The sequence below is a fragment of the Eulemur rufifrons genome, chromosome 16 (genome assembly GCF_041146395.1).
Source record: "Eulemur rufifrons isolate Redbay chromosome 16, OSU_ERuf_1, whole genome shotgun sequence".
NCBI lineage: Eukaryota > Metazoa > Chordata > Mammalia > Primates > Lemuridae > Eulemur > Eulemur rufifrons.
The window spans coordinates 29,198,981-29,343,159 of NC_090998.1; the positions used below are offsets into that span (position 1 = coordinate 29,198,981).

Genomic DNA, 144,179 nt, shown 5'->3' on the forward strand with positions numbered 1-144,179 from the left:
TTTCTGGGTTTCTTTGGGGTGGGATGGCTCCATCCCAGATATGTGAATTTTTAATTTAGCAGATACTCTTAAATTATTTTCTTAATATCACTGTCCTATCAGAAATGTATAAGAAATTCTATTGGTTCACCACCTCCTTAGAATTGGTGTTTTGAGACTTTGTCAATTAATGCTGTATATTGTTCTCATTATAATCTTGCTTTGCATTTCCTTGATCATTAGTGAGGTGAAGCATCTCTGTATATGTTTGTTGCTCGTATACATTTCCTTCTCCATAAAAGACCTTTTATGTTTTTGCCCATTTTACATTGGGTTAAGTTCTTCTTATTGGTTTTTAAGATTCATTTGTATAACTTGCTACTAACCCTTTTTTAGTTATATATACTGTAAATATTCTGAATTTGCAGCTTGTCTTTTTCACTTCCTAAAGGTGTGATTTCGTAATAAGTTGTTCATTTAATCTCATACAATTTGTCTTTTTTTTAATGTAGAGTACATTTTGTGTCATCAGAAACCATTCTCTCTCTCTAAATTATTTATACTTTACAAAAAAATTTGAAGGTTTTCATTCGACATTGAAGGCCATTTGAAGTTAAATTTAGTATGTAGGCTGAAAAGAGGAGCCAGATTTATATTTTCCCTTTGAATAATCATTTTTTACAGCTACAGTTATTAAATAGTTCCATGTTCCCCCACAGCTTAGTATGTCCTGTCTTTTACATATCTAACTGGCATATTTTTACTCTATTTTGTCAACTTGTCTATCTTCAAACTAGTACCACACTGTTTTGATTACTATAGCTTCAGAATAAGACATGATACTTTTAGGTTAAGTCTCAACTCCTTCCTTTTTCAGCAGAAGACCTATTCATAGACTTTTACTTTTCTATACACATTTAAGAATCAGCTTGTCAAGTTCCATTAAAACAAAGCTGAAAATGCTTATTGGAGTTTTGATGGGAGTTGCTTTGAAACTCTGAGTGGCTTTGAGATCAATTTGGAGGAAATTTAAATCTTTACATTTGTAAGTGTTTCTATAATTGTCTTGGGTCATTTCTAAGTAACTAGAAAGTCTTGGCCAGGTATGCTTACTTTAAGGTCACAAAGATATCCTGGTTGGTCTTTCAGAAGATTTATACGTTTAAAATTTCTATTTAAGTCTGATGTATATGAAATTAATTTTTATATATGATATGAGGTAGGGGTCAAATCTTATTTTATTTTCTTAAGGATTTCCAGCTGTTCCAGTGCCACCTTTTTTTTCTTTAAGATTAATTTAGGGTTTTTGAGTAAGGGTATGAGATGTTCAGGGATGCATTTTCTGGAGATAGATCTGTGTAGTAGAGAGTGAGTGGCTTCTATGAGAATCTGGAGATTTTTAAACCAATTAGCAAGATTTATAAAATGCAGAAAAGAGGCTCTGCAATCTGAACTACTATGAAGAAAATCTTTAAAAAGCAGCAATTTAACTGCTTTTTTGTAGAAGTATGTAGATTTCATTCAGGCTCCTCACTCTGTTTGGATGCTACTCTCTACGCATTCTAGGCAGAGGCATGGATTAATTTACTTGCTTCTTCTTAAGAAATGTATTTTTCTTTTAATAAACAATGACTCTAGGTAAAGAATATCTGATTTGCCAACAATTATGATCTTTGAGTCAGTGCTCTGATGACTACCTAAACCTGGTTGCTACACCTATATTCCTTATGAAAATATTTTTTAAAATCTGAGGCAAAGCACCAACAAACAAACAAGCAAAACATCTGGTATACTCCAAATGCTGAATCACTAAGGTATTTCCAGGGATTTGGAACTTTTTTGCAGGTAAAACAAATTTAGCTAATTTATGTAAATGGCATTTATCTCTTTTAACCCTTGACTCCTGGTTGTCTCATTGCTGCTTAATGGAAATAATCCAGGAACTTAAATTAATAATTTTGTGATAAAAATGGTATATATTAGAGGAGGCTTTTAAAATATATTCAGTGTCTGAGTTATTGAGTTATTGATAAATAAATTATTCTGCACTGCTAACGAGTACCAAAAATAATGTCTATCAAAGAAAAACTTAACAACATAAAGGTCACAAAATTAAAACTGGAAAAGGTATTTTCTTCAAACACAGACAAAAATAATTTATAATCACTTTATTTCTTTTTCAAAATACATATGAAACAGAGTAAAATTATATTTCAAGTGCTTTTCCATTTTCTTTTACAAAAGTAATCATAAACTGTACACTTCATAACAGCTTTGAGGTTTCATTGTTACATAATTCATCTGAACCTGACAAGTACGTTCACACATTCTAAAGAAGACATTGTAAAAATACTGCAATGTGTAACATCTTTAAAGGTGGTTGCAAAAAACATTTGTTCTAAGTAATACAATTATATGCTGTCAAGTTTCACAAATGGCTGGTTACCACGTACAAAAGCCAGAAACACGAATTTCAAAAGATTTTAAAATGTCTGTTCTATAATACGGAAGTCAAAGATACTGATTTGAACAATGGCTAAGTATTAAATCACAAACTTCAGTTAAAAAGTCACCTTATGAACAATGACTGAAGGGTACAAAAAAAGATCAGATATGATAGATCCAAATAATCTGATGTCATGTGTGAAATGAAGATATTAGTGGTTCCTGCCAATTTAGAATAATTGGCAAGTACCTCGGACTATTCATTAGTGGAATCATCACATTTACAATGTGAGGCAGTTCTCTTTTGACTTCTTGTTTCTTCAGGCTGAAATTAAAGTTTCACTTCATGTGTTCCTTAATTTCTCCATATTTTGCAAACAAACCCAATCACTTCTCAGCTGAAAGGGTCAATAGCATGTTAATGTGAATGACATCAACTTGGGCTGGGCTTTTTGATTATAAAACAAAGTATAAATGCAAATATTTTGTATATTAGAGTTGGTCTACCTACTTTTTATCTATACACTGATAAAATTTATGAAGCTATTCACACTGAAGATTACTGGTGTTCTTTAAATGGAAAGCTTAAGGGGTTCTTTTAAAGAAAAAAATTATGATGAAATCCACAAAAGGATCTATCTAGATATAAATAGAACAAATCATGCAATTGTTATAGAGAATGATTCTATGGCCAGTTTTTACATAGCTTTAGAGATTATAGTTTTTTAGGGGTCCACAAACTTTATTATACAGTGAAATCATAGCCAAATATAATTCCCTGTATTGATGTTCAGATTAGAAAGAAAAAAAATTGAAAGGGATAACAAAATAAACATCCAATGCACTAACCTTCCAATGTTGAGGCTTATTTCTCTTAACATTTTTGACTTATACCTATAATATGCATTGATAGCCAACAAATTATTTTTGAGGGAACAAAAACATGACATTGAATAACTGAAACCCACCACCCTGTATAGTATATATGGGCCTTCTGTGCCTAGCAGATGCAACTCACAACAAAATTTCAGGAGAAAATGGCTTATTTTTACCCTCTGGTGACAAGATCAGGCATAGTTTTGCTCTTTGGAGAGGGTTCTCATAGTCCAGGTGAGTTTAGAAGAAATTATTGTCAGTTTTAGATTAAAATATTTCCATATACATGTATTTGTTATTAGCAAGTAATTTCTAGTGCCTCAGGATAGAATAATTCTAGTCGATTTATCCCTGGTAGGAGTATATTTAAATCATTTCAGGGACGGAGAAGTCTATCTTTTCTCTTAAATATCTTCTACTTATTTTTTCAATCAAGGTTTCTAGTATTCAAAATGTTTGCATTCAATAAATCATTAAATCGCACTTCAGCCCTTAATTTAGTGCTTTCATTTTTCAAATCTCTGTAGCATGATGTTGTCATGCTACAGAATCAAACCCTGGTTTCCTATCTTCATGATGAACAGGATGAAAATGAAAATAATTTTTTACTTTGAGAAGAAAACACTTGAACCAAATATTAATTAACTGCCACTGTTCAAATACACATCTTTTTGGTTAACTGTTAATGGCAGATGAAAAGTAATTACCAATATATCTTTTATTAAATTACCATTCACTTTAATTAACAGAATACTGAGTAAATATAGAAGTCTTTTAATTAGATAGAAAATTCTACCTAAAAGGATATCACTGAATAACATATTGGAAATAGCGTTTAGTTTAATTAGCTCTGTTTCCCATGTAAAATATAAATTCATTATTTTCTTTTAAATAATGGGTCCTTACAGTAGGTTCAGATGAATCATATTCTCAGCCATGTCACTGAGTTAACTATTAAATGCTGTGTCATGAGTTTTTTTTTTTGAACAATGTCAGAGAAATTACTTTCCTCTAAAAGTTAAAATATTATACAAAGAAATTTTTTTATTTTGCATCTTAATATCTTTATTTCCATATGCTTTAACATTTTTGCTTAACTATCATTTACTTACGTGAATTCTTACTTTATTTTACCATCAGTTCTTTTGAATCATTTCTCATTGACAGTAATACATTTTTAGCCTAAAGATTAAAAAGCTTAGATCAATTCAAGTACCTCAGAACAACTGGAGTTGCTTTAAGAACAAGTTGTGAAGAAAACAAATCTCTGCATTTTCTTTAGATTTAGTAGAGGTTGAATGATTTTCTTAAATTATTATCAACTCCAGATTTAAAAAAAAAAATTACCAGGTCATGAAATTACCTGGTTATAATCACAACTAAGTGGCAAAAAAAAAAAGTCAGACTAACTCCATTCCATAAAAATATATGTTCTTAAATAATATCGAGTACTCTTTTTAAAGAGGTAAAGACATAACCATGTGTTCAATGTTAAAATTTTATGTGCCTTTATTTGTAATAGTCTTTGGCTCTTTTGGTAACTCATCCTGAAGTAAGTTATATTTTGTTTTATGAATAGCAAAAGTTGACACAGGGATGGAATTTTGACTTTTTCAATTTTGAAGTAATTAATCATTAAATGAAAGTTTTAAGAGATTCATAACTCTTTCTTGAGTCTGCAAAATTTTAAAATAAATTTTATAGGAGAATAAACACAGTTGGAAATGTCAATTAAATATCACAACCAAAGAGGTTCAAATATATTTGCTTTTATCGAAAACCTGAGTCAGTATTGATCAGTTGTGATCTCCCTGCAGTAACTAGAACGTTCACACACTTCCCAAATCTGCATAAGAAAGTGGGTGCCTGGCTCTGCTTTCCTGCTTCTATCCCCTGGCACTAGTCCTGATGATATTTGTTACTGAACTGTGAATATATTAATATGGCAAATTTTACATGTAAAATGAAGTACCAGAAACAGGGCTGGCCTACCAAAAAATTAAGATTGTCAAGAAAAATATTAGGAAACCAGTGTGAAAAAGCATGAAATGTTCAGTTTTGTGAAAAGATTGTGTACTCTACAAACATTAATGTTCTTTTCCTATTCAGTTTTCTCATTCCCTTGATTGCTTGTTGATGAATCAGGTACAAACAGTAACAACAACAAACCCTAAAAAACTAAAAAGAACATCAGTGTTGTTATGCTAATGAGTTAACACTTGCTCCTTTTTCCTAGACTTATGTTTCCTAAGTCCCTGAAGAAGTCCCTGAAGTGAGATATTCATTGTATACCTGAACTACAACTTCATAAAGTGTCAGTACTGTCATTAAAATGTGGTGTCCCACACAAATTAGAGGAAGATATTTCTAACATCAAATCATTTTAAATACTGAAACTAAAAATACTTCGTTTTCAATCACAAGCAGAAAGAGATAGGTTATGTGTATACAAACAGATGTGTGGGCTGTGTAGAGAGCGGGTATTAAAAGAGGAAGGATTACATGTTTATAATGTGAACTATCATTTTTAATAACCACACTTTATCAGTCTGAGGGTAAACTTCCCTCATGTATTATGTGAAAGATGAGTTGTGGTGAATTTCCTCCCCTTAATCTTTTTCCTCTGGCATGATGAGTTTATTCTAACTTCTAGGAAACATTTTTTAAAAAATTATCTAAAAAACTTATTTTAATCTATAGTCCCCATATTAAAGTCTCCTAATTGGCTGATGGTTCATATTTTTTCATTGCAAGCATTGAAGTGTCTATGGATCAATAAGAAGTCCTTAAAATATATTTTTGGATGAAAATAATTATATACTCATTTAGGAAATGTAGCTGCTAGTTTATTTAATACTTTAAGCTGCAGCAATATCTACTAATAAAGCAATTGTCTCCAAAAATGTCATTCTATTAAGAGTATAACTTTTGTCTTCCCATTTGAAAATTTTTATATCCCAGTAAAACAAAGAGTTCCAAAATGGAAGTGCAGAAGGTCATCTTCATTTTGCCTATAATAGCAAATGATTGTTTTAGTCTTGATAAGGTAACCAAGTATTTTCAAACAGGTTCCCTCTATTATTTTCAGTGAGAAAATGTTAGCTAGGAATACTTGTCATTAGGATGGTATAAACATTTTTGAAAAATTTTTAGCAAAACTATGTTTGCCTTTAAAAGGTTAATGTAAAATATTAACCTCTTAGTGGTAATGCAATCATCATGAGAGATGCCCACAAACAAAATTTCAAGGCTTTTAAAATTTTATTTCTTAATATTAAGAAATATGGAGTTTTATGAAAATAAAAATTTCATAATTGCTGATAAAATTTTCTCATCCTGATAAATCTTTTTATTTTCTTGCCCTTTTTTAAAACAAAAAAAACCCATTCTCTCTTAGAATAAGCTGAAATATGCACTATGTATAGTACACATCTCAAAAGTAAGGTTGGGGTAATCCAATATAGATGCCTTTCAATAGGGCCTGAAAATGAGACAGAAAAATTGACCTGATTTAAAAGAAAGTTCTGTCTTGTAAAAACATTTGCATAGTCTTTACATCTAGTGGCCTGATCCTTGGTCCTTATGAAGGCAAATGCATTTCATGAAAGGACTGGAGGTCTTGGCCTTTACAATTCATTTGTTTATTTTTATTAAATGTTGAAGTTGTATTATTTACGGTATGTTTCTATAGTTTGCGGAAAAATAAATCATCCTTTCTTTAAGAAAATACTCAGTTTCAATGATTAACTTCTAATTGGGCTTAAAAGTCACCATTACTGTGTACAAGTTAAACAACAATGAGCACAGACAGTTTAGTTGTACCTTTGGTGTCTGCTAATATGATCTACCAGAAACACAGGGCCTACACGATAACTTCATGTCACAAAAATAACATGTCACAAAAAATACATGTCACAGTATTTGAGAACCTTACAGACACTTTAAAAGTGAACTTCTGATTCTATTCACTTAGGAATACTATGCTACATTTGAGATTATTAGAATTTAAAAAAATATCTGTTAAACGGTGCAACAGATGTTTGAACTAATATAACAAGAAGACAGTATAAAATAGTAGCCATAATGGCTCAAACTCCACTTTCCAGTCACAAAATGTCACTTCTGAAATTTATATTCAAAATGATTCTTTAAATTTACAGCTTTATCTCTATATTTTAAAGAACACGCTTGAGGGTTAGCAGAGCCAAACCTCACCAAGAAAAGAATTTGCTGAGATAAAACAAAGATATTATCAGTTAGGTAACATCAATTTTGCTGTGCAAAGATTTAATGCTTTGTAAGTTAAGTTCAAATTTCCTTTAAAGTTTATGTAGAACCATGTGCACAATTGGAAATGAACATAGTTGTAACAAAATCAAAACCATACATATGCGACATATGCTACTTTATACACTAGCAGCATAAACTGTATTTAATTTTACATAAGTATTAATCTTTAAGAAACTTATTTCTTTGCTTATGCAAAGAATTACAACATATTAAAACACGCTTTGAGCTAATAGGCATATGACAGGAAGGATAAAATGCCTTATGCATCTAAGGACTATTTGTATTGAAGTAAAATGTATTAAGATGTTCAAAGTTTAAAAAAAACCAGACAAAAAAGTAAATAAAAATTGCACATCAAGTTTGTACATTACCATGGATATATTTTAAATGAGGAAATCAAACCTTCCACATTTTTTTTTTTCCTGATCCAATGAGCACATGATCCTAGGTCCTTATCATAATGGTCTTATTTTGGAGGCATTATGGTGTGGAAGGTGGTTTGGGAGATGGACAGGACCCTTGACTATCAAAACTGGTTGCCCGGCCAGGTAACTGAAAGACAATAATTTCACAATATGTGATCTAGTATAGAAATATAATACAGTGGTTAACTGTTGCTCCCTTTTAATGGTGGATATTCAGCCACAATATACACGTCTCTGCAGATATACACAGCTCCCTCTGCCCTTCAGGACGTATTAATACCTTCCCAGGGTAGCAGGAGGGGACATAAATAGAGAATTTACACAGAGCAGGGTACACAGATGTGTGAGCAGCACTGCACAGACAGCTATTTATTACTGCAGAATAATGTCACATTTTATGGCAGGCTTTTTAGTTCTTTTTAAAATAATTAATGGGAAAATAATTAATGGTTTACTGGAGTGAGGGGCAATTACTAGGCAAGTGCAATAAAACGGAGGGAGGTTCCAGGACATGAGAGACTCCATTCCACTTGCTCTAAGGCAGGAGGTGGTTACAGAGACAGTTAATAAGATGAGAAGGACGGCATTGGGCAGATCTGAGTAACCAAGATAATTTCCCATGATCCTTACATACCTATGTGTATTTAAAAAGTTTAATTACCACCAAATAAATTTGATTATCTAGGTAGAAGTAACCCGATTTTCTAAATGATGCTTTAGTCTTTGTTCTACCACCTGTCCCAATTCTTGAATAATTGTTCTTCTCTCATATTTATCCCTTCTCTGACAAGAGCTCATATAATTTAAATTATACATTTATTTTTCTCATAGTGCAAAATCTAGCCAGTTCTTAGGTCTCCAGTCCATATATTCTGTTTGACCAATGAATGTAGGAGCAGGGGTTAGAGAAAAGGAGCTATTTGGCTGGAGCAAGTACATTTACACATTCTTGTTCTCAGATACTCAGTTATCAGATAAACATCTGGGATGTTTTTCTGATGCCCATATTGTGGCTTATCTTCCTGTACATCTTATTTATTATGACTGAAAAGTGTTCACATGTTCTCAGACGCAAACATATGCCTATTCCACAGCTCCCATCATCAGATGAGTGTATAACTGCTTATTAAACAGTTATAAATAACTAATATGCTTTGGGTCATACAGCACCTTTCCTCTCATTAGTCAAAAGTTCTTATTTACATTATCACAATTATTCCTGCATCATCTGTGTGATGCCTATAGGGGCATGGGCTTCCATTTTCATTAAATATGGAGAAATGCAGTTGTAGACAGAATGAGCAAACTGCCCGGGATCACACAACCAGAGGAACAAAGATTAGAACCCACTTCTCCATCCACTGTGGGTCCTTGCTTAACAAAGCTTTGCTCTCCTTTCTAGATTCTTAGGATTAACATTCATTTTTCAAACTTAAAGAAGAGAATAGGAAATGAATAGCAATTATACAATAAGCAGTAGAGTCTACTTTGGACAATGGCCACTGTTGAAACAAAGCATAACTTTCCAAGGCTTGAGCTATTCAGAGAATACCTCTGTCTGTACTTCAGAAACTCTAGGGGACAACACTCTGTGGATAGCTGTGTGTGTGTGTGTGTGTGTGTGTGTGTGTGTCTGTGTGTGTGTGTGTGTCTGTCTGTCTTTTATGACTTATTATACACTAAATTATGAAGTCAGGTAAAAACCTTGAGCATTCATATATAAACAGATATCTGTGCTGACAATTTGCCACCCTGAGCATGCAATGTTCTTACAATGTTCACAGAGTTTTCCCCACAATGTCCTGAGTAGCACAGCCAATGTCACATTTTTGTGACTAAACTGAGATTAGAACCTGGTCCCACAGATATTTAGTGAATTACACTGCACAGCCTCTCCCATTCAACCCCGTGCTTAGTGCCCGAACAAGAAGCAGAATATTACCTATAGCAGGATGGTAGGTGTAATTATTATTCACTCACTATGTGGTCAGTGTAACTATTCTATTTATTAAATTGCATAAAATCCATCATCTACTACACATCCCTTTGTGAACGTGCATAACCTCTCAATTAATCAGGTCATATAAACTACTTCCTTTGTGACTTTTCAAGAGGCTGTAGCAACTGTCTTTGGGCAAGTAAGCCATCCAACCTAGCAACATTTGGTGTATCAGGTAGACTGATGACGAACTTCATGGCTAAAAATCCTGACAGAAAACAGGTATTGACACTTCCTCTGGTCACTATAACTATTTTTTTTTTTTTTTTTTTTTTTTGAGACAGAGTCTCACTTTGTTGCCCAGGCTAGAGTGAGTACCGTGACGTCAGCCTAGCTCACAGCAACCTCAAACTCCTGAGCTCAAGGGATCCTCCTGTCTCAGCCTCCCGGGTAGTTGGGACTACAGGCATGCACCACCATGCCCGGCTAATTTTTTCTATATATATTTTTAGCTGTCCATATAATTTCTTTCTATTTTTAGTAGAGATGGGGTCTCGCTCTTGCTCAGGCTGGTCTCGAACTCCTGAGCTCAAACGATCCGCCCACCTCGGCCTCCCAGAGTGCTAGGATTACAGGCGTGAGCCACCGCGCCCGGCCTCACTATAACTATTAATAATAGCTAACATTGTGCCATGCTTTGTGCTAAGCACTTGATATTTGGCATTTATTTAGTTTTACTCTGAGTTTACTGCTATGATAGAGTCACAGTGGAAACTTGGAGACGTTAAAGTAACTTGCCCAAGGTTGCACAATATGTGGTCACACAGCAGAGTTAGGTCTTGAACTCAGGCAAACTCATGCCTCAATATTTTTAAAATCTGTGGGCAGTTTTACTTCCTGGCCAGAATTGAGGGAGACATACCTGCCCCCTTACATAGAAAAGACGTATTAGATGACAGTACCACTATTTAAGGATTGTGGGGAACTTTAGGTAAGGCAGCTGTTTTCACAAAGAGAAGCACAAAAACTCAGTTTCCAGTTAGTAATAAACTTACTAGATTGCCCCAGCACTCACTGTTTTAAGTTTTCAGGCCATGCAAAGAATGTAACAGACTTGCAGTTTTTACTGGGCTTATTGTCCAAAGGAATATAAAGCCAGAAAGTCTAGTGGTTTTTAAAATCCAACAAGGCACACGGAACTTTGAATACTAATGGTAAACACTGTGAGACAAAAGCAAGAGCAATCTTTATTGCTATTTTTTTTGAACAGTTAATACATACAATGTCAGATAAAGGTTAGCAGATAAATAATACGTAAGCAAAAGAGATAAGAGAGGGCAGATGTCGGGAACTCTCAAGCTTACCTCCAGCAAGGGGTGCCAGTGTGTTATGGGTTTTCGGTGGTAGGCCAGCATTTCATTCCAGTGGTCTCGCCCGAGACCTTCCGCGTCCAGTCCTGTTCTGCACACTCCTATGACCTCGTTGTGTCCTACCCTATGATTAGTAGAGTATTATGCTTTCATTTCCAACATTCACAGAGAGATGGGGTTTCACACATCTTAGTAGAATTTTAAACATATGATTAAAACACCAGACTTTGCAATTTTACTACTTCTGGTCAAATGAAAATTCTTAAGTAAAGCAAAATTAATAAACAGTATCAACATTCAAAAATGAATTTAGGTAAGATGTACACACAAACCATTTTAATGCTCTGTAATTTGAACTCATTTCACAATAATAAAAATAGTGTGAATGACAAATGCCAGTAGGTCCTTACTTATATGATGAGTTTCTTTCTTAGTAGTCCTATTAAATGTAGGTGATGTAAATCAAATCTTGTTCTTTCCACAAAGCTTAATGTTTTGTAATATGTTTAGACTTCTCACCAGGAGCCCAGTACCCATTTTCTTTTGTATAACAGTATATTTAGTTGACTCTAAATGATATGTCAGTGTGTGTTACTGCTTGTACTACAATTAAGCAGGGCACGGTTATGTTCAATCCTGTGGCATTTGATTTATTATTGCATAACAGAACACACTGGACAACATTTCTATTTTCTATTCATGTCCTGCTTTCCCAGCAATGAATCAAAATAATAATAGTTAATATTTTTGAGAGCTTATTATGTGCCGGTGGTCTATGTAATTTAAATGTACTGACCCACTTGATCCTCATACCATGACCACGAATATCATTATTATTATCATCTCATTTTACAGATAAATAAACTAAATGCCCAGAAGGTCAGGGATACTCGACTTTGCAAACTCAGTAAGAGACAGAGGCAGGAGCTGAATCAGGGCAGTTGGGTCAAGACTGCACGGTAAGTTGCTTCTCAAGAATGGAACGTAATTTAAAGGAGTTGCTACAGGGTTATTTTGACAGACATTTCTGAAGAGACTGTTAAATGATATCAGGACATTTCATTACTTTCTTCCTGTCACTGGTGTAGACATGTATATTTAGTGTTATTTTTCTCAATATGAAATTTCCCAAAGAAGCATATTTTTAGAAATAAAAATTTTATCTTCCGTTTTATTTATCTCGTTAAGGTACCTTTCCCTAAAATTGCCTGGGTGACAAATATTCCATTGTATTTACCTGCACTCATTGCTTTGAGAAATCAGTAGCAGAATAGGACTGTTGATGAAAATGTTTACAACATTTTTTAGGTACGAAATTTCAACTAATTCAAGACTTCTCTCTCTCTCTTTAAATAGTCACAGTGTTTTTTTACTTATATATAAATTAATTTCAAATAGATGGTACAAATCATTTTATTTTTCAGTGCTTTATTTTTCCTAGCTCTGAGCCAGAGGGTGACACATTAGTGTCCCTAGGTTACAGAGCTCTGGTTACTACCATTTTCATGATAGTATAAAATAGACACTCTGTGTTTGTGTATGTCTCTTCTGTACTCACTTGCCTTATTATTAGAACAAAGTAAATATAGTAAAGCACTGTTTATGTGTTGATAATTTTGTAGGTTAAAGATATAAGTATTCCTTTCCAAAATTTATAAATATAAAAATCAAAATAATAAAAAGAAGTATATACTAAGGGCCAAATAAGAGATATAAACCTTTAGTGGGGCAAGAGTTCAGAGGAAGAAGAGGTTGGTCAGCCAAGAAAGACTTACAGATGTGCTGACGTGAACAGGACTGTGGAGACTTAGGGGACAAGGTACACAAAGCAGGGGGACATTCCAGACAAGGGGAAGAGTGGGGAGGGTAAAGGTAGGAGCTGCAGCTTCAGGGCTGCACTGGCGAAACTACAATTTATTTTATGAAAGGAGAAGTGACTCCAAGTGTGTGAGCTGGAAGCACTATCCACAAAACAACATTTTAAGATTAACGTGAAAGCATCAAAGCTGCATTCCTATGGCCACTATCACCTTCCACGCTTAATCCTCACTGTTTGCAGGTCTCTATCATGCTTAAGTTTTACAAATGGGAAAAGTGAGTTCCAAAGAGATTATGTAACTTGCCCTCTCACATACCTAGTTAAAGAGAGCTCAAGCAAGCCCAGTTGGAAAAACAAATTAATTGTAATCTCTGTTATTACCATAAAAAGACTTTACAATAGCCCTTTCTTTAATGTATTCCATACTACTTCTGGACTCATTCTTTCAGCAGCTGCAGGTGATTTTTAATTTAATAATGACTTCTTTTTTTGGGGAAAAAAAACAACCCAACTATTACATAGCAAACAATGAGTTTTGAATGAATCATTTTCCCTCCCCCCATTTAAGTTAAAACTGCTGTCAAATTGGTATTAACTGATCAACACGTAAGTGCACATATAGTAATAACATTCATCGGGTGTCGGGCAGGTGGGAGGGAAGGAGGGGATGGGTATATTCACACCTAATGGGTGCAGTGCGCACCGTCTGGGGATGGACATGCTTGAAGCTCTGACTTGGGTGGGGCCAAGGCAATATATGTAACCTAAACATTTGTACCCCCATAATATGCTGAAATAAAAAAAAAATTTACAATTTAAAATAAAACCTTTAATATGTATTAAAAAAACAAAAACAAACAAAAAGCCAAAAAAAAAAAACAACAAAAAAACCCCCAAAACCCTGCTGTAGCCGTGAATAACCCAGAAAGCTGAATTTGGCCTGCATGTGACTAGACATGGTGGCTCTTCAGTGAGCAGAGAGCTGCACGTACCTATCATAATCCATGACCGCAATGGAGAGGCTGACTTGGTCCACGTTCTCTGGAGGGATGTCAAAAATAATAGCCTCATTGTACACAGGGTTTAGAGTGTTTTTCTTTGTAGTTGTTTTCCTCTTTTTTAACCTTCGACCCTCACACATCAGAGACACTTTGACATAAGGATCTAGGAGAGGGAAGGCAATTTCATTAAAGTGAAAGTAATAGTAAAAAGCATAGATAAAACTGTAGTTAATTTTTACTGAATAAGAAAAGCGGTATTTTAAATCATTTGGTGTTAGCGGTATTAAATTCAAATGAGTTATTTGGGGGCAATAGATTCTCTAAGATGTCTTACTTTAAATGTAAGCAATGTGTCTTGAATAAACTAAAAGAATTCACTTGATCTCACTATTTTTAATACAAGAGAGAAAACCCACTAGTTTATCAAGAGCCAATCCAGAACTGTAATGCACCTTTTAGTCACAGTTGAGGACACATTTTGTTAGAAGTGATTTATAGGGAATGTAAACCTAACACCTGAGAATAATTGCAGTAAGGTCAGTTTCCTTCAGAATGATATAGAAGAAAAAAGACTGAAACTTGTGAAAGACTTAGCAACACTGTATCTAGACACAGGTATGTATCATCGCCATGAGTAAAAATTAGAAAGCAAAAACTAAATTGCGCTTGGAACTTTCTTTGATTGCTGGAATACATACTAAAATGAAAAGCAGCATTTTAGACCTAGTGTTGATGCTTGATAAGGAGCTCGGATTGCAGAAACGATCCCTACAATTAATTTATTGCATGCACAAGAGTATATGATAAAAAGGGCAATATTTAAAGATGGCCACAACAAAAGACTCCTGATATAACATTGTCTATACGATGCCAATGAGAAGAGAAGAATTTAGTTGGGTTGTCTGTTTATGGGCCAAAGGGATCAGATAAGATGACTTGATCCCTATCCTTCCACCTCCCACCTTAAACAGAAAAACTGTTACAGTATTATAGAAAATTATATACTATTATACTAAATTTCTAATAAGCCTTACTTTTGTGCCTTTTTATTCAAAGCAGTCGTGGCTTTGGGAGGGGTGTGGATATTGGGCTCAAAGTGTGCTAGATGGTTAAATCAATCAGTGTCTACTCTATCTTCGCGGATTTTTTTCATTCTGGCTGTCCTCTAACTGTGGCATCACCGTCTCTTTTTGTCTTTATTTTCATAGTAATAAATTTTATTTCCTTAGAATAAGCCAAAATTATGGCAATATTAATTTATTTGAGCAGGTGAAGGCTTCTTAACACATTCACTGCCAGGTGAATTGTATTCAATTCATGCTAATTTTGAGCCCGGGGCCTCGTGAAGCAAAACCCTGCAGTTGGTTCTTGAAAATCTTCTTTGTTGATGTACTTATTGTTACAATTAATATTGACAATTTAATTCTAAAAACGTGGATTAAATGAATAGAAGTCAATAACAAATTTTTCATTAAATTAGAAAGGATCGTTTCATTTTCCGAAGTTTTTATTTTCTATTTTTGTAATAAAACACTGTGGCCTCGAGGAAACATTTTCTTTTTCTAGTGTGGCAGTCAATGTGTTAAACTCTAGAAAAATGTGTCTGTATATTTCAAAAACATTTCCATCAAGGAATAAAAGGTATTTTGTGGCTGGAAATAGGGCATGGAGAGGAAAACAAGGTAATGGGGCAATGTTACTGTCTGTTTCCCATTTATTTTTCAATTTTAATAATGGGAAGTATGTTCTGAGGAAGAAGCTCACTTCCGTGATGCTTTTGTGCTGCAGCCCCAGGCCTAGGCCTTCTCATTAACAACGGGAATGAGGCATGGATTATCCTCTGCAGCCGCCACCACATCTCTGCTACATTCCTCTGCTTGTGGCAAGGATAATTTCCTGGCCCCTCGTTGATTCGCAAGCCCGTTGTGAGGATTAATGAGGTGGTGCTTGCAAAGCAGGCGCTCCTCTGATGAAAAGCTCCGTGTAAATAAAAAGTAATCCTGCACTTAAATTACAACGTTGATGCTGTTTGCTTGTCTCAAAATTTGATCTCTTTTCATATGTGGTAAGAAAGAGTAGAATGCACAGTAATTTGCAGAGTACACTGTTTCTCTGAAGTTCTTCCACATTTATTGACTCAAGACTTTTATTTTTTTTTTTACCAAAATTAGTGTAGAATTTACTTGTAGTTGTGTATCTAGTTATACATACACACTATGTATTGTGAACTTTAAAAAATGGATCGTGACATAATTCAAAAACCAAGATGACAGAGAGACACAATAAGACGTCTCTCTCCCATTTGTCTCCAGCCCTCTTTGCCCCTTAGTGTTTGTGCATCACTCCAGTGTTTCTTTATGCAAATTAGCTGTATGCATGTATGTTCTGAAATTCCCCATTCTTACATGGAAGAGTGCATGACATTCTTGTTTATTTTTGACCTCCTTTTTTCCACTTTTATATTCAGGAGATATTTTTACAGCAGAACTTAGAGGTCCCCTGTTTTTGTGATGCGAAAGTGGGTTTCTATGTTGTTCTGAAGAACCACAGCTTTATAGATACTCCCACGTCATCCTTTACTACAGCTCCATCACTATTTCTAATTTCTGTTTAATTCAACAAATGCTTACTGATCTCCTCACTCTTTGCTTATTATCTTTCTTCCACTGTGCCAATGTTCATGTATTAAATTATAAATAATCCCCTGGAACTGCAGTGATTTAAATAAAAGGGTAAAGAAGGATGATGTGGCTTTATCTTTTTATCAAAGTTAGCACAAGAGAAATTTCCTTCAAGAATTTGTTTCAGAAATTTCAAGAAGCATTAATTTATTTAGTTATTTCTGTCAGACTCCATGGATACCCAAATTTTTAGTTAGAAAGGTCTCACGAATGCAAATGGTGATCTTGGAACATGGTTTTTTCTCTGCAGATCAGGTGAGGGAAATAAATTCAAACTATATATCTTCATGTGGCCCTTACATATAGCTTAAAGTCTGAGAATCTCATAAACAACTGACTAGCTGAAATTGTGAGAGTGGATGGTAAGTTATGTATTTTTGAGATAGAACTAAAATTGGTAGAGAAAGAAAGAAAAACAAGAACCCAAGTTCAAAGTCAATCTATTTGATAATATCCTTTAAAAATTTCATAATGATAATGTAAATAAAAGAGGCGATTTGGAACATTTTAATGTGCAATCTTTTTTTCGTCTTATAGCACCCCACTATGGACAAATAATTCAATAGCCATATGTAATTTTAGATGCATGGAATATTTTATCTGGGCACATGCCCTTGATTTTTCTGGCCAATTTTATACGTACCTGATGAACCAGTAATATCCATCGCCTTCAGATTTCTGCACTTGATAACCGTTAATGTCATACGTCCAGCCGTCGGCAAATAACAAAGGGAAAACATGATTTCACCCAGGTCTATACTTTCCTAGAAAGGCAATTTCAAACACCAAATAGTGAAAACAACATATAATGGAAGATATTGAGTGAAAAATCACTTTAATAGAATATTGGAATGTCATTTTAAATAGTTTTATTGAGGATACAGGTAACACTGTAAGAAAGCAGTTCTGAGCGCAGTAAGAAAATATATCCCAGCTGCTTATTTGATATCTCTACTAGTGTTTATGACAAGAATCTCAAACTTAACACATTCCAAACCAGACCACTGATACCACCTATTCGCCATCATATTCCAAAACTGAATCCTCTGTCAGTGTTTCCACAATCAGCAAATGGCATCCCAATTCACCAAAAGGCTGAAGCCAAAAACCTAGGAGTCACTTTTATCTTTTTCCCTCACCTCTATGTCCAACCCATGGGCAAGTCTTGACTGTGACTGTCTGTAAAACATATCCTGAATCAGTGACTTTGTTTCCGTTCTACTACTGCCATTTAGGCCACCATCCCCTCTTGCCAGGATTACTTCACTAGCCTCTGAAACCGATCTCTCATTCCAGAAGTTAAATCCTCACACACAGCAGTCAAAGTGATCATTATGAAATGCAAATAAAGTTATATCCATCTTCTGCTTAAAACTCAGGGTTCACAACCGTATTGGCATAAAATTCAAACTCCTTACCCTGGCATGTAAATGGAATAGCTCCAGGACTTACAGTTAAAGCACTTATAGTTCAAATTCCTGGTTTATATCTGTTGTCCTGGTGTAATTATTAAGAATATCTCCTTCCACATTTAAATATGTCTTTGTTTAAATGTGGACAATGCATTAGAAGGTCATACACATAAGGCTCAAGGTCATCTGGGCCCTACCTTTCTCTCTCACTTTTTCTTTAGCCTCTCCTCCCCAGCTCTGATGTAGGCACCCTCCATAAACACACTCCCCTTTTTTGTTATTCAAACACATGAAGTTTGTTCCTACTTTGAGTCCTGTGTGTGTTCTTTCCCCTGTGACTAGTGCCTTTTTTTCTTATATCTTCATATGGCTGATTTCTCACCATGCAGGACTCAGCTCGAACAGCATCTCAGCATCTCTTCAGTGAGGCCTCCCCTATCATGTCATTCATTTTAAGGTAGTCACCCCTTCCTATCCTACAGCCTCCCCACTCCCAGATCCTTCACTGTTTTTTCAGAGTACTTATCATTGTCTGATATCATCTTTTAAATTCATTTTTCCTTTGTTTCCCTGACTCCCATTCATAACGTCTAGGAGAGCAGGGTTCTTGGCTGTCTTATTTTTTGACATCCTACAGAAGTGCCTGGTGTACAGCTGGTTGTCAGTACATAGGTTTTGAAGAAATGAATAAATTATTTAACTAATCTGGATAAAAACTGACCTGTTTTGTTTCATTTATGAAGCAGAACTGTCCATAGTATCCTGACATAGATTTATATGCTCGTTTGACTGCAGAGATCATGGAAAAGTGAGAATGAATGTGGACAATGGACAATTTAGAATGCCTCTCAAAGAGTTGTTACTCTGAATTACTAGGCTCCACTATTCTTAGACCATGAATAAAGAAATGAGAATTACATAACTCAGAACCTGAGCTGTAAGAGTAAGCCCAACAGATGTTAATAGCTCATCATGAAGAATTTTTAAGAACCTCGTTCTGCAAACCTGGATGCACAGTCAGTAACTTATTTCCCCCAGAATTAAACATATCACAAATTCAAGTAAAAAGATCTTTACTCCATTCTCAAACATACTAATTTATTTGGCTAAACATTCACACAGTGGAAGGAAGAGATTCATCTCTTTTCACCACCTAACAATTATTGAGCATTATTTGCTAGGTACGGTGGTAGGTGCTGTGGACACCAAAATGAACATGACATGGTTCTGCCCTTGAAGGTCTCAGTTGAGAAGGAAGAGAGGGATAAAGGGATAAGAAAATAAGTCCAAATGCCATTTTTATCACAATTCTCTTTTTGTTTCTTTTTGCAAGTATTCTTTAGGCTCAGTCAATGGGCTGAAATTTTCTGTCTGACAGCCATCTTCCTTTCCCTCATTGGGCATTTCTCCTTTCAGTTACTATCAACAAGTGTTGCGTATTTTGTTGCCAGCTCATCAAATTAAGGGATCCCTCTATGAATGTAGAGCATGATGCCAAGTTCCACCAAGAAAAACAGTGGGTGTGGTGATGGAGAAGCCAGGAGAGAAATAGGAGACATGATTTCAGGGATGAAATGCTTAGAACCCCACAGGAAATGCACCACATGAAAACAGAAAAAAGTACACAGACAGTCTGGGATTAACAAAACATATTTTCACGTTTGACTGATATGGTTTTACTTTTGCACATTAAACACTCTGTGAAAAAATTACCATGAAAGTAATTTTTCTACTTCTCTAGATACATTATATGCTTACTGAGTGGAACAAAGAAAGTTTACCATATCTGGTTCCATCTTTCAAAGATCCTTTCTATGGATTCAGTCGCAACATACTTTTGACCATCTGTTATTAACAAGTATTTGAAAAACAGAGAGAAGCTAAACTGAGGAGTTGACCAAAACACTAAGCCAAATAAACAGAGAGCACAGAGCACCACTGAAGGCCACCTTCCAGGAGCTCCGTATTACATGCTGCTTGGCTTCATGCCTACTGCGGCAGTGAGAACTCTACTTAAACATTCAAACTGCGAGTAGTCAGAAGTTTTAAGGAAACTAGAATGAACTGGGTGGTAAAAATTAACAGAAGATATGCATGCATAACCGCACAAAAGTTTAAGTCTCCATTAGCCCCATTTTTTCTTTCAGGAAGTGCGAATGTGAAAGAACAACCTGCCTACATACTGCAAAGGGCAGAATACTCTCTATGGTAAATACCAATATTATTAAACTTTTTAAATCTTGAAGTGATCTAAGAGATAATCATGAGAAAATGAACTTAATGAAGATAAATGGCATGACCTTAAAGAAGGTCTTATAACATATGTAATGCAGAACTGTAGATTTTGGCAACAGTGCTCTGAGCTATCGTGTACGCTAATTCTCAGTACCCTACACTAAATCTGTCTTGGTATCCATAGTCCAGCTCCAGTGAGCAGTACAGTTTTAATTGCCACCTCTTCTCAGCCTGTCCCATACTATTGTGGTTTATAAGGCTATACGCAGCCCCAACAATCAGAACTCTGTGGTTCTCAGCCAAGACCCAGGAAACAAGTTGAAAGTTCTCTGAATGTACAGCATACATATATTTATACACTAAAGTTCTCTTATATAAAAAGACTACATTATTTCTTATTCAGCACCCATTTGCTATTGTCTTAGACAAAATTTTAGCACAATTTTTTACTGGTATATCAATCAATAGCAGGTCAAAACTCCCATATGAAATGTGGAGATGAGGAAATTAATAGCATAGGTCTAGTGAGGGCAGCCATGAAGGATAGCTACAAAGACACAAAATAGATTAAAAAAAGAAGCAAATACTCTAAAAAGGATAGCAATCTGAAATCAGTTTGTATTAAGGGGAGCTCACCCTAATAATGCCTCAGTAACTTAACACTTTATGACTGACTTGCACAGTAATTAATAATTACAATGATGACCTGGAGTCATCAAGATAAGGAAATATTTCTTATATGTTCTATTTAAGAAGGTAGATAAGTGTACACTATTTTTCAAGATTGTTTTTATCCAAAATGCTTAAAATGTTTAAAGTGGGGATTTCAGCTTAACATGAGGAAGGTTCTGAGTTTATAAAAATTTTACTTATGTGTAATCCCATTTTCTACAATTTTATATAAATATGAGTTTTCCATACTAACCTTTGAAAACTCTTGTATCTTTGGGCAAATAACCGTGTAAAAGCCTACTATAAAGTCTAGGATATAATGTTGCATAAAGTTCCTTTCAGGTGAGAAGATCTTTACTCCATTCTCATACACACTAATTTATCGAGCTGAACACTCACAATGGCAATCTTCTGAGCTTCTACTTGGAAAATGGGCTTATGAAAATGGGCTAACAGTAAGATTGGGGCAGGTGGTGTATATTTGATTTCCTCACCCCAGCTCCACCAAAACAGAGCTGGGTAGATAAAGATCATTTGCTGATGATTGGCCGTAGTCAACCTCACAAAGTCAGAGTTATAAATTTTTTTTCCATGAACTGTTTCTCCAAAATAAAAATAAAATTCACTGGAAGAATAAATTGATATGCAAATATTTGCATCACACATCCTATTTCAGGACAGATTGAACAGTAAAATCAAGCTGTAGCGATTGAGTGTAAGATGGAGAAGAGACAGATTAAAGGCTCTATAACTAGAACTCATAACTATGATAAATACTCAGAAATAAGAATAGGCAGTATGTATTGAGAAAAATGGAGCTTGGTGACATGTTAGAGAAGTTTTAGGCTCGATGTAGCCATTTGATGACTTCAGTGGGCAAAAGGGATCCAAAAGTGTTGGTGACATGAAAAAGTGGTAGTTTGCCAGAGTAGAAAGGGTATAAGTTCCTGGGTCAGAAAAACTAGAGTTAAGATCCTAAATCTTCCATGTACTAGTTCCCAAGCACATGGCAAAAATGCCTGACCTCCCTGAGCTTGAATTTAATAGCAAGTAAAATGGAGATGATAGTAACTACCTTGCAAGGTAGGTGTCAAGCATGCAAGGTACCTGGTATAAACAGACATTCAAAAGTTAATAATGATATTCTTGTCCCCGGAGTATATTCTTTCCCGCTTTGTCAAAAATTAGGTGACTATATGAGGATGGTTCTATATTTGGATTTTCTGTTGTGTTCCACTGGTCTGTGTCCCTGCACTTGTGCCAATACCAGGCTGTTTTAAGAACCACGGCCTTGTAATATAGTTTGAGGTCTGGCAAATTAATACCTCCCATTTTGTTTTTATTGCTTAAAATTGCTTTTGCTATACGGGGTCTTCTTTGATTCCATACAAATTGTATAATTATTTTCTCTATGTCTGTAAAGAATGATGTTGGTAATTTAATAGGGATTGCATTGAATTTGTAGATCACTTTGGGTAGTATAGACATTTTAACAATGTTGATTCTTCCGATCCACGAGCATGGTATATTTTTCCATCTATTTGCAAGTTCTGCTATTTCTTTTCTCAGTGTTTCATAGTTTTCCTTATAGAGGTCCTTTACCTCTTTAGTTAGATATATACCTAGATATTTTATTTTCTTTGTTGCTATTTTGAAGGGTATTGAGTCTTTAATTTGGTTTTCCGATTGACTGTTATTGGCATATATAAATGCCTCTGATTTGTGTATATTAATTTTGTAGCCTGAGACTTTGCTGTATTCGTTAATCAATTCCAGGAGTCTATTCAACAAATGGTGCTGGGAGAATTGGTTAGCCACTTGCAGAAGAATGAAACAGGACCCACAGCTTTCACCTCTCACAAAAATCAAATCACGGTGGATAACAGACTTAAACCTTAGGCGTGATACAATCAGAATTCTAGAAGAAAATGTAGGAAAGACTCTTACAGACATTGGCCTAGGCAGAGAATTTATGAAGAAGACCCCCAAGGCAATCACAGCAGCAACAAAAATAAATGAATGGGACATGATTAAACTAAAAAGCTTCTGCACAGCCAAAGAAACAGTCCAGAGAATAAACAGACCACCTACAGAATGGGAAAAAATTTTTGCATACTACACATCAGATAAAGGACTGATAACAAGAATCTATTTAGAACTCAGGAAAATCAGCAAGAAAAAATCAAGCAACCCTATCAAAAAGTGGGCAAAGGACATGAATAGAAATTTTTCAAAAGAAGATATAAAAATGGCTAACAAACATATGAAAAAGTGTTCAACATCTCTAATCATCAGGGAAATGCAAATCAAAACCACAATGAGATATCACTTAACCCCAGTGAGAATGGCCTTTATCAAAAAAACCCAAAACAACACATGTTGGCGTGGGTGTGGAGAGACAGGAACACTAATACACTGCTGGTGGGACTGCAAACTAGTGCAACCCCTGTGGAAAGCATTATGGAGGTATCTTAAACAGATTCAAGTAGACCTGCCATTTGACCCAGCAATCCCATTACTGGGCATATACCCAAAGGAAAAAAGATCATTCTATAACAAAGGTACGTGTACCCAAATGTTTATAGCAGCACAATTCGCAATAGCAAAGATGTGGAAACAACCCAAATGCCCATCAATACATGATTGGATTAGTAAGCTGTGGTATATGTATACCATGGAATATTACTCAGCTATAAGGAATGATGAAGATACGACATCTCTATGGTTCTCCTGGAGAGAGTTGGAACCCATTATATTAAGTGAAGCATCCCAAGAATGGAAAAACAAGCATCACATGTACTCACCAGAAAATTGGTTTCCCTGATCATCACCTAAATACAAATCTGGGAATGACACCAATTGGACATCAGACTGAGGTGGGGGGTGGGGGAGGGGATGGGGGTATGCCTACACAATGAGTGCATTGCACACCGTTTGGGGAGTGGTAACTCTTGAAGGTGCTGACTCGGGAAAGGGGGGGTGGGGAAAAAAATATGAAACTATTGTTTTTAACTTGCACTGTTCACTTAATAATTTATCATGAATATTTCCCATATTATTTCATATCATTGTACAAGAAATAATGTATACATTATGAGGACATACTGTATCTAACAAGATATACTGTTAGACTCTTTGATTCTGTAAAACTAAATTGAAAAAAAAATATATATAATAAAAAAATAATAAAAAAAAAAATAAAAAAAAAAAATAAAAATAAGACAAACAGTTTCTACAATTGTAACTGTAAATAGGTGTTCAATATTTTGAAGCTAATAAAGTTGTTGATAAAGTGCTTAAAAAAAAAAAAAGTTAATAATGATATTAATGAAAATAATATTTGAAAAACACTTCTTTATGTTGAGTAGACTAGATCAGGATAAAAAAGACAGAAGAAAGAGAGGCTATTGAAGTAAAATATCTGTGGGAAGGTGTTGGCTGAAGAAAGGTTTGAATTCAGTGATAAACTGGGATGTAAGAATCATTAAGACTTATTGAAAAAAAATTTAAACATACAATTGGTTGCTATGGTGATAGCAGCCCTCACATCCACTTAGCCCCCTAAATGTAGCCTGTCTTCCCCGTTTCCTCAGTGGTAAGAAAACAGATGGTTTCTTCACACTGTTAAAAGCAAGATGCATTACTAGATCAAATGGGCTCCTTCATCAAGTTGCTAGCCCTTCATCAGCCTGCCCACAACGTGAAGCTTCAGTGAAATGCAGACCCAGAGTGGGTCTACCAGATTCAAAGTACTGTAAAATTTTTATTTCTCCCTGACCCACACCTCTCATTCACCTGAGAAAAATCATGGAATTTAACCTCGAATGCTCTACTTAACCTCACTTGACCTCAGTTTCCTTGGTATGAGGATGTTCAAAAAAATGAGCTAATTTATTTTCCAGCTCTAAAATTTTGTAATTTTAAGCACTGGTTAAAAAAATGAGGGCTCAATAGTGCATACAGTTCAGGCATGTTCAGGAATGTCTGGACAGGCCCTTTCAGATCTTGTTTGCTATAGTGCCTAGTGAGCCTCATTGAGAAGACCACAGACGATCAGTTGGTGCTAATTGCTCAATTTCAAGGTCAAGAACAAGTGATCATATAAAACAGCTATCATGTAAATTTCCAGGAAGGATCCACAGCACTTCCTCCCTCAACAGAGAGTATCAGGGTTGATCTAACTGGGGATTCATGAGGAAAAACCATACAGGATAACAGATGAGCAATGTTATTTATATTATCCTCTGGCTCCGCTAAAGTTCTCAAGGGGATACGCTGGTATGTGTTGGGCACACAGGGCTTACAATATAAAGTCCAAACTCCTCAACATGACACACGTGGCCTCTGACAATCTAGTCATTGGGGGAATACTGATGACCAAGGCAAAATTTTTCTCCTCCTAGGGTTTATATGAGATTTTGGACAAGTTTATCTCGATGAACATCGCACAATTAATGAGAAGTCAAACTGGAATGATAACATAGGTCTGCATAATTTCAAAGTATATGCTTTTTTTGAGAATCTAGTATTGTAAGTGCTTTTTAGAGGGATTCTTAGGTTTTGATTATATGAATAGTGGTGAAAGATACCTGATTCTTCCCATGAGAATCTAGGAGGGCTTCAGAAGTGGGTGGCAATTAATGTGAACCTTGAAGAATGAGTAAAGGCAAAGGGAATTTAAAACAGAAGGTGCAGCATACAAAGAGGCTGTGAAGGAGGAGTGGGGTATCCAATGATGACCAGAAGATCAAACAGAAAGCATGGGTTTTAGTTTTGATTTAAATGGCAACACAGTGGCCTTATTGATGGCCCTCCTTAGGAATTCTTAATCAGATCACCTGTGATTTTCCCTGCAGGATGAGATCTATTTTCATGGAAAATAACTTGGAGGGGTTGCAGTTTGATTTAGAAGGGGTAACATACAAAGATAATATATACCATGGGCCAGTTTGCAGCCTGAAACATAGATGGTCAAAATATATACACTTTTTTTTCCTTGTTCATGACAATTTTCTGGGGTCAATGATTGGCATGAGGTTGATGCTCAATAAAAAGCTTATTGAATGAATAAGTAAATAAAGAAATCATAAAAGCATCAGTCCAGGTCATGACTTCAGTTGCAGCACAGACATCTGTTTGAAGGAGTGAAGACTACCCAGCAACCAGAGAACAAGTTTTTGTGTGTGTTGTTGTCTTGGTGAGTAACCCTCCCCCCTAGAATTGGGCAAGGGCTTGTCCACATATGATGGCCCAGAGAATGTGATAAACTAATAGTCATAACAGTTTTGAGCCATTTAAAGATACATGTAAGGTATTGGGAGCTAGAGTTAGAAAACTCATCTATTATTAATAGCTTTATTGAAACTTATTTCTCTATAGATCTCTCTAGTCTCACATGTGATCTGGGATTATGTTTATAGTACATTGAAATTTCAGAATAAAATATATCTCTAAGGCCTACAGATTGCTTTTTTTCTTTGCACATCTGACCATCTGTCCCAACTAGCCAGCACAAGCTGTCTAGAGATTCTAGATAGCAAACGGGAAAGAGGAAGAAGCTGTTTGACAGAGTACAATTAGGAAATGTAATTAACATTATAACCATCCTTCAGTGACTAACCCACTTCCTCTCTTTCTTTCTAAGAACCACAATATTCACGTAGCACTTCCTCCCTGCCTTTCCTCCTTCTCCCAGTGATTCTGATAAAATTGGAATTCATTGTGTTCCAGAGGAGTGAGGGCAGGAATAGGAAAAGGAGGCCTCTATCAGAAAACCTAGTGAGATCCTTGGATTTTTAAATCACATTTTCATTATTGAATCTTTTCCACTAGAAGACAAAGAAAATGCTCACCAGGTGCCCCTTAGCAGGACCTCCTGGTATTTCTGCACAATGGAAGGAATGCATTTTGTATTAAGCACATAATGTTAAGCATTGTGCTTGGCCATGGCACAAAGTCCAGGTGAAACTTGGCTGAAGTCAGGGCAGAGAACATGGCAGTGTTAGCGACTGGATAATTACAAACCCCACTGGGCACTAGGTGATTAACGGTAACAACCCAGAGCTGCTATGGCCAGGGGTGCTATTTAAGAGCATCCATGGTACTGCTTGATGGGAGATCCATTTTCAGCTCCTGTCCAAGAGAGAAATAACTGTCTGCCAAAATAGTTTAGCACTTATCCTATCCAACACAGCCATAGACTTTAACTGCCAAGAGCCATGAAGTGCTCAGGTTATAGAGACAGAGCTGAGGCCTTAAAATAATCTTTCCTTGATTTAACAAATCAAGCCTCATAACCTGTGTATCAGGGATACTGAAGCAAAGAGGGAATAGCACAACATAGATATGGGGACAAGAGCAACTTGGCACACAGACAGAGGATATAAATTTGATAACTCTTCATCATACTGGTTAAGAGATATCATAAGCTTCTTGGAGACTTATTTTCAAAACTCCATTATCATTTACAGATAAGTACATAGAAACTTGTGCAATAAGCTACATACAACTCTCTTTTGATTGTTTGATGCTTTTAAATAGCTTTACAAAACTCTTAATTAATTAAAAGAATCCCTCTAAGTACTGCTGTATGTAGACATTTAGACTGGATGAACTTCCCTTCACTATCTTAGAGTCTATCTTAAATTGATCTTATGGTTCCACTCCTGCCTCTCTAAATTTATTCTTCACATAGTAGCCAGAGATCTTATTGATCTAAGTGAGAGCATGGCTCACTTTTTTTTTTTTTTTTTTTTTGAGACAGAGTCTCACTCTGTTGCCCAGGCTATAGTGCCATGGCGTCAGCCTAGCTCACAGCAACCTCAAACTCCTGGGCTCAAGTAATCCCTCTGCCTCAGCCTCCTGAGTAGCTGGGACTACAGGCATGCGCCACCATGCCTGGCTAATTTTTTCTACATATTTTTAGTTGTCCAACTAATTTCTTTCTATTTTTAGTAGAGACAGGGTCTTGCTCTTGCTCAGGCTGCTCTCGAACTCCTGACCTTGAGCGATCCACCCACCTCGGCCTTCCAGAGTGCTAGGATTACAGGCGTGAGCCACTGTGCCCAGCCATGGCTCACTTTTGAACAAAAACCATCAATGGCCTCACTTATTACTCAGAATAAAACCCAAAGCTCTTTCTATGTCTTGAAGTTTCTAGATGACCAACCCCCCCAGCTACCTATCCCCCATCATTCTCATGGAAGAGTCCTTATCTGAGCACCCTACCAAGGGTGTCCCTGCCCCACTGCCATTTCCTGCCTCTTACCCTGCCTTATGTTTCATGTAGCACATACCTTCATGGTACATGCTGGGTATGTCCTTCACTATTCCCTGTTTCCGTTTTCTAGAAAGTAGGCCTGATAGAACAGGGACATTTTATGTCCTAGGATACCCAGTGGAGTTTCTGGTAAACAGGAGACCTAAATAAATTTTGCTGAGTTGATGGATATAAAATCTTTGATTCTTTCTGTAAAAATAGATTATCAATTAGAACATTAGCAGTCTAATTAGTATAATGGCCTGTTTGGGCATAATTTTCTGTATGCAGATATCTAAGCTCTTCTGTAGGCTAAGATTTGATAGATGCCCATCTCCCTTTACTTACTATAGGGTGTGAGGTTATGCTTAGAGTATTTTAAAATCTAAAAGCACCCCAAAAACATGAATAAAATGGGTGTCCAGTCAGAATGTCTCTGGTTTAGTGAATTAAATTTATAGGACTTAAGGCAATATAGGCCATGGTATAGCCTTTTATAATATTGTCATATTTTATTCTATTTCCAGATTTAGGAAAAGAGTTAAGACATAAGTATCTCTCATGCATTTAAAAAATATAAGGGTAGTGTATTTAAGAAATCTAAATATTAGAGCAAGAACGTTAGGACATGGAAGGAACTGGGATATTAGTAACTGAGCAGATAAGAAGAAGGTGTCTCCTTTGTATGCAAGATTATAGCATGTTGGAGATAACTGACAATTAGAAACTTTAAATTTCATAATAATTTCACATTTATTATGTCATTTTACTTTCAAAATATTCCTGTGGGGTTGATACTATAAACCTCTTTTTGTGCATGAGGAAACAAGTTCAGAAATGTTAAGCAACTTATTCAAAGTGATACAGCTAAAAGGTACCAATACCAGGATTCTAAGGAAAGTACATTCACTTTAATTCCTGTACTTTTTCTGCTTCACTTTGTGGCTTTCCCCAATAGAAATTGTGCCTAAAATTTTAATAGCCAGAAAAACAAACTTCAAATTGTTTACATGGTCTTAGATTTCAAAGGTAGCAGATGAAATATTGTATGTCTTTGAAAAAAATGTTTAGAAATTACAAAATCAGATACCTGATTTATAGCAAACAGTTTAGTGCAACCTGTTACAGACGAGGAGGAGAATTCTTTTGAACATCTACATTTAAAAAGCAACTGAATATTCTTTTCACTATATAAAAGCATGTTAATAAATAATAATTAAGCTGGTTACATGCAAAGGAGAAATAGAACAACTTTAACAGTATCTTTAGAACCACACTAAATTCCTAAAACTTGCAACAGATCCAGGTGTGTTGCTAGATCATCTCAAGGCTAAAGTGTTTCTCTTTATTTCCTACAACCTTCAAGCATTAAAATATACCAAGACACAAAATATACTCAGACACAATTAAATTATACCCCAATATGGATTTTTACTCATTGCATCTAAGAAAGAAAAATTGCCTAGAAATTTCCTGAAATAACATTGACTCTGATTGTTTTTTTTAAATAAGGCAAAGACAGGCATTGTTTAGTTCTCTATGTATTTCAATCACAGTTTTACAAGATAGATTTGACATGATTATAAGTTTTAAAGGCCATATAAATATATTTTTGTTTCCAGTGTTACTATTACAATTTTTTTAATTCAAACTATATTAGTATTTAGAGATTTCAGTTCTATAAGCCAAAAGTTGAACTTCCATATTTTAAAAGAAAAATTGTTTCTTTTCTCTTTAGTATTTAATATATTCTGAGTCTGGTAAAACTGAAACATAATTTAGGGCAAACAATTGAACTAAGAGTCAAAGATTTGAAATCTAGTTCTGGCTGTTCTACTAATCAGCTTTGTGAATTGAAGTGATTTTTTTTTTTAACAACCTTGGGTTTCAATTTTTGAAACTATAAAATGAAAGGATTAAACTTGAACCCTCTACCAATTCTAAATAATGATCATATGATCTAGACATAAGACTTCTTAAAATCCAGCCCAGAACATACGCATTAAGGTAATATGAAAGACTTCTGACAATCTACTACAAGTCTTACGTGCTTTACTGAGAAAAAGATTTCTGGTCATTATTTAAAATCCTGATTTTATTTATATACAATTCTACCAACTTTAGTATCTGATTATTCAACCTAAAAGCAACAAATTGGAACAGTAAGGAACCCAGGAAGTACATATATGTATAATAGAGATGAAATGGTGAAATATAAGAGATCAGTGAACAAAATACAACTCTGCTTTTTAAATTTATACAATTAATGATTGCAAAGATCACCACTATTAAGAAAAGGTTAATTTACATTCAGTATATTCTACTTAAAAAGCAGGGACATCTGTAGCATTTTCTAAGTATTTCTACTTTAAATTTTTAAAGTAAGAAACTGGGAACATAAAAATGTTTTGGAATCTATAAAATGAACATAAATAGAAAATTATTTTTCCAGACTATTCTAAATAAATGATGTATTGTCCCTGTCTGAAATCTTGATTTTAGGAGGCAGAAATTCTGACTTTTTCAACTGCAATGAAATGTGGAATTCCACATTTAAGGAGATCATTTGAAGTTCGCTGTGTAACAGAGTAGAGAGCTGTAGCAATGGCCAGGGCTCTTTCTCACTTTCTGTGGTCAAACGACTTGTCTTACCATCAAGCCTTTAAAGGACGAATTTTATTTCTCCTGAGGTAATGAACACACAGAGCCCCTCAGATACACAGCATGGTCCTGAATGTTAGAGGAAATTAACCTGTTTGTAATTAGGAATCGTTTTCTTTCTTTAGGGATGCAGCAGGAAACAGATGGCACACACAAATTAAAGTAATTCCAGAGGGCTTCATGAAGGGACTATTCACAGATGTGAGGGAGCCAGAAGTGGGAAACCACAGAGATCAGTGCTGTGCCCTGGAGCCGGTAACAGCGGAGGCTGTAATGACCACTAGGACTGAAAGAGCGACAGGGAACAGTCACCTGGATTCAGAAGGAAAGTGGTAAGAAGAAAAGGCTGCTAGGAGAGGAACTGTAGCCTCAGGGGAAGGACATAGCCAGCCTGAGGAGTTCTCACAGGGGAAGAGAGCAATGGACAGAAAAGACATGTCCCTGCTGCATTCTCCTGCCCTAACATGTCTTTCCAGAAGGCAGAGACTCTTGCCTCAGAAGGCAGAGAGCCCTAGAACCAAACAAGCTGGCTTCCTGAGGCACCAAACAGGGTGGAGAATAGAGGAGAGTGAACCTAAAGGAACAGATTGGAGACATCCAGCATCTTCGGCTCTTGAGGTTTCATACGATACAGGCTGGTGAGGGAACAAAGAGGAGGAAGTGCCCAGTGGAAAGGGAAGAAAGCCCCGCCAGGCTTCCCCCAGGAAGAGAGTCTGAGTGTGAGTGGAATCTAAAGAGACAACTGAGGCTTTGCCAGGGAGAAAGAGGGAGAATGCACATTTCAGGCGGTGGCATCCATGGATGAGAAGCTGGCAGGCATGCAAAAGCTATCGCTTTGAGTGAGGTGAAACCAGTGCTGAGGAATCACATAGAAGAGCGGTGAAAATGAGTAAGGAAGGTTAGAAATGGGCCAGATCACCCAGAATAGGTGTAGTGGGAAATCAGAAGGGAACAGGAAGGAGAGGCCTTGGAACAGGTGGGGCGCTCGGGAGGGTGATACCTGGATGGGACAGGAGAGAAACTGAGTAAAATGCAAAATCCTTAGTGAATGCAAAAAAATAATTGGGAGATCATCTCTAGGTAGGAGATGAGGGACAGGCTAGATGGCTTGGTAAGTGTACACATCATAAAAAGAAGCAATTGTGTCTACTCACTGAATCACAGCATACAGTGATTAAAAAGATTTAAATGATCTCTGAGTCAAAACTTTCCCACCTGAATAGAAAAATATAACACCTAAAATTATCCCTTACCATAATAATAGGATACAATCATTTTTAGTACCAAGGTCTTTATTTCTGTTTAATATACTTAACACATTTAATATGTTAGCTACATCAATAACATCCAAAAACCTACCACAAAATGTATCCTGATGATATCACTGCTAACACTTGCTGGCAGCTAGCATATATTGAGCTTTTACATTGGAGTCAATGTTATTTCAGGCAAGTTCTAGACAATTTTGTCCTCCTAGATGCAATTAGTGAAAAATTGAGGTATGATGTGATTATATCATTTTTGTCTGGGTATATTTTAATGCTTGAAGGTTGTAGAAAGTAAAGAGAAGCATTTTAGCCTTGTGATGTTCTAACAACATACTTGGGTCTGCTGCAAGTTTTAGGAGTTTGGATGGTTCTAAAGATGTTCAGTTAAAGTTTTTCTACTTCTCCCTAGCATTTAACCAGTTTAATTATTAGTTATTAACATGCTCTTCCATAGTGAAAAGAATATGCCTGATTCTGTGCTAATGACTTATCTTGAGTCCTCACAACAAATGATGGTTTCCCCTCTCATAATCCCCCTTTTACAAATAATATAATTAAGACTTAGAGAGATTTGGTAATACGCTCAAAGCCATATACAGATAAGTGACACAGCAGGAATGCAAAGACATGTGGGTTTATTCCGGAGCCTTAAGTGCTTTACTGATTAGGCTATGCTGCCTTTAACCATAGCTATAGAGGGAGAGAGAGTCCCAAGGATGGTGGGGAAGCCAGATGGCAATTATAATCTTCATAAGTAGAACAGTGTAGGAATTTAAATTGGAAATTATGTAGATGTAATGAACTTAAGCAAAAAACCCATCATTTTGCTTTTTAAACAACCCCAAATATTATGACTAAAATATGGTTGGTAGCCATTCTTTAAGTGGCCACTTTGGCTACTCATTTTTGAATGACACCCTTTCAATGAATCAAAAGATCATACTGTGCTCACCCCACAATGCTATGTTTATCCAAAAAGTATGGCAACAATGTTGAACTAAGTTTTAAATTGGTGGCACAAATTTAAGTCTCAGATTTGCCTTAACTTTGATTTTTTGTTTTGTAAACAGAACCCTGTAACGAATGTTTCCAGAAGCTGCTGTGTAAACTAATAAAAGACTGATATAATCATTATTGTGGACTCCTTTTATAGCTACTTACCAGCAATCTTTCCCATGAAATGCAAAGGTGGTCAAAACAGACTGATCAGACAGTGAAATCTTGTTCTCTACATGTGCATAGATGTGATCTAATTTAAAAATAATATTACAAGCTATGGTGATTTCTTGAATATTCATGAGAGTTCTTTTTAACAGGCTAAGTTGGGCAGGTGCTAAGGCCAAGAAGAATCATGCTTTGAGAACTCTCATAGTCTTGCGATAATCTACGATAGACTTTATTTTTTTATTCATAGAGATGGGGTCTTGCTATGTTGCCCAGGCTGGTCTTGAACTCTTGGGCTCAAGTGATATTCCTGCCTCAGCCTCCTGAGTAGCTAGGACTACAGGCGCACACCACAATGCCCAGCTAAGACTTTATTATTTTAAACTTAATTTAAATTTAATTTTATATTGCAACATAGATGCTTTCCATCAATTCTTGCAAAATGACTAAAAGACCTTATATACAGGTTCATGGCATTTACTTGCAACATTTGAATTAATGAATAATTACTGGCAGCCCATTAGCAGATGTGTAATCTGTTACACTCCAGGGCCAGGTGTAATGCAGAGATAAAATAGAAAACTAGGGTGTTCAGACAGGAGCAGATGTGGGCTCATCCTCTCAATCTGGAGGCGTATGGCCACAAGTATGACTGCTACTCCCTGGGAGACCTAGTGACAGAGATAGTCCCTGACCAGAAAGGTCCAGTCCCTACTGCCCTGCCTTCCACCACACCTTTTTCCTTATAATGAGACTGGAATTTTGCCATTCTTTAAAATGTTATTAGTTGACATATCATTCCATAGTTAAATATTAGAAGAGAATGCATTGATAGCCAAGGGAAAAAATATAGTATTTTTGCTTTCCTATAATCGATCCAGGATGATTGGGGGTAGAATTAAAAATATTTATCTAGGATTAAGAAAGTAAATTTAAAAAATTTTTAAACATTTTAAAAAATTTTAGTAATGTGTAATGAAGTAAGTTACTTCGAACTGAAGCTCAGCAGGTACATTCAGTACTCTGAATGGTTGGTACAATGAACACAGCAGTTCCTTTGTATGTGTCATGTCAAGGCCTAATCTTCGACAGGTGCTGGGTTAGAAGATAATAGATTCACACATTTTATAGCTATAACCCAGGTCAATGTGGTACGTACATGCAACCTCTTTACTTGTGAGAATTTTTTAAGTTGGTGAACAGAGTGCTGAAAACCATTCATTGAATAGACAAGTGAATAAATAAATATGCAAAATGATGTTGGTTCTGTTCAAGAAAAGGAAATCTTTTCCTCATCTATGTATACTTTCAATGGCTTTTTGAGAATGCATGGGAAAACTACATATAAACATTCAAAATATATCAGTACTTACAGGGATTGACTTTTTGAAAAAAGTTAACTAAACATGTGAATAATACTATGCACAATCTAGGCCTGCAATGTCTGCTGTGAAAAAAAAAAGAGAAAAAATAGTATGCACAATGGTTTTAACATAAAATATGCCTAAAGCAATATGCTGCAAATCATTCCCTTTCTATATTCATTCATCAAGTTTCTACCACTTTTGCCAATAGGAAACTACTATTATTAAGCTCTTGTGTGTTTTTACATAGACTTGTTTTGCATATATAACTGAATATGAATATGTATTTCTCCTTTACATTTCAGAAATAGCAGCATAGGGTACACATTGGTTTTCAATGTGATTTTTCCCTACATTGGAGATATTTCTATGTTAGTGCCACAGGTGGTTGGCTTGCCATATTTGTGATATACAGTGGAATCGTCCCTAAAGTGAAAACTAATTTTCTGCACAGAATAAAGACTCACCTTTATTGTTTCCTTTGTCATTCAATCTCTAATTTCAAAAAGAAAAATTGCTAATTCCTGAAAAAAATATTAATCCATCTTATATATACATAACTTATTAGTCATGAAATTACAAAGGCAAAATATGTGACTCTTGCTTCAACTTGATAAGATTTTTGTCAATAATTTAAAATTTTCCTGGTTTGTTTTACATATGAATGAGTGCCATACCTTGAAGATTTAAAAAAATATTTTTCTATAGAAAGTAGCTAATGTTAACAAAATATACTAAGCACATACTTACTGATTTGTAATCAATAGGGTACATCATCACATTGTTTTTTCCTCTGGTAGTGGTAGATTTGTACTTAAATAGTTCTACACTTGACCTTATATAAAAATTTGCTAAGTTATTTATTCAACAGGTATTAGGCACTCATACATGATGTGAAGGATGCAAAATGATTTCTGCCTTCCAGAAGCTCACAGGCAAGTGGCAGACATAAGGCAAATATTTGCAGAATGTTTAAATAAGGTGCAACAGCCGATGCTTCCATTAGCATATAGTAGCTCCTTTCCATTCTCATTGCTACCAGCCTCGATCAGGCTTCTTTCATCTCATCTAGACCGCTGTGTTGGGTTCCCACCTGGCCCCTGCATCTCACGGTGCCCCCACTCCTATCCGCTGTGCCCATCGAGTTGCCATATAAGATGATAGCTCCGGTAATTTCACTCTTGGGATAAAACACAAAATAAATGAAACCCCCATTGTATTAAAGGTCTTCCTGATTGTAGTTTAAGCATAAGATTCTGGTTTGAGTTTTTTTTTAGTCTCTTGTTCATTCCATATTCACACTCTACTTTTTTTTCCCCCTGAAAACATGCTACAGTCTTGATTTATTTCCTTTTCCTCATGCTGTTTTCAAGGAACACCCAACTTCTCTTTTCAGAATTCTACCTTCATCCAAAGGGGATCTCAAATACTATTTTCATATGGGATATAAGCTGTACCAAAAAGAGTGTGTGCGTGTGTGTGCGTGTGTGATATTTGTGGAGGTTACCAGGAAGACATTATACAGTAATTCACACTCTGGCAGATACTTTCTTTGTTACTTGGCTCTTCTGTTAGACTAAAGTCCTTGACTAAAACTTGTATTTTACTAGCCTTTTTTTCTAGTTTAGAACTAAATAGAAACTTTGTACATAGCAAGTTCTCAGTAAATGTTTATGTAATCAAATTGAAGTTATTTGAATCAAATGCTGTAGAAAAAAATCGATTTATGAGATGAACTGTCTAGGGAAGATTTTTTTGGATGAGGCCTTGGACGGGCTTTTGATATATGGGAAAAAATGTGACAGAGACTCTATGATGAAAATTTGTAGGAATCAAACACTTAAAACAATTAGAAACAACAATCACAAAAAGTAGCTACTCTGATTTTCATAAAGTTCTGTTTTCAATAATTATAAGACATAATTATATAATTAGCTTGAAGAAGGAAAAAGCGAGCCATGACATTTCCATCAATATGATAATAAAGCAGGACTTAATGATACTAAAAACAATCATTAAAAATTAAAGATACATGAATTATTTCTTTTCAAACTGATAGAAAAATGCTCTTTTTTCCAGGTAAATTTTGTACTAAATTAAGTTGCAGATTTGCAGTTATATAAAGGCACTCTGTAAAATCTCATAAATGATTATTTCAAATAAAAACCTTAATTATCTCTGGGAGGCTGAGGCTGGAGGATCGCTCGAGGTCAGGAGTTCAAGACCAGCCTGAGCAAGAGCAAGACCCTGTCTCTACTAAAAATAGAAAGAAATGATTTGGACAGCTAAAAATATACATAGAAAAAAATTAGCTGGGCATGATGGCACATGCCTGTAGTCCCAGCTACTTGGGAGGCTGAGGCAGGAAGATTGCTTGAGCCCAGGAGTTTGAGGTTGACGCCATGGCACTCTAGCCAGGGCAAAAGAGCAAGACTCTGTCTCAAAAACAAACAAACAAACAAACAAAACCCCTTAATTATAAGAATTCTTATAATTATAAAATTATAAGATTTACAAGAATATTTATATTTGTCATCACTCTCTCTTAATATTTTTTTAATATACACATCATAGAATACTACTATCTCTTAACCTAATGATAGCTAATCTTTTAATTCAAATATTTATATTATTTTTTACATAAACTCTTTTATATCTATGCCTGCATAGTTGGATCGCCTTTGTAGGTTTCGATAGGACTTGGATGAGTGAGAGCATATATTACATTTCTTTTCATTTATTTCTTTTTTTCCTCCTTCTTTCTAGAAAACTCTGTAATTTCTGTATAAACTATTTAAAATTATAGACGTGTGAAGAGGAAAAGTTTCTTAAGCAAATTTCAACCCACATCTCTTTTTTTTTCATTTTTACTAATAAGTCAATATAAAATTGCTTAATGATTTTTCAAAAGTTGAATAGAAATTTTAATTAAATACTACACTAACCATAATATTAACTTTGGCCAAATAGCCTAGATATTTAGGTTTCATTACGAGGTTCCCAACAACAAAAAAATTCCATAAGCAACATCTTGAACAGTGTGTGGCTCAACATTCCAGTTAAAAAAAAAAATGTCCTTTTATTAAAATAATTTAATGATAAATTTTATTTTCATCCTACTTCTTTTTATATTCAGAATATTGAAATGAAAGTATCTACAGGTGTGGCAGGCAGAATAAAGGTACCCCCAAAGATGGCCACGTCCTCATTCCTGGAATCTGTGAATATGTTACTTACAGGGCAAAAGGGGCTTCACAGAAATGAGTAAGACTATGGACTTTGAGGTGGGGAGATTTTCCTAGATTACCCACGTGGGTTCAGTCTAAGCCAACAAATGCCTGTGGCCTCTAGAATTTGGAAAAGACAAGAAAATAGATCTCCCAAGAACTTCTAGAAAGGAATGCAGCCCTGCCAACACCTTGATTTTATTTAGTTTCGTAAGACCCACATTGGACTTCTAACTGAACTACAAAATATTTGTGTTAGGACACTAAATTTGTGGTAATTTTTACAGCAGAAATAAGAAATTAATACACTAGGCATATGGGAGAGTTGAAAATAAATTGGAGTATTTATTAATATTTACCAAAAAGTGACTATGTATTATTAACAATCAAAAACGGAAGTTTCCACAAAGAATTCCTACTCTTTTTCTAAGGATCAGTTAGTAATACAAAAGCTTAAGAATGTAAAAAGCAATTCACTGCCAATCTCCTAGAAAATTATACTAATCTTTAGACTATTTGCAGATTATTTACCTCTGAGCCTGAATACATGAACAGAATATGCTTCAAAACAATTTTTTTTTATTACTGCTGTCATTCCTGTTTTGCTGACTGGTGGCGCATTCAGAACCTGGTGTTATTAATAGTAATATGTTTGTTGCAAGTCTGGTACTTGAGCATGCCAAGCACAAAGAGTGTACCTAGTTAATATTTGTTGAATGAATAAAAAAAATAGTAAGATTGAAGACTCGAAAGAAATAACCTAACAATTAATTACTAGCTGTATTTGTAGAATTCTAGAAGGTGTCACATTTTTCAAAACAATAAATATCACTCTTACCCTGTTTCCCTATAGAAATATCAACAATATAGTGAAAATCATGTGAAATCAGAAGATCCCCAATGTGCCTCTGAAATATATCCAGTGTCATAATTCCTTCTTTGTTCTCTAATAGATATCCTAATAGATATCGCAATGGGGACCATGAAATAAAAATTCAACAACTGACAATGTTGTGATGACACAACATAATCCACATATGTAACCTAAATATTTGTACCCCCCTAATATTCTGAAATTAAAAAAAACACACAATTTATAATGAAAATATAATCACTCCAAATATTGACTGTATAATAATTAGTAAAACACTGATAACAAAAAAAAAAAATACGAAAAGAGCTCTTTTGAGTAAAAAAATAGTTTTCTTATTTTTTAAAATAATCCTCTGTCTCTATTCAAAACTTAAACATTTTAAGCTTAAAATTTTTGAAAAAATGCAAGCAAAAGATGGTAATACATAAAGACAACCTGATGGGGAAAAAATTAAATCCATTTAAAAACTAAGAAGCCAAAACAATTTAGAAATCTAATTTAAGAGATCAGTTCTCTAATTCCACTTCTATAAATCTATCTTGGACAAATAGTCTTGAATAAAAAAATAGATTTTGGAAAAAAGAACACAACAATTTTTAGTGTAAAAAAATTCATGCCTAATTTAAACATTTAACGATAAGAAAATAGTGAGGTAAACGGATCGTGTATCTAAACTTCATGTACTAAAACAAATACAGCATAAAAAAAATCAGTGTGAAACTTTTAAACTTAGTATGATCTTAATTATTTAAAAACATGCATAGCAAGAAAATGGAAAACAGTATGCTAAAATACTATACCAATTGGTACCATTGTAGATTATTTTAATTTTATGCTATGTGTTTGTACTCTGTTTTCTGAATTTTCAGTACTAATGTTGGTAATATTTTATGATCAGAAAAAGCATTTTGTAATGAAAAATAAAAGTTCTAATATAATAATCACTTCTTGATCATTCAGCATTTCATACAATGTAATTGTATGTATTCCACGAAAGCTTCTAAAGTAATGGACTGTTACAGATCAAATTAAGGACTTTTCCAACTAACATCAAAGTATATTTTAAGTTTGATCTGAGGAACAAAATCATCCTAAATAACGAAAGTCAATATTAACTATGAGGAAATTGGGTATTGGGGATAAGTTACAGATAAATATTTCACAGGAGACAAGGCCTACTCTTTTTGGTAACTTACAAGAGCTAGTTTTTATTTACACAATCACTGAAGTTATCTGTATGGTGTTAGGCCCCCAAATTATTATTACTATGTAATTAAATCCTACCTTTGCAAGATCCTGGGACATAAATTCCATTACTGTAAAATTTATTCCAATAATCTGGGCAATAACTGGTCTTATATATCTTTGTAGGTCAAATAAAAAACAATATATTGGTGGAATTATTACTTACTGTGGTAGCACAATGAATATCTTTCCATACTGTGGCTTCCCTGGAGAGATCAGAGACTTCAAACAAATTATCAAGAATCACTTCCCCAATCATGTCATGTCTAGAAAATCTGTCAAAATCATACACACTGAAATGTAGCTTTCGGTTGCATAGCTGATCGTACACTACAGGAAATTGAAAAGTTTCATCAAATAGAGGATTTAAGGTCTTTCTGTGCACACGTGTCTGAAATTTCTTTTTCCTATCTGGAAGAAGATACATCTTCACATAAGGGTCAGAAGTTCCTGTGAAGTCTTTAGCAGGGAGATCTAAGGCTTTGATTATTTTAACAACTAGAAGTTCATTTTCATAATCATACTGGAGGGTAAAGTTAAGTTTCCCACAGGTTTTGACGTCTTCTTTACCGTTGTCCTCGGAGTCAACCGATTTCTGTTTGTAGAGCTCCGGTTTTATTCTCCCAATGCTGGTTGTTGTTTCTCCTCTTTGTAAAACAGGTTCTGTGCCCATGCTAAAGTCAACACTGGAAACCTGCATTTGCCTTGGTAGGTGTCTCCTGAAGGAATTGTGGCTGTACACATACACATACACATACACACAAAATCATTTTGGGGGATCATTTTGATGACAATGTAATACAGTGGCATTAAACTCTCTCATCTCCCCAGGATAATGAAAAGATATCTATATCTATACCTATATGGCTAGATACACACACACACACACACACACACACGCACACAATCAAAGAGCTTCTTTTAAAAAAAGAAATGTAATATTCAAAGAAAAAATCTCTTAAAATTCTAGAAACACCTGAAACACGAATGCACATTTTTATGAGCTTCTGGAACTTTGTATTTGCAATCATTAGCACACAATTAAAGACAATTATAGAGAAACATGATTATCAACAAAGCTCAATATTCCACCAAAAATATGAATGCTATCATCTGGCTATATCTGGATATATCTAGATGTAAGCAATACAGACAAGATCATAGTGGCTGGCTTCTTTTCATGAGCTATTTGGGCCTCAGGAATTTCATGTTTTAGTGACAACAGTATTAAGACAAAAATTGTAAGTCCACATATTCTTACAATGTGTTAACTATTTCTAATGATTAAGATAACTAAATGAATATTTACTTTTAAAAAGAATATATAGTTGTGACAGCCAAAATGATTTTACATTTTCCTTTTTTCAACATGGAGTGGGCTTCAAAAACTCTAAGGCTAAAAAAAAAAAATTGTAGAATTTTAGAATTTGGGGCCAACATAAAAGAGTTTTTAAAATTCAAACTGAATTTTCTATAGTCATTGTTATTATGCATCTAGCCAACATTTCCAGAATATTAAATATATAAGCTTACTAATATCTTCTTAATGTGGTTTGCGTTAAGATCTGTGTCTCTCAGATTTCCTCCATGTTTTCTGACATGAACTGTGCCAACCTATATGTCCTCTCAAGGCTCAGTCCCAGGTCTTTTGTTCTGTCTCTCCTCAGTCTGCCCATCAGACTAATCATCTGTTCTTGGACCATAATTCTTTTCTTGAATCTGATGGTTCCTCAAGTAAGTCACAGCTATCTAAACTTCTAGTTCCATGTCTCTAAATCTGCAAGGAAGTCTTCTAAACTGGTATCCTAATTTCACCTCAAACTCAAACAAATTCATCCTTTTCTCCCCTTTGCTCTCTCCATCCAGTTCTCTCTCTCAATCTCTGATAATAGCACTAACATTTTTACCAGTCACTCATGCTTGGAAACATGCAGTATGCTTTGAATCACTTTCCCTTTATCCATGGGATTTACTTAGTTTTCTAAATCCTGTTGCTGTTTCTTCTGAAATATCTCATATAATTATTCATTCTGCTCCATTTCCATTGCTACTCAGTCCAGACCCTTATCACTGTATACTTCGCTTTCTGTAGGTGACTTCAGCTGTCTTTCCTTCTTCCAGCCCTCTCTTACATTGACCATCTAGTCAGCACCCTTGCACGGCACTTCAAAATCCTTCACGGACGTCTGTTGTCTATTACAGCCGATCTACACCCATTATAGCAGTAAGTAGTATGGAGGACATTGCTTAATTAACATTTTATTTATTGATGCACACATGAAATCTGATTCTTAAAGAAGAATAAAAAAAATAGTGACCATCTAGAGGTGAGACTGCCAGGCACAATATCATTTGAGAAACAGTTACAGGAGCTGAGGATGTTGAACCAAGAAAGGGTCAAAGGGCAAAGATGGGTTAAGGCTAGCTGTCTTCTAATGCCTGAAGGACTGTCATGACAGAATAAGAATTTATAGAAGTTACAGGAGGTAGACTTTAGCTTAATATAAGAGAATATTTAAAAATATCTAGGATCTATCCAATATGGTGAAGTAGTGAACTGTCCCAAACTAGAACTGTAAAACAAAGGTTAGATGTTGAAGAGAAAGATTTCCGCCTCAAGTCTACCAACTCACCTGAGGCAGAAAGCGTTAAGTGTTTTCCAACCCTAAATTTCTGTCATTCTCCCTCATTCTATGGTTCTTTGATAATTTTATGGTCTAAATCTTCATGATAAAGTATTATGGTTATATGTATTAATAAAATTGTATTTATTAAAATTCGAATTATAATCTGAGGTGTTGCTAAATGCATTCTCTTATATTTAATTAGCTTATTTTCCATAATTGAACTAAAATAGTGAACAATAATTAGAACACCACCACAAAAATGCCTAGGGCTATATTGAAATGAATTCAACCTCTTTCTGTAGTTGCCCTTTATACAGATAAGGAAGACCAAAATGAGCAGTGAGAGTATCAGCAACTCTGCCTGGTACTACTGTAGTATTCCCAGATTTATCAAAAAAAAAATTTAAAGAAACTATAGTTCAGTACATATATTGCAAATTAAGATAAAATTGAGACTGGTAAGTGGTGGACCAGTGCCACAGGTGAACATACACTGCAGCATTCTTGAAAGATCTCTTTCTTAACACTCTGCTTAGCTTCACCACTGGAATGAGAGGCTTGTGTGTGCCGTCACAGAGAATTATATGGGTGAAAAGAGAAGGCTTAGGAAAAATGATACTCCAGTATCAGATTAGTGTGAAAGAATATTAAGAATTAAATGGGAAAAAATAATATCCATGACAATTTGGAATGAAATAAAAATTAATGAAAGGCAGGGAAAAAATAAACATACATACACTATAACATTTTCACAATAAAAAATTAGAGTGCCATTGCTCTTCAATTTTGCCAGTTTTAACAGCTAATATAATGAGTGCTTATACTGTGGCAGATACATGTGTAAATTCTTTATTGACTCATTTGAGTCTCATGTAACCTTATGAGGTACCTATTATTATGTCCCCTATTTTACAAATGAGGACACGGAGGCACAGAGAGGTGAGTAACTTATTCAAAGTCACACAGCTAGGGAGGGCTAAAATTAAACTTTGAGGGAGTCTGGGCCTCGTGGCCACACACTTGATTACTATACTACATTGTCATAATCACGGTTATCCTGCTTGATTAAATTACTTAAAAATTAATCATTCTACTAAGTAACCATGTAAAAATATTAAAACATTTATATTTGTTTTTATATAACTTTTTCCACTTAAACATTACATATAATTATGTAATATACTAAGATCCAACATTTACTTGGTTGAAATAGCTCGAGATATGGTTTTAGAGAGATTTTTAACTTCTTTGACTAGTTACCAAGAATTGAAAGGGAAGGAGGATGTTTAATTTCTAAATAAAACTATGATCAGACATTGTGTACAAAATTCTTATCAAGTCTATATTTATTGTACATTTTCTAAGAAATAACATATATTTTGAAAACAGTAAGTATCCAAGTAAAATTTGTAAGGCAATTTATGTTATATCATATATTCAAACATGACTGATTACGTTAAAATTTGACTATAATTGAAAAAATATTTCTATATATAAAAACATATTAGGACTACTTTGTCTTGGGTGAGGGGATTAGCTCCTAATTAAAACTGTACTGAATTTAGGGCCCAATATTTTAGTTTCTTTATCTAAGTGAGTGTATATGTAAAAATCTTTGCTATCATATCTTGAAGTGATCTGTTTCTTCAAAACTATCCCATTTTAATGTAGTAAGCGTGATACGAGATGTATTTTGACCCTGAATCTACCCTAAATATAAAGGAGCAGGAGCTTAAATTAGGGTCAGGAAAGGTCAGAGAGAATTTATGAAAATAAAAAAGAATAAAAAAAGGAACACAGGTGGTATATGTTATAATATATTAAAGGAGTCTAATATAATCAAGTTTTTATAGTCAATGTTCCTAAGATATTTGGAGTATTTTATTGACTAATCTCATATTCTTACTAAAATCACTTTCACTTATGCAACAAGCCTTTGATTTCTGTGAGAAAAATCCCTAAGCACTTAATTCCTTATTTTTTATAGATTTATTCTATAATTTCACACTCACATATGCTTTCCAATATAATAAAACTTCTATCCTTCCCCCAAATAAATAATTTCTTCTTTATGCCTGTGAATATAATTCATGTGGCTGTAAAGCCCCTTAACAGCACTCAGAGTAGTAACGTTTTTGTTCTAGTAAGCCAGTGTCCTAATTATAGGGTAAATAGTGCATATTCTAAGTCACAGTTTAGTCAGTTAAGAAAAGCTTTAATTATTACAATGTTAAACTATTGCCATGACAACACAGATCTTCTTTTTCTTCTTGCTTTTTTTCTCAGCTTTTGGAATGACAGTGATTAGTGGCTATATAGTCTCACACAAATACCCAACCAATCACAGTGGAAGTCATTTGACTGTCACTAATCCCATTCTTATCCTTCAAACCTGGGAGGGCACCACCCAACTACTCTCGCAGAGGAGAAAAAGCTTTCCCCACCTTTCCTGGAACACCGAACTAGATAGAGTCAATATTACTTGGTGACCAAGTCATATAATGTATCTATACAGTGATTTTCAAATATTTACTACCAATAGATCCTTTTCTCCCAACCAAATTTGAGGCCAGAGTTGAACATGTACAGACAGAGCTGCTCGAGTTGACATGTGGGTAGAGTCCTGGAAACTCAGGAGAAAATGAGCCCATTTTTTCCCACCTCTCAAAAGATAGGGTTTGAAAATTTTTACGTGGAGATGAGGTAGCAAAAAGGCTGCACTGGAATCAGACTGCAGTTTGGTCCCAGCTTCCCTACAGAGTGAGGGCAACTTTAAATTGTTCCAGCTTTATTTTCCTCGTCTAGAAAACAGTCCTCTCAACAGTTTTTGAGATCGAAGGAGATATTACATATGACTTTGAAAACTATAACTTTCCATTAGTTATTATCATTAGAATTCAAGACACAAGAAGCCCAAGTGCAAATGCCATAATGAACTCTCTAGTTTTGACAAGCTCAATCCCGGCTTCCTGTCTGGTGATACAGAGATGCACAAAGTTATTCCTGTGTCAGCGCGTCCTGGACCACCGCCCTGGACTAAAGAGGCCCTCGGACTAACTCATTTCTCAGCACCCAGCAGTTCTCTTTTCCAAAAGTGGGAAACCTATATGCTCCTACTCTAATCTGCAATGTCTTTACCGTCTATTAAGTTAACCTTAGACACTGCATGAGAAATCAGAGAGGAAAAGCAAAAATGTCTTTAGCAGTACTCTATTTAGTTATTAAATATGTCTAAAAGAAATTCATCTCTTCTCTTTTAATATTGAAATATGCATCAGAGACTGTCACCATATGTTAAGTTATAGCCCCATTTCATAGTTAAGGAGGCTCAAATAGTAAGACTAAAGCAAATTTCTGTTAAACACATTTTTTTATTCTTTACTTGTTTCTTATATTCTTCCATTCAATTGGAAACAAGGACAAGAGTTATTCATTCATGACATATCTGAGCATATATCATGCAAAGACTATATGTATATATACACACATATATATGTATATATATAGAAAGGCAAACTAAGTTGTATAAAATGCCACAATAAAATTTTAAAAATAATTCATTAATCTCTGCAGCCTTAATCTCTTTTCTGAGTGATCTCTCCTTATTGTTCTGTGGAAACCTGGTTCTTCCCCAAGGACATGACTTCCTCTGTGGCCTTCTCGCGTGGTAGCTGTCATTTCCCCCAGATCCCTTATTCCACTGGGCTGGGGGTGGAGCAGTTGTCCATTCTTCTTGTTCCTCATCACCACTTCAGACCATTCTCCCTTAAACCACCACTCCCAGCTGTGAAGCTCAAGTCAACAAATCATATTCCAATGCCACTTACTGTTAGCCATGTACTGATGCCCAAATCACAAAGTCTTCATTATCTTAGTCTTCTGGTCCATTAACACTCTCTTTGGCAATGTTTCTGTTCTAATTCCTAGCAACGTATGTGTTTCATCCAACCACTTGGCCTCTAGGTTCCATGAACCCCTCTCCTCCAATGATGTTCTCTATTAACCTCAGTCACTATCCTGAGCATAGTCAGAGTTTGTCATTATCATTAACTGAAAACTCTCCACAACCTCAATTTCATCCGTGCCTCTCTTTGATCAACATCTCCTACTTTTCCAGGTTCTTTTAAGATAGAAGTAATAATAGTATGCTCTTATGCTGAGGGTACTGATCAAATAGAGAGGGAGAATTAATAATGTAAGAATCAAAGAGGAGCATTCTTAAAGGTGTCATGAGACTAAATGAAAACTAGTAGAGTAGACAAGTGGAGGGATTGGCTTTCGATAGAAGCATTGATAGTTAATCTAATACCAATCAGGAAGGTGAATATATAGGGCACATGCTGTTAAGAGGGTTGATAATGTGGTGGGAGTTTATAGGAAGTTTCTACTCTTTGCTTCAATTTTCATAGTAAAATGGGAAGTAAGGTCATTAATGAAAGCTGAGAATGAGGAAGAAGGCGATGGAAGTCTAAAGAAAGATAAGAAAGTGTAAAGTAGTTGCTGTGGTTTGAATGTCCCCTCCAAAACTCATGTTGAAACTTATTCTCAATGTGGCAATATTGAGGGGAGCGCTTTTTAAAGGGAATTGGATCATGACGGTTTTGCTCTAATGAATGGATTAATCCCCTCATGGATTTAAATGTATTAATTTATTATACAAGAAAAGGAAGAGAGACCGGAGCTAGCCTCGCCATGTGATGCCCCGCACTGCTCAGGACCCTGCAGAGAGCCCCCGGCAGCATGGAGTCCCTCACCAGCCAGTCACTTGCCCATGTGCAGGTGTAGAGATGACAGAGAGTTGAATTTAACCAGGGCTGTGGGTTTGTCTTGCAAATAAGAAAGTAGAGAGCAACAAGGGAATTGGGGATGTATGCAAGAGACTGCCTCTAATGACCGGCCATGGAAATAAAACTTAGTGAAGAGGGAAAAATAGTACCAAAGAATAGTCAAGGAATTCGGGGCTATGAAATGGTGACAGAATTAATGCATTGGAGGTTCAGGTGAGTTGGAAGGCTTGTCTGAGTTGGGGTTTACAAGGATAATGAAATTAATGAAATAAATATTCAGTTATTCTGAAAATACTTGCCTTAACAAGACATGATAAGCAATTGCTTTTGATGTGGCATATATTTAAAGGAATGCATATGAAGTAATTGGGTTGAAAATATATCTCCATAGTTTTTGATCCATAAAGTTCCGAGAACACAACATTTTATATTACACAAGCGTAGAATGAAGCCTTAAATATTAAAAAAAAAAAATCTCAATAGCAACTGGTCAAAATAATAAATCCAAGAACTTATTTTTTAGTATTACTACATCCCTAGAAGGTCTTATGTATTCTAGCTCTGAATTTCTATGCTCAGTGTGCCATTTCAGGCCTCCTTTACTTTGGAATATGTTTCTGACTATCATGTGCCCGGCTCCTGGTGAGCTCAGCTAGGTTTCAGAGAAAAATAGTCATAGACCTCCAATTGAGTTCGCTACCACCTTGGATGACCCTTCTTCTGTGCCGCCACGTCTCCTTGAGCATATTGCAAATAGTATATTGAAATTACCTGTTTTCAGATCTGTCCCCCACTCTCCAGCCCTTTAACTGGATTGTGGCCTTCACAATGGCAGAGACTAAGTATTATCATCTCTTTCATCATAAACATATGCTGGGACTAAAGAAATGCCCGCTGGAGTTTGTACGAAAATAATTTGCCCTCAGATTCCTGTGACTAATAAAATCAAACTTCCCAAGCATTATTTGTATTATAAAGAAGAAGGACACAATTCATTTATAATTAGTGCTTGTATAGAAAAGATAATATTTAAACGTGCCAGAAAACAAAGTCTTCAAGTTTGAATCTATTTTGTAAGATTTTGTCTCTGTCTTTGGTTCAAAGAGTCATCCTCTTTCAGAAAAGTGTATATGCTAAATCCATATCTTCAATAAAGGAGATTATTTAACTACCTCAATTTCCTGCAAAGCATGTTTTTTTGTTTTTTGTTTTTTTTTTCTGAGACAGAGTCTCACTCTGTTGCCCAGGCTAGAGTGCTGTGGTGTCAGCCTAGCTCACAGTAACCTCAAACTCCTGGGCTCAAGCAATCTTCCTGCCTCAGCCTCCCGAGTAGCTGGGACTACAGGCACGTGCCACCACACCCAGCTAATTTTTTCTCTATATATTTTTAGCTGTCCATATAATTTCTTTCTGTTTTTAGTAGAGATGGGGTCTCACTCTTGCTCAGGCTGGTCTTGAACTCCTGAGCTCAAACAATCTGCCCGCCTCGGCCTCTCAGAGTGCTAGGATTACAGGCGTGAGCCACTGCTCCCGGCCTGCAAAGCATGTTTTATGAACTTTTACTTCAAGGAGATAGATCTTCTTAAAATAAGTGTTTCCACTTTTCTGGGAAAGCCTTGCTTCTTGATATCCCAGGCAGCTATACATCTTTTAAATTCTCCCTTTGTGTAACATCTTGTTTTCCATTCAGTACAGTGTTCTGGAATGGATAATTTTAATTTTTGCTATCTTTTGGGAGTAATTTAATTTTTGAAAAATCTCTGACAGTATAGAAAAGTGAGCAATCCCATTTTATGTATTTTTACAAAATTCTTCATTTTCCTTATAACAATGTACATTAGCATTCTTTTGGACAGTGTGTGTAATAATTTTAAGAATTACTTTTCTAATCACAGCTAATTATAAATATTTAAATTCATTAGCACATAAGAGTCCATGATTGCTTCTCATGTACATTTTCCTGCTCTTGTTTCATGTTCAATTGGATCTGCCCTTATGTTTCCCAATTATTTTCGGTAGAATTTAGAATTAGCTCTGACAGTGGCAAACCTACATAATTTCTCATCCTTCACAAATTATTTTGCCACTGACTATTCACCTCATCATTATACCATTAATGAATGCACTGAAAACTGGTTCTCCTATGTCTCCCTATGAGTATGCCAATTCTTCTAATAACAGTGTTATCTCACCACCTGATGATGTCTTTGAAAGAGCAAAATTAAGTGGAGAGTTGATCCATCAATCAAAGCATTCACTTGATGGTATGCACCTAGTGCGGGAAGTTAGGAAGGCATAAAATCAGGTTACACGCCCTTGTTCTCTGAGAAGTGAGAATCTATTAATAGTTTGGTAAACAACTAGAGCTCTATGTTGACACAAAATAATTGTTAGATTGTAACTACAGCTTTAAATAACAAAAAATAATAGCTTATAATTGGGCAGAGAAAGTAGAATCTCAGATGCATTTTCCTTAAAGATCTTATAGTAGGTAAAAAAGAGGTCATCATTCCAGACAAGGGAAGCAGCATGAACAAAAGCACAGAGGCAAAGAGAGCCAAGGTCTTCAGGAGGATGATAAAAAGACTAAGCATCCTTCTAATAGGCAGCCATGGAAGTTCTATTTGGATAGACAAGAAGAGGTCCTTGAATTCACTTATTGATTTTTCTTTGTTCAACAAGTGTACCCTGAGTTCCTAAATAAAGTGCTTTTGTCTGGGCACCAAAAAGCAATACAGAGGTGAATGCAGCAGATTTTCTGCCTAAGAAAGCAGCAGACAGCTATACGAGTGGGGGTGTTGAGTGGGGGTGTATGGAACCAAAATGCTACAATGATAGCTTGGTATAATCAGATTTTATACCAACCTTGAATGTCAGACTTTTAAAAGGTTTGGACTAGACATGGAACGACTGAAGTGCCACTTATTTTTTATTTTTATAAGAAATCTTCAATTTTTCCTTTACAGCTTTTCTTAGGTTTCTGTCTTTGTTGTTGTTGTTTGCTATTTCCTGATTTTTTTATGCCTGAACTACTATATTAGGTTCAAAATAGATGTCTTCCACTACAGCTTGCCCTATAAACTGTTGTCAAATTAATTGTCCTGAAACATAACTCTTATCCACAGGACTCTTCCGCTGCAAAGATTTTTTGACATGAGAGACATAGAACATCTTGGCATGATTTCAAGGTCTCCCTGTACTTTAATTCCAGCTGATTTTATCTTCCATTATTCCTTCACTCATCTCTATTTTCTGATCAAGGTAGCTTACCTGCTGTCTGCTTAGTGAGACTTCCTGTTTTATGACGTTTCACATAAAATGTTTCAACCTGGGATGCACATCCTCTTCTGATTGCCATGTATGTCAATTTCTGGTTTCCTTTAGCCTCAGTTTAATGGCCCTTCTCCACACCTTAGCTAGAAATAATTTCTCTATGCTCTGAATTCCACATTCTCCACCACACAGTTGGCACTTATAATTCCTTACATTGAAGTTGGTATTACATGTCTTAGCTCCATATTATATTGTAAATTTCTTTACAGGTCCTTAGAGTTTTCAGCATGGAGAGAGTGAGCAGATTACAATGACTGCCCAGGACTAAACACATATTGAATAAGATCATTGGATGAATAAATAATCAATCACGATGGATGCTAGAAGAATATCAGTAGTGAAGAAATACATACACAAATGCCAGCTGGGTCAATTTTTGGCTGGCAGGCTGACAGGGCAAAGTGTCCAGGTATTTGAATAAGGAGTTGAGAACTTGGGAAATATGGTGGTTTCCAGCAATGCTGCTAACTTTTAGACTCATCAGGATATTTTTCAATTTCCAGACAAATAAAACTTGAAAGGGTATGATATTGTTTACCATCTACTGTTGGAGCCAAGTAAAAGGGAGTCCCAACAGCAGACTGGAGCAGGGACATCCTAATAAGGTGAGGAAACCAAGTACTAAAGTTAAGTTCATTTTGTGCATGTGTGTGTGTGTCTGTGCATGTGTGTACATGTAGGTTTGAATTTGCTACATCTCAGTGCAAACTTGACACTGAGCAGAATAATTGATTTATATTAATGTATGCTTAATCTCTGTGTCCAAGTGGACTGCATAATGAATTCAGCACTTTCTTCTTCCTCTCTCTATAAAGGTAATTTCTAGCATGATGAAGTAATCAATGTAGATAAGGGTTTTTGAGAACTAGAAATAATCAAATTTTTTGTGAGAAATTCATCCCTAGGCCAAAGAGATTAAAATCATGACTCTAGTCATTCTTGATAACCACAAACAATTCCAGATTCTAACTGAGCAGAAGGAGCAGGAAGATGCTCTTATTCTGCAATCTCCAAACTACCTGTCCTTAGCAGACTTTGTGACCACCACCTTTAAATGCAGAAAAACTGTATCCCCTTGGCTTTAAAATGTGTTCCCCCAATCTAGGCAAATTTGAATTCTCACTCTTCCCAGATGCATGACTTCAGAAAAATGTTTAAATCTCTCTGGGCCTCAGTTAACTCACAAGTAATGAGGATACCTAATAACACTTCATGCATGTTGGTGAAGGATTAGCAGGAAGGGAGCCTCGACATAGGGACCAAATTGCAAGAGCTCAAAAATCGTTTCTTCACTCTGCAACCAACCATATAAATAAGGAAATTCAAAGAGGCAGGTGAAATGATATTAACATTCTAGCAAAATGATGAATTTGTATTGTAGTTTTTCTTTTAAAAAATATCAAATATATATAACCTAATGTTTGTGTTTTTTAAGATTGAGGAAAAAAGTTTTTCTGATTTATTCAATTTCACATAATTCCTGAGAAATCCATGGCTAGTAAAACCAAGTGTCACACATGTGTTTTCAGTATTTATTCTTTTACCTTCCCCCAGCTAGGGATAATCAGATAAGTGATTTCTTTATATTCAACAGATAATGTTTTGGAGATAGTATTTTTTTTTCCTGAGGTTTCCAAAAACGTAGATTACCTCTATTTGTTTTCATTAATTGAATGTCCTGATAAGTAGTTTGTACTTATCAGCTAAAAGAATTGAATAATTCTGAATGCTAAGCTGATATATAGTCATAGCTATTGTTAGTATTTTAAAAATGTTTTGCAGATTAATTGAATTTTTTTTACCCTGAAATTTCTGAGTATCCTAAGGCTTTGTGGATATTAAAAATTATATTTGGCCAGAGTTTTCAGGGATGGTAGTAGTGATACTTAAGTAGCCACATGAGATAATTCCCCCTAAAGCAGTTATCTCTATAAATATACTGGAACCAATGTTTTGGAAAAAAGCAAGTTGCCTCCAAAGGCATTTTCTTTTACCATTTCTAAAACATATAAAAAAAGTAGTACAGTGGATAATTAAGTTTAATAGTTAAATATCTACAAAAAATAAAAAATTATAGTGAACTTTTTTTTTGGTTACATTACATAAAACTCATGAATAAGAATTTTAAAATGACGTTAAATGCCACTGCTCAGGAAAACTTGTCAAAATAAAAACTAAATATTAAGCACTCCTTGGTTATAAAATTTAAGTAGCACAGAAAAGTGTAACATGGAAAAGGCACTTCATCCATCCTCCTCATCCCAAGGTTCCTTATCTCAAAGGTAACAATTATTCTTACTTATCTCTCTGGAATATTTTTCAGAAAGAAGTGGATTTATTTATAGATACAATCCTTTTTCATTTACACAAAAGATTAGTAGACAACATGGCCTAGTTTTTCAATTTGGTAGATTTCTAAACTCACGAAAGTACATTATGATAGAAAGCATGGCAAAGCATGGATGCACCTTAGGTTTAAAGAGGTAGGAAGGTAAGATTAGGAGGTAAATCAGTTAGCAGGAAACAGCAGTTACCTCCCAATAAGAGACCATCAATTTTACCCTGCACTAGATCAGAACTAGTTGCTACTTCTAGAAACCAGAGAAAAACTGGTACTATTATGTCATTTGTTTTAAGAATTGATGACTATACGTAGCAGAAAAAAAAAAATGCCTCTTCACAAGATTTCAGTTAATACTACATGAATTCACCGTGGCAAATTAGTTTCATTCAAATAAACTTTTGCTGATTTTCCCAGGCTAGGTTAAAATGTATTTCCTTAAGGAGATCTTTCTCTCTTGTGTGCACACTCCTTGGTATGCTCATGATACTAGACTTCTTGTGGAACTTACCGTACTCTGTCCAGTATAAGAGTTTGGCCTGTATGAGCTCACATAAACAATGAAATTTTGCAGCAGTTTCATGTTTATGGTATAAATGCTAAATAATTGTAGACTAAACATTAGTCTCTGTGAGTTGTGACTGTGAAATTCTAGATGATTCTTTGTTTTGTGCCTCCATGATATACATTTCAAATGGCTTTTTTCTCAATATTTATTAATCGAACTAAACTGAATTGAAGGATTACAAGTAGCAGCTATCAATCAATGATATTTAAACAATAATCTGTAGTTATATGATTTTACTGAGACCACAAATTCTAAGCCCCTTTCATGGTACAGCTTCCTGGTTGGCTTCTTTGTCCTCAGTTTCCCTCTTTCCACCCCTACTTACTCTGTCCTACCCTTTCCCTTTTTATTCAATTATCTATTTCTTATGTCTTTCCCATTTCTCCTGTCTCTCTTTTCTTTTTTCCCTCCCACCTAAGTTTTTCTCTCTTATGAATTCACACACACACACACACGCACACACACAAATAGCTTTACATATTGGCTCTTTTCTTACCGTGATGAAGACGTAGGCTCAGTAATTTGTCTTTGCACACGTGCATGTTTAATTAAATGTTCTTTTAAAGCAGTTTGGACTTCTGCTGGGATATCAGGGGAAGTGTGGCTGATTTTTATTGCAGGCTCAATAGCTTTTACGGCTGGCTTTTCATTTTCCTTAACTTCTTTTTTCTCTTCAGTCTCAAAAACTTCAGTAGGAGCACTGGAAACACTCTGTGGCAGGGTACTAATGTTGGAAGTCACAGGTTTGCTTTTCCAGCATGGCCAGCACAACTTCCAGAAGACAAAAAGTGAGACAACCAGCAAGGCCAGGCCACAAAAGCTGACAACGACTGCTAACAGGCTGACTGAAATATCTGGAAAAATTACAGAGTAAAGAAATATTCATTAATATTGTACATAAAAGGGCAAAAATGGTGAGATAATTTTGCATGATAATTGTTATTAATAGTTTCCTGATTTAGAGTGTCAAAGATTCACCTTTAAGTTATCTTTGTAGGGAGGAAAGTTTAATAATCATGCCCAGAAATTCTCAAGGGAGGTACTTAAAAAGATCTGTCCCAGGAAAAATTTCCAATCATACATGGGAAAAGCATGACACATGCATAGCATTTCAAAGTACACTACAAGGGGTTTAAGATTTTGCAGATGAAGGCTGACAGTCTGCAACTTGCCAGGAAGCTAGGGAACTAAAGAAATTCTGAAACTGCACACCATAGAACATCTTTCTATTTGCTTCATCTTTGATCTAAAGACGAAAACTTCTCATTCTCTAAGCAGGGAATAATGTTAAATATTTGTGTAAACTGCTTTCTATAGTTGAAATGAGAATAACACATTACTATTACTATTAACGGTACTAATAACAATGCTGTTAGTTACATTTTCAAACTTCATAGGTGCTTTCTGATAAATTTGTATGCTCCTAATTTCTTAAGTCCTAAATTAGTTAATGAATCATGCTATGGTCTGAAAATTTGTGTCATTTCAAAATTCATCCATTGAAATCCTTAATCCCCAAAACAATGGTATTAGGAGGTAGGGCCTCTGGGGAGGTGCTTAGGTCATGAGGGTGGAGTCTTCATGAATAAGATTAGTGCCCTTAAAAAACAGGACCAAGGGAGCTCTTCTGCCCTTCTACCATGTAAGGACACAGCAAGAAGGCACCATCTACGAACCAGGAAGTGAGACCTCACCAGACAACGAATCTGCCAGTGTCTTGATCTTGGACTTTCAGTCTCCAGACTGTGAGAAATAAATTTGTTGTTTATAAGCTATTCATATTATGACACTTTGTTATAGCAACCTGAATAGACTAAGGCAAATTATCTAGGTATCTTTAAAATACTTTTATTTGAAAACAATTACAATATTAATATACATGCATTATATAAAATGATTCAAAGGAATATGGCTTAAAAGTTAATAGGATTGGGTAAACAAACAAATGGACAAACGACAAATCTCCCATGCAAAAGAATTCTGCACCCTCAAGGAGGTGGAGCATAATTCCCTACTTCTTAAGTGTGAGCAGCACGTGGTGCATAGTGACTTCCTTCCAAAGAGTACTATATGGAAAGGAAAGGGGTAACTTTACAATGGAAAAACTTGACAAATACCAACCTTACCCACGTGATGACGGTTAACATCAACAGTGATGAACCACGTTGACAGCATGTATCCTTGATATGATTTTGTGAAATTGGCACATTACCTTTGTGGTCTTCCTCCCCCAATCCCATAATTCAAGTGTAATCATGAGAAAAATATCAGACAAATACCAAGAGAGGGGCATTCTGCAAAATACCTGACCAGTACTCCTCAAAACTGTCAAAGTCATCAAAAAAAGGAAAGTCTGAGAAACTGTCACAGCCAAGAGCATCTGAGGAGACATGATAACTAAATGCAATGTGGCATGGGTTTCCAGAATCGAAAAAGAACATCAAGTAAAAACTAAGGAAATATGAATAAAGTATGGACTTTGGTTAATAATTATGCCCAATGTTTGCTACTACAACATAGCTACAATGAGCACTCTTGTACCTTTCTCCTTGTGCATTTATTTTTTAATGTTTCTACAAGGTAAAGATCTAGAAATAGAATTGCTGGGTAATAGATGGTGCACCGATTTGGTTTTACCAGATATTTCCAAAGTGAATCCAAGTTGCTTCAACAGAAACATCATGTGAATTTACCAGTTCCTACAATCTCGGAGAAATAGTTGCACTTTAATTTCCACTGATCTGATGGGGAAAGGATACCTTGTTTTAATTTACATTTTCCTGATTGTTAAGATAAAATGGATCCATTTAAACTCCCCAATTTGTAGCTACTGGAAGTCCATTTAGAAATTGAAATACTTCCAAGTTTTTATTGCTACTTAATTAGAATAAAAACTAATTTTGACATGCTGTGATACATAGGCATGTTTTCCTTCATTTTCCAGTTGCTTACTAAGCAACTACTGAATGTTTTCTGTTTATATTCCATTGGTGAAGAGTGTGTGACCATATTTTATTTTTTGTAGTTTATTTTTACTTTTTTATTATTCATTATTGCCATAACTTTAAGGAAAGGAAAAAGGTATAAATTGATGTGCTTCCTGATTATTAGCTATGGTTTAAAAATAGATGAATAAATATAATTTTGGCTTCATAATCTTCATGTATTTTCAGCTCCATTTCCATTATATTTTTCTGTACAGTTTAACTCAGTAGACTTTTCAACAGGGTGTCTCCTATGCAGTTGGAGCCAAAAGTCACGATGTAAGGAAATTGCAGGGCAGTGTGGGATATGGAGAGGATGCAAGTAGTTTTCAGTTTCTAACTGAAAATATCTCCCTTGTTATTCATGGGAGTTAGGCATGAGAAACCTTTTACACTCTACCCACAGGGTTTTATGAAATCTCTTTATGTCACTATTCCAAGAGATGGGCTTTGCCATTCATAATTCTTACCTTAGGATAAAGCCTTGTGGAACTCTCTGAACCTACTTCCATTTCCCCCACGGCTAAAAACTGTCTTCCTATTGACATCTGGTTCTATCATTTGTAGGACCATATGTTTCATCCAAACCAGGACACTTTCGAAAGGAAAAGTTTATGTTATCAATAAAGGCAGAGTAGCAGGGAAAAAAACCAAGTTGTGCCCTGGCAACTGAGCATGTGTGGTCACCATATCTCTTTCCCCTTAGCCATCTGTGGCAAATACAAACTTTGCATGACATTCCATGGCATCTTTGTGATTTGACCCCTGGCTATTGACCCCTGGCTATTGACCCCGCTTCATTCTTCAGCCAGTCTCCCACCAGTACTCCTTTCCTGACCACATGTTACCCTCTCATGATTTTGTTCAAGCTGCTTCATGCAGCTCCAATGCATTTTCTCCTCCCGTTTGGCTGCCTGACAAATTTGTATTCATTCTTCAACAATCAGACCCGATAGTACCTGATACGGTTTGAATGAGTCTCCCAAAGTTCATGTGTTGGAAATTTAATCTCCAAGACAACAGAGTTGAGGTAGAATTTCAAAGAGATGATTAGGTCATGAGGGTTCTGCCATCATGAATGAATGAATTAATGCCATTATCACAGCAGTGAGTGAGTTACCAAGGCAGTGGGTTCCTGAGGAAAGGATGAGTTTTACCACCCACCCGCCTCCTGCCATGTGATGCCTTCCACCATGTTATGATGCAACAAGAAGGCCCTCACAAGATGAGCACCATTGATCTTGGACTTCCCAGCCTCCAGAACCGTGAGGCAATAAATTTCCTTTCTTTATAAATTACCCAGTCTCAGGTATTCTATTATAGCAACACAAAAATGACTAAGACAGTACCTCTTCCCTGTAGCCCCCTCTGCCTCCTCTATGCCTTCTTCCTCTATGCCTCCTCTGTGCTGCTGCCTATGATGCTAGTGTTGTTTTCATGGATTGGCCTATAATCCTTTATTCCAAACTCTTGGGCAATGATGTGTTTGAAAAATTATTACTATTTTCTTTTGAATATTAGGAAGGTAATAGGGAAAAGAAGCCTAGGTATCAGGTGTTGATTGAGTATTGACTGGTGATCCCAAAAGTTAGTAAGAAAGTGAGAAAATCATCTTATGATGGTATTTAATACTGAAGGAAATGAATTTGTTTATAATAGAAACTAAAATTTCTAACTGAATTTTAATGTTTCAGAAGGCTAAGAACGCTTCACTTTCTTATCCATTTTGTGCTCAGAGCAACTGAAAGGCGGACACAGTAGTCAGGAATTTAGCAATTATTAATAAAATACTAGGGAGTATCAGCTTAGGTTTCTCACAAAGTAGACTGGCTAACATATCACCTGGATTAATTAGACTTACCCACACAGTCACAGGCTTGGCTGGACTACTGTGGGCATTCCCCATGGGGGCCTGACCTTGTAAAATTTACAATATAGAGAGAAGCAGAGAATATTTGTTTCCCGAAGATGTCAAGTGTATGCCTCAAAGTAGGGGGAAATTGACATGTCATTTCTCAGGGATAGGGGTGAGTCAAGATTCCACGATTATTCCTATCTTGTGGCTCCTTCCATCCACAGACATAAATCAAGGCAAAAGGGAATTTCCCTCAATAGCAAAAAGTGAAAGAATTTTATCTTCAAAAATAAAACTAAAATTATACAAACAAGCATATTGTATTTTATTTTTATTTTTATATTACTTGTGATTGCACTTATGATTAATCATTAATAGTATTAAAAATGAAATCAAGTACTTAATGCTTAGGTCTTCATGCCATAATTTTTTCCCAATGAGCTTTATTTAACAAAATAAAAAAATCTGACTATCAAAAGATTGAATGAGGATCTAGGAAAATTTATAAAGTCATCAAAAAATTTTAAATGACATGTTTATAATTGTGATTCAACATTTAACCATGACATGAAGGGTGCTATAAATCTAGACTTAATAATAAAAAAAAAAGTAGCCCCAGTTAAGGTGCTGAAATCAACATACACATTTCAGCAACAACATTTTGGCTAGGGAGGAGATAGAAGTAGAGGCAAGAGGGAAGAGGAAATACTAGTTAGTAGATTATAACAGCCATCCATGTGAGAGAGTGTAGTGGTTCTGAACCAAGGTTGCTGAAATGGGGGAAAAGAGAGATTCAAGAGAAAATTGGGAAATCAAAGCTATGGTGAAGGAGTGTAAAGATTCAAAAAGGGCAAGAATGTGACTCATTGGGAGAAAAGTAGGATGATGAAGTAAGGAAGACCATGAGTTCAGTTTTGGTCATATTGACTTTGAAGTACTGTGGTCATGCAAGTAGAAATTTTGAGTAAGCTATTGGTTGTGCATGAGTGCAATTTGGTTAAAATTGAAGGACTTCCTTAAACAGTGGGATCTGAGTCCATGGAAGAGAACGAGTTCCTAAGCAGAATCCTAGGTACACCAATATTTAAAGACAAGGAAGTTTAAGGGGCAAGAAGCCTGCATAGAAGACTGGGAAAGATTAGAAAGGAGAGGTATGAAAAAAAATCAGGTCAATGGATTTTCATAGAAACTAGAAAAATATTTTAAGAAATAGTCAATAGTGTAAAAAGTTAAAATAAGTTCAGTTAAAACAAGGGCTGACAAGTGACCATTCACTGTAACAATTAAGCCTTTAGCAAACCTGATGAGACTAGTCAAGTAGATGCTGTGTTAAACAGATTAATGTGGTTTAAGAAATGAATGGTAGTAAGGAAGTGGATTCTTCCAGAGTAGATAATTCCTTCAAGAAATTGTACTTACAAAAGGAAGAGAGAGAGGTGCAGTACCCATAGTAAGAGTTGATGAAGGTGTTTTTAGTAGAATGTGCAATACTTCAGCATACCCAAAACCAATGAGAAGGAATCAGGGGACAAGAAGAGACAGAAAGTTAAGCAGAATAATTAATAGTGAAGTACCATAAAAGGTTGCAGTGAATGGGATCTGAAGCAAAGATGAAAGTATTGAATTGCTGCTTCTGTTCTAAGAAAAAAAGGATTGTTCTGGATACCAGTAAATTTATAGGTCTTCAGGCAGGAAGTCAGGAAAATTCTTTTATATAGCTAGTATTTTTCTCTCTGGAGGAGGAGTTAGGGTCAACTGTCAACCCGTCAAATATTTTGGGAAATTTGGGAATAGTTTGTAAATAGCTTGGGAATTTAAAGAGACGTGAGGAAAGTTTGAAATACAAACTATAGAGAACAGGCGAAAGTTGAATAGAAAAACATAGGATGCCTGGTCAGAATTTAGAGTTCTTTAGTACTAATTTGATAGTGAGCACAGGTGGTGTTTGCTTTTTAGTCTCGTGATACTTCACTTAGAAGGAAGGGCTCCAGCACCATCCAGGATAGTACAAGAGGTGTTAGTTCATCATTGTTCTTTGTGGCTGAGTAGTACTCCATGGTATACACATACCACATTTTATTGAACCATTCATATACTGATGGGCATGTGGATTGTTTCCACATCTTTGCAATTATGAATTGTGCTGCTATAAACATTTGAGTGCAGATATCTTTATTATAGGATGACTTTGTTTCCTTTGGATAGATACCTAGTAGTGGAGTTGCTGGATCAAAAGATATCTCCATATTGCTTTCCATAGAAGTTGTACTAGTTTGCAGTCCCACAAGCAGTATATGAGTGTTCCTATCTCTCCACAACCATACCAACATTTGTTGTTTTGGGACCTTCTGATATAAGCCATTCTCAATGAAGTAAAATTATATCTCATCATGGTTTTGATTTGCATTTCTATGATGATTAGATTTTTTGGGCATTTTTTCATATGTTATGTTTTTTGGAGATTAGTCTATCTTTTTTTGAAACGTTTCTCTTCATGTCGTTTGCCTCACTTTTTGATGGGCTTGTTTGATTTTTTTCTTATGGATTTTCCTGAGTTCTATATAGATTCTAGTTATCACGACCAATTAATTAAACAGTTTTGAAGCATGCCTCAAAATAATAAGCACAACATTTGAATATACTATTGAATCTTGTGCATCTGGGATTTATGCAGTACACTTGAGAGGCATTTCATATGCAGATAGCATTCATTGGGTGTAAGGGAGGGGGAGGAGGGGATGGGTAAATTCACACTTAATGGGTGCAGCATGCACTGTTGGGATGGGCACATTTGTAGCTATGACTTGAATGGTGCAAAGGCAATATATGTAACATCAACGTTTGTATACCTTAATATTTTAAAATAAAAAATAATTATTTGATTGTTACAACTTCTTCAGGAAAATTTCCAAACACAATATGATAGTGCAAACATTATATTCTACCCTATTGTCAAATATAGCCTTCCATAATCTCTTGCCAATGTGTGTTTTATATCTTATTTGATGAAATGTTAAATAAATTATGGTTTTAAATTAAAAAAAAAAAAGAATTTAGAGTTCTTTTGAAATTGGAAAAAAATAGAGTGATACTAGCCTACCTGGTTGGGAAATCTCCTAAATGTTCAGTTGCTTTGGTGTAAGGATAGAGAGACAGATGAATTCATCAATGAATAAGGTTTGTTTGTTTGTTCATTTATTTATTTGTTTATTTTTCCAGGAGAATATGATAAACCCCAAAGGAGAAAGTGATTACAATGATGAAATGATGCATCGTAAGTATGATGCCATATTTATTGGCAGGGGATTCAGAGATAAGTAAAAAAGTTAATGGACTGGATTTCCAAAGAGAAAGATGGACGTATAGGAGCTATTGGTTGAGAATTGGATTATTTCAATTTATAGTTCTAAGATAGCATTGTTTACCATAATGGCAAATGTTTGGATGTGATCCTAAAAGAAAAGAGATAAGGTGGATTAGAAAAGATCACTGGAGGAAAGGGGCCAACCACTGGGAGCCAGGTGATGAATATGAATGGCCTGCCTTTTCCACATGGACTTTTAGGTTACCCAGTACAATGGGCAAACTTGATGAGTAGGATGTCTCTAGCTCTAATTTTCAATGTCTCTGGAAAATTAAAAAGAACCCATTATATGACATTCATCTTATTATAGCTGGTGATATTAAGAGTTAATGAAATTTGCAGAAATTAGATTAGGCTCTCAGATAATTAGGTTTAAAACTGCTCAAACTCTGGTTTAATAATATACATATGCATAAACTTGGTTCTACCACTGTCTGCTTATCTATCCGTCTGTATATTCTAACTCATTTTACCTATAAAGATTTTACTCTTTTATAATGTCTTACTATCTCAAAATGAAGGGACATAGTTTTGAAAAACTGACAACAGATCACTTATCAGAAAACAAAGTAACCTCCAAAATGCTAATTCCTCAGAAACTCTGAGTAAAGCAGAACTTTGCTAACCAGATCATAACACTACATGATGCTTTCACTGTGGCTTATGAATACCATTAGCTCCCAAGCAGCTGGTTATGATCATGCAGAAAAGCATGGACCAGCTCTCCTGTTCTCAATTCCGGTCACTACTGCTTTGGTTGATACTCGTATCTATTTCTATTTGTATCATTTTCCTTTTTTAATTTTAAAATTCTAGCTCACCTTTAATTTTTAAAAATGCAAAAAAATAGGATTTCTCATAGTTAATCAGAAATTAAATTTAGTTCATGGATATTCCAAGCCTTTTGTTTCTTTGGGTGCTCCCTGTTGTTGTTTGACCACAGTCCTTGCTTCTGTTTATGGCACCATTCTGCAGAGAAGGAGGCAGAATAAAACTCAAATCTGCAGGTCTTGTTCAAAGAAAGCAGAGGCAATTGCCTCTAAGATGAAAATCTGGAGTCATCTTTGAAGTTAACATATTTTCACTATTTATATAACATTACTATTATAACTAAATAGTAATGAATTAAATGCTTATGGAAATATTTCAATTAAGTCTACACAATTGTGAGCTTAAGTAAGTGTGACCTTAAGTGGGTTTGATTAGCTATGATTGATGAGGCCTGTCTTTCAAGCAACATAAGTTCCTTGAACCTAATAAGCATTTGGGCAGCAATTCAAGACTGACCAGAAATTAACCAAAATCCAGTTCAGAAACTATTACATATATTCAGTTACAGTATACCTGAAAAGTAACATTTGAGCCCAATATATTGCTTTGTATTTTCCATAAGCATGCTAGTATTAAATCATGTATGCATTAAAATGAATTTAGTGGGTAGCATTATCTATTTTGGGGCAGGAGGAGAATCAGTGGTAAAAAGACTCCAAAAATCTGATTTTCTAAAAATTGCACATGATGAACTTTCTAGTATACTAGTAATTGTTGATACATATAATAAACTATTATACTAGTAATGTTCATGCATATAATAAACTATTCCAGAAGAATAAATTAACTAGTGTTGGCTGCTGCAGTGTGAAGTCTTCCCAAATTTTACTATAATATGAAATTGGTCAACTTGATTGGGGGATCCTCAATGCAGCTTTTGCTACTGCTGTTTTGGTAAAGGGGATGGTGATGTTTGCACTTTATTGACCCTTAAAAAACCAACAGCATGATACCTGACTTGTATATGTGATTTGTAACTCCCTTAATGTAGAATGTCTTTAACCAGGATTACCTGAATTTCTCTCACTCTATCTCTGTGTGGAGGAATTAAAAATATACACAATTTTGAAGCTTGTAATTGTCACTGTAATGTTAGAATAACCAATACCATCTGGGCAGTGCTGATTAACTTACAAAGTAAATAACCATTGTACCATTCAACACCACTGATGTCATCCTACCAATAATGCACTTCTCATTAAACGATGAGTAGAGAGGGTCACTGGAAGTAATTTTATTTAGGCACTTATAACAAAGGGCACAACTGCATGAGTTATAAGAAGATCTACTTTAAGGAACAACGTGAAGCTGGGTGCTAATTAATATAATTAAATATTTGGTAAATAATCTTTGGATCCACTTCATAGATATCTATTAATATTGGGGGTCTAGTCTATTTGCAGATTAAAGCATTTTGCTTCTGTTGCATAGCTTTGCAAATGGAAAATGTGAAGTGATCTGGTTCATCTTTATATCTCATATACAACCTAGTGGAATATCTTCCCTACTGATATCCATTCAATATATATGCTCATGTATTAAATTGAATACCTTATTTGAATGGTATGTATTTTCCTTTATGGGGAGAAAAATATTCTTGCAATTATTTTAGACTAGTTTTTCCCAACTTTTTCTTCCCATGGGAAAATCCAAAAGGAAATTAAGACCACAACTACTTCTTGTAATGCTTAGGATAAGCTCAGAACCCTTTCTACAATTCATATGCGGTGTTTTACTTTAAGCTGATATAGTTGTGCATTTTAGAAAGATTTAGAAGCTAGTATCTGGTTTTCAGCCCTCACACATTTTCCTCACTACCAGCCATCCTGAGACCCAGGAAACCACTATTTGGTGTGATCACAAAGGGCCCAGAGCCAGGAGGAATCAGCTTTACTCACAGCATCAGCTGTTGGATGACCACAACACGGGTCTTCAATCCTAAACACTCTCATTTCCTCCACTGCAGCCCCTTGTCTGAGCGTGTGTGAACTAAAGACGTTTCGGAAGAGCTTATCCAATATCACCACAGAGGACTCTAAGGTCACACTATTTTGGTCTTTACCTCATGCTTAGCAACCATACACATGTCACACGTATACAAGACGTCCGCCCAGTCTTTTCCACTGATAATTGAGTTTTATACATTCCTAGGAATTTAACACCTACTGAACAAATGGAAAGACTCTCAGTCGTACATACATTCACAAAACATCCGAGTTTTCTGCACCGGGGTCCAAGCAGCAGCATCTCCTCAAGTTTGGCCAAGTGCAAACAGAAGTCCCTCTTGGCTCCTGTTGCTACGGATGAGAAAATTCCCAAAGCCTACAGCTATGCCATGTAAATCATGGAATGTAAACGCTAAACTAAATCCATTCCCACCCCATCGCCCCCTCCTCTGTCTTGGACCCCTGGGGTGGCGGGGGTGGGGGATTCACTGTGTGCCCCCCCCCCCTTGCTCCTTCCCAGCGCGCAGGGCTCTCCACTGTTGTGCTCCACCCTGAGCTTGTCTGTTCAGCTTTCACTTGTTGCCCTGGCTACCCTCAACCTTCAAAATCCCTCCAGGAGACCAAAATGACAGGGAAACCAAAGGGAAAGAGATAAGACCCTAAAGAAGGAATAGTAACCTTCCCGCTGAACGTGGAAAATCCCGAAACCAGTGTTTGTTTCCCAACGCAACAAGTGGTCCTCACAAGGTCCCTCTCTCAGGTGTGAGCCGCGCAGCAGGCTGGACAAGCCAACCTTTGCGCGGATGGTAAAAACCCTTTATCCCGATTGTGACCAAAACGGTGGCTCCGATTCGCTCCTTCCCACCCCCAAGCCTTTTGGAGAATCTGTCACCAGATACTTCTTTCCATCTCCAGATTTCTGACGGTCGATGTCCTCCTCCATCCCACCCCACTCCCTTACAAGTTTCCTGAGGGGTGGGGAGGACGCCTGTGAGTTGGGGGCTGTGTGAGAGTGTTTGTGCGCAGGGGATTTTTAACCTTTTCCCTCTCTTCCACTTCTTTGACATGTGCGCCCTGCGCCCTAAGCATTGCTTCAAAAATGGAATCAATAATCCCTGCTGTCTTGCTAACGGTGTCATGAAGCCCTAGGAAATCATATGTATTAAAGGGTTTTGGAAACTGTCAAGTGCTCGACAGGTTGCAGCCGCGGGTTACCCTTGCCGGGATACTTTCCGCTTTCGAGGCCATGGCAGCCCCATCTGCAAGGGGTTTCTTTGCATCCAAGCACAGGTTCTCCCGCCTGGCCCCTTCGCCAAGCCCGCGACCCGCAACCCGCGGGACCAGAGCGGACCGCCCGAGTCCCGCAGGCGAGCCGCCCCCGCGAGCAGCCGCGTCGCGAGCGATCCCGGCGCCGCCGCCCGCGCTCGCCGCTCCACTCCGGGAGCGAGACGGGAGGCGTGGGAGAGCGCGGAGACTCGGGGTGAGCCGGGGAGCGGGAGACGGCGCCGGCAGGCAGCAAGCACACCAGAAAGTGGGAGAAGCGGGGCAGGCGGACAGGAGGAAACCAAACCCAAACGCCCCACGCTCGAAGTGGCCCGGAGCTGAGCGAAAGAAGGAGCGAGGTAGGAAGATGCGGAGCCCCACGGATGCCCCGGGCGCGGCGCGGGAAGCGCAGGACCGGGGAGCTTGGAGCTGCCGCGCGGGGTCCCGGCGGAGCGCGCGGACGCGAGCGGAGCCCTCCCCCGTTACCTGTGCTGCCTCCGCCCTGGCTGCCCCCTTTCGGGGGGAAGATGCCCGAGCACTTCTCCCACTCCACCTGGCCCGCGAAGCACAGCTCGGTGACGATGTGCAGCGCCTTCTGGCACAGGCTGCTCACTCCGTCCTCCTTGTGGAAACTCATCGTTTGGCTTTTCTTCTCGTTTCCTCTTGTTGCCCAGTGAGCCGCCCTTTCCCCTTCCCGTTACCTCGAGGCTGACCCCTCTTGCTCCCTAAGCCATAACCCGCCCGTGGTGACTTTGGCCGGAGATCGCGCTGCTGAGAGCCCACAACTCTTAGGAGCCCCAAGTTGGCCCCATGGCGGGAGCGGAGGGCGCAGGGGCAGGAGCAGCGGCACAGGCTGGAGCCCGCGCGAGGCGGCTGCGGCTGCGGCGAGGTTTGTGCCAACTCTGTCGCCGCGCGAGCGAGCCGAGGCGAGCAGGAGCGAGAGACCCGGCATGGAGTGCGGAGGGGAGGGGGGGAGACGTAAAGAAGCCAAAGCCCTCGACTCGCAAGAACGCCCCCCTCCTCTCCCCGGCGCGTTTGTGTTTCTGGCGGGTGCTTGGTGGCGGCGCGTCCAATCGCAGCCCGCCGCGGGCCGGGGATGACAGGCGGCGGAGCGCGCAGCCCCCGCTCCCCAGACAGCCGCGGAAGGGACCCGCGGGAGACCGGCGGCTCGGCGCCCCCCCCCACCACCCCCGCCGAGACCCGCGGCGCTCGTCATAGCGGGGAGGGGGGCAGAGGAGCCCCCTCCGTTCCCCCCAGCCCTAGTCCCTCTCACCCCAGTCCCCTTTGTCTCTCCAACTTTTCTGCAGGTATATTCTACTTTCTGTGCTCTATCCGCTTCTACTCTTCCGGAAAAGTCATTCCAACCAAAGAAAAACTGAAAAAGTTAAGTTAAAATAAAATGAATACATGAACAATAATCAAACCAGACGTCTATAGAAAGAAGAAAGATGTCCCTGTAAAGCATTTTAAAAATGATTTCTAACCATGATGGCTTTAGGGACATAGAAGATTTTACCTGAGAGGACTTTATTACTAGTAGTAAAATTCACCAGAAGGTTCATTTCCTGTTGACCCAATTAAATGTTTTCTTCCAGCATAAATAGGAATAAGCAAATTTAAATTTATTGCCTTTGCTTTTTTCTTAGTGCTCTTAGATCACACAACGAAATATGTTATTTGTGTTAATATTCAGTTAGGATTCTGTTGATTAATCAGTAATTGACAATTGAGAATGCACAACTTGACTCCTTTTATCTCATTTGCTAGCGACTTAAATACTTAAAATACTTTATCTCATGAATATTAAAGAGGAGCAGGATTAAGTTCAAATCTGTCACACACCCCTGCTTAACCTTGAAGAGGTTGCTTATAGGTCTTTTTCTAAGTAAAAGCGGCCTGGACTCCGGTGTCTTGAGCTCACTTGTTCTTATAATTCTTTATTCAAATTGGTGCAAATCACTAATGGAGCTAAAGCTACAAAATAAAATTTCTAAACATGTGCCACAAGGATACAATAAATGTGTTTACATAGCTTTTAAATCGTTTTCAGGCAGAATTTGATCCCATATCATAACCTGAGGATTGAATTACCCATCATTTGGGGGAAGGGTCTATATTTTTGAAGTGGAATATCCTGAACTTGTTAGGGTGTCTATACTAGTATAATAAGTAGTCTTATTTTAAACTGTTCATCAGTTCGTGGTACATAATTTTCCTTGTTAGGGCACTACGGTAAAGCTTACTATAAATATTAGGCATCACACCCCAGTAGGTAAGCATTCATTAGTTGAATCACTTTGACTTGATTCATAGGACAATTGGTTTAACTAGGGCTATTTTTACCATGAATTGACAAACTAAAATCTACAGGCTTCATTTGATTTTATGCACATTGATTTGGGTGGTTTTTAGATCAGATTGTCTAAAGAAATAATTTCACTGTCAATCAAAAACATATTGAACATCTGTATGCACCAAGCTAAGTGACACACTTTACTCAGGCCCTTTCTAATTGTCCTTGCCCTCCATTTCTCTGCAATCTAGACAGACAGCCCCATAGAAAACAACCTGCAATGCAGTGCTGTGCTTTCATATTTATTGTGTGCACAAACTGCTATGTGGGAAGACCAAATAAGTAATTTATCATCTTTTTACTACTTACAGATTCTAATTGCTTAAGTGGAAGAATGCAGAAGGTCTCCCTAATGACCCTCTTATGTTTGATTAGTGTTAAATATTAAGTAAACAAATTCTGAGAATAACTTTCCTGGTATTTGTTTATGCTGTTCCTGGGCTGTTGCTAATCTTACTGCTGTGTTTTCACAACAAGCAGAGTTAATTTCACTTGGATATTCATTTTTCTGAATTCATTTGTCTGAATTTTTTTCTTTTGTTAATGGAAAAAACCCCAAACTCTGTGAAATAATTTAAAGAGGTTTTTCCTGAGCTGAATATGTGTGACTGCCCAGTGCACATGGCCTCAAGAGGTCCTGAGAAAATGTGCCCACAGTAGCCCCTCCCCTCTGAATTGAGGATATATAAACTTCTGCACCCTGGGAACTGAACTCTGATCTTTTTTTTTTTGCCCAAATTCCTTTCTGAGGGGCCTGGTGAATGATAAAATCTCACTAAAAAGGTTTTGTTAACCCAATATGATGTGGTTTACTTCCCAACCTGATTCTGGTATAGCGTCTCCTGAAAGATAGAGGACTCCCTTAACTCACGCACCCTAGCAGATCCTTATCTTTTTTTTTTTGACTGTAAATTTTTTTTTATTTCATCTTATTGTTATGGGGGATACAGAATTGCAGGTTACATACGTTGCCCATGTACCGCCTTTCCCCCCAAGTCAGAGCTCCAGGCGTGTCTATTCCCCAGATAGTGCGAGTTGCACCCATCATGTAGGTATATATTCCCTCCCTTCCCCACCCCCCCTCCTGAGTCATCACCTTCAAGCGTTACCATTCCCCAAACGGTGCGCGATGCACTCATTGTGTAGGCATACACCCATCCCCTCCCCCACCCCCCACCTCAGTCTGATATCCGATTGGTGTCGTTCCCAGATGTGTATTTAGGTGATGATCAGGGAAACCAATTTTCTGGTGAGTACATGTGATGCTTGTTTTTCCATTCTTGGGATGCTTCACTTAATATAATGGGTTCCAACTCTCTCCAGGAGAACCACAGAGATGTCGTATCTTCATTATTTCTTATAGCTGAGTAATATTCCATGGTACACATATACCACAGCTTACTAATCCAATCATGTATTGATGGGCATTTGGGTTGTTTCCACATCTTTGCTATTGTGAATTGTGCTGCTATAAACATTCGGGTACATGTGTCTTTGTTACAGAATGACCTTTTTTCCTTTGGGTATATGCCCAATAATGGGATTGCTGGATCAAATGGCAGGTCTACTTGAATCTGTTTAAGATACCTCCATAATGCTTTCCACAGGGGTTGCACTAGTTTGCAGTCCCACCAGCAGTGTATTAGTGTTCCTGTCTCTCCACACCCACGCCAACATGTGTTGTTTTGGGTTTTTTTGATAAAGGCCATTCTCACTGGAGTTAAGTGATATCTCATTGTGGTTTTGATTTGCATTTCTCTGATGATTAGGGATGTTGAGCATTTTTTCATATGTTTGTTAGCCATTCTTATATCTTCTTTTGAGAAATTTCTATTCATGTCATTTGCCCACTTTTTGATAGGGTTGTTTGATTTTTTCTTGCTGATTTTCCTGAGTTCTAAATAGATTCTTGTTATCAGTCCTTTATCTGATGTGTAGCATGCAAAATTTTTTTCCCATTCTGTAGGTGGTCTGTTTATTCTCGTGACTGTTTCTTTGGCTGTGCAGAAGCTTTTTAATTTAATCATGTCCCATTCATTAATTTTTGTTGCTGCTGTGATTGCCTTGGGGGTCTTCTTCATAAATTCTTTGCCTAGGCCAATGTCTGTAAGAGTCTTTCCTACATTTTCTTCTAGAATTCTGATTGTATCACGCCTAAGGTTTAAGTCTGTTATCCACCGTGATTTGATTTTTGTAAGAGGTGAAAGCTGTGGGTCCTGTTTCAGTCTTCTACAAGTGGCTAACCAATTCTCCCAGCACCATTTATTGAATAGGGATTCTTGTCCCCAGAGTATATTCTTTCCTGCTTTGTCAAAAATTAGGTGACTATATGAGGATGGTTCTATATTTGGATTTTCTGTTGTGTTCCACTGGTCTGTGTCCCTGTACTTGTGCCAGTACCAGGCTGTTTTAAGAACCATGGCCTTGTAGTATAGTTTGAGGTCTGGCAAATTAATACTTCCCATTTTGTTTTTGTTGCTTAAAATTGCTTTTGCTATACGGGGTCTTCTCTGATTCCATACAAAGTGTATAATTATTTTCTCTACGTCTGTGAAGAATGATGCAGAAAAAGCATTTGACAAAATTCAACACCCTTTTATGATAAAAACGCTTAACAAAATGGGCGTTGATGGAACCTACCTAAAAATGATACGAGCCATATATGACAAACCCACAGCCAACATCATTCTGAACGGGGAAAAATTGAAAGCACTCCCACTTAGAACTGGAACCAGACAGGGCTGCCCACTGTCCCCATTACTTTTCAACATAGTATTGGAAGTCCTTGCGAGAGCTATCAGGCAAGAGAGCAAAATCAAGGGAGTCCAAATAGGGAAGGAAGAGATCAAACTCTCACTTTTTGCTGATGATATGATGTTATATCTGGAAAACCCCCAGGATTCAACCATGAGACTCCTGGAATTGATTAACGAATATAGCAAAGTCTCAGGCTACAAAATTAATATACACAAATCAGAGGCATTTATATATGCCAATAACAGTCAATCGGAAAACCAAATTAAAGACTCAATACTCTTCAAAATAGCAACAAAGAAAATAAAATATCTAGGTATATATCTAACTAAAGAGGTAAAGGACCTCTATAAGGAAAACTATGAAATACTGAGAAAAGAAATAGCAGAACTTGCAAATAGATGGAAAAATATACCAAGCTCGTGGATCGGAAGAATCAACATTGTTAAAATGTCTATACTACCCAAAGTGATCTACAGATTCAATGCAATCCCTATTAAATTACCAACATCATTCTTCACAGACGTAGAGATCCTTATCTTAGCTCAAGAGATCCTCCTGTCTAGACCTCCCAGAGTGCTCAGATCCTTATCTTAACTTAAGCATTTCCTTTCTGGGCTTTTAGACAAAGCCTAACTCTTTCAGCCAATTGTCAACTAAAGAATCCCTAAACCCACCTATGACTTGTAAGCCCCCTGCCCCAGATGTCTTGCCTTTTCAGACCAAACCAATGTATGCCTTCCATGTATTGATTTATGGCTTTACATGTAATTCCTGTCTCCTTGAAATGTGTAAAACCAAACCCAACCGCAGCAAGTCCACTTGCTCAAGCCTTTTTGGCTGTGGCTCTGGGCAATGGTCCTCAAATTTGGCTTTTTAAATTATTTTAGAGTTTGGATTTTCCATCCACAACCCCAGTGGGATATTAGGTGATTACTCTGTATTTCTCCTTGTGCACATGGTAAATTTGTACTCCAAATTTATAATCTCTTTCTCTTATTAAAATGCCTTATTGTGAGCTTATCCTTCAGCGAACCTTCTGGAGGCAAAGGGGAAACCTTCCCTTCTCCCTCACAGTTGTAATATAGCAAATATCAATAACTTTATTCTCTGGAGTGTTTTAATTCTTTTCAGAGAGGGGCTATCTAATCTCTCACTAGGGATGTAGAGTAATAATTAAAGTCACCTGCTTTTACTGAAGCCTTCTTTTCCAGTCTAAAGCCTCATACTGTCCTCTTTTGGGCCTGGTGTCTAGGGTCTAGAGCCTTTCAAGTTTAGTGTCTCTGAGGAAAAGTGCTTTTATTTGCAATCTGTGGAAGGGTAATCACTGGCCACAAGAGACATATGGGTGGAGGCCTGAGCCTCAAGACATCTTAAGAATTACACTAACCCCCATCCCTGCCTTGTTAGCTTCTTGTGCTACCCCCACCTTCTGCAGAATCACTATGAGGTGTCTCCATTTCTAGTTCTTTCTGAGACTTTCTGGGGTGAATCACTAGCTTCTCATTGTTGTCTGTCTCTAGAAGTTTAAGCTCTCTGCTGAGCAAGTCGGTGACTGCTCCTTCCCTGGCTTCCACCTTGTAAACCTATTACCATTGAAGGAAATTAGAAATATTTTACTCCAAAAGATCTTTCTTTGACATATTTCGAGATGGTAGCCATGAGTCTCACAAACAGAAATAACACTGCAAAGCTCTTGTGTTGGGGGTTCAGGAGGAGGAATTTATACCTGTAGAGAATGCAATTGGCCAATCCTCCCTGGATCTAGAAAAGATTAACTGAGATTCGGACACCTTTAAAGGTCTGAAAAGAAACACTGTCTGTTCTGTCCACTGGTGAGGTTTCATTTACATAACAAGATCACATTTGCTGGTTACTCAAGCCTCTTCCTCTCTTCCTCCCAAAACGTGTTTTTCTGTTTTCAGGCCCTCATTCTTTGAAAAGCTCTGCACCTCATTGAAGAGTTGCATCTTCATTTTCTGAGAGTTCCCATGTATACATTTTAAAAATAAATCTGTATAGGTTTTCTCTTATTAAATCTGCTTTATTGGCCGGGCATGGTGGCTCACACCTGTAATCCTAGCACCCTGGGAGGCCAAGGAGGGAGGATCGTTTGAGCTCAGGAGTTCGAGACCAGCCTGAGCAAGATCGAGACCCCATCTCTACTAAAAATAGAAAAAAGTTAGCTGGACAACTAAAAATATATAGAAAAAATGAGCCAGGCATGGTAGTGCATGCCTGTAGTCCCAGCTCCTCGGGAGGATGAGGCAGAAGGACCCCTTGAGCCCAGGAGTTGGAGGTTGCTGTGAGCTAGGCTGATGACACAGCACTCCAGCCCAGGCAATGGAGTGAGACTCTGTCTCGAAAAATAATTAAATAAATAAATAAATCTGCTTTATTGTGAGTTGATTTCTCAGCAAAACTTCCAAGGGCAAAGGGCAAGTTTTCACTTCACCCCCATACCGAAACCGCCCTTGCAGACTGACAGAGGAGTACAAGGCAAGAACTGTGGTAATGGCTTGCTAAAAATAATGACAATAATTAGCCACTGTCCCCGTTTGCTTCTCTGTGATTGCCACTCTGGAGCCACATAGCTGGTGGTCGTGAAGATTCTTCCCTTTCTCTGTAGATAACATCACCTTTCTGAAACCTAGGGGTAGTTTCTGCGATATCCTCCAGGCCCTGCATTCCAGTGGAACTGCTGACCCACCCAGACCAGTGGCCCGTACAGAGGAACTGACTCCGCTGGTCTTGTCACCCTCACCCAAGAACCTGGTCAGCAAAGATGAAAGTTCTACAACCCTATGGTTCCGCCCCGAACACAGCCAGTTAGCAGACTCAATTGCCTACTCCAAACTGTCTTTAAAAACCCTGTCCCCTAAATTCTCTGGGAGGCGGATTTGAGAAATTTCTCCTGTCTGCCTGCTTAGCGCTATGGGAATAAACTCTTTCCCCGCTATAAACGCTGCTGTCTCAGGTATTGGCTTCCTCTTGGGCCTCAGGCAAATGAACCTGGTTGGGTGGCAACAACACTATCTCTTGTCTTTTCCTGCATCCTTTCCTATTCTTTTTGTCCTTTTGGGTTTATAGCTTTTTATTGCTCTATTATCATTTCAGTGTCATTTCAGGAGGGTCAGCGACATGAGCACACAGGTCTTTAAATGTATCATGTTTAACTGTTTAAAAAGGCAATTGTCATTGTGTCACTGTTTAAAACTTTCCAGTGGCTTCCCTTTGTGCTTTAGATATATTGAATAAATTGGCTTGCAAAACCCTACCTGATCTGGCCTTTTTGTTTTTTTTCCTGAATTCTTTGTGTGCCTTCTTTCCAGCCTCTATTTCTCCTTGTAGCACAAATCATAATTTGTTGTGAGCTCTGGAAAGAAGGGAACCTTTCTTTCTTCATGACTACCCGATTTCTAGTGCCTCAGTCTGGACCAGCCGTGATAGTCATTCAATAAACATTTGCTGGATGAGTAACTGAATGGATGTCATTTGTTCACTCTGTCTCTTTCTCGCTAGTTGTCATCACCAATAGAGGCCTTTAGTTACTTGTCTCAGAAATACCAGGGTATATAATAGAAACTGATAAACTGTTCTATTCCCAGGAAAAAAGAGGGACCACAAGAAAGAACAAGTGGTAGCAGTGGGATATATCCTGTTAGAAGGAAAAAGATGGTCATTTGTATGGCAGGGACAGTCATCAACTTTTGAGTACTTGTTTTGTGTCAGGTCTGTGTTATATGTTTTATGTATATGATTTAGTAATTATAATCATTATCTTCCATATAAGCTATATAAAGCTAAATACATTGCAAGCTAACTGTCCCCTATATTAATTCATTTAGAACAGTGACAGGCACAGTGCTAAGCTTTTTACACACATTTATTCATTAAATTTCTACAACAAACTTGTGAGATAGGTGCTATTATTCTTCTCATTTTACAGGTAAAAAGCTGAGCTGCAGAGAGTTTAAGTAGCCTTTGGCAGGCCATAGAGCCATTGGTAGTAGAGTCTAGAGGTGAACTAAGATCTTAAGAATTTAGGTTCTTAACTATTGCAGTAAACTTCAATATATGGCCTTTATTTACTTCTGCATTCACATGCGCACCCAATCCTTGCCCCTAGTAGTTATGCCATCTAAGAACCTAGCACACATCTTGTCATATTTGTTTCCTCTCCCATAAAATTAAATAAGTATATGGACAGACATAAGGATAAAATGTGTTGTTCTGTTGTCTATTTTCCAAAGAGGTGAGGTTCTTACTCTAACTGGCTCTATGAACAAATTTCAATGACTCCTATATGTTTTTTTTTTTTTTAAATAATCTCCTCACTTAACTAACTACTTGCAGTTTGTGAGTTCTTTCCCAGAAATGGCAGGATTTTTACAAGATAAAGGAGTTAAGATTGTGAAGGCCCCTGAGTAAGATTCCTGATGCCAAGAATCACCATTCTCTACGACCTGCCCCAATCAATGCATATGGCCCTCCTTAAAAAGCCATGACCTCTTGTTGGTTGGGGAGATGGATTTGAGACTATTTCTCCCATTCATTAAAATTTTTTTCTTCCTTGGCAATCCTCATTGTCTCAATAATAGGATCTTTGTGCGGTGAGCAACTGGATCTAGGCTGAAACTCCCTTGTGGTTTAGATAACGTTACCTAACTGTAATTAATGAAAATCCCTCCAGTTCAACTAACATAGATTAATGAATTGTTTTTTCCAGCTTTTTTAGGGGGGGCAAATAAAAATGGTAAACATTCAAAGTGTATAATGTGATGATTTGATATATGTATACATTGTGAAATGATCACCACAATCAAGTTAATTAACACATCTGTCACCAGACATAGTTATCATTTTGTGTGTATGTGGAGAGGGGGTGAGGACACTAAAGATCTATACCTGTAGTTACTCCCTCTACTGAAGTCTTGACCTCCTCAAAGTCATCCATGAGGGGTTGGAATTAACTTCTTCCAGACTCCTGTTAATATAGATGTTTTGACCTCCTCTCAGAATCACAAATGTGCTTAATGGCATCTAGCATGGTGAATCCTTGCCAAAAGGTTTTCAATTTACTCTGTCCAGATCCATCAGAGGAATCACCCAACATTCTCTCACAATTTCCACTCATAGAGGAAGTTTTGCCTAATTACCCTGTTTTGAACCCCAGTACAATGTTGAATAGAAGTGGCAAGAATGGACATTCTTGTCTTTTCCTGATCTTTAGGGAAAAGCTTTCAGTCTTTCCCTATTAAATATGATGTTAGCTGGGTTTTTTGTGTAGATGCCCTTTATCAGGTTGAGGGAGTTCCTTTCTAGTCCTAGTTTCTGGAGTCTTTTTATCATGAATCCATTTGTTTTTAAAGTCAATTTAACAGCCAGGAAAAAGTTTGATAAATAAAATATTTAATCAAATTATGCAATTACAATTTAGCTTAAAAAATGGTGTTATTCTGAAGTTCTCTAGGGTTTGGTAGCATTTGAATTGGCTTTGAAGTAAATTCCGAAAGAAAGTCTCCCAAAAATATTTTGAGTAAATGTAGTATTATTGAAATTAGTGGTGAGCCCATGAAAGCAACTAAGCAGAAAAACAATTTGCTCTTATTTTATAGGGTTATTCCATATTCTAGCACTTACTCTTTAATGTTTGAAACCAAGAACATTATATTCTGCAGAAAACTCATTCAACAAATTAAGATTGAAATATTCTAGTCTAACTTTCTTCCAAGAAAAGGATTTAGAATAAAAAGTTGATAAGAACTTATATTCTGTTTATATAATTATGTCTAAATTATATGAATATTTGTTTAATGAATAAATAAATTATAATCATAGTGATTTATGAAGCATTTTGATCAATATATCCTCTCAATTGAACTTCTCAAAATAACCAGTAGTGTTTATATTTAGTATGTTTAGAAATTGGCACAGTGCATTCTAAGACCCTAATTCAAACTTGTCAGTTCCAGATAAAACTTACTTGTAAGCAACTATAATATATGGTTTCATCTAGTCACTAAAAAGCTAAATCATTGTTTCATTTCTACTCTGTGCCCATAATTGTTCTCAGTTCTGGGATGCAGTGAAGAAAAAGAAAAAGTTAGAAAGGTCTGGCTGTCATGGAGTTTGTAATCTAGTATGGGGAAGATGGATTGTAAGCACATAAATAAACCAGCAAGATAATTTCAGAGGGGCCAATGCTATAGAGATAACAGAATATTCTAATATGATTTAGAATGACTAGAACTTCCTCTGTGGGAGAATTTATCTAAAGAGGAATTTTAGGGAGGTTAATGGTGTTCTGCATGAGGTAATTCATCACTTGTTGCCTCTTGAGAAAGTATACTGCTACTTTTTAAGGCTTTTGTGGGTCTCAGGTATTTTATTTATGAATGAGATGCCAAATTGAGAAAAGCCTTAATAGGCAGTAATAAGGCTGGGTTTTAACTGGCATATATATATATCAAATAATCCTAATCCAAAGAGTTATGATTATAATTTATATGTGCATAATGTTTGACAGGTTTTTGAGCACTTTCACATTCATTGCCTCTTTTAAACATCAGGACAATCCTGATATACAGATTCAGTGCAATCCATATGAAAATCCCAGCTGTTTTTTTTGCAGAAATTGATGGAATCATCCTAAAATTCAGACGGAACTGTAAGGAACCCTGAATAACTAAAACAGTCTTGAATAATGAAAAAGAAAGTTGAAGGACTAACAGTGCCCATTTTCAAATTTACTACAAAGCTCTACAGTAATCCAGACAGTGAGATACTGATATAAAGATGGATATATATCAATGATAGTCGAGAAAAACTTTTTCATTTAAGGGCAATTGATTTTTCAACAAGGATACCAACACAATTCAATGAGTGTAAGAATAGTCTTTTCAACAAATAGTGCTGGGACAAATGGTATCCACATACAAAAGAATGAAATTGGACCTCTTCCTCACACCATACATGAAAATTAACTCAAAATGTATCATAGACCTAAATGTAAGAGCTAAATCATAAACCTTTTAGAGGAAAACGTAGGAATACATTTTCATGATCTTGAGTTAGACAATAATTTCTTAGATATGACACCAAATGCTCAACAGACAAGAGAAAAAAATAGATAAATTGGACTTTATGAAAGTTGAAATTTCATGCTTCAAAGAAAACCATCAAGAAAGCAAAAAGCCATCTCAAGGGGTTTGGAGAGAATATTGCAAAACACTTATATAATAAGGGACTTTTATCTGGAAAATATCCAGGACTCTTCTAAGTCAACAATAAAAAGACAGATAGCCCAATTAAAAAATAAGGATTTGAATAGACATTTCTCCAAAGAAGATATACAAATGGTCAATAAGCATATGAAAACTTAGGAAAACAGTATGGACTTCCTATGAGTTACCTACTAATTTACTACTCAGTATTTACTCTGGGGAATAAGAAACATTTTCACATAAAAAGTTTACACTAATGTTGATAGCAGCATTATTCCTAGTAGCCAAAAAGTGGTAATAGCCATTAACTGATTAATAGATTTAAAAAATGTGATTTATTCCATACCATGAAATATTATTTGTCAATAAAAAAATAAATTATTGATATATGCTACAGCTTTGATGAACACTGAAAACACTGAAAAGAAGCCAGTCACAAAAGACCACATATTGTATGATAACATGCATACAAAATGCATGGAGAGCAGGGGAATTTGATTTCTAGAGTTACCCATTATTAGATTCAAATGTCCAGATTTCAACAACACATACAAAGAAATAGGCAAGTATGGCTTATTGAAAGGAAAAAAATATATCAGCAGAAACTGTTACTGGAAAAGACCTAATGGCATAATTACTAGACAACAACTCTAAAGCAGCTATTTTAAAAATGCTGAAAGAACTAGAAGAAAATGTGGAGAAAATCAAGAAAATGATGTGTGAATCAATAAAGAGATAGAAAACCTTAAAAAAATAAAAGAGAAATTATGGAGCTGAAAGTTATAATAATTGAAATTAATTAGGGATTCAAAGGCAGTGTTGAGCACCCAAAAGAAAGAATCGGAAAACTTAAGGATAGGACAATGGAAATTATTGAGTATGAGAAACAGAAAAAAAAGTGAAGAAAAGTGAACAGGACCTATAGGACTTTTGGGAAACCATCAATCAACATATACATTGTGAGAATCTCAGAAAGAAAAGAGAGAAAAAAAAAAAAGGAAAGAGAGAATTTGTAAAGAAATAATGGCTGAAATCTTCTCAAATTTGATGAAAGGTATTAATATAAGCATCCAAGAAGCTCAATGAACTCTGAGTAAGATGAACTGAAAAAGACCCACATTGAGGCACCTTATAAGCAAACTTTAGAAAGATAAAGAATAAAGAGAATCTTGAAAGTGGCAAGAAAGAAACAACTTGTCACATACAAAGGGTCACCAATATGTGACAAGTTGTATCTTGGGAGAGATGAGCTAGTTTGAGCCCCTGCCTGCTGGCATATACCAGAGAAGACTGCAGAGTAGAGGAGGGGAGAAGAGTGAATCCCTTTCCTGACTGTCAGATTGTGAATCTCACATGGCCCTGCCTCCACAAGCAGAGTTTCTGGCTGGGTGGGGCCCCTTCAGCCCCACCCTGCTAGCTTTCCCAGAATCCTGGGAGCAGACTTTTGACTCTTGCCAAAACAGCTATCTTACCAGCTTTTCTGGAGTCCTAAGGGCAGGCTCACCTAACCCAGTCCCACCCAGCCTCACTCCCGGACCTACCTCTGCTGTGGTAGAGAATAAGGACTCACATGGAAGTTCCAGGGCCCAAGACACCACCTGAGGCATTTGAGTGCTTCTCCTGAGGGGCTAGGGCTGGTCACAGGTCCCCCACAAAACACTGCTGCTTGTTCCTTCTGGCAAGCACCACCTACTGACAGGGAGGTCAGTTTGCAAAGCCCTTTACAGCATTTACTGACTCAGTTGTACCAGGTATGGTTAATTCTTATCCAGAAGCACCACATACTATCTCAGAGATTAAATTGGGTGTGCCAATACAATCCACACTGATAAGAAGACCACAAGGCTGGGGAAAGAGAAAGGATTTAGAGGACCTCCAACCTCCCTCATCAAAGAAAGACAGGGATCAGCCAACACACAGAGCTCACCACTGCCACAGTCTACAAACAACTAGCATCTGAGAAACCACCACATTAAGGATATTTATGACCATCCATCTAGAACCTAGATTGATATCAAAGCACCTACAGGAAAAGCCAATGTTCTTACCCAACATATGCTACATATACACCCTTATGAGTGAGGAGGGTGGAAAAAGCCCTATCTAAAAAAAGAAAACCCAAGAATAAGATGCCACAGCTGCCCCAGATGGGAAGGAAAAGGGGAAAGAACTCTGGAAGTAAGAAAAAACAGAGTGAAACGACACCCCCAAAGGGAACACCACCTCTCTATTGCAATGGATACCAACCAAAATGAAAATATTGAAATGACAGATAAAGAATTCCAAATATGCGGCTGGGCGCGGTGGCTCACGCCTGTAATCCTAGCACTCTGGGAGGCCGAGGCGGGTGGATCGCTCAAGGTCAGGAGTTCGAGACCAGCCTGAGCAAGAGCGAGACCCCGTCTCCACTAAAAATAGAAAGAAATTATCTGGGCAACTAAAATATATATAGAAAAAAATTAGCCGGGCATGGTGGCGCATGCCTGTAGTCCCAGCTACTAGGGAGGCTGAGGCAGTAGGATCACTTAAGCCCAGGAGTTTGAGGTTGCTGTGAGCTAGGCTAATGCCACAGCACTCACTCTAGCCTGGGCAACAAAGCAAGACTCTGTCTCAAAAAAAAAAAAAAAAAAAAAAAAAGAATTCCAAATATGGATTGTGAGGAAGCTCAAATAAATCCAAGAGAAAATGCAAACCAACTCAAAGAAACAGAAAGACAGTTCAGGAAATAAATGAAAAATTCAGTAAAGAGATAAATATATTAAAAGAAAACCAAATAGAACTTCTGGAAACAAAAAATTCATTTAAGGAAATACAAAACACAGAGGAAAGTTGTAAGAATAGACTAGTCAAGACAGAAGAAAGAATCTCAGACCTTGAAGACAACTCTTTTGAATTATATTAGTCAGTTAAAAATGAACAATAGGAAATTAAGAGGAATGAACAAAACCTACAAGAAATAAGGGATTATGAAAAATTGCCAAATATAATAATCGTAGGCATCCCTAAGGGTTAAGAAGAAAATGCACAAGGGCTGAGCAACCTATTTGAGTTAATACTTGAGGAAAAATTCCCTGGTATTGCTAGAGATTTAGATGTCCAGTTACAAGAGGCTCAACAAACACCTGGGAAATTCATTGCAAAGAGGTGATCACCAAACAAGTAGCCATCAGACTGGCCAAAATCAACACAAAGGAGGAACTCCTGTGAGCCATGAGGTGAAAATATCAAGTAACTTACAAAGAAAAACCCATCATGCTGACTGCAGACTTCTTAACTGAGAACTTACAAGCCAAAAGGGATTGGGGTCCCATCTTCAGTCTTTTTAAACAGAACAACTGCCAGCCTAGAATTTTGTGTCCTGCAAAACTAAGTTTCATATATAAAGGAGAAATAAAGACTTTTCCAGACAAGGAAACACTTAGGGAATTTGTCAAGACCAGACCTGACTGCAGGAAATATTCAGAACTGCATTATACATGGATCAGCATAGTAGAGACCTACCAGTGTAAAATCACCCAAAAACTACAGATAAGAGCTCATATAACACAATAGCACAAGAGGTAAAACCAAGAAATAAGGTACTACCCAACAGGATGCACAGGACAGCATATCAATTCTATCAGTCAATGTGGATGGTCTGAATGCCCCACTCAAGAGAGACAGATCAGCTGAATGGCTGAAAACATGCAATCCAAGTATCTGCTATCTCCAGCAAATACCTTTAACCCACAAGGACTCAAACAGAGTCAAGGTGAAGGGATGGAAAAAAATATTCCATGCAAATGGAAACTGAAAGAAAGCAGGTATATCCATTCTCATATCAGATAAAATTGACTCTGAGTCAACAAAGGTAAATAAAGAGAAAGATGGCCATTATATAATGGTAAAGGGAGCTATCTAACAAGAAGATATAACAATCCTAAATATTTATGTACCTAACATAGGAACACTGTGCTTCATAAAGCAAACCCTACTAGAGCTAAGCAAAGAGATAAACAGCAGCATTGTAATTGCCAAGGAATGCAAAAATCACTGACAAAACTGGATAGATCATCCAAGCAGAAAATAAATGAAGAAACATTAAATGGGACTTGAATGGGACTCTAGAACAAATGGACTTAACAGACATTTACAGAATATTCTACCCAAAAACTCCTGAATATACAATCATCTCATCAGGACATAGAACATTCTGCAAGTTTGAGCATATCTTAGGCCACAAAACATGTCTCAACAAATTCAAAAAAATATAAATCATGTCGCATATTTTCTCAGACAACAGTAGAATAAAACTAGAATTCAACTCTGAGAGATACACTCAATTCTGCACAAAGTCATGGAAATTAAACAACCTACTGCTGAATGATTATTGGGTCAATAATGAAATTAAGATGGAAATGAAAATTCATTCAACTGAATAACAAAGGGGACACAAGCTATCAAAATCTTTGGTATTCAGCAAAAGTAGTCCTAAGGGGAAAATTTATGGCCTCAATGCCTACATCAAAAAGACAGAAAGATAACAACCAACAATTTAATGACACATGTTAGGGAACTATAAAAGAAAGAGCAAACAAAACCCAAAGTGAGCAGAAGAAAAGATATATCTAAGGTCAGACCAAAACCAAATGAAATGGAAAAAAAAAATACAAAGGATCATATTTTACAAAGTTGGTTATTTGAAAAGATAAACAAAATTGGTATACCTCTTGCTAGATTAACAAGGTATAGAAGAGAAATGACCCAAATAAGATCAATCAGAAATGAAAAGTGAGATATTGCAAGTGATACCAGAGAAATACAAAATATAATCTATGAATACTATGAAAATCTCTATGCACATAAGCTCAAAAACATAGAGGAATTGGACAATTTCCTGGAAACATATAACCTCCCAAAACTCAATCAGGAATAAATATAACTCCTGAACAGCCCAGCAATGAGCAACAAGATTGAAGCAATAATAAAGAATCTTCCAATGAAAAAACACCCTGGACCAGGTGGATTCATAGCTGAATTTTACCAGATTTACAAAGAAGACCTGGTACCCACACTGCAGAAATTATTCCACAAAATTGAGAAGGTGGGAAGCCTCCCCAACTCATTCTATGAAACCAGTACCACCTTGTTACCAAAGCTGTCACCACAAACAACCAAAACCACAACAACAAAAACTACAGACCAATATCCCTATGAATATAAATACAACAATTCTCAATAAAATATTAGCAAATAAAATTCAACAGCACATCAAAAAAAAAAAAAAAAATCCACCATGACCAAGTCAGCTTCATCCCAGGGATACAGGGATGGTTCAACATACATACATATATCAATAAATGTGATTTACCACACAAACAGAAGCAAAAACAAAGACCATATTATCATCTCAATAAATGCAGAAAAAGCATTCAACAAAATTCAGCACACTTTCATGATAAAAACCCTTTACAAACCAAGTGGGCTTCATCCTAGGGATGCAAGCATTGTTGAACATACATGAATCAGTAAATGCGATTAACCACATAAACAGAAGCAAAAACAAAGAACATATGATCATCACAATAGATGCAGAAAAATCACTCAACAAAATTCAGCAAAATGTCATGATAAAATCCTCAACAACCTAGGCATAGACGAAACATATATCAAATTATAAAAGCCATTATGACAATCTCACAGGTAACATCATATTGAACAGGGAAAAGTTGAAAGCATTCCCGCTTAGATCTGGAACCAGAAAAAGTTGCCCACTGTCACCACTTCTGTTCAACATAGTGCTGGAAGTCCTAGCCAGAAAAATCAGGCAAGAGAAAGAAATCAAGTTTACTCAAATAGGGAAAGAAGAAGTCAAACAATTGCTCTTTGCTGATGACATGATCTTATATCTACAATACCCCAAAGATTCCACCAAGAGACTCCTGGAATTAATAAATAAATTCAGCATTGTCTCAGGCTAAAAAATCAATGTACACAAATCAGTAGCATTTCCATACACCAAAAACAGTCAATCTGAGAATCAAATCAAATCAATACCATTCATAATAGCCACAAAGAAAATAAAATACTTAGGAATACAATTAACCAAGGAGGTGAAAGATCTCTATAGGGAGAACTACAAAACACTGAGGAAAGAAATTGCAGATGACACAAACAAATGGAAAAACATCATGCTCATGGATTGGGAGAACAAAAATTGTTAAAATGTCCATACTACCCAAAGTGTTTTACAGGTTCAATGCAATCCCCATCAAAATACCAATGTCATATTTCACAAATCTAGAAAAAATAATTCTACACTTTGTGTGTAACCAAAAAAGAGTCTGAATAGCCAAAGCAATCTTAAGTAAAAAGAATATTTATTTATTTATAAGAATATTATGGGGGTACTAATGTTTTGGTTACATGGATTGCTTTTGTACTGCTTTAGACAAAGTTATAAGTGTGCCTGTCATGCAGACAGTGTACTTTGTACCTGTTAGGTATGATTTCACCCATCACCCCTTCCCCCTCCTACCTGCAAGCATTTCCATTGAGTTTTACTTCCTACTCTGCACACTTGTTTGGTTAGCTCCAGTGTAATAGTGAGTACTGTCATGTTTGTTTTTTCATTCGTCTGATATTTCATTTAGAATAATAGTCTCCAGTTCCATCCAGATTGTTAGAAAAGGTATTAACTCATTTTTATGGCTGAGTAGTACTTCATATTATACATATACCACATTTTATTAATCTACTCCTGAATTTATAGGCACTTGGGCTGATTTCACATCTTTGCGATTGTGAATTGTGCTACAATAAACATTTGAGTGCAAATGTTTTTCTGATAAAATGACTTTTTTCCTTTTCTTTGAGTAAATATCCAGTATTGGAATTGCTGGATGAAATGGTAAGTCTACTTTTAGTTCTTTGAGGAATTTCCATACTATTTTCCATGGTGGTGTTAATAGTTTGCAGTCTCTCCAAGAGTGTGTAAGTGTTCCTTTCTCTCTGCATCCGTGCCAACATCTATTGTTTTGGGATTTTTTAATAAAAGCCATACTGACTGGGGTAAGATGATATCTTATTGTAGTTTTAATTTGCATTTCCCTAATGGTTAGTGACATTGAGCATTTTTTCATAGTTTATTGGCCACTTGTGTATATTCTTTTGAAAAGCTTCTATTCATGTCTTTTGCCCACTTTTTAATGGGGTTATTTGATTTTTTTCTTGCTGATTTGGTTGCATTCTTTGTAGAATCTGGTTATTAGCCCATTATTGGACGCATAGCATCTGAATATTTTCTTCCATTCTATATGTTGTCTATTCACTCAGTTGTTCTTTGGCTGTGCAGAAGCTTTGTAATTTCATCAAGTCCCATTTATTCATTTTTGTTGTTGTTGTGATTGCCATTGGGACCTTAGTCATAAATTCTTTACTTAGGCTGATATCTAGAATTTTTTTTTTTAACATTTTCTTCTAGAATTCTTATGATTTTATGTCTTAGTTTTAAGTCTCTTATTTATCTTGAATTAATTGTGTGAGTGTGGAGAAATATGGACCCTATTTCATCCTTCTGTATGAAGCTATCCAATTTTCCAGCACCAATTATTGAATAGAGATTCTTTTCCCAAGGGTATATTGTTGACTACTTTGTCAAAGATGAGTTGGCTGTTTGTGGATGGTTTATATTTGAGTTCTCTGTTCTGTTTCATTAGTCTATGTCTCTATTTTTGTGCCAGTACCATGCCATTTTGGTTACTATAGCCTTATAGTATAGCTTGACGTCTGGTAAAGAGATTCCTCCATATCTGCGCTTTTTGCTTGAGGTTGCTTTAGTTACTCAGGCTCTTTTTTGGTTCCAAACAAAGCATACACTTATTTTTTTAGATCTGCAAAAAATGATGTTGGTACTAGACCAGATGGTTTCACAGCAGAATTTTATCAGACCTACAAAGAAGAATTGGCAACCATACTGCAGAAATTATTCCATAACACTGAGAAGGAAGGAATCCTCCCTAACTAATTCTATGAAGCCAGTATCACCTTGATACCAAAGCCAGGAAAGGACATAACAAAAAAGAGCGAAAACTATAGATCGATATCCCTTATGAATATAGATACAAAAATTCTAAATAAAATTCTAGTAAACCAAATTCAACAGCACATAAAAAAAAAAAAAATCCATGACAACCAACTGGGCTTCATTGCAGGGATGCAAGAATGGTACAATATACATAAATAGATAAATGTGATTCACCACAGAAACAAAAGCAAAGACAAAAAACATATGATATATAAATAGATGAAGAAAAAAGCATTCAACAAAATTCAGCACACTTTTATAATAAAAACTCTTAACAAAATAGGCATAGACGGAATATATCTCAAAATTATAGAGGCCATATATGACAAGCCCACAGCCAACATCATACTGAATGGGGAAAGGTTGAAAGTGTTACAAAGAATTAATGAAACAAAGAGTTGTTTTTTTAAAAAGATAAAAAAAATTGATTGACCTCTTGCTAGATTAACCAGGTATAGAAGAGAAACGACCCAATAAGCTCAATCAGAAATGAAAAAAAACATACTACAATTGATAAAACAGAAATATATAATATCATCTGTGACTACTATAAAAATCTCTGTGCATATAAACTCAAAAACATTGAGAAAATAGACAAATTCCTGGAAATATACAACCTCCCAAGGCTCAATTAGGAAGAAATAGAACTCCTGAACAGACAAATAGTGAGCAACAATACTGAGGCAGCAATAAAAAAATCTTCCAACATGGAAACATTCTGGACCAGATTTCTAGAAAATTATAAAAACAATTCCATTTATATTAGTATCAAAGAGAAGAAAATATTCAGGTATTAACTTAAGCAAGAAGTAGAAAAACTTATAGAATGAAAATGACAAAATATTGTTGAAAGAAATTAAAGAAGACATGAAGAAATAGAAACACATTGCATGTTTGTAGACTAGAAGACTTAATACTGTTAAGATGTCATTGTTACCCAAAGCAATCTGCATATGCAGTGCAATCTCTATCAAAATCCCAATGATATTTTTTGCAGAAATAGAAAAACCCATTCTAAAATTCACAGCATCTCAAGGAACTCTGAGCAGCCAAAATAGTCTTGAAAAAAGGAGAAACTGGGACACTCACACTGATTTCAAAACTTACTACAAAGCTACAGTACCACAAAACAGTGTGGTACTTGCATAAAGACAGATATATATATATTTTTTGTTTGTTTGTTTTTCAGCTCATTATGGGGGTACAAAAGTTCAGGCTATATATATTGTCCATACCTCCCCATCCCCCCGCGTCTGAGCTTCAATTGTGTCCATTCCCTAGACAGTGTACATCGCACTCATCATGTAGGTGTGCACCCATCCCCTCCCCCCACCCCATCCCCCCCAGTCAGAACTTCAAGCGTGTCCATTCCCCAGGCAGTGCGCATCGCACTCATCAAGTAGGTATCCACCCATTCCTTCCACCCAGCCCTGACCTCTGTCCGTACCCAATTGGTGTTATTCCCAAATGTGCACTCAGGGAAACCAGACCAATAAAACAGAGAGAGCCCAGAAATAAATTCTCCCATATATGGTCAATGATTTTGGCAGGGGTGCCAATACCATTCAGTGGGGAAGGACAATCTTTTCAACAAATGGTGCAAGGAAAATTGGATATCCACATGCAAAAGAATGAAGTTGGACTCTTACCTAACACCATATACAAAAGTTAACTCAAAATAAATCAAAGACCTAACTATATGTCCTAAAACTATAAAACCCTTAGAAGAAAATGTAGTGCAAAATCTTCATAACATTGAATTTGGTAATGATTTCTTGAATATGGACACCATAGGCATAGACAATAAAAGAAAATATAGACAAATTTAAAAAGTTTATATATCAAAAAACACTATTAACAGAGTAAGAATGCAGCACACAGAATGGGAAAAAGTACTTAGAAATCATCTGTTCTCTGCAACTGAACAATGATATGATTGGATTATTTAAATTTTCATCCTTTAGTTTCCATGTGTCATCTAAATTTTATATGACAACTGTGTGTTACTATTGTAATAGGAAAAAACTACTTAGATAATAGTTTGGGATAGGCCGGGCGCGGTGGCTCACGCCTGTAATCCTAGCACTCTGGGAGGCCGAGGCGGGTGGATCGCTCAAGGTCAGGAGTTCGAGACCAGCCTGAGCAAGAGCGAGACCCCGTCTCTACTAAAAAAAATAGAAAGAAATTATATGGACAACTAAAATATATATAGAAAAAAATTAGCCGGGCATGGTGGCACATGCCTGTAGTCCCAGCTACTTGGGAGGCTGAGGCAGGAGGATCGCTTAAGCCGAGGAGTTTGAGGTTGCTGTGAGCTAGGCTGACGCCACGGCACTCACTCTAGCCTGGGCAACAAAGGAAGACTCTGTCTCAAAAAAAAAAAAAAAAAAAAAAAAATAGTTTGGGATAAACCTAAAGTTTACAAAGGGACTTCTTTGTAAGATTATAATAATTTTTGTAAAAGGTTGTCTTAGTCTGCTTGGGCTGCTATAACAAAATACCATAAGACAGATAGTGTATAAACAATAGAAATTTGTTTCTCACAGTTCTGGAGGCTGGGAAGTTCAAGATCCAGGGCCAGAAGATTCAGTGTCTGGTAAGGGCCCACTTCCTGATTCATACAGGGCAGTTCTCAAGTGTTCTCACGTGGAAGAAGGGCCAATGAGCTCCCTTGGACCTCTTTCATAAGACCTCGTTACCTCCACGTCCTCATACCATGAACTTGGGGGTTGGGGTTTCAACATATGAATTTTTGAGGAACACAAGCATTCAGACAATATCAAAGGTAAGATATAATAATTTAATAGTTAAGAGCTTGGACTCTGAATTCAGACAACATAGGTTCAAATCCCAGCGCTGCCACTTCTTTCTGCTTCTTAAGTAATAATCATTCTAAAAACTTAGAGTCATTTTTTATAAATTTAGGATTATAATACTTTATTTATAGTATGAGGATTAATGAGACAATGTATATAAAGATCCCAAATGCTTAATATTTTGTAAGAATTCAATAAATGGTGGCAGCCTCCTAGTCGCCTTTAAATTTTCATAGAGCACACTTCTATTTTGATCATAAGAACATCCATGCATATCTTTCTTAAATGCCTTGCTTTGAACTTCATTTCATTATACAACATCAAAATAAATATAGACAAATGTTTTAATCTCATTTGAATTAGATGCAAGGAACATCATAAAAATATTAAATGAAAATTGTTTCTCTATGTGAGCTTGTATGTCATTATCATTGACATTGCTTAAGAAAACAAATTCTTTAGATTTAAATGACTTTAGAATTTTTTTTTCAGCTGGCTGGTTGTTTCAAATTGAAATAAACACCAGCCTGATATTCAAAATACAGCAACACATCAACGTCTGATAATTAAAGACTCTATGTTTCCTTGGATTCATGTGCATAACTCTTAGTAATGATAATAGTAAATGAAGGAGCACAATAAATTTGCTAGGAATTTAAAACGTGATCATGCTTCTGAATTGTTTTCAAGTATTCAAAGTATATGGGGTAAATATTACTCTTAAATTTGTGTGATTACAGATAAATCATTGAAAACTGTCAACGAACTGAAAGTGCCTTATCCGGTAGATCTAATGATTTCTGCTGATCTAGTTGCAGTCACTTTATTCTTTTGCCATGTTCAGTTGCCTAGGGAGAGAAATGCAAAATGTGGCCACTGCATAAACAGAAAGAAAACCACCGTCTTTTTTAAATGTATTATTTTTATTTCAGGGTATTATGAGGCTACAAACATTTTGGTTACATTTTATTTAAGATGGGATGTTTGATAACCCCTCTTTGTGAAAAGGACATCTGATCTGAGATGAGATGGAATTATAAGGAGACGGTCCCGTGAAGATAAAGGGCCAGTTAAGACACTGCCACATGTAAGGCTGGGGCTCAGAACCACGTGCCCTACCCTTTAGCTGAGAATTGGAACACCAAGTATGATAATCTATGGCAGAGAGGAGTGGAAAATGCTGTGCTTAAGGGGGAAAACTTAGGAGAACAGTACAATGTATTCCACTTTGGAGAGCATGACAGGTGAAAGGAGGTAGTATATCCTCCCTTAAGGACCACAATAATATCTGAACTAACAGGTTGCAGGTAAGAAGACAGGAAGACAAAGACAAGGGAATGAAATCAGAGGCTGTCAGAAGCAAGATGACAATTCTAAAGACCATGTACTTTTATTTACATACTTTGGAAAAAATCTATTTCTTCTATAAGACTGTGATTTTCTTGATGACTGGCTCTTTCTTATCCATTTTTCTATTTTTGATGTGGTCTCCTGCTTACATCTTCTATTATCTCCCCAAATTATGTATGATTTATTATACTTTTATAGAATAAATGCTTATTAAACACCTGTAGAGGGTACTCTGGAAGCAAGAGACATTTAGATAAAGTCTACATGGAACTGCACTCAGGTCCTTTGAAGGGATAAATGTGTTGAGGAGAAAGGAAGTGTAGAGTGCAACATAGACAGTGCATATCAGAGACAAGTTTGAATACTTGAAGATTATTTTGAACCACTCTGTATGATCACCGCATTTCCAGAAATCTTGTGCAAAGTATAACCTTTGTCTGGGTTTCACTTTTAATTAAGGTTTGTATCTTTTCCAGACTCATTGGTGAGAAAGGAAAGAGCAATCAGACAACTGGTAAGAGCCAGCATATACAGCACACCAGGCTCAAAATTAGTTGTGGCAAAGATAATTAACAGATAATGTCAATGCAATGAAGTGTTGTCACAAGATAACGGTCTCCTGCTGCTATATAAATGTTGAAGTGAAGCCCATTTTTCAAAAACAAATGTCAAAGTTAAGACAGGAATTTTTAACCCATGAATGATTAACCTTTAAACAATGTTCTGCAATAATGTATTTCTAATACATTATACCTTGCTCTAAAAAATGATAGAAAAAGTAATCAATTTTTAATAGGGATGCAATAATTGGGCCCTAACATTTATTTGTTGCAATAGTCAATGTTATTGTTATTCAACTTGATCAAAGTCTGGCTGTTTTTATTTTTAACATGTTAGAAATATTTATCTAAGTGTACTTTCCAGTACAACTAGCTTTCTTCTTACTACTTGCAGGTACCTTGTACAAGCTCCACCAGAAAATAATGTTTAGCATCTGAGAGTCTGAATGGCAGATTATGTCCTTTATTATCAATAAGCATGTTTTATTGACAATATAATATTTTTAAAAAATCGTTATTACATAACAAGGTGGTGGCTGGGGCAATCAACTGGGATCGGTTGGTTTATATATGAAAGATGGACTCCTGGCCCTTTGCTATTCTCTAAAAATTGGCTTGCCTGGGAGGTTCAGTCTCTCTCAGGCCAGTAGTCTTTTTAAAATGTCAAAAAATATTAAAATACAGAAAATAAGAGCATGATTAATACAGTATAGTTTTTAATTATTTTTTTATTTAATAGGGACTAGGTTATACAGGGCTTTTATGAACTGCATGGACAACTTCAAATCTGAAAACTAAAATATAAAGAAAAATGTTTAATTATCAATATACTAAAACACTTAAGAAAACAGGAAAACTATGTAAATACAGTAATAAAGCACAAACATGAGTGGTGTGAAAGGAGATTCATTTTTTTAGACAAGTAGATCAATAAAATCCTGGCAATGAGCTCATCAATTATTGATGTTATTAAATTTCCCTTTTATCAATGTCTTCATTACTTGGAAACATTTTTAAAAGGAAACTGTAGGTTCTCTATGTGTGCACATGCATGCATGCATGTGTACATGCAATTCTTTTCTTTTTGTAAATAAAAAGGTATTACTGAAGGCTTAATTTTTTTCCCTTATTGATTCACATCTTTCGTATAATAGTACAACACTCTAGGTTTTTTTAAACTTAATTAGGCTTTTTATTTTTTTTTTTTTACCTAAGGAATATTCAAAAAAGAGTGTATCTCTCATGAACTCAGGAGTTCGACATTGTTAAAATGTCCATACTACCCAAAGTGATTACAGATTCAATGCAATCACCATCAAAATACCAATGTCATATTTCACAGATCTAGAGAAAAAATAATTCTGTGCTTCGTTTGGAACCAGAAAAGAGACTGAATAGCCAAACCAATCCTAAACAAAAAAGAGCAAAATGCTCAACGTCACTAATCATCAGGGAAATGCTAATTAAAACCACAATGAGATATCACCTTACTCCAGTTAGAATGGCTTTTATTAAAAAGTCCAGAAAGTATAGATTCTGGCATGGATGCAGAGAGAAAGGAATGCTTATATGCTGTTGGTGGGACTGCAAATTAGTACAACCCCTGTGGAAAATAGTTTGGAGATTTCTCAAAGAACTAAAAGTAGATCTACCATTTTATCCAGCAATCCCACTACTGGATTTCTACCCAAAGGGAGAGAAGTCATTGAATCCAAAAGACACCTGCATTTGAATGTTTATTGCAGCACAATTCACAATAGCAAAGATGTGGAATCAACCTGAGTGCCCATCAATTCATGAGTGGATTAACAAAATGTGGTATATGTATACCACAGAGTACAACTCAGCCATAAAAAAGAATGAATTAATTCCTTCTGCAGAATTTGGAAGGAACTGGAGGCCATTATCCTAAGCGAAGTATCTCAAGAAACCGCATGTACTCTCTAATAAATTGGAGCTAATTGATGGGCACACAAGTATACAGAGGATAGTAAAAGTCATTGTAAATCATGCAGGGGGGGAGGTGGGAGGAGGGGAAGGGCAAAAATCCATCAACATGTACAATGAACACTATTCAGGTGTTGGGCATATTTATAGCCCCGACTTAAGCCATGTATCAAAAACATCCATACCCCCTTGATATTTTAATATACATAAAAGAACTACCATATGATCCAACAATCCCATTTATGGGTGTATAATCAAAGGAAATAAAATAACTATCTTGAATAGATACCTACATTCCTCTGTCCATTGCAGCATTATTCATAACAGCTAAGACATGGAATCAACCTAAGTATCCACCTATGGATGAATAGATAAAGAAACTGTCAAATATACAGACACTGGAATATTATTCAGCCTTAGAAAGGAAGAAAATCCTGCCATTTTCCACAACATGGATGGATCTGGAAGGCACTGTATTAAGTGAAATAAACCAGTCATAGAAAGACAACTGCTACATGATGTCACTTATGTGTGTAATTCAAAATAGTCAAACTCATAGAAGCAGAAGCAGATAATAATGTGGTGGTTGGCAGTGGCTGGAAGGAGAGGAAATAGGGAGGTGATGGTTAATAGGTACAAAGTTTCAGTTATGCAAGATAAGTAAACTCTGGAGATCTATATAGCATAGTGGTTATAGTTAACAATATTGCATGGTATACTTAAAATTGCTAAAAGAGTAGATTTTATGTTAAATGTTCTGCCAAAATAAAACAAAAAGATAATAATAGTAAAGGGGAAAACTTTGGGAGGTGATGGATACATTTATGGCTTTGACATTGGTGATGGCTTCGATATTGGTGATGGCTTCATGGGTGTACACTTACTCCAAAATTCATGGAAATGTATACATTAAAAACATATAGCTTTTTATATGCCAATCATACCTCAAGAAAGTACTTTTAAAAATAATTGAACAGTTTTAATAGTAGTTTTGTTATTTTAATAATGCATCAAATAATGTATATAATATATTTTGAACATTAACAATACTATTTCTTTTGTCCTTGGCATACGCAGCAGACTTTCTCAGGATAACAAGAAAGCAGGCAGATGGAAAGATTAAAGATGCCTAAAGTATAACCTTTTGCATCAAACTCAAAAAAAAAATCTCTCTTATCTGAAACCGGCAAGATCACTTTGATATTCAGATTGAATAACCTTCACTATATCTTCTAAGGTAAGTTGATGTGTAATTAAGCTGGAATTGTTGACAGAGTAATGAATAACATTCAGGAACTCGTTAAACAAATCTTGTTTCTATGAGAAGTAGATTTCTATGTTTGCATGAATTTAGGTTATTATATCTTATCAATTCATTGTTTTATTAATATCTTTATTCATATATTCCCTCATTCCCTTAACAAGAATTTATTATCACCTGGTAAGAGAAGTATTCAGTTTGGTAAATGACCACTAGAATTGAAGACCTGAATTAAAGGTCTACCAGAATATATGACATCAGAGAGATTATCATTTCATTCATAAAATGGAGATGGGAAGGGGAGGGGTTTGGACTTTAATCATCTCTGAGGCCTCTTCTGACTCTGTAAATCCATCTTTTTAATATATTTGTGCAGAGTCTGACCTTTTTAAGTTCAATAAGGAGATAAGAAAATGAAATATTACATTAAAACGACCAAATAACTTTAAAAAGTATTAATCAAAATTTAGAAAATTGATTTATAAGCAAAGGGGTTTGCATGTAGAAGCAGGCAGCGAGTTCAGAAATCTCCAGGGGATAATATGGACTTCCAAGTCTAGAATCTTGATCTTGAGTGTCCCTCTGACTCATCTGAACCAAAATCGTGACACTTTTCAGCATATAATGTAGAAGGCCACTTGTTCATTTATTAATTTCCAATCACATAGACAATTCCCAGTGACTGTTGCATTCCTTACATGTGGAAAAACTACAGAGAAAACCTACTACCAGTGGAACTTTTTTTCATAGGGGATACACAATGCACATAGCCTCCAAGCAGTGGGGGCTACAAATAGGACTTTATGTTTCATAGCATTAAGTTCCATGGCCTAATGCATCCATGCAATGAAATCAGGTAGTCTGAGAGTATGTTAAGACTTTATAATTGCCACCTTATTGATTCTAGCTATCTAGATTTTTGGCTGATCAATCTCAGTTCAGAATAACACAATACCGCTTAAGCTACATCAATACGTGCAACTAAAGAATAGTCATATCTTGTGGGTACCTTTTTATCTTTTGTGAGTGGCTTTGCCCTAATTCAGTAATATAGGATTTAGATTATGTGTCAGTAAGGGCAGCATTAGTCATTTATGTTCAAGGACTTGGGGTGAAGGTGGGGAGTCTTTACTTGTACAGTAAATAAAATCTGTTGGGAAGTGATAATATTACTTGAAGCTTTTCAAAGTTCAATATTAAGATACCATGTTGGTTATTTCTGTGTTGATTTATTGCTGGGCACATTAAGATAAATGATTTATGTTCTCTTTCTTAATGAAAATTGCCAATATTTTAGATCTTTAAAAGGGTTGTTTATATGACAGATCATTCAATTTTAGAACTATATGATGGAAATTAACATAATCAAGATAGTGCAATCACATTTGTTATACTTTAAAGACTTTTCTCTAGGTTTCTATAATTTAAAAATATTCATTGATTAAATTGTAGCAGTTTGAGTCATTCTGTAATAAAATATATTTTCAAATATATACTCTGGACTATATGTGTTTTTAATTGAATCATTTTGATAGATATTGTACAATATGTTAACCACATTGGTAGAGATTGTGAAATTTTTTCTGTATTATTATTTCTGCAAATTTGGCCTTCATAACCAAGAAATGTTGGTCACATTTTTGTTGATTTGTTAACTATTATCTCTCTGCTCCAAACCCAAATTTCTGTCCTTCTCCTGTGGTTTGGAGCAGGAACCTTGCAAACCATATTACCCAGATTCATTTGCGAGAGGGCTTCTGCCAGTAGGAGGCACCAGGGCAGTGGTTCTCAGCGTTGGCTCTATATTGGAATCACCTGGAGAGCTTTGAAGATGATTAGTGCTTAATTTTTATGTCCACAAATTCAGATTTCATTGTTTGCAACAGTAGCCTGGGTATCAGGGCTTTTTAAATTAAATGACTCTAACGAGCAGCTAAGATTAAGAATTATTACATTATAGGGCAGCAGTCAGCGAGAAGGTCTTCCCTCCTCTTTTTGATCTTTTATTTCATCCGAGCAGCAGCAGTCACTGCAACAGAGGCAGCTGGCTCCTGTTTCCAGCCTTTTTATGCACTTCTGTACCACTCTCATTCTGCCCCCTCAAAGGTACCAGCAAAAGCTGTGCGGTGCTGCTAACCCTTGTTTAGCAGCTTGACAGTTCTCCTTTAAGCTCTTATGACAGTAGCAACAACCAAGATGCTTCCCTCCTTCAAAAATCTGAGCACCTATTTTGCAAAGACTCATTTCTGAACTCCTAATTTCTGAGAACCCAAATCTTTTGCTTTTATTCTACCAACTTTAGGAGTGGTAGCTGATACCTACAGTTATTTATTTTCTTTGATTGACTATAGCATCCCCTTTCGCTCTTTGAACACTTGTGTAACCAATTTCCTATATTAAATGTGGAAATGTTAGATGTCTATTTTCTGACTGGACCCAACTGTCGCTTAACTATTTCTTAACTGTACCAAAGCTATGGCTCTCATCACCATAGACTAAATGAGAAGCTGGAAGATATTAACATATCTTTGAATTACTCAATTAGAATCATGGGGAGATTTTCTCCAGCTTTTGAATGAAGACGTATGGGAGGAGAGCTGAAGAAAACAGAGAGGCAAGATTTGTATTAAACCCTATGGGTAGGGTGGTGGTGAGATGTGTATAGATGCAGCCCTGTCTCTGGATAGAAATATGATGACATTTATGTATGGTGTTATTTCCAAATCAAGAGACTCTACCCAGAGAGTTTCCTCTGATTAGAAAGAGCCTAAAAGTACTTTTTTAAATGAATCATTTAAATAAATGATGTCGTTAACATGGTTAGAACATCAATATAATAAAACAATTGAAATATAAGCTGTTGGTACAATCTGCCTTTTATATAAAATAAGTACATTTTTGGAAGTTAAAATTAAGGAAATTGTATTATTAGTATTACTATCCCACTTTCTGATTGTTTATGGTATTCTGCTTAAGATGTGTTAGGTTGAAAAAATTTAAAGTGGGTAAAAACATTCATTACGTCTGTTTCAGAATGACAGGTCATAGGAAGTACAATCTCTCATGCTTTTATGTTCTTAAACTGTGCTCCCAGAGTGAGGAGTGCATGAACATGGAGGAGACGTGAAACTCTGAGCTTGCCTATATTGCCCTAAGTTACACATACCAATGCCTTCCACTGCCATTTCACCCTTGAGAAGCAGGTCATTTTTTTTTTTTTTTTGTCACAGGCTACTTTATGTAACCATTTGAAAAATTATTTTGTTTCTTACAGAGTTGGAGCCAATGGGAGTAAAGAAGATTGGAAGAAGGGAGTTAGGGACTGGATATTAGCTGAAATATAACTTAGGAGTTTTATAAATCAAAGAAGAATAGAAAAATGAGAGGCATGACCCAAGGAAGGTGTTGGGACCTCCCAAAAATACTTTGACCTAATTGAACTTTGGCTTAGGGTAAATTGAATATGCTTCAAATTATAGGCTTTTGTGAAATTTTCAATATTAAGCAATCACATGAGTGGTGGCCATCTGGACCAAGTATAAGACATGGGGACCATAATAAATTGAGTATTTAGTTCAACTTTAATGATTAGAATAAATGCCTTGTCTTTCTTTCTAACATTTAATGTTAGATTTTGGTTGTAGTGACTGAATTATGTCTGAATTTTTAATGAAGATGTACATTCTCAGAAAGATTATCTTGCTATCACTTAATGTTAGTGTATTCCCATATATGGGAGCAGATTTCGTTCTGTATCTATCTACCAATCATCTATTTATCATCTGTGGATAGAATTGAAATTCGAAAGGAGAAACTTTATCTTAGAACCTGATTGTAATTTATAATATATAATATTGCTTAGTATGGTGTGTGGCTTAGTCATAAAAAAGGAAATATGTTATAATTTTAAATTTTGCTTTTAAAAGAACAATAAGAAGTTGTTTAAGAAAGTGATTACAATTAAGAACATTATTTTTCAGACTAGCTTTCAGGGAAATAATTTGAAAATATTTTAATCTAGACATGATATATTAAACATTTCAAAACAAGTTTATATATATTTTCCATAGGGGAAATTTCAGTGACAATTATTTTACTGTTTTTTTCCTATGCATGAGTATTTAGAATTTGTATAGAGACTAATTAGAGCATTCAAAAATCAGTACATTTTTTTCTTTTCTTCCTTTTTTTTCCTAAATCAATATAAAATTACCTTTTTCAAGACGATGAATAAAAGTATACATTATGCCTGGCCGGGCGCGGTGGCTCACGCCTGTAATCCTAGCACTCTGGGAGGCCGAGGAGGGTGGATCGCTCAAGGTCAGGAGTTCGAGACCAGCCTGAGCAAGAGCGAGACCCCGTCTCTACTAAAAATAGAAAGAAATTATCTGGCCAACTAAAAAATATATATAGAAAAAATTAGCCGGGCATGGTGGCACATGCCTGTAGTCCCAGCTACTCGGGAGGCTGAGGCAGTAGGATTGCTTAAGCCCAGGAGTTTGAGGTTGCTGTGAGCTAGGCTGACGCCACGGCACTCACTCTAGCCAGGGCAACAAAGCGACACTCTGTCAAAAGAAAAAAAAAGCATACATTATGCCACAGTATTATGATTAGTACATTTATGAGAGGTGTTTCACTTTTAAAAAAGGTTATTCTTATTTTGTTGCCCAAGAGCTCTATGAGGTGGGTATGGCAGATACTCATGAACTCCATCCTTGCTTTATAGCAGGAGATATTAGAGACATTTTCTAGTTAGGTGCAGAACTAAATAAAGCACATGCATATCTTGTGCCTATTTTCCAGATGGAACATCAGAGTTTACTTTTAAATGGCCATCAGAATAAAAATACTCAGTATAGAACCATTTGACAAAAGCCATGCATTAAAAGTAGATATTAATACTAATGGATTCAAAGAGTAGGCACTAAGACTATGAGAGTTTAAGGGGAAAAATTCCTGAAAGCAAGATAACTTAAAGGTAATTTTAAGTTATTTACTTTGTGAAAAATGTACATAGTTGAAAATTTTGTTCAGATGAATAACAATACACAAAGATATGAAATTCTTCTGGAAAAAAAGATAATACAATAAATAAGTAAAATATATTAGGTTGTTCAAAGTTCTTCTCTGATGAATGCCATGTCTTTTCTAATAAAATTAATTTTTAAGGCTGTAGCATCATTCATGTGATTACTAATACAACAAGACCTTAGAATAATCATGTCCTTTAAAAAGTTATAATTGAGTATATTTCAAAAGCATTCTGTATATTAAACAGCAACTCCATCTTAGTTTGCAGTGGAGGGCATTCGAATATATCACAGAACAAAATAATGGAATGGAAAAAAGTAATCAACACATAGAAAAAGTTTTATTTAAAATCTCCTGCAGTTTTAAATAGGGCAATTATAAATGGATAGCTGATGAACTGGTCAATAACTTTTTTGAGTTAGTATTTCAAACTATAATGAATTTGTAGAAATTTCTGTTTTGTTGCGGTCCTCAGATATCTACTTTATTCTTTCACAGTGTGATGCAAATAACCTGTTATAATTTGGTAGCAATGTCACTTATTTATATGGATTAGGAATCTAGATATGATAAAAAATTTAACAGTTCCTTAATAAACTCACTCTTTCTGTCTGTACACATAATAAGTAGATTTGCAAAGCCTTAGAAACTGACTCTTATTTTTTCTGTACAAGTTCATTAAAATATGTATGATATGGAAACATTCTAGTTTTGTTTCTGCTATGAGCTAGATGATAAAGATAAAACTCCTTTATATTGTCATCCTTAACAGAGATAGCAAGACTTCTAATGGATTTAATAACAAGTTTTTATAAGTATTCAATAAAGGAGGTAACCTTTTCCCTTTAGTAAGCCAGTTGTAATAGTTACATGGTTTTATAATATTGAGACAAAAGTTCTTTTGAAGCCTTCAGCTTCAAATTAAGACAAAAATGCATTATTATAAAAAAGACAACCAAATTAAGAATAGTGAATAAATGCTGTCAGTTTCTTACCTTTTTAATGAACATATTTTAAATGAAAGCAAATTGTATGATTATCTTAATTAATTTTTGTATCCATCTCTACTAGATGTAAGAATTAGCGATCTTGTGAAATAATATTTACAGGAGAAATTTTAGTGTAGTTTCCCACCCATTTTCAGAATTTCACTGATGAAATGATACTTGAACTCTAATTTTTATTTATGTTGTAAAATCAGTGTACATTTTATAATTTATTGTCCTTTAGTTAAGAAATAACAGCTTTGATGCTCTCAGTATTTAAAAAGGTGGCATTTATAAATGTAGAATGATGACTCATACACCTAATTAAATCAAAATTCTTTACATATTTCAAACTCAAGTAGACAAATTTCCCTATTGAAGAAATGATCCAATTTATACAAAATGTACAGCAAGAAAAAGTATGGAGCAAAAGCATGGAGTTATTTTTGCTTTCCATAATGAATGTACATGATGAAAATAGAGCAAAATATAATATTAAGCCAAGCTTCTTGCATATTTCTTACTTTACTCCATGGGAACAAGTTGTTGTCTCAATAGCAGGTAGAAGAGCCAGAGCAGAAGAGATAAAATTTTTTTAAAAGTTACTAGTTCTAGGCTAACACCAACTCAAAATTAACCCCAATTATAGAATAGAAAAATTCATAATCATAATCTCCTAAGACTGAAGATGTTTCTGGCATTTTGAGTTTCCATAAAAATAAAGGGTCAAAGATATTCTTAAAGTTTACCATTGCATTGGAAATTCTTGGTTCAGACAAGATAATATACTGGCAATTTTGACCTTTCTAGAATTAGTGAGTGGAGTTGCAGTTTTCCTCCCTTATGTAAGCTATATTTTCAAATGGCATTGTGTATGAATAGTTGTTAGCAGCTTATGTTCAATTTCCTGTTTGTTCAGATATTTCATTTGGTGCAGGACTTTTTAAATACTTTTACAATATTCTTGTACAATTAAATAACATTCATTTTTTCACTTTTATAAATGTGGAAACTAAGGCATGAAGAACTAGTTAAGCCCTTGGTTTTCTAACCTTAGTGACAAAAATAAATTCTGTAGAAGTAATTGAAGTGCAATAGTATTTAACACTGGCCACTCTGTTGTTGCTTTAAAAATTTTAACCTGCCCCTTTCATTGAGTTATATATGACCCAAGGTTATTTGTGTAGTAAGGCTATACCTCAGGCTTATAGAAAATAAGTCTTTGACCTTTTCTTTTTTTATCATATCTCCTGCACAGATAACCATTTCAAAATCTTTAAAATAATGTAGATAAGGCTAGAAAAAAATGTTTTCACTTGTCCCCATTTCTAGCTTTGCTTTCTTATTCCCTAGCTCAATATTCAGAAAGATAAGCTTTGTCTGGGGTCCATAAATTCTGAGTTGTCTTTAAAACAGAACAGCACACACTGTCTGTGGCCATACCACCCTGAATGTGCCTGATCTCATCTGAGCTCAGAAGCTAATGGCCTGGTTAGTACTTGGATGGGAGAACAACACACAACAAAAAAAATCAAACCAAAATGAGATGGAAAAAGAGAGTAAAAAGAATTTTAAAATTTCTTTTTAGGTCTGCTGACTCATTCTTATTAAGAGCATCTTCTGATTCGTAACAAGACAATTGTAATTTTCTCTTAAGCTCTGTTCAAGTGGTCCTATATTTACTTTTATAACTAATGTGCAGTGTTTCTTTACTAGGACTCTTAAACTAGGTTTTGAGTTAGTAGTAATTTATAAAATTTCAGGTATGGAGGAAAATGTAGAAGAGGTCCTGAAATAGCTGGCACTGATTGGGAGTTGTCTTATTATACATTCTATTAATAAAACTTACTTTCAGTGGAATCAAGGTGTGAGTACTATCAAAAGAGGAATGTTATTAAATTGTAAGCTCCCTCAGAACAGTAATTTAATATCTTTATTTCACTCTTTGGGAAATTTTATTTATTCCAAAACTATATATTTAGGTAGATAGGTATGAAAAATCAACAGTTCTTTTAATTTTCTTCACCTATTATGCTTTAATTTCAAGTGAATTGGTTTATCATCATCGAATCAGGAGAATAAAAGTATTCAGGAATTTAAAGAAGAATCATCTTTACTATTATTCTCCCTAAAAGAAAAATACTTCTGGTTTCAAATCTCTCCAAAAGGAAACAAAAAACATCTTTATTATGTGGTTGCTTGTATCTCCTGTTGGCTAAGCACAAAGTAAATGCAGGAGTGTATATTGGTTCTTTGAGACTCTGTGTTTGAAAAAATGATATTAGAATGCAGTGTTCAGGGCTGTTCTTATCCTTGTATTTCCTTTCCCCCTTGATGTGTGCAGAATCAAATTCATCTAGTTGACAGGTAGGTATAATATTAATATGAAAAGCACAGTTGTGTAAATACAAAGAACTTGATCCATTGTGAAATTCCACTCTTGTCAGTTCTTGCTTACCCCTTCCAGGTCTTTGCTGCTCTGTTTCACCTGACTTACAGAAACCTAACCTTCTTGCTCAAATGAAAGTTCTATCCTAACTGTTTTCCTCCTTAACTTTTTCCCTCTTTGTTCTTTTTTGCCCAAATCTCAGTATGACTTCAGATGAAAAAACAAAGATGATTTGAGCTGAAGCTTTAGGGAAAATTACTGAGAATATACTAGACAAATGAATTTATATTATGCTATTTACTTACCACCCTTCACTTCTAATGTATTTATGTTTCCATCCATCTTTGCATATCTCAGGGTTCTTGGCTAACTTTCAGATGTCTGATTGATATTTCCAGAATTTCACTTCCTTTCCAGAATCTGTGACCATATCATTGTGTGCCATTGCCATTTCAAGAGTTATTAACCATCTCCCTTGTTACGTTGTTAGTGTTGTCCTCATTTTCTTTGACTGTTTGGTAACTGGAGCTCCTACCATTCCATTCTTCTTGATACTACTTTGTGGTCATTCCTACACCTCCGTGACTGTACATTACTGTCTTTTCCATTCTCCTGATCACGGTTGTTTCCACATCTCAGTCGTCAGCTCACTGGGGATTGAGATGTGGAAACATCTCTGGAACATCATGTTATACTATACTGGGAAGACTACTGAACTTAAAGTCACATATTGAGAGTTCCAGTTCAGGCTCCTTCACTTCCTGCTTATGTCATCCTAGATAAATCAATTAGCATTTCTGGGCTTTAATTTTCTCATATTTCAAATAGAAATGATGACAATAACATCTAACTTGCATCGTTTTTCTATGTAATTCATGTTATTATATGTAAAAAAGGTTCCAAGTTGTAGTTTTGAATGGAACTCCTTGGGGGTAGGGATTATGATTTACTTACCTTTTTACAATCCTGTGCCTACTACACTGTAGTTGGTCAATAAGTAACTGATGAATAAATAAGTTTATTTATAAATGAATTTTAAACTTTAAATGCTAATTCACTCAATAAACATTTATAGAATCCTTACGAGGTACAATACACTTGATTATAGATTGTAGATAATACAGGATGAATAAATGCTTTATTCCATGGAGTTCACAGTCTTAGAAATTACAGAATGCTAGAATCCAAAGAGACGGTAGAGCCCCCTCGTTTTACATACATGAAAAATGAGAAATAGGGAAGTTATAACTTTTGCAAAGTTGAAAAGCTGTTAAGTAGGGAATCCTGGACTCCAAACTACAAATTACAGTGGGAAAGACAAGCGTGTGTGCAAATAACTTAGTTACACGGCAGATTGTCAGGTGTGTTATGACAGAGACACAAACAATGGTTCTGTGGTTATATGAGATTCCACATTTTATGATAAAAACAGCTCCGCCCTAAAGAGCATCCCAGATCACCATTTACTATGTCACCTTGAGAAAGCTGTTTAAAGACCAAGTTTTCCCATTTGTAAAAATGATAGAATAATGAAGATCTTGCAATATTTTATAAGTTTTAGAAACAAAATAAGCACTTAATAGTAGCAATGAAAGTATAGCATTCCATAAGTTTAAGCAAGTAATCATATTTTACTGTAAGCTAAATGTATGTATATATATTTATATATATACACACATGCATACACTCAGTATTATTTCCTTTCAAACTTAGAAAGTTCCATTTTGTGGTGTGGTGTCTTACACAAACCTAATAACAGCTGGGATGTTCCTGTTCCCCAAGAATTAGTAGAAGGCAACATACCCATGGTAGAGGAAAGCCTAGTCTGGATATCTTACACTGGACCTCAGCTTGGGAAGAAATGTGTCTCAGAGAAGGAAGAAAGATTAAAATTGAAGTACAAGATAGTTCATCTTCCCTCCAGAAGTATGTCTAGTTCAGTACATTCCAAAGACCAAAGAGAATGAAATTGAGCTGAATAAAAATGTAATAGAAAAAATAATCAACTAAATGAAGAATGAAAATGAAATCATGCCTTATAGTTACATAACTTCAGTGGTACAGTACAAAGAGTCAGAAAGCAAGCTTCCTTAAATTGGCAAAGCCATATATCTTAAAGCTTTATGCAAATTGTATTACAAAGTATAATTTCATTGTCCAAAGAATAAGTGGCAATTTATTCTTTTATAGAAAAAGACCATCTTTTCTTCTTCCCACAATTTATTTTTATTCATATGGTTTGTAAAACACTAATCAAAATTATGCTGCTTTTAATTAAAGTGGAGGGAGAGGGATATGTAGATCCTTGCTGACTTTTGGCTTTGTAAACAAAAAACAGGCAGTTCTCAGAGGAGTGTTGTTAATTTTTCACAAGTCTTTTTATATCCGAATGATAAATTATTCTCAAGAAATCTCAGCGCTAGAATGGATGTTTAAGAGATTAAAAATAGCAAATAGTGATACATCTATGAGGTAAAATCGTTAGAACATGGTGATGTGTCACATAAAGTATGTGTGAAAAGTGTCAAAAATGATATCTAAGTTTTGGGTGAGTGACGGAGCCCTTCACTGCTAAGAGAAACACTGGAGAAGAAGTGAGTTTGGTTCTGGTCAAGGTGCTTTTGAGACATCTACTTGGAACTGCAAATTACATGGTTGGACATAGGCCTCTGGAACTTCATGCTCTCTGGAGAAGGGGAGAGCATAGATTAAATATGGAAAATTAAAGATAGCTGCAAATTTCTTGATACTCATAGTTTTGAGAGGTCTGTGTTCCCTCCTCTTAAATCTGGGCAGGCTCTCTGACTGCTTTGACAAATAGCATATGCTGGAAGTGATTCTGTGGCTGTTTCCAGGCCCAGATTTTAATAAGTTGTTAGTTTCCAACTCTTGTTTCTTGAAGTATTCTCTCAGGGGAGTGACAGCTGCCACATGAGTCTGACTATCCTGAGACTATTGTGTACGAGGAAGCCCAAGCTCCCCATGTGGAGAAGCTATGAGCAGAGGCCCAACCAGCCTCCACTATCCCAGCCCCTCCTGCCCAGACGCCCACTCTGTGAGTGAAGAAGCCATCATGGACATTCCTTATTGCATAGTGATAGAAATTACAGCAAAACTCTTACCTGAGGCAACATGGAAAATATAAAATTCACCTGCTGAACTGATGGATCAGCTTAGACAGTTTCCAGACAGAATGTCAAAAGTGTCAACTGGTTTCTTTCAGCTGCGAGTAATAAGACGCAGATAGAAGAGATGATGAAAAGAAGTAATTATTCAATCTTTCTGAGGCATTTAAAGGTAATATGAAGGAGCCTACACTTGCTGAGATAGAAAATTAAACTGTTTTTTATTCCCAGTTTCAATTTAGCAGAAGATTCTCAAAGTAAGCCAGGGAATCAGGGAGAAGAGAAAATCTGGGGTGCTACCAGGACTATGCAGTTTACAGATTAAGATGAACCAAAACGTATTGTGAGTGTGATTGTAAAAGTCATTGTCAAGAGCTCAGCACAATTTAAGGGCATACTTTGCAGATACTCTTTATCAGCAGTATGGTTTCTAAGAATTTTAGTTTTCTTCTCAGCAAGGTCATGAACTATTTTATAGAGAAGTGCTTGATGACCACCCTCTAACAAGAAGTGAATCGCTATTTCATATAGTGCAAAAAGTCGAAGAAGGAAGTGGGCAATACTTGGTCCTAGCAAACATCCCGGTGGGCAACACCAAGCAGAAATCTGGGTCTTAATTATTAATATGAATGACTAACGCTCTCAGAAGCCTGTTAGCCCTGGCAGGGTTACAGATGAAAGTCTGCAAATGGGCAAAACTTTCTGAACACACAGGCGTGAGAATAGCAAATGTACCTTTGATCTAAATAAGCTGAAGAACCATAGTTTTGGTGTTCGCACCACAGCTAATTAAGGATATTCAGCCTCCGGGGGTCAAACAATTTGCCATAGGTGAGTGTTTAGTCAGAATCAGTTAGTTGTATGTGTTTAAAAACATAGAAATGGTTATAATAACTAATATTATTTATTGAAATGAGGATCAGATCCTTTTTATGGCATAAATGACCCATCATTCAGCCAGTGAAAAATATGGTTCAACTTTACTCTCTCACCATCATATTTCTAAGAAAAATATTTGAGGACTCAGAATCATGAAACAAGAATTCCCTGGTATACTAATTTTGTGCTATCATATTAAACTATATTTATTTCTTATTATTTTGTCATAAATTAGCTCTCTGTGGACCATGGCTAATGCCCACCTTCAATTCTGTCAAATATCCAAGGTCTAAAATTTGTCTGGTATTGATGTATGCAGTGGGTAGGCAAAAGACACAGGAATATGGCCTGATACAGACACATGGTATTTTTTCCCCCGTATATGGTAGGTGAGGCTGTCCTTACTTGTTAAATTCAGGTACTTTCAGAATGAGTATTTTTCATCCTTGGTGGAAATAATTGCTTCGTAGTGTCTTTTCTCTTTCTAGAGATGAAACTATAATGAAAAAATATGCTGATGCAGAACAACAACAGAAACCCAAACCCAAACATTAAAAAAAAAATAGTAAATGTAAATAGTAAAATTGTTTTAATTTTTTCATTTTGAAGCGTAACACATATTAAAGCCATGTAAGAAAGTTCGGAGCTCACTATATTTCTTTGGATGAAAGGATTCTTTTTGTGTACACATCCATGATACTATAATTTTAACGGGAGAGCCTGAGACAGCCAAATCCTATCACTGTCTCTCACTCACTCCCTTCCTTCCTTTATAATCTGATTTCCCCCTCCCTTATTAAAATTTTTTAAAATCCAGCACCATCTACCCATCTACTTTAATGTGGTCATTGATTTCCCCATTTCCCTTGGGCTAACATTTCAGAGAAATATACCAAGGTTTATGTTCAGAACTGATCACAAAGACCCCCTTTCTGAAATGAAATTTGTAAGGTGAAAGCAATAGTGTTGCTTTTTCCAGAAGTTACTTACCTCTTCTATTCCCAGGGTGAGGAGAAAACCATTAGCTACCAAAATAAAAAAAGTAAAAGCCATTTTTGGACAAGCGAGGTTTTGTGCAGGAGGACTTAGAATAAGTGAGGGCAAATGTGAATTTTTTTCAATAGATTAGTTCCTAGTTACTGTAACCTCATTGAACCCGGGGCTCACAGAGTTTAGGCCTGACAAGGTGTAACATTGAAAGACATGAAATCAAAACCAGTAAAAAAGAATCTTACAAAGGTTTCGTTTTTTTCTTACTCTTAGCATGTATACTATTACAAGGAATCCAGTTCATAACCCTACCCTTAGCAAAATTTCTCATGCCTTGTTTTAGAGAACTCCACCCCAGAGACTCTCAGTAATTAGCACCCTCTCCTCAAACTTCTCCAGATACCTCAAACCGCTCTGAGGTCTTCATTGTAAACATAGACGTTCGATAAACCACTTCTCTCCTCCTTCTGCCTATTTTTATCTGTGTTTCTATTTTTTAATTTTTATTATTTTTTTTATTTCAGCATATTATGGGAGTACAAATAGAGCTTCAAGCGTGTCCATACCCCAGATGGTGCGCACCACACCCGTTAGGTGTGTATATACCCATCTCTTCCTCCCGCCTCCCACCTGCCCGACACCTGATGAATGTTATTACTATATGTGCACTTAAGTGTTGATCAGTTGAAACCAATTTGATGGTGAGTACATGTAGGGCTTGTTTTTCCATTCTTGTGATACTTCACTTAGTAGAATGGGTTCCAGCTCTATCCAGGAAAATACAAGAGGTGCTAGATCACCATTGTGTTTTGTGGCTGAATAGAACTCCATGGTATACATGTACCACATTTTATTAATCCACTCATGTACTGATGGGCACTTGGGTTGTTTCCACATCTTTGCAATTGTGAATTGTGCTGCTATAAACATTCAAGTGCAGATGACGTTTTTATAGAATGTCTTTTTTTCCTTTGGGTAGATGCCCAGTAATGGGCTTGCTGGATCAAATGGTAGTTCTACTTGTAGCTCTTTGAGGTATCTCCATTTTACTTTCCACAGAGGTTGTACTAGTTTGCAGTCCCACCAGCAGTGTATGAGTGTTCCTATCTTTCTGCATCCACACCAATGTTTAGTCTTATCCTAGTTTTTAAATAATATTGTTCTTTAGATTTCAATTTAATTTAATGCTTCCTTGTACTCTTCCCAATCTGATTTTAGAATTTCCCCACATTTGATATTCCTTTTGTTTCTAAATGTCTTTCTAACTACTGTACATTTTATTGACTATTTAGTTATATGGTATAGTCATATGGTAACAAAAATTTTTTTTAAATCTTGTCTGCCCTCTGCTAAAAGTTCTTAGTTGTGGTGACTTTCCACTTTTTATTTCTAATGAAGTAGGGATAAGGTGGGAGCAGAGATCACAATATGGTTAATTCTATTGGAGGGAAAGGTTGGCGTCACAAATTTTAAATTTGAGCTGGCTTTGAAGCTTAAGTAAAGAATTTCATCTAGTAGTCTAAATGGGAAAAATATATACTCTACATAGAAAGAACAGTATGAGGTAAGGCACAGCACACAAATGACACAGAGAGAAAGAAAGTTGGTGTTACTGAGAGTTGTAGAGTATGGATCTGAACAATTAAGTTTACTGCATTCTTGAAGAACTTTGTATAGCTAGTAAGAACTTTGGATATTATCCCATAGGCGTTGTCCTAGAATCATAAAATAGAAACATACAATAAACTCATTTATTTCACATTTTAGGAATATTGTTTTGACAGCTATGAATTAAGTTGAAAGTATAGAGAATGGAGGCAGATAAAATAAGATAGGTGGCATTTGTAAATGCCTAAAAAGTATTAGGATTGGATTAAGAGAGCTGTAATTCAGGAAAAGGTAACAATATACACAAACACACACATACATATCATATTAATATTACATAGAGAATCAACAAACTTGTTGAGCAAATAGATTGGAAAGATGAAGAAATAAAATTTCAGAAGTGACTGAAAATATTAAATATTACAGAGAGGTGAAACAGGCCATTAAAATAATTAACTGGGAGACCATTAGACTGAAGTAGCTCTGGTGCCCTGAGTTTCTATGTAACCAAACCAAAACCCAACTCAATGCAAACAGATGTAGTCAAAAAACAAACAAACAAAAACAAAGAAAAAACCCAAACAAAAACAAAACCAAAAAACCAACCAACCAACAAACAAAAAAACTTGGCCAATCACAAGTGTTTAACAAAGTATTAGTTTAGGGCGGGCATGGTGGCTCACGCCTGTAATCCTAGCACTCTGGGAGGCCAAGGCGGGTGGATCGCTCAAGGTCAGGAGTTCGAGACCAGCCTGAGCAAGAGTGAGACCTCGTCTCTACTAAAAATAGAAAGAAATTAGCTGGACAACTAAAAATATATAGAAAAAATTAGCTGGGCATGACAGCGCATGCCTGTAGTCCCAGCTACTCGGGAGGCTGAGGCAGGAGAATCACTTGAGCCCAGGAGTTTGAGCTTGCTGTGAGCTGGGCTGACGCCACAGCACTCTAGCCCAGACAAGAGAGTGAGACTCTGTCTCAAAAATAAAATAAAATATTAGTTTAAAAAAATCAGAAACTTTCCTTCCACTGGAACAATTAAAATAAGGCTACTGCTCCACTTCGGGCAAACTAACATTTTCTTTGCCTTGTTTCTGCATCCATCCTGCCTTGCCTTCCAGCTCCTTCAGTGGAATCCCGAACCACTTCTGGTTTGAAGTTGACTGATTTGTGAATAGCTCTTTGCTCAGATAAATTCTGTTAAATTTTAATGAGCCACAGTTAATCCTTCAAGAAGGCTATGAGATGAGGATAGGCCATTATAAATAGCAGTTGGAAATTAGGATATATGGGTGACAAAAGAAATAATTTCAGTGGCGTGATGAGAGAAAGAAGGTGTGCAGGAAGATTCAAAAGGAGTGGGAGCTTAAAAATGCAGACAGAATGAATCCTTTGAAAAATCTTGTGGAAGAATGAATGGAGAGAGAGCAGGCAGGAGCTGGGGGAAAAAGGAGGATCAAATGAAAGGTATTTAAGGACTAGGAGGAGGAGTTGAACCTTTTTGTAGATGGAATTCAAGGAATTGGTATGTGAAAGACTGAAGATGTGGAAGAGAGGGCAATTGATAGAGCAAAATCCTTGAGACGGAGAACAGAGTCAGGGGCAGAGAATAGGATAAAGAACACAGGGGGAGTGTAGCCTCAGCAGGTAGTAAGGCTATGGGAAAGTTTTAAGGTGGGGCAGAAAGTTGGGGGAGTATTACGGTATTTATTTCCTTATGTAAGCATGAAGTGAAGCCATCATTGGAGAGAGAAGCAGGTAGGAATGGGCTTCAGTTAGTGGCGAGGGAAGGATGATAAATGACCAGGACAGAATAGGAAGGAATCTGCTGGTGAGTAAAAAGATTAGAGAGGAATATTGAGATCAGTTGCTAATGTCTGTTAGTGAAAAATAGCTGAGTAAATCTCAGTTCTGGACCACTTTTGTTTATTTGCAGGTAAAGTGAAATTAGACACTCATTCTTATTTCATCTTCTTGATTACATAAAATGAAAGCATGATAATTTTTAAAGATTTAAAACAAGATGATTTTTCCCAGTATACCTAAACAGATTTTAGAGCTTAATTATGCTAGAGAGGAGTAATGTTCCACTGATAATAAATTTTAGTTATCTGCCTCTACAATTTTTATTCAAGGCATTTTAAATGAAAATATTTAAACATATCTAAATACCTGGTGAAATTGTACCTTGAGAAGGACATGCATAATTATGATAATTTTTTAGTTTTATAGCCTCTACTGTTGGACAATATCTAGTTTCTTGTAGTCCTCACTCAAAATAATGTCAGATAAACAAAAGAGAGGTGCTTCAGTCAACAACTGTTTGTTGAAAACTTAATAATCAATGAGACCTCAGAATAAAATAGGAAAATGGGTACATGTTAAGGATGATAATGATAACATTGAACTTTGAAGCTTCATTTCACTTATTCTGTTTAACTCCACGAAGTAGGTACTGTTTTCATTCCTGCAACACAAAGGAGAACACTGAATCTTAAGGATGGAAAGTAAGTGATTCACCTGAAGTTCCAGTGATGAAACTGGGAGAAAACTCCAGGCTTTGTTACACCAAAGTCTCAGCACTTGACCAGTTTCGTGTCTTTTCTCTGTACTAGATTTGGTAACCAGAGGCAGGTATTCAGCCTGGTATGTGGAATGATGTAGGAGATCTCTGAAGTAGCTGATTCATCAGTAGTGTCTAGAAAGAAGGAGCTTGAGCTGGATAAGGGTGACTGTAAGGAGGGAGCTGGTGTGGAATCAAGGGATACGATTAAGAAAACATGTCCTATTTTCCCAGAGAATAAGATGGGAGGCAAGGAGTAGAAGCATATTAGGTTGATAAAGGCCAGGTCAGAACTTCAAATGTAAGCCTAAGGAGCTTGGGCATATTGTAACGGATGTGGAATCTATAAGGTCTTTTCGGCAGAGGTGTGACATGGTCAGGGTTGTATTTTAGATCTTTCTGGAAACAGAAGCTCTAAACTTTAGAATCAAGGAAAAATATATACAATAATTTTTTAAAGTTTCCATTCAAATAATTGTCCTGGAAGTAAAAATTTTGTAATTTGGACATTTAATTATTCCATTTCTAAATCTAATGTTATGATTTTCTTTGGCTTTGGTAGATCACTATGATGCAGTTACCCACCCCAGGATCATTTTGCCATTGTTTGTTGGTAATATGAATCATCTCTTGTTTTTGAAGTTAAGGGGATTATTTTACTCTTTCTTAGTTTGTTTTTTAAAAAATGAAAACTTACATTTGGCAAAGAGCTTCACAAAACTCTTATTTGGTTATTTGCTTTGCAGCTGCAGTTAGTATCAGTGAAAATCATAAGCTAATAAACTTTAATAAAAATGTAGCACTGCATAACTACTCAAAATTTCACATCATTTTTTACTCTTCTGAGTCCAGACAAACATGGAGACCATGGAGAAGAATAAAATTTGGCTTTTGCTCCCACTTGGCTTGTATTCTGGGAGCAAACTACCTGATACCTTGTGGCTCACAGAACGTTTAGTAGAGGAATGAAACTAGGTCTTACAGTCCATTGTGGAAATATTTCTGCCTATGCATTTCTCTTCAAAACTCTTGCTTACTTTATCCTCTCCATGTTTTTTTCTTCTTCTTTTCAATTGTGGTGGAAAGCGCATAACATAAAATTTACCATCTTAATAATTTTTAAGTGTAGAGTAGAATGTTGTTGACTATATGCATCTTGTGAAACAGATCTCTAGAACTTTTTTATCTTGTAAAATTGAAACTCATTGAGCAACTGCCCTTTCCTCTCTTTCCCCCAGCCCCAGCAACTGCCATTCCACTTTCTGTTTCAAAGAATTTGACTACTTTAGATACCTTACATCAGATGAATGGCGAAACATATGTCTTTTGGGGACTAGATTATTAATATTTTATTTGGCATGATGTCTTCAAGTTTCATCCATGTTGTAATGTTTAGTAGGATTAACTTTTCTTTTAGGCAGAATAATATTCCATTGCACACATATACCACATTTTCCTTATCCATTCATCCATCAGTGGACATTTAGGTTGGGTCCACCTTGTAGCTATTGTGAATAATGTTGCAATGAACATAGGTTGTAGAAATATCTCTTTAAGATCCTATTTTCAATTCTTTTGGGTGTATACCCAGAAGTAGGATTGCTGGATCATATAGTACAGTCACGCAATTGCTTAACAATGAGTATATGTTCTGAGAAATGCATCATTAGGCAGTTTCTCTGTTGTGAGAACATCATAGAATGTACTTACATAAACCTAGATAGTATAGCCTAGACACTTAGGTATGTGATGTAGCCTTTTTTTCCTAACTACAAACCTGTACATGTTGCTGTCCTGAATACCACAGCCAATTGTAACACCATGGTAAGTACTTGTGTATTAATGTATTGGCCTCTGAGTGGAGGTTTTTTATAAGTTCTCAGTGTTCTTTTAGAAAAGAATTTCAGGATGCACCGTGTAAGCCAAGCAAGTGACAACTTTTGTGGAAAGTGAAAGTACACTGCCAGGGAAGAGAGTGGGCAGGCTGAAAAGAGAGCAGCTGCCTTGAGGGGAAGTGGTTTTAGATCTTTCTAGTTTTACTAACTGAGGGAAGGAACATTCAAGACCAAGGGGTTGGCTTTTACTAAGAATTTAGGTAGTAATTCCTAGATTGGATTCCCTCCTATTTTCAAACTTTATATGATTGTCTCAAAACTGTCATGATGATTTCAAGGGTGGAGAAATTTTAAAACTATAATGTAAATGACATTGTAATTAGCCAACATTCATGTAAGGTGAAAGAGATGGCTGACAAGCTGGTTGAAACCAGTTCTTGCCTGCAGTTATCAACTCCTCTAGTTAGCTTCTGCTTGAAGTTTGTTTATTTTAACACCTGCAACCAATCTGCAACCCCCTGCATCTGGTCTCAGCCCTGCCTGGACATAGAAAAAGTCCAGTAAAAATATGGTATTATAATCTTATGGGACCAATATTGTATAAGAGGACTCTGGAAATACAATGACTTGTATTACATGGCCAGTTCCTTTCCAGAAAGCCCTTATATGGTTTGTTGTTAGCCAAAAGTCATTATGTGGCATGTGACTGTAGTTATATTTTTTAAAATTTTTTGAGGAACTTCTATACTGTTTTTCATAGTGGCTACACCATTTTACATTTCCACTAACACTATACAAGTGTTGAAATTCTCCATATCCTCACCAACTCTTATTATTTTCTGTTTTTATTTATTTTTTTTAATATAGCAGCCATCCTAATGTGTTTGAGGTTATGTCTCTTTGTGGTTTTGATATGCATTTCCTTAATGATTAGTGCCGTTGAGAATCTTTTCATATGCTTGTTGCACATTTGTATATCTTCTTTGGAGAAAAGTCTATGCAAATTCTTTGCCCATTTTCTAATTGGATGTAATTTTTTTGTCATTGAGTTGTAGGAGTTTGTTATATATTCTGGATATTAACCCATCATGAGATATATGATTTGCAAATATTTTCTCCCCTTCCATAGATTTCCTTTTCACTCTGTTGATTGTTTCCTTTGCTGTGCAGAAGTCTTTTAGTTTGATGTAGTCTTGCTTGTCAATTTTTGCTTGTTCCCTGAGCTGTTGGTGTGATATTCAAAAAATTATTGCCAAGGCCAATGTCAAGAAGCATTTTCCCTATGTTTTCTTCTAAGGGTTTTATAGTTTCAGGTTTTATGTTTAGGTCTTCATTCCATTTGAGTTAATTTTTGTATATAAGATGTAAGGTAAGGGTTCACCTTCATTTTTTGCATGTGGATACTCAGTTTTCCCCATACCAAGTCTTGAAGAAACTATCCTATGCTTATCCTGTAACTTTGACACCCTTGTTGATAATCATTTGACCATATATGAGAAGGTTTGTTTCTGGGCTCCCTATTCTGTTCCATTGGTCTTTATGTTTATCTTTATGCCAGTGCTATACTCTTTTGAATATTGTAACTTTATAATATGTTTTGAAATCAGAAAGCGTGAGGCCTACAGCTTTGTTTTTCTTTCTCAAGATTGTTTTGGCTATTCAGGGCTCTTTCAGATTCCATAGAATGTTAGGATTTTTTATTTTCTATTTCTGCAAAAAATGCCATTGGGATTTTGATAAGGATTGTATTTAGTCTCAGGATTGATTTGAGTAGTATGGACATTTTAACAGTATTAATCCTTTAATTGATAAACATGGGAATTTTTCCATTTATTTGTGTCTGTTTAAATTTATTTCATAAATTATTTGTTGTTTTCGGTGTAAAAACCTTTTGCATTCTTTGAGTTTATGTCTAAGTATTGGTGTTATTATAAATGGTATTGCTTTCCTAATTTCCTTTTCAAAAATTTGTTTTTAGTGCATATTAATACATCTGATTTTTGTGTGTTAATTTAGTATTCTGCAAGTTTGAGTTTATTAGTTCTAACGTGTTTTCTTTTTGTGTGTAGAATCATTCTAGATATAAGGTCATGTTGTCTGTGAACAGATAATTTTACTTCTTCCTTTCCAATTTAGATGTCTTTTATTTCTCCTTTTTGCATGACTGTGTTGATTACAAGTGGCAAGAGAGGGAGTCCTTGCCTTGTTCCTGATCCTAGAGGGCTGCCTTCATTTTTTAAACTTTTCCTTTACCTCTACCCTCCCTTTCTTCTAAAAATTCTAGTGTTGTTCTTTTATCCAGCTTTACTTTAAAGCTTTAAAGCAAGTGCTAATGACAAAAATATATTACATTTTTTAAAAATTCCAGCTTTATTACTGTACTAAGTATTTAAGAAAATGGAATTTCAATAAAAAATGTTTGTAATTTTAATATATTGTACTTATGCCCTCCATTGCTTTGCAATTCAATGTTTGCAGAAAATAGCAATGGGACTGTGTTTGTTGACCTGAATTTTTATTTCTGTGTGTGTTAGTAAAAAGGTAAAAATATTGGTTCCTTCTCAGAAACTGGTTGTGTACTATGCACAAAATTTTAATTTACAAATGCAGAGTCCACCTACATAATGAGGTCTGCTTCAATTTCCTGGTCTAGGACACATGAATACACAAATACTGAAATGGTTCCCTTTGCAGAAAATGGCTATTTTCCCTAATCTACAATAATTCTCTAAACTACAGAACAGGTTTTTAGTAAATATGAATACATAATTGATCAATGTTTTCAGATGATTTTTCTGTCCTCAACATTATTTCAGCCTCCTGATACTTGATACTGGACAGACAAGGACTGTGCTTTCTAAGGGCCAATATTCTAGCGGGGATTGGGAGGTGGGATAAACAATTTACAAAGTTGAAAATACCAACTAGGTAGTGTTGACTTATTATTTTATATTGCCAGGAAAACATACACACTTTCATAGGAGACTGCAGTAGATAGTGTTGCCAATCATTATTCCAGTGATCCCTCTGCCCCAGAACACTCTTATACCTGCCACAAATTCAGGAGCTTCCCAATCACATTCCCACTCATGGCTAGCGATATCTTGGATCATTGTTTCCATGCAGAATAGTCAGATGCGGACCATGCAAAGTGCATGTCTTGCCTGATAGACTGCAGCTGAGGTCCGGTTTAAATGGAATAAGACTTGTCTGTCTAAAAGGAATAAGACTTGTCTGTCTAAAAGGAAGACACACTAGCAGAGATCATTCAGTTGTATAATGGTGTTAAACTTAATATGTACAAAACTGAGTGCCTGTTATTCTCTCCAAATTTTCTCTAAGTCTTTGCAATCCTAATTAGTGGAAATTCTATCTTTCAGGCCAGAAACCATAGATTTATTTTGACTTTCCTATTTATCATTCACATCAGCAAATTCAGCTATTTCTGCTTTAAAATAGATCCAGACTCTGATCCCTTCTTACCACCCTCTATGCTACCATCTTGGTCCAAGCTGTTCTCAATTCTTGCTCTGGGTTTACAAAGCCTCTTCACAGGTTTTTCTGCTTCCATTCTTACCCTGCTTCCATCTCTCATCAGTATAGTAGCCTGAGGGATCCTATTAAAGTGTGTCTAGCGTTTTTTAACACATAAGGCATATCACTGCTCTCTTCAAAACACTGTCACTGCTATCCATCTCACTTGGTAAAAGTCAAGCAATTTTTTGTTAACCTTACCAAGCTCTTCATAATCCTTCACACAATCTTAACCAGTTGCTTCTCTGATTCTAGTCAATCCTATTCTTTTGTTTCCAACACAAATGTGACTCCAGTAATAGGTCAAGCACCCCCACATCTGGGCTCTTTGCACCAGCTGTGCCCTCAGCTGACTCTGTCCCCCTTTTCCTTTTTATTTTTATCGTTATGTCACATTTTCAAGGAGGATTTTCTTAATCCATAGAAAATACTCTGGGGACAAGAATCCCTATTCAATAAATGGTGCTGGGAGAATTGGTTAGCCACTTGTAGAAGACTGAAACAGGACCCACAGCTTTCACCTCTCACAAAAATCAAATCACGGTGGATAACAGACTTAAACCTTAGGCGTGATACAATCAGAATTCTAGAAGAAAATGTAGGAAAGACTCTTACAGACATTGGCCTAGGCAAAGAATTTATGAAGAAGACCCCCAAGGCAATCACAGCAGCAACAAAAATAAATGAATGGGACATGATTAAATTAAAAAGCTTCTGCACAGCCAAAGAAACAGTCCAGAGAATAAACAGACCACCTACAGAATGGGAAAAAATTTTTGCATACTACACATCAGATAAAGGACTGATAACAAGAATCTATTTAGAACTCAGGAAAATCAGCAAGAAAAAATCAAGCAACCCTATCAAAAAGTGGGCAAATGACATGAATAGAAACTTCTCGAAAGAAGATATAAGAATGGCTAACAAACATATGAAAAAATGCTCAACATCCCTAATCATGAGAGAAATGCAAATCAAAACCACAATGAAATATCACTTAACCCCAGTGAGAATGGCCTTTATCAAAAAAACCCAAAACAACACATGTTGGCATGGGTGCGGAGAGACAGGAACACTCATACACTGCTGGTGGGACTGCAAACTAGTGCAACCCCTGTGGAAAGCATTATGGAGGTATCTTAAACAGATTCAAGTAGACCTGCCATTTGACCCAGCAATCCCATTACTGGGCATATATCCAAAGGAAAAAAGGTCATTCTGTAACAAAGACACATGTACCCGAATGTTTACAGCAGCACAATTCACAATAGCAAAGATGTGGAAGCAACCCAAATGCCCATCAATACATGATTGGATTAGTAAGCTGTGGTATATGTATACCATGGAATATTACTCAGCTATAAGGAATGATGAAGATACGACATCTCTATGGTTCTCCTGGAGAGAATTGGAACCCATTATATTAAGTGAAGTATCCCAAGAATGGAAAAACAAGCATCACATGTACTCACCAGAAAATTGGTTCCCCTGATCATCACCTAAATACACATCTGGGAACAACACCAATTGGATGTCAGACTGAGGTGGGGGGCGGGGGAGGGGATGGGGGTATGCCTACACAATGAGTGCATTGTGCACCGTTTGGGGAGTGGTAACACTTGAAGGTGCTGACTCGGGAAGGGGGGGCTGGGGAAGGGAGGGATATATACCTACATGATGGGTGCAATGCGCACTACCTGGGGAACAGACACGTCTGGAGCTCTGGCTTGGGGGGAAAGGCGGAACAGGAGCAACGTATGTAACCAGAAATTCTGTATCCCCCATAACAAGATGAAATAAAAGAAAAAAGAAAATGTCAGTGCTCATCACTTTCCTTGTTTTATATTTTTCTTTTGATCATCATAATTTTCTAGCATGTAGACATTTTACTCATTTACCTTGTATATTGTCTGTCTTTTTGTCTAGAACCTATGCTCCGTAAACGATGTGTCTTTTCTATTTTTTTTCCTCCATTTTTTTTTTATGACCATTGCCTGGAACAGTGCCTAGCACATAGTACATATTCAATAAACAATGAGAGCTGTTTTAGAATAGGCCCTGGTTGCAGTGGGTAGACAAAAACTCAGTTGGCTTTTTATGTGTGTAATGTAGCAAAGGAAGAAAAACAAAACAGTTAATTTTCCCTATTTAGTAAGACTGAATGTTACATATGGTTTAATTCAACTACTTGAGTGCTTAATAAATCACATTCTGATAAGAAAACCATTTTTGGAAAGGAGGCATTTGTTGCTTTAAATATATGGTCCTACTCAGCATTTTAGAGTCATCAAATCTTTCTGAACTGCATAAAAATGGAACTTTAATGTCCAAGAATTGCCCCTAATTTCTACTCTTAATCATAGTTGACCCACTTTACACAGTAATTTTCTAGTTGATTTTGTTATTGATTTTTCTCTCTCATGCACAAATTTCCCTTAGAACTTCAAATCATTTTTGGTTCTGGCATCAAGCACTAACAATCCTTCTTGGCCTCCTCTGGTCATCCCAACAGTGGCCCTGAATAAATATCTCACCTCCACGGCCTGCACCCTGGTGAAGCATCACAGCATGGCCCAAACATAGGGAAACATTTCAACATTTGTGCATCCATGTGTCTTGGACCAGAATATCGAAGGATTCTTTTAAAGCATAGCTTAATATCAAGAAAGACTCTGCATTTGTGAAAAATTGAAATTTTGTGCATATTACACAACTAGTTTCTGAAAAGGAACCAGTATTTTTAGCTTTTTACTAATACTCACAGGAATAAAAATTCAACAAACAGTCCTACTGTTTTCTGACCTCACACATTTTGATGTATATAAGAATTCCTGCTCTCTTCTGTTGCCAGCCAACCTTCTTACTGTGCTACGTGAACTTCCTGCCCTGTGCCTGGGCACCAATTACCTCTCTCACTGTGGCTCTGACTTATAGTCTTGTTAGCCACCAAAAATAAAACTTCAAATAAGGCAATGAAATAATAGCTTTGATATATGGAAAGAAATGCATATTTATTTCCAACATTCTTATGAATGGATTTTCAACATGGAAAACTTTAGCAATCCTACTATCAGTAGGCATTGTGCCAAGACTATAATTATATATTTATATACAAGGACATTTACTTATAACAAAGAGAGATGTTCTAAAGCAGCAGTCCCCAACCTTTTTGGCACCAGGGACCAGTTCCATGGAAGGCGACTTTTCCACAGACAGGGGTGGGGTAGGGTTGGGGTGGGGTGGGGATGAGGGGGGAGGTGGAGCTCAGGCAGTGATGCAGCACTGGGGAGCGGCTGTAAATTCAGATGAAGCTTCACTTAGCTCACCCACTGCTCACCTCCTGCTGTGCCCCACCCATTCTTAAATTTCATGGAAGACAATTTTTCCACACCGGGGTGGAGCTCTGTGGCCTGGTCCTGGTACTGGTTGGTGGACCAGGGGTTGGGGACCAGAGTTCTAAAGAACAATCATGGTGCCAAGAGAGAGGAAAAGAAGTGGCAGAGAAAAAGAACTTTCCTAAGAGAAATCCAAATAACATAATTTGGATTTTTCAGACTTTTCACATGCCTTTTTAGTACCTATTAATACTTTTATTTCTATTTGATTTTCATCAATTCAGAGAAAGTAAACCTAATTTATTTAAGGTGCCTAACATTTAATAATTCTAAGAACTATGGAGCTTTGAAACTTCCATACATCTGGTGATATTTGCCACTGAATCTTACAAGTGAGCCATTTATAGAATAGACACATAATTTATCCCTCTAACTGATGTACTCTTGAGAGTGAAAAGGTTGCTACTAATCCATATGATTATCTTGTCAATTTCACGAGGACTTTACCAATCAGAAGCAAGGCAGGCTGTGCTTACCGAGAACTTCACAAAATGCTTTTGGAAGGATGAACCTCCCATTAGGTTTGGGGGCCTTAAAAAGAGATATAATTTAAAAATCTATGTCCCATAAAGCCATTATTAGAAATAGATCTATGATAGTGTCAAGGCCACTTGTAGGAAGCTCTATCATATATGATTAGAAATTTGTCTGGATAAAATATTTCTGTCACCTAAGTTTGGTGTTTACAGATGTGTCAGAAGACAAAGGTAAATTTTACATTCAATAATTCAATCTAGTAATGTTTTCTTTGTTCTTTCCTTTCTAGTTTATTTAATTAAAATTATACCTTTTAGGGTGAGTTACCTCTGCTTCATTTTGGAGATCAGCAGGGTAGAAATGATAGATACGTGCTTTGGGGTAGTTTCTATGCAGTGTGTATGCTAGGGTAAAGTTCCAAACTCTCACAGCGCACATGAAACAATTCTGATGTCAAGTTCTGGCTTACAAATCTGTGTACTATATCTGATTCTGTTTTACATAAAAGAATGCCAAGTTCCTACAAAACTGTGTACTTGCCTATGGGTAAATATGTATATGTAAATATGTGTGGTGTACATATTGCTACCTAAACAAAAGGACACACACATACACACATACACACACAAACACATTCACCCTTCAATTTGTAGGGATATTCCGGAAAATAAATCTTAAATTAGATTTGTATTAATTAACATTAAGCAATATTAAGTCATTTCGTCTTGGGACAGCCCTAACAGAAATATCAAATAACACTAGATTAAACAAGTTTTCCTCCTTTTTACTCATGGATTTCCAATCCCTTGGGGATACGGTTGGTATACAGTTTCTCCACATCCTTGGTGCACAGTTTCTAGAATTCCCTGGACTACCAAGTAAATTCACTGCCCTGGATTTCCTATGTTAGGAAACTGGTGGCCCCATTTTAATGCCTTAATGTGTCCCAAATTACTTGAGTTTCTTTTCTCAACCTTTCCTACAGTTTTCATGCTCACTCCCTTCACCATATATAACCAAAAATATTGTTTGTATTTCATCTCCTTAATCTGTTTGTTTCTTCCAAAATACTAACAAAATAGTCTGAATTATACCTTTACATTGGCTGATCAGATAGTTTGGCCTATCATGTATTATTTTTCTCTACTATTTTTGCAATACCTATATTTTAATAGTTGCTTATAATTTTTTAGAAGAAGGGCACACAACTTTTTATTATTTTTAAAATTTTATATTTTTAAATTATGATTGCCAATTATCAATATATTTATGGAGTACAATGTGATGTTTTGATATAAATTTACATTATATAGTAATTAAATCAAATTGACAAATCCATCACCTCACATACTTATCATTTTTTTTGTGGAATAGACTAATACATTTTATATATTACAGTATTTCTAAACAGCTTTACTGAAGTATAAATGACATACAATAGACTTCCTATATTTAAATATTCAATTTTATGTTATAACATATGTCTATACCTGTGAAATAATCATAATAAACCTATGAACCTACTAGACATATCTACCACCCCCAAAGATTTCCTTCATATTCCTGTTAGGCCCCCACCATTCATCCTTCTTACCCTATCCCCAGGCTAACACTGATCTGGTTTTCATCACTGTGGGTTACTTTGCATTCTATAGAATTTTATTTATATGAAATCATATAATATGTATTATTACTGTCTGGCTTCTTTAGTGCAGTATAATTATTTAGAGATTTGTCTATGTTGTTGTGTGTATCAATGGTTTGTTTCTTTTTATTGATGAACAGTATTCCATTGTATGGATATACTAACATTTGTTGATCTATTCCTCTCTTGATGGATATTGGGTGGTTTTGGCTAATTCAATACTGCTATAAACATTCATGTTCAAGTATGTTTGTGTACATGTGTTCTGCTTTCATTCCTTTTAGGTAAATATTTAGGTGTGAAATAATGTATGCTTAAATTTTAAGAAAATAAAAAATTGTTTTCCAGATTTGCTGTGCCATCTTATATTGTCACCAGTGGCAAATGAGTGTAACAGTTACTGTATATCTTCACCAAGATGTGATATTGTGTCTTTTACATTTCAGCCAATCTAATAGGTATACAGCGGTATTTTATTATAGTTTTAATTTGCCTTTCCAATGACTAATAATGTTAAGCATTTGTGTATGTGCTGTTTACTATTTGTCTGTTTTCTATGGGGAAGTAGAGACTCAAATATATTGGCTTTTTTTTCATATATTTTTATTGAGTTGTTTGTATTCTTATTGAATTTTGAAGGTTCTTTGTATGAATATACTGGATACAAGTTCTTTATCAGATGTATGCCTTGTAAATGTGTTCTATGAGTCTTTAGCTTTTATTTCATTCTTTTAACTATGTCTTTGGAAGAGAAGGGTGCTTAACTTCAATGAAGTACAAATCATCAATTCTTCTTGTATAGTTTAGCTTTGGCGTCATATTTAAGAAATATTTTCCTAAAGGAAGGTCACAAAAATTACTTGTCTATTTTCTTCTAGAAGTTTTATAACTTTGGATTTTACATTTAGGCCTATGATTCATTTTTAAAAATTTTTACAATATAGTGTTTGATGTAGATAGAGGTTCATTTTTTTGCATATAGAAATCCCATTGTTCTAGCATTTTATGTTGAAAAGGCTATCCTTTTACCACTGAATTGCATTTGAATTTTGCTCAAAATAAGTTGACCATATTTGTGAGGATATATTTCTTGACTTTCTATTCCATTCCAATGATCTATTTTTCTACTTTCCCGCCAATGCCATGTTGTCTGTATTACTGAAGGTTTATAATTCTTGAAATTAGGTAGGCAAAGTACTCCAAAATTGTTACTTTTTTTCTAAAATTGTTTTAGCTATTTTGGGCACTTTGTATTTTCATTTACATTGTAAATTCAGTATGTCAATTAATAAAAGTAACCTTGCTAAATTTCTTTTTAGATTACACTGAATCTGTAGAAAAATTTGAAGATAACTGACAATCTTAACAATATGGAATCTTCGGATCGATAAATGTAGTATATCTCTCCATTTATTTAGCCTTGTTTAATTTCTCTCAGCAATGATTCATAGTTTTCAGTGTACAGGTCTTGTATATTTTTGGGTCAAATTTATCACTAAATATTTTATGTATTTATGGTATTGAAAATAATATTTTTTCATTAGTTGCAAACCCCTATTCTTCATTGTAGGTACATAGAATTATCACTTTTTCCTCCTACTATATTGACCTGTATCCTACAACCTTCATAACCTCACTTATTAGTCTCAGTAGATTTTTGTAAATTCCAAAGAACTTTTGCATAATTATATCTAGAACAAATAAAGATGGTTTTGTTCCTTACTTTCCTATCTTGATATCTTTTATTTCATTTTATTGAATACTACCTGACTAGAGCCTATAGCATAATGTTGAACAGAAGTGGTGAGATTAGACATCTTTATCTTGTTCTCAAACATAGCAGGAAAACACTCAGCTTTTCATCATGAAGTATGATGTTAACTGTAGATTTTTCATAGATGCCTTTTATCAGGTGTGGGAAGTTTCTATTCCCTTTTACTCCCTTCTGTCCACATTTTACTGAGAGTTTTGTCAGAAACGGATGTTGGATTTTTGCAAATTTTTTTCCTCATCTATTTATATGATTACATGTTTTTTTTTCCTTTTTAAGTCATTTAATATGGTGAATAATGTCAATTAATTTTGAATGTTTATTCAAACTTGCCTTCAAGGATACACTTCAATTAGTCATGGTATATTTCCTTTAATATAACTGTGGGTCTGATTTGCTAAAGCATATTGATTTTTTAAACTGTCATCCTTTCTCCCCCACCATTCCCCTCCACATACATGATGTTTTTAATTGTATCATATGGTTAGATATTGTTTGTAATCAATGGCAAGGTAAGTATGCCCTAGCTCAAAAGATTAATAAAGGAAAAGTAAACAAAATTTTGAATACAAATAATCTAGAATGGTGAATATTCAAAAAAGGATTTTAAGCCAGGCAGACATCTGTTTATGGAAAGCAACAGTACCTGATGTCAAATCTCAGACAATATTATGGGAGCAACTTAAATATCTTAATAATGCTAACATTTAAATATTTCATAAAGACATATAAATACAAGTCTTAAATCGGAGTAGATGATGTCTTGAGGTTACTTGTAATTCAAAGGCCTGTGATGCCATGAGTGACTAAATTCTGTGTTAATATAAACTCCAATGTCTGTCTATATGAATGGTAATTAGATAATGATTATAAAGGAATTGTTCTACTACATCATAATTTTCATGATTTTTTAAGTAGGAGTAATGTTGCACGAAATTTTGTTTGTACTAGACATTTATTCACTAACCTTTTGCAATTTAAGTTTATATAGTCAGAACCAATACTGCTTTATTAAGGAAACAGATTGTTACCTAAGAGATGGCCCAGCCTTACTGTCTATGACTGTTTAATTTCCTTGATTTTATTTTCCTTAATTTCATTTTGCTACTCTTTCACATTCAAACATGGAGTCCTGCATGAAACATTACATAAAGCCCAAAGAGATTCCAAGAGAAATCATCAGATGAAGCAATATGAAACACGAGAGTGGTACATGCTTCACGAGGGAATTTCCTTCAGAAATTAGAGACACAAAGTGATTTGTCCCGGAAATGGAGAATAGAGCATAAAATGAGACTGTAAGGAGTTTTCTTTGTTTAAGTCAAAGAGTGAAAACAACAAGAAATTAAAAATGGGAGTAGCTTTTATTATTGAAAAATTTTCTCTTTTGGCCCAATTCCCATACTGATGCCGGATGCATTTCCTTTTGCAGCTTCATGTTTAGTACTAGGTAAATATGTTTGAACTTTTGCAATGCCCCACACAAAAAAATCTCTCAGGACATTGTGGAATGACTTATCCCCTGGCCTACCATATTGTTCATATAATTATATAATCAGCCCATATTTGGAACAAGATTTAGGCAATTTTGATTATCTTTAATATTTGTTGAGAAATAATTTAATCCATATTCAACAAAATAACAATATATTAGGTGTAAATTTGTAATCAGTGATATTTGGATATTTGGATTTGTTAAGGAAAAGAATTGTGCATGACACTTGTTAAAGAATGGCAAGGTCGACCTAATTCAGGGCGACTGTCAAGACAGGCATAGAGACTATCGCCTCTATGGGGTTTTGCAATGTGGGAGAGAGATTGGGCTCAAATCCAAATAAAACAAGGAAAAGTGGGAATTTATAGTCAAGGAACAGGGTGGGGGGTATCAGTGGGTGGAAAATTACTGAGAGGAAATATCAGGGTAAGGTGAGATTCTGGCTAAGCTGACTTAACAGGATTCTTTCTGCAGGCAGGCCAGGATGATCAGACATCACCCAGACACTGGGGGAGGATGAGGAACCTGATCAGATGCTGAGAGTGATCAGGTATCAAGGGTGGGGGATTCTGGATAAAGTGGTTTAGCAGGATTCTTGCTAAAATTGTACAATGCAGAGGCCAACATGAAGCCTAAAAGTAAAGGCCTGGTTGAGAAGAGAGTTCAGAAGAGTCTGACTAGAGTTTGGTAAGGGAGAGAATCTTTGTCTGGTTATGAAACAAATAAAGCTATATAAAAGTTACATTGTACTGGGAAATATCTTTAAATAGCCCATGTTAATACTATAACAATAGCTGGGACTTTCATTAAATACTTGAATATGTTTTTAACATTATACTAAGTACTATTAATATTTTTCGCGCATTTCATATGTATGTGTAGAAAATTCAGTTTCTGTCTACTTTCATGAGTAGGTGGTATTTAGAAACAATAATGAAGAGTGAATCCAATTGTATAATATACAAGTAGGTTAGTTTGTTTACTCTCTTAAATAAGAAAGAAGAATATTCATATCTCCCATAGAGATTATTTCCTGAAGAATTTGGGGGACTCTATGAATTCTTTTGCTGCTTTATTTTGTACATTTGGGTATTTTAGCTACATGGAGTATAGACTAAATTAAGCCAGATTACACACAATAAAATCATTAACAGCCATTAATGTACAAAGCATCATTTGTTAAATTGCTCTCTTTCTTTTTCTCTCCTGCCTTTCAAAATTATTTTATAAGACACAAGAATCAACATAAAGGGATTGGTTCAGTATTGAAATTGTGTATGTGCCACTTACTAAGAGCATGACTCTGGGCAAAAATGTCCAATTTATTTAAGCAACAGCTTTCTCCTGTGAAAAGTGAGCTGATAACACTATTCATCTTTTGGATTTGTTCTGCGAATGAAATATTTTATGCAAAGTATTTAGCATACTTATTGATATATAATAGGCACCACAGATTTAAAACAGATGCTTTATATAATGAGGTTAATGAATGAAGATGTAAATGAGGAATTTAGGAATGAAGAAAAAGGAGGAAGCAAAATACCAGTCCTCGGAGATAAAAAAGTTACTGTGTCTGAGATTTAAAATTTACCCTCAGACTCCTGACAACTCAGACAAAAAGGAACCAAGGTGTATTTATAATCATCCTCACTAAACAAAAGGGGGAAACATGCCAGTTGTTAGAAGAAAGATAATTATTTTTGATATCATATTATAAAAAATTCTTTTTCAAGACTTGATACTATAGACATTGAATGGCATGATGGGTAGTTTTATTGTGAATATAGAAGTAGAATTATTAGGTTGTTCTTGTGGGATAGTTTCATTGAAGTTGAAGACATAACATAACAGATGACACTGTGAAGAGCTAGGATATTATGTTTCAAGTACAAGGACTAACTCAATCTAGGGTTGGCATTTATTATGCCTAGAGAAGGGTAACCGCTAGGATAGCCCAAGGGATGCTGTCACATCTGGCTGATAATCTATATAACCTGGGAAACCTTAAAATATGCAGAATCCCAGGCCCATCACAGATTCTGATTCTGTAAATGGTGACTGGGCCAAGGAATCTGCTTTTTTATAAGCTTTCCAGATGGTGCTGAGAGTTAACTCAATTTGGAGCTCCAGTTTTCCTAAATTTCATTCCTAGATATTATTTCTTTTAGCTAGACTTTTGTTAAGCATTGAAAACCAGACATGAGATCTTGTTTTCTGGTTGTTTACAGCCTATATTGCTGATTTAGGGAACATTATTATGTTGTAAGACTACATGACCACGAGCAGTGCTGATTCTCCAATATGGTAGCCGAGCAGCCCAGATGGTGCTTTCTGGTGGATTTCACCTGCATGTGGCAGTGTGCCTTCTTGGTGATGTAGGCAAAAACAAGATTCTTTTCACAAAGGAGCTCCAGACCTATTTCAATTCCTGGGCAGATGATTGATCAAGACCTCAAAATTACACCCCTCAGAATATATCAAATATTGTGATGCTTCTGAAAAATCATCAAGGCAGGTGCTGCTTGTAACTTGCCATCACCATGAGAATATAAACCTCTGGAAAGCCCCTGCGGAGGGTTTGATTCTATGCTTCAAGTTCTCCTGAGAAGCCTGGCAGGATGAATTAGCTGCTACATGTACCTCTAGTTAACCAAAGGAGTTAGGAATAATTAAATTTTTGTCATGTGTTACGGAGAGAAGTAAGATAATTTCCTTTCTCTGAAATGCTGAAATATTGCAGGAATGTGTAGTTCATTTAAGGAATCAATATTTTAACAGAGAGAAGGTGTTACTGACTAATAGAGAGAACGTTCAACGAAGACTTGTTTTCTCTGATCTGTAATAGAAAAAAAGGAAAAATTGTAGTCAGTGAGTAGAATAAGTTTGGATTTTAATTGGCAAAATTAGAGGACAGTAAATTGTTTGCTTACTTTCATGTGTCAAATATATTAATAAATTCACAGATTATGTTATATAAACATTATTTTGAAAAAATAGCACGCACATACTAGTCTTGTAGCTGTGTCAAATGTTAATTCTTTATTATTGTTTTCCATGCTATTTGACTGTCAGGAGACTCTCTTGTTTTGTACTTAAAATGTCTGTGTTTGAGACCAAAAGCTGGAAATTAGAAAGAAAATTCAGGAGGAATACATTATCTCTTATTGAAATTCCATTTTCCTCTTAGAGGTTCTTCTCTTTAAAGCATTCTTCAGAGGTCAGAGTTTTAGTTGTCAGAAGCTGGGTTTATTTTCACAGTTGCATCATCATGTATCTAAAAGGGCATGGTTATTCTGAAAACTTGGTGAAGTGGAAAGAGAATGGACTTTTGTGTCAGATTAAACTGGATTGAAATACTCTGACACTTAACCAGATATGTAACATTTTGCAAGTTATTCAATTTCTTGGTTCCTCATCTGAAAACTTGAGGAAGGTAACACAAGTCTTTGTGGCCACTGTGACTACTAAATAGAATTATGTATGTAAAATGTCTATAATATCATGAGTGATTAATAAATTGAGTTTCCTTTTCTCAGGTAATGTTTCCCTTCATGGAAAATTTTCAGAGGCACATCTACAGGGAATTTTGATCCAAACAATATTAAAATCTTATCCAGTGCTAATCTAAATTTCTATGTAGCTTCTCCCCATTTATAGTGTATATAATTTTATTAGTCATTTTATAATATTTTAGGCAATCTCTTCTGATTGAAGAACATTAAAAATTCTATGAAAATTAATTTATTGTCTGAAAATCTAATTTATTGAAGTTATCTATGCAGGTTGCATTTTTAGAACCCTAAAATGTTCAGAGCTCCATATCTCTTCACCTCTAGAGACATAGATATCGTTTCTTTGTTTTTGTCTTTACCTACACACTTGACTCTAGGACCAAGAAGCAAGGTCATCTCTATTTTACTATATCTCTTACTATGTAGTCAGATAATTAGTACAACCTCTATGGAAAGTAATATGGAGATATATCAAAGAGCTACAAGTAGCACTACCATTTGATCCAGCAATCCCATTACTGGGCATCTACCCAAAGGAACAAAAGACATTCTATAAAAAAGACATGTGCACTAGAATGTTCATAGCAGCACAATTCACAATTGCAAAGATGTGGAAACAACCCAAGTGCCCATCAATAAATGAGTGGATTTTAAAATGCGGTATATGTATACCATGGAGTACTACTCAGCCACAAAAAAACATGGTGATCTAGCACCTCTTGTATTATCCTGGAGAGAGCTGAAACCCATTCTACTTTTCTGATTTTATAGCTAAGAAGAAGAAACAAGAATTCATTATCAATGACATAAAAAGAATGATACATGGTATTCCAGGATTTTAGCAGTCTGAGGAGAGCCCATAATGAAATGCTAATGGTATGTCTACTAAAAATGTTCAGAAAAAGTTGGTATACGTGTGTGGTGAGAGGTGAAGAAAAGACTGTGTTTCAGTCAGATTTGTTTTGGAAAGCCCAACAGAGTGGCTGGTGCACTTTGTTATCACTGTTATTCATTCCTGATCACTCAGAGGGTGTCAGGCACTTTGCCTGGGGCTTTACTTGCATAGATATTGAATAAGTGAAAGGAAAGAAGCATGAAAAGTGTTCCTTTTTTCAAAAATTGAAACTAAATTTGCACAAAATGTGGTAGGTTCAGGGAAAATTGCAATTTTTGTATATTAGAACATTAATTGTCATGAATGATAACCCGTACTTAGTGCATGTATTAGTTTTTCTCTTGCTGCACAACAAATAAGTACAAATTTTACAGATTAAAGTAATATCTATTTATCAGCTCACATAGGGCAGAAGTTTGGTCATGGTGTGGTTCTCTGCTCTGAGTCTCATAAGGCTGAAATCAGTGAGTGTTTGGTTTACTGTATTTGCATTTGGAGTTCAAGGTCCTCTTCCAAGTTCACTGGTTCTGGGTAGACAATTACTTGCGTGTCTGTTTATAACTGAAGTCTGTGTTTTCTAGCTAATGTCAGCCTGGAACCTGTGTTAGCTTGTAGAGGCTGCACACAATTCCTTGCCATGTTGCCCTCACAATCATTGCACAGCATGGATGTTTGCTTCCTTCCTGGGCAGCCTGAGCATATCTCTGATTTCCTCTTCTGTGACCAGCTAGAGGGAACTCTGTGCTCTCAAGGAGCTCATGTGATTAGGTCAGGCACACCCAGCTAATCCCCTTATCTTAAGGTCAGCTGATTGTAGAACTTAATTGTACAGTTGTGAGTGGTTTAGCAATGGGGATACATTCTGAGAAATGCATTATGAGATGATTTCATCATTGTGCGAACACCACAGAGTGTACTTACACAAGACTAGATCATGTAGCCCATTACACACCTAGACTATAAGGAGGACAAGTATGATAGTATTTAAGTTTTCACAATATTAATCTCAAGTTTTTATGCTATATTTTATAAGAAAAAAAGAAAATAGAAACCTAAAATTTGGAATCAGGACTTGGTACAAATCCCACCTCAGCCATTTTCTGTCTGTGTGCTCTTGAACAAGTGGGTACAATAAATAACATTAAGGATTGTATGTAAATATTTAATTATCTTTTACTTTTTTAAAATAAAAAGTATTACTGTGTCTTACATAATATCTTTGAATCATAAATAGGATAATGGCCATAAATTGTTTAAACCATGACTGGAGCTCAGCAAATATCAGCACCCTTCTAGATTATTCCTTCTTCTTCTTTTAGAATCTATAGTCAGGAGGTATATGAAAGCTGTAACCAAAGACAGAATCATCATTTTCATGGGTTATAGAGTCACTTATTATGGTTGTGTCCAAAGTAGTAAGGAAGAGTTGATGAAACATTTTTAGTTGACTATATGTCCACTTCTGACATGGAGACCATTCTCTCCAAGGAGTTTGATGTCCTTCCCTCTCACAACTGAGACTGGAGATAGACATATTCACTACAGCCTAGCTGGGAAAAAAATATAGAGAAAAAAGTGATACTTTTATTTTTCTTTGTTTTATTCCTATCTAAAGCTTTCCCCCCTATTTTCTGAAAACTCATGGAGAGGAAAGTCAAACATATTATTTAGTAAAGTAAAAAGATGATTTGGAAAAACAAACCTTTCTAAAATTATGGTTGAACCTAGCGAAATCCATATTTATACCAACTGTTTTCACGTTCTCCTATTGTGGTTTCATAAAAAGAAACAAAATAAAAATTAATCGTGGGCACCAAAATGTAGCTTGCGGTGTGAGGGTGGTATTTTCTCCATCAGTCCTACTTCCTATTCTTTGATACATAAGTCTGAATTTTTTCAATCTTACTTTAACTGTCATCCAAGCATAATCTCATAGCTTTGCTACCAAAAGATAGGTGCCACCAAGCCCTGACTCTATAGGAATTCTGGAGTCACCATTGCCAAGGAATGTTCCAAAACTACAGAGCTTCCAACAACTTACATCAGTGGTGGTTGGATTCTGTGCCTAGAGTTCTTTAGCTTTGTGCAGTTTGTATTATGGCTTTCAGATTTACTATGGGGATATCTGTGTTAATGCACAGAGAACCTTCTGTAAATATAATTGTTTATGCTCTGTCAGGGGGAGCTATAGGCTTCATAATTATTTTAATTGAATACTGCTGCTCCATTTGTGCTACTTTACTTGTATTGATGAAGTTTTGGGTAATTAGGTTTAGAAGAACATAGCATGTTTGCTTGTCTGCATACTGAATTTCACTGGTGTCTTCTCAAATGGATTGAGACTAATACTGCCATACTGCAATCCTGTGATATACAAATAGAATGTCTATGGGTTTTTAGTAAGTAAAGGAAGAATAAAATCATGCACTCTTTTCTTCCTTTGCATAATATATATATGTGTATATATATTTCTGTGTATATGTATTTCTGTATTTAGAAAGACAGACAATCTCTGACTTATGGTGGCTCCACTCCTGATTTTTTGACTTTATATGATGGTTTTATTGGAGTATTAAATGAATTTTTGACTTACAGTATTTTCAACTCATGATGAACTTACTGGGTTATGACCCCATTGTTAGTCAAGGAGCATCTGTATGTATATTTTTCCATATTTAAAAGAGCATATCATTCTTTCATATGCTTGGATTCAACACATATCCAATTATGATCTTTGATCTCCTACAAAAAATTAGTTATATTTAAAACAACATTTCATTATACAGTCTATATGTTTTACAGTAGAGCTGGTTTGCTCTATCTCTATCTTCCAAGGCTGTAAGCAACCCTGTTCTTTCCTCTGGAGGTTGACACTATCTTCCAAAGCTGTTCGTGATGCAAACATCCTTGGAAAGATAGTCCAGAAAGAAAGAAAAGGAAGTACCTCACTGGAAAGCTATGTGTATTAAAAAGGTGATAAACAAATATAGATTTATTTCTCAATGATATATACCCTGCTTTTCTATGCTATCTTGGCTTTTGACAAATTTTCTCATGAGTATGTCACTCTGTTGGTGACTGTGATTAATCTGACAGAGGCTGGGAACAAGGCTATTTAATTAGTCTCATAAAAGCACTTAATTAATGCTACTACCAACAGGACTCCAAACAGCAGATGTTGACCTTCTAGGTTGAGCTCAATCATTCCTCCCAGGGTCCCAGATTCAACCAGCAGAAATAAAACTCATAAACCATTACAGTCTACCTTAAAAAAATCGGGTGACTTTCTCCTTAAGTTTCTGAATTGATGGCTTCAGTTGACCCGAGACATTAATTCAGGAAGAGAAGGATATATTAGCAATTGCACAGATTTCATCCTGGTCTGCATCTATCTATCCATCACAACCCTGGATAGTAAATTGATCTTACCTGATAACTTCCAAGACTGAAGTGGTATCATTTACCAGTCCAGTTAAAGTTAGAAACAAATTTTATACTACCTCTTCTAATTGGATGACCACAGTGTAGCAATAACTGCCTACATAGTACGCATAAATAACAAATCAGTTATCCCTCCAGGTAACTGCTACAAGTAACCAAATATAGTCTCATTTTAGGGAGGTCTCTACAGTTGCCTAAGGACTACATAACGATGTACTGCTGGTGTTTCCCTAAACACATGAATATCTCTTAATGACCAATACTAAGGTGCAAGTCACAGTGTTTCTGGGAGGGAAAAAAGTTAACGCCTAGTTTCCACACAGGAAGTGCAGTTCCAAGCGTGCATATGATATCACTGGAAAGAAAGGTTTGTTTACAATTGTTGGGGATCCCCAAGTAGGACCCACATCAGTAGGGGAAGAATTTGACAGTGTCTCCAACAAGGCCTGTTGGCCAGCTGATAAACTGCAAGATTCTTAATTCAGTTTGAATAACTCAGTCTAGTCCTGCTTTTTGGAGAGACTTCTTAAGGGCACTCAGTCCAATCTTTCCTATTTATTCATGCCACCAACTATGTGGCATTTGTCCAACCCGTGAATGGCTGAGCAGTGGCTATGGGGAAGACATTTGGAAATACTGACAGGTTTTGCATGAGAGGTTCAAATGTTGGGGCCATCCTCTGATGTTTCTGATAGTTAGGTCATTAAATATGAAATGTATGATTTCAAATCAAAAGTGTAGTTTATTATATCTCAAATGACAAGCAGTACAATTAATCAAAGTGTGCACCTAAACTATTGACAGAGTTTTGCCATGTTAACAGCAGCTTGTTTATGCCAAATGTGAAGAAACCTAGAGAGCGAGTGGCGATGAAATTGTAAAAGGCGTTTTCCACAGCTTGTTGAGAATTGAATATTTTTCCTTGCAAGAAGTGGTCCAAAGCCTGGATGAAATGGTAGTCAGTTGGCGCAAGGTCTGGTTAATACAGTGGATGACAGAGAGTTTCTAAGTCCAGCCTCTGTAGTTTGAATAGTGTTGTTTGTGTGACATGTGGTCGAGCGTTGTCTTGCAACAGGATTGGCCTGTCTCTGTTGACCCATCTCGGCTGCTTAATCACAAGCACCCTCATCATTTCGTCCAATTGGTTGCAGTAGACATCTGCTGTAATTGATTGCCCAGGTTTCATGACGCCCTAGTGGATAATACCAGCACTAGACCACCAAATAGACACCATTAGCTTTTTTTTTTGATGAATATTCAGTTTTTCACTGTGTTTTGGCACTTCATCTTTATCCAATCATTGTGTCAAATGCTTGTGATTGTTGAAAAGAATCCATTTTTCATTACATGTAACAATACAGTGTAGAAATTGTTCACCTTTATGTTGTGACAGCAAGGAAAGGCAAGCTTCAAGATGATTTCTCTTCTGATGCTCATTTAATTCATGCAGTACCCAAATATCCAGGTTCTTTACTTTGCTGATTTGTTTTAAATGGTCCAATATTGCTGGAATAGTAACGTCAAACCTTGCTGCTATTTCATGCATAGGTTGAGATGGATTTGCTTCCATGACAGCTTTTAGCTCATCATTGTCCACCTTGGTCTCAGGTCCCCCATGTGGCTTATTTTCAAGATTAAAATCACCAGAATGGAACTTTTCAAACCACTGATGTATCATGTGTTCATTAGCTGCATCCTTTCCAAACACTTCATTGATATTTTGAGCTGTCTGTGCTGTGTTGTTTCTACAACGGAACTCAATTTCAAAAATAACACAAATTTTTGACTTATCCATGGTTTCATAAAGATTGCTTTAAAAAAATTGAAAGATAATCACAAGCCAAACCAGGCATTTGAAAGAATGAGGATGTACCTTGACAATAAAAATAAAACAAGAAGTGTTAATGTGAAATGTCCAAGACATCAACTGTCAAACATAGGAAATTGGACATTTCATACTTAATAACCTATAGCTTTCTTGGAGAGAGTAAGGGAAACGGCAATCAAATAGTGGTTAGAGTCAGCAAGGTTGAGAGCTGTGTTTGGGCAGACCCATCAATCAATTAAACTCAAGGCACTTAGAGCGGTTTAAGAGAGAAACAGCATAATATTTTCATTAATGAAAAGGCTACAGGAAGTTCTGAAGGATGAAAGATCATTAACATTCCCTCTGCTCCCTACCTCCCAGACAAAAGATTTCTTTCCTTATATGCCTGAGTTGTTGGTTTCCTTCACTATTACTAAACAAGTCACCAAACAAACAAACAAGCGTGTCCCATTCCAGTAGCTATAATTTCACTTCTTTTTTCAATCATCTCCAATTTGCACCCTTATATGGAGCGTTTATGTGTGAAAGTTAAAGAGCACTTTTATACAATTTATAGAGACCCATTTTATCACATATTTTAGCCTGCATGAGTCACCATAGAGAGACTCAGTGAGCATTGTGTTCAACCAATTAGTCATTACCTTTTTATGATCTAGGACCATGACAGTCCAACCTGAGAACCCAGGTGGATGAACTGGAATTAAGTTTCAATCTTCTAAGTCCCTTTTGACTCTGCTGCCTCCTGGAGTGTATACCAACCAGATAAGCTTAGGTTTGTCATTAGAGGAAAAAAAGAAGTATTGTTCAAGAATAATCTGGACACAATCCTAAAATTTGAAAATAGGTCTATATAATCCTCCAACACTTCCATTCTGTTCACCACCTAGGAAGTCTCCAAGAGGAGATGATTCCTTTATAGAGACAGCTGTATTTAATGATTAAAATGTCTTACTAAGGTGTGTGGTAGAGTCAGACATCTTTTGAATAAATTTTTGTTAAGCCTATTTCTAGGCTCAACAATATCAGATGCCTGTTGATAGTAGCAAGTTGAGGTTCCATTTAATACCTTGACTTTTAGCCAATTGTTGAGGGGTTCTTTTGTGATAAAAAGTGTACTATTGTCAGCCTTAATCATCTGTAGAGCCAAAGATATGGCACAGATTCCCATAATTGCACGGCCAGAGTTGGTCTAGAACAGAAAACATAACAAGAAAAAGTGTCATTGGCAATGATGCATCATCAATAGCTTTGAGAAAGGATCAAAGGTTCATCAAATTCAATCTGCTAGCAGTAGATGGGAATAATAACCCGTGCTGTATGACATCCCTCCTTATGAGACAAATGAGTCAAAGACGAAATCACAAGGGAAATTAGAAACTACTTCGAGATGAAATAAAATGAAACACAATAGACCAAAACTTATAAGATGTAAAGAAAATAGTGCTTAGAGGAAAATTTATACCTATAAAGGCCTATATTTAAAAAAAATCTTAAATCAGTAAACTCCCAACTTTATAGGACAAAAAATAAGAGCAAACTAAGCACAAAGGAAATAGAAGGAAGAAAATAATAAAGACGAGAGTGGAAATTAATGAACAAGAGAATGGAAGAACAATAGGGAAATATCTAAAAACCTAAAAGCTGGTTACATCTCATCATTACATCGCAACATAATTGAATACATGTATTTGCATTTTTATTCCTTAAATAGTTCTGAAAACAATAACAAATCTGACTCACAAATCTAGTGAAGAAAAATTTAGGTGATTCAAATTAATTACACATTCCATGAATAAACAAACAAAATCTTATATAATATAAAATATATAATATAAAATGAGTAATGTTCCACATTTTGATAAAATCAGAAGAAAGACATATAATTTTTTTTAACCAAAATGATCAAATTAGTCTGACTTATTGAAGGATTCACCTTGATTAGAACATGGACTTGGATCCAGTTACAATTCTGTATTTACCAAATATTTTTGAATGCTTCACACTTATTTTGCATGTTTTTATGTTTATTAATTGTTAGCTTAACACCTCTTCACATGACTTTTCCTTCCCTTTGGTGATAGTGCTATTTGAATCTTGTATTTCTACAGTGCTAACAAAAAAGAGCCCTAAGGTCATTTAGCCTTTCAGAATGTCCCCAAAATTCAGTCCACAAATACTGAAGGCTGCTATTACAAATAGGCCTTTGTAAATACCTCATTACTTTTCCCATGTGAGAAAAAAAAAAGGCTTTTCTCATTCACGGAGCCACAGAGAATTGGCAGCAGCAATGTGACAACTTCAGTCATGGGCCAAAAGCAAACATAAAAGAACACTGCCTAGAAAATAGGAATGCAGAAAAGTGAGGTAAGATTTGCTGCCAAGAATGTCAGTAAAAAGGAGTCATTTTAAGGTTATTTGGTACCAAACTTTGTAATTATATTCATTTTCATTCTTTTTGGATGTGAGTGATGAAAACTATTCAATTGTGAGTAATATAGTAACTCTAAAGTCTTGAGGAAAGTTTCAACAAGTTAAAATGCTCTATCACATTTATGTCAGTCCTTATTTTGAACATTAGGAGGTACACATTTTTTATTAATAGAAACTTAGTTTTTGCCCCATCTATTTAAGAAATGTTGGGGAAAAAATATGTGTATGTAAATAGTGTTGGTTTAAAAGAGGACCAAATGATTAGACATGTAGGGCAATAATATGTCTCCGTCAAGCTAAGAAAACTTTCTACAATACTCTGTAAAATACTTATTTTATGCTTTAGTTATTCTTTCTAGAATGACTGTGCTCAATTTTTTGTTTTAATCTGAGCCTTCTGGATCCTGTGTTGATGTGTGGATTTCTACACCAGAGTGGTGATAGAAGAGGTGTTTTATGCTGGTTCCTTCTCATCTGGGATCTGTTTTCTCAGCTCAAAACGGATAGAAGATACAGTGCACCTGTTCTCTCCTGCTGGGACCTCTGTTGCTCAGTGAAGATTGGGATGTGTCCCTGGGTGGCATGCCTGGGTTCTACTCCAGAAGCTTGACTAGGCAGGAGAGGAGTGCATATACTGTGAGCCTTTAAGACGGCTGTTTGTCTGCATCTCTCCTGTTCCCTTGTGGTTGTCACTGGGCTGCTATGGCAGGGTCAACCCCTGATGCAAGGTTCACACATGAAGTGGGGCTGTCTGGCAGGATGGGTGTGCAGGTGGGATGGAGGAGCTCCGCTGGGCATGGTGTGCACCTGTGCAGGCTTGGATGGCCAAGGTGCTGGACATGTGGGCAGGCAAGAGGTGTGTGCAGGGTGCGGTGCACATGCAGGGTGTAGCAAAACCACAGGGCAGAGCAGGCCCATGGCACAGTGTGGGCCACAGAGTAGGACACCTGCTCAGGATGTAGCAGGTCAGTGGGGTGTGGTGATCATGCACATGGGCTAAGGTGGCCACGGAGCAGGGGATGTGCAGAGTGTAGCCACTCAAGGCATTTGCGTGGGACAGGAGGGGCCCTTTGCATGCAGTCTGCCCAAATCCAAAGGTGGAAGCTGCACTGGCTCTTGCCCCACTAAGGGCCTCTCAGGTGGCTGCCATGACAGTGGGCAGTGGGCACCAAGGGCTACAGGTGTGTGCTCTGCCCAGGTCCCACAGGAAGTACAGTTGAGTGGGTTGCCAAGGCCACAGCAGTGGGCACCAGGCCCATGGTCTCCTACTCTGCCCCGGTCCCCTGGCAGAAGCAGGGGTGCATATCACTTGCCCATGGGGTGCATAAGAGCACTAGGATGTCCTGTTCCCTTTCTGCCCAGTAAGAGGAAGGGGAAGGCAGCAGTCACAGATCTAAGACCTGGGCAGAAGTAGTGTTCTGGAGTTGGGACGTTACAGTGGCGCCACATGCAGCGCCAAAGGCTTGCAACCCAGCCAGCCGGCCGTTCCTTCTCCCCTGCAGCAATACAGCTGCACAGCCTCCAGGCGGGTCTCTGCATCAGGCCAGGGCTCTCACACCACTCTGGTTGTGTATCCTCATGGGAAGCGTGGAGCCATCCTCCGTCTCTTTCCCATGTGTGGGCGCCCTCCCCAATTACCTCTGGTCCTGCTGAGCAGGTCATCTCACTTCTGTCTTTCTCACTTCACTCTCACCTTCTCTCTGTGGATTCCTATTGCTCTCCCTCAGACCGTAGATCCGAAGGTGGACATCTATTCACCGCTTTCTCTCTCTCTCCTTCCTTCCATCCTCCCTTCCTCCCTCTTTCTTCTTCTTCTTCTTCTTTTTTTTTTTTTTAAATAAGGTCTTGCTCCGTTGCCTGGGCTAGAGTGCAGTGGTGCCGTCATAGCTCACCTCAACCTCAAACTCTGGGGTTCAAGCGATCTTCCTGCCTCAGCCTCCTGACTAGTTGGGACTGCCGGTGCGCACTACCATGCCCAGCTAATTTTTTCTCTTTTTATAGTAGAGATGGGGTCTCGCTCTTGCTTAGACTGGTCTCGAACTCCTGACCTTAAGTAATCCTCCCACCTCAGCCTCACAGAGTGTTAGGATTACAGGAGTGAGCCACCGCGCCCAGCCTATTCACTACTTTCTATTACCTCCATGGGAGTAGCGTGGAGCAGGGTGCTTTTAGTCCGCCATCTTGGCCTCCCAAGTCCCATCTCTCATTTAATCCCTACTTCAATCCTGCCTAAGAGTAGTGCAGGTCTATTTGATGTGAAATAAAACTAAGGCTCAGTGAGGCTCTGTGACTTTCCTAAGATTATATTGCCAACAAATAGCAGAAGTGGTATTCAGAGCTTGGTCTCTATCTTCAAGGGTTGAACTCTTGTTTACTACACTATCTTACTTTTCTGGGTTCTAGAAAATCCCATTAACTGTAGCCCTCTGACTACAAAACCTGATTGTGACTTTCCATTAAAATTAGTTTAGCCTCTTTGCTAGCTAGTCAGGTCAGAAATTGATCATTAACATGATCTTTGGTAACCACTCATGAACTCCAAGTATAACCAAGTTTCTTGTAATCTCTCCTTTGGGATATTTTTGAATTATAAATCATTTGATTCAGAGTGAACTATAAGTGAAATAAAAATATAGTAAAGCTGGGAGGCATAGTTGGAAAGGGCCTGAGTTTTATCTCCATGACTCCGTAGTTTCTATCTCCTGAATGTACTAACCTCTCTTATGTCACAGGACCTTTGCATATACTTTTTCAGTTTCCTTTAACAATCTTCTTACATAAATATTTTGTCATCATTCAGGTCTCAGTGATATGTCAGCTCTTTAAAAGTTTTTCCTTGTAATCATGTCTAAAGTTACTTGCTATCATATGTTGCTTTTTTTTTTTTTTTACACATATTGCCATTGAGAAGAATGGTATTTCTTTTTGTGTTTACTTATTAAATGAATCTTTGACTAGAATGTTATTTACATAGGAGAAGGAATCATATATCTATATTGCTCAGTTCTCTATGCTCAAAGCTTATGACAGTATCATGTGCTCAAAAATATTTTTATAAATGAATAAGTTAGGAAAAACCTTTTGAATTTTAATTTCTTCATTAATAATTTAGGATGATGACTTCTCCTGTTTGGGGTGATATCTCCTACATTTCTTATGAGGTGACTATGAATATAATAAGGTACATTATATATAAAAGCACACTATGAACTTCAAAGTATTACACGAATGCTAAATAAAACTAAGGGAAATTTATTGTAAATACAGTTCCATTTCCTGTTTGGGACTATTCTCTTATTCTTGGTGTCTTTTCCTTCCAGCATTGTACATCAAATGGTCTTCATGTGACTTCTTGATTGAGCAAGGCCTCACTCTAGTGCTACCACAACTGACCTTGTCTTTTCAGATCGTGGACTAACCAGTGGGCATATTTTGACCTGATTTTCCATGAAAAACTCACTGGTTCGTTTCCCCATCCCTACAAGGTATCATAAGGTGACCGGTTAGTTGATTTGATACATTTTATGAAAATATATTGGTAATAGTTGCATGGCTTACCCTTTTCTAGAATTGCATTCATTTAAAGCTGGGCCTTTACTAAGTGACTTTTGTGGGTATGGCAAGACCCCACTGACTTTAAGTCGGTATTATAATGTAATGTTGGGTAAGGCTGACACCAGTCAATGGATGATTCTTGTGAGGATGATTGAATCTGTGTCTATGTAAATTATCATCTGCTTTACCCACTGCTTAAAAATAAAAAATAAACTAACTTGAATGTGAAGTTATTTTTTAATAAAGATATAAAGAATTCCCTCTTATGACAAAAGATGTCTTTTACGATTCAACAAATCAACAGTGGTTTATGGTTTTCATATGTTATCAGTAAAACTGTCATAATATTGAAGAGGCTATGTGAGAAAAAGACTCAAGTGTTGGCCGGGCGCGGTGGCTCACGCCTGTAATCCTAGCACTCTGGGAGGCCGAGGCGGGTGGATCGCTCGAGGTCAGGAGTTCGAGACCAGCCTGAGCAAGAGTGAGACCCCGTCTCTACTAAAAATAGAAAGAAATTATATGGACAACTAAAATATATATATACAAAAAATTAGCCGGGCATGGTGGCGCATGCCTGTAATCCCAGCTACTTGGGAGGCTGAGGCAGGAGGATTGCTGGAGCCCAGGAGTTTGAGGTTGCTGTGAGCTAAGCTGACGCCACGGCACTCACTCTAGCCTGGGCAACAGAGTGAGACTCTGTCTAAAAAAAAAAAAAAAAAAAGACTCAAGTGTTTACTTAAGTGGATGTATATCACATGGAAATAGGACAGATGATTAGAGGTTTCATATAGTACAAATACAAATACCTAGACCTTTGTGGGACACTCTTTGCTTCTCTGGAATAAAACTTATCTTCTAAAGCAACAATACCATTTTCCTCCCTGACAGAATTAATCTCTCTCCAGCTAAATATTTTTTAAATTATATAGCTGTTTGACCTCATATTACATTATGCCATAGATAATGACCTGGAAGAAGGAAGGGACAGGAGTTGCCATTTTAAAATATTATGGAGCATTTTTGAAACATAAACACTGCCTACCCTGCAGTGTTTTCTTTCTACATTGTGGAAGAGTTGCTACGCTGGAACAACAGAAAAATCTGATTCAAACCAAACAGGGCACAGAAATAGACAGTTTTCTTGTTTGAAAGGAGATGCTAATGGCTCATTTATGCTAAGCCAGTGTTGGAAGAGAACATTCTAAAACCATTTCTATCACACAGGTTCAATAATTGAAGATGAACAAATCCAATAAAATTTGACTCTAAAATACCACGCTTTTCTTTGTGGTACTTAAACATTAATTTACAAAGAACATAATAGAAAATAATTATAGCATCCTCAAGAATAATTGGATGAAAAGTTGCAGATAATAAGATAGTTTTTCATCCTTAAATTATTACTTCAAATTAGATTAGCGGTAACCTGCAGGCAATTCAGGTTTTTGTAAAATGTGTCTTCCAACCAACATCCCTTCAAGGCTTCAAATTTCTAGCAAAGCTAATGTTTATTCTTATTTCCTTCAGAAAGAAAAAAAAAATGAGAACGAAGTGTGCTCATAGTTGCATTTTATGAATATCCTCATATCACTTTTTTCTTAATGTATTTAAGCCTATTGGCAGGTATTCTAGGAGATTTGAATTTAAAACAGAATATTTTAGAAGTACATTCTTAGAATTTTACCATTTCAAACCCAGCTGTACAAGGGAATTGTTAGGCTGGCATGGCTAAGGTTTGTTGTGACTTCCTTGTTTTTGCCTAGTTGCTATATATTTTGCTGAAACTACAGATCTTTTTGTCAGACTTCTGTTTGCTTTGGCTTGTATATGTGTAGCCTGTTTCCTTCTAGACTTACCCAAACTAGAGCTGTATTCATAGATCCTTTAAAAACTTTTGCTATGCTTAGGCTATTTTGTAATACTGGTAATATTGATGCAGACCAATTTTATTGACTTTTTTAGGGCCCTTCTGAGTAATTGGAATATTTGGGAAATATTTGTTAACTCTAATAGTTTATGTCAGATTGAGATGGGATTTTTAGACATTCAAATAACTGCTGACCTATGACCATGCAATCCTATCCCAAGAAGCAAAAATATATAATTAACATTCAAAAAACATGATATAGGTCTTTTTTTTTTTTTTTTTGAGTCTAACAGTATATCTTGTTAGATACAGTATGTCCTCATAATGTATACATTATTTCTTGTACAATGATATGAAATAATATGGGAAATATAAAAATATGGAACGCTTCATGAATTTGCGTGTCATCCTTGCGCAGGGGCCATGCTAATCTTCTCTGTATCGTTCCAATTTTAGTATATGTGCTGCCGAAGCGAGCACCATGATATAGGTCTT

General features: G+C 36.1%; 1 protein-coding gene and 1 non-coding gene across 2 annotated transcripts; both read right to left on the reverse strand.

The window, feature by feature from the left end:
- Nucleotides 1-8,070: 8,070 nt before the first annotated feature.
- Nucleotides 8,071-66,741, reverse strand: SYT10 (synaptotagmin 10). The gene is made up of 7 exons (XM_069490879.1): nucleotides 66,591-66,741; nucleotides 54,358-54,715; nucleotides 40,372-40,939; nucleotides 17,469-17,589; nucleotides 14,136-14,307; nucleotides 11,319-11,448; nucleotides 8,071-8,142 (listed from the first exon to the last, which is right to left on the reverse strand). The coding sequence occupies exons 1-7, from the start codon at nucleotides 66,739-66,741 to the stop codon at nucleotides 8,071-8,073; spliced, it is 1,572 nt and encodes a 523-aa protein (XP_069346980.1).
- Nucleotides 66,742-144,057: 77,316 nt separating this feature from the next.
- On the reverse strand, nucleotides 144,058-144,164 carry LOC138397657 (U6 spliceosomal RNA). Its single transcript, XR_011235790.1, has one exon. It is a non-coding gene; the product is annotated as a U6 spliceosomal RNA (small nuclear RNA).
- Nucleotides 144,165-144,179: the final 15 nt, after the last annotated feature.

Excerpts from the sequence above, each read along its gene's own strand:
- SYT10 (XM_069490879.1), bottom strand. The coding sequence starts at position 66,741 with ATGAGTTTCCACAAGGAGGACGGAGTGAGCAGCCTGTGCCAGAAGGCG. Across the intron at positions 54,716-66,590 it reads CCAGGGCGGAGGCAGCACAG|ATATTTCAGTCAGCCTGTTA; the intron begins GTAACGGGGGAG and ends TAATTTTTCCAG. Across the intron at positions 14,308-17,468 it reads GGATATTACTGGTTCATCAG|ATCCTTATGTCAAAGTGTCT; the intron begins GTACGTATAAAA and ends TCCCTCTCCTAG.